General features: G+C 43.4%; 1 long non-coding RNA gene across 3 annotated transcripts; it reads left to right on the top strand.

The window, feature by feature from the left end:
* Positions 1-64,746: 64,746 nt before the first annotated feature.
* On the top strand, positions 64,747-128,270 carry LOC133232121 (uncharacterized). Of its 3 annotated transcripts, none has more exons than XR_009731314.1 (6): positions 64,747-65,990; positions 99,947-100,026; positions 102,971-103,101; positions 104,100-104,188; positions 126,822-126,992; positions 127,522-127,611. It is a non-coding gene; the product is annotated as an uncharacterized LOC133232121 (long non-coding RNA). The 3 variants fall into 3 exon arrangements; XR_009731312.1 differs by lacking the exon at positions 127,522-127,611 and adding an exon at positions 127,881-128,270 and having other exon boundaries at positions 64,750-65,990; XR_009731313.1 differs by lacking the exons at positions 102,971-103,101; positions 104,100-104,188; positions 127,522-127,611 and adding an exon at positions 127,881-128,270 and having other exon boundaries at positions 64,773-65,990.
* The last annotated feature ends 15,909 nt before the right edge of the window (positions 128,271-144,179 follow it).

The following is a 144,179-nucleotide window of genomic DNA, read 5'->3' as shown; positions in this document are numbered from 1 at the left end:
CACAGAGTCGGACACGACTGAAGCGACTTAGCAGCAGCAGCAGCAGAGTCTGTCTTACAGAGTGAAGCAAGTCAGAAAGAAAAAATTTATATCAGGCTTCCCTGGTGGCTCAGAGGATAAAGCGTCTGCCTGCAATGCAGGAGACTAGGGTTTGATCCCTGGGTTGGGAAGATCCCCTGGAGAAGGAAATGGCAATCCACTTCAATATTCTTGCCTGGAGAATCCCATGGAGAGAGGAGCCTGGCGAGCTACAGTCCACAGGGTCACAAAGAGTCGGACATGACTGAGTAACTTCACATACATACACACACAAAAATGTCATATATATATATATATATATGCAGAGCAGGAATATACACAGATGTAGAGAATGGATGTGTAGACACAGAGAGGGGGATGAATCAAGAGTTTGGGGCTGACATATACACACTACCATGTGTAAAACAGATGGCTAGTGGGAAGCTGCTGTCCAGCTCAGGGAGCTCAGCTTGGTGCTCTGTGATGACCTAGAGGGGTGGGATGGGGGTGGGGTGGGAGGGAGGCCCAAGAGGGAGGGGATATATGTATACATTTGGCTGAGTCATGTTGTTGTGCAGCAGAAACTAATGCCACATACAAAGCAATCATCCTCCAATTAAAAAGGAAATAAAGAAACTGGGAACCACTTGGAGTCAACAGCCCAGTGATAGCAAGATCTCATCTGAGAATGGTTTCATGGTAGAGTGGAAACTTGAGTACAGGTGAAAAACAGGGAAGCACGCCAGGAGACACAGAGATCACTGATAGTGAAGGAATATAGACCCTCAGGAGTTTCAGATACCAGAATACTCTAGGGACCAGACTTCCCCTCCCCCATTTTTACAGACCCAGTTAAGTCCAGTGGAAGACAGAGGAGAAAGCCTTGATTGTAACTGATCTTGAACTCTGTGTTGACTTTGGTGTGTCAAGGCTATAAGCCAGATTTTAATATGATTTATGAAAATTAAGGAATACTGCATTTTTTTCACTTTGAGAGTTGAGGGAAAATTCATGACTATCATATTTCAGAATCTGCAATGGTACATTAGAATCCCATATCTAATTTCCAAGCTATTCTGCTGAAAGTACCTTCAGATTTTATATCCATCTTGTAGTCATTAAGAATTGTGTCTTTTGAATCAGAATGACCTAGTTTGAATAATGACTGTCCTTCTTACAAGGTATACAAACAAAAGTTACTTAATATTTTTGAGTTTCAGATGTCTCCTTTAGAAATGGAGACACCTACCTCCTAGGGTTATCATGGGGTTGGTTGGATAATATATCTCTAAAAAGCACTTAGCTCATTACCTGGCACTTAAAATGCATTCTGCTGCTGCTAAGTCACTTCAGTCGTGTCCAACTCTGTGCGACCCCACAGACAGCAGCCCACCAGGCTGCCCCGTCCCTGGGATTCTCCAGGCAAGAACACTGGAGTGGGTTGCCATTTCCTTCTCTAATGCATGAAAGTGAAAAGTGAAAATGAAGTGTCTGACTCTATGCGACCCTATGAACTGCCACTTACCAGGCTCCTCTGTCCATGGGATTTTCCAGGCAAGAGTACTGGAGTGGGGTGCCATTGCCTTCTCTGTAAAATGCATTCAACAAGTGGCAATTCATTATTTCTTTTTTGGTGCTGGGCTTGGGGTCATGAGTGTGGTCCCTTGGGCTCAGCCAACGATGGGACAGGAGTTTGGGGAAAGTCCCTCCTTATAAAATCCCCCTTCACCTCCACTTTTCTACCTGCAACATTTTAAAATGACAAATGACTGCACTTCACACTCAGGAGGCAAGGGGCAATCTTGTTGATGAGTATAGGTGGTGTGGAAGAAGGTAATGAAATGAGAATTCTCCTTTATTGGTCAGTTTGTGTAAATTAAATGTGGCATATTATGTGTAATCTCATAAGTTCTCCTTTGACAGAGAATATGTGATAAATATGTGAGACATAAATTGGAGATAGGAGAGTGGCCAGAAGAAAAACTGTTCTATAAAGCTATTTTAGAACCACTGAAATAGAATTTCTGAAAAGAGGAAAAATGGGGAAGGAGGCTCCACAGAAAGATGGGGAGAATGGAGTTCCCAAATTGATCAAGAAGTCCAGGTGCTGAGAGAGAGAGAATTCAGGTGTCTAGCAATAATTTCCTACGTCATCACTAACCAACTGAGTGGGGAAAATCTGGAGCAAGTCATTCCAAGATGGAGCAATCTCAGAAGCCATATGTACTTTGGGATTCCTTGGAGGGGATGCCTCATCTGTGCTCCATCCTTATGAACCCAGAAAGCTGCTTGAACGTGACCTGCCATTGGCGGGGTTGGAGGTGGGGTCATGGATGGGAGTGGTAGAGGCGTGGTGTTGCTGCCACCACATTGAAATTCAGAGTCTGGTCTTGAGTCAAAGATAATTCCTTCTGTGGTAGGATTCATCTGTTCTGGAATCAGCTGTGTCTGGGTAGCTTTTTTTTTTTTTTGCAAAAGATAGGAGAGCATTCCTAAAGCACTGGCCCTCAAAATCAATGTGCATGCGTATCTCCCGATATTTAAAATTCTGGGCATTAATTAAAAATTTGGGGTATAGTAAGGCCAGCGGACCAAGAAATGACTGCCATTGAAAAGACAGTTTGTTGCACATGTAGAGAATGGGCTTGTGGACCCAGTGAGGGAAGGAGAGGGTGAGACCAACTGAGAGAATAGCATTGACATGTATGCACTACTGTGTGTAAAATAGGTAGCTAGTGGGAAGCTGCTGCATAGCACAGGGAATTCAGCGCGGTGCTCCGTGATGGTCTGCAGGGGTGGAGCTCCAAGAGGGAGAGAATGCATATATACAGACAGCTGATTCACTTCATTGTACAGCAGAAACTAACACAACATTGCAAAGCAATTATACTCCAATTAAAAAATAAGTAATTAAAATAATAATAAAATTTTTAAAAAGGAAGAGTTTGTTATGCACAGTTTCCAAGAGGAGGGAGATGCTATGCTATTGGGGGTCAGCCAGAGAAGTGCCAGGGTCAGTCTCAGAGCAGACGGAGAAGGGGGAGCTGTGGCTAAGGCCCTTTGTCGTTTCCACAGAAAGGAATGGGCAAGGCAGGGTAAGAAGTTTTGAGGCCACAAGTTTGAATAATTTCAGTGGACTCTGGGGCACAGAGGCTGTCCTAATTGTCTATTTCCTACTCCTACCCCGTATAGAGTTATTAGGAGGGGTGGGAAATAGCCTGGAACTGGAGAGCCCTTAAAGGAGGTGATTGGGGTGTGGCTCTGGATCGGCTGGTTTGTCATTGAAAAGCTTTCTTGGGAATAAGCTTCATACTATCTGTGTGTGTGTGCGTGTGTGTGTTTAGTTGCTCAGTTGTGTCTGACTCTTGCAACCCCATAGACTGTAGCAGTCCATCCCCATCAGGCTTCTCTGTGGAATTCTCCAGGTAAGCATACTGGAGGGGGTTGCCATTTCCTTCTCCAGGGAATCTTTCTGACCCAGGAATCAAACCAGCATCTCCTGCATTGGCACGTGGATTCTTTACCATCTTAGTCACCAGGGAAGCTGAGTGGATGAGAGAATCCCAGAAAACACGGTCTGAGCAGAAGTCTGTTCTCAAACAGCTCGCCTCATAACTGGGCTCAGCAGAGAGAAGCGGATCCTCCAGCTACCCAGCTGCCCACAGAGTCCTGGTTAAACAGTCTGGGCTCCACAGATCTTGGTTCCAGTTCTTTAAATGGAGGAACACTGAGAACAAACTGAACAGGTTGATGGCCTCAGTGTATCCCCAAATCACTGAGCCTGCCCTCCCAGAGGCATGCTGCTACTGCTGCTGCTAAGTCGCTTCAGTCGTGTCCGACTCTGTGCGACCCCATAGACGGCAGCCCACCAGGCTCCCCCATCCCTGAGATTCTCAAGGCAAGAACACTGGAGTGGGTTGCCATTTTCGACAGTCTAACTCCATCAATTAACTGATATCTATCATCTAAGAGAAATGCCTCAATGTAAAGCAACAGTCTAAGTACCATGGACATTTTACATTTAATTTTGTTCAAGCATAACACAACCACGGGGCTTCCCAGGTGGCACAAGAATAAAGAAACTGCCTGCCAATGCAGGAGACACAAGAGATGAGGTTTCAATCCCTGGGTCAGGCCTGGAGAATTCCATGGACTGAATAGTTCATGGGGTCACTAAGAGTCAGACATGACTGAGTGAATTCACTTATCCAGTCTCCTTGAAATGCACACTTGGGGTGTTTCTAATTTGGAGCACTGCTGTAAATATTCTCTTTCTTTTAATTAAAAAAAATGTATTTGGCTATGCTGGGTCTTAGTTGCAGTACGTGGGATCCTCAATCTTTATTGTGCCATGCAGGATCTATCTCCCTGACCAGGGATCAAACCCCAGCCCCTGAACTGGGAGCTTGGAGTCTTAGCTCCTGGACCTGTGAGCATTCTTATACATGGCCCGTATGTACTGTTGGATTTATACCCAGGATAGATTCGGTGGGTCATGAGCAATTGTATTTAGCCAAACAGATATCTGAAGTGGTCATGCCAGTTTACATGTGTACCAGCTCTGTGTCCTTGTCAACATGTAGAACCAACTTATCCTTTTCATTTTATCCATTCTGGATATTGTGTAGCCATATTACATCATGATTTTAATGTGTCCAGGTGGAAAATATTTGTCAAGGAAAATAGAATGAACTTGAATCTGAAAGTGCAGAAGGATAAGCCACATTTAGGGCAGCTTACCCAGGGTGAAGTGTTTCTGTCAATGAGAAATGCAACTGAATGTTTCAGCAGGAGGTTAAGTGTGTCAAGCCATAAGTGTCATCTCCAGGTGTGAGTGGGGTACAGGCAATGTCTGAAGCAAGAGACTAAGTATAGAAGAGTACGGAAGAATGTGAGGGTTGAACTACATTCAGGAACTGCAAACAGAATCTATGTATTCATTAAAAATGCAATTCTTGAGCTTTCAAAATGTGCTGGAAACTGACCCGGGCATGTGGATATAAAGGGAGTAGTCAGTTCCTGCTCTTCCAGAGACCACAAATATCAAGGAGAGATGAATAAGATGGATAATAAGGCATTGTGATGAACGTCTCTACGGTAGAGACTTGTACAAGCTGTGTCTATGCTCTGGAAGCAAGAGGAGGGTATCCATCAATCTGGTCTGGTAGGGTTGGGGAATCCTTCACTAGGAGGTGACCCTGGATCCTGGTCTTGGCTAAGTAGTGGATGGTCGTTAGGAAGGTAATGGAGAAGGAAGCGTGAGTGACAGTTTGGAGACGTGTCAGTAGAAGGCCATGGTGGTGTGGTCCAGCAGTTCTGTGTGGACGCTGGGGGATAGGCGAGAGCACACAGAAAGGGTATTTTGAAAGCCAGATGGTGAAGGACCTTAGAAATACAACTGACCATGTACTTGATGCTGCGGGCAGGTATCAGTCATCACAGCTCAACAGAGAGAGGATACTGTGATAACACTGGCATAGTGGGGTTTCCCAGGTCGCACAGCAGTAAAGAATCCACCTGTCAATGCAGGAGATGCAGAAGACATGGATTTGATCCCTGGGTTGGGAAGATCCTCTGGAGGAGGAACTAGCAACCCACTCCAGTATTCTTGCTGGGAAAATCCCATGGACAGAGGAGACTGGTGGGCTACAATCCATGGGATCGCCAAGAGTCAGACACAACTGAGCCCAGGAACTGTGATCTCAGGTAGGCAGTGGAGGACATAAAAAGAAAGCAACAGATGTGAGTTCAAATAAAATATGGCTCAGTTCTCCTCTTGCAGGGCGAGAATCCCCATTTATTGGGAACTGGAGAAGTACTTAAGGTGATGCTTTTGTTCTGCTAGGGTGGGCCTGGTCTGAAGGTAATTTTTCAAAAGCAGCTGCTCTAAGTGTTAGTTAAATGGTGCCAGGGGATTCACTGGACACAGGTGTCACGTTCAATCTTATTCATCTATCAATAAAGCCAGACTCCAAGTGCCGGTTGGATGGCAGCACAGCACCTTTGAGACAGGAATTCTATTAACAGATGCAACTCGCTGCTCCAGTCTGGGGGTCGGCTACAGACTTCAGCATGTGTGTGCATTCTCAGTCACTAAGTTGTGTCCGACTCTTTGTGACCCCATGAACTGTAGCCCACCAGGCCCCTCTGTCCATGGGATTCTCCAGGCAATAACACTGGAGTGGGTTGCCATTTCCTCCTCCAGATCTTCCTGGCCCAGGGATTGAACCCCCATCTCCTGAGGCTCCTGCATAGGCAGGCAGATTCTTTACCCCTGAACCACCTAGGAAGCCCTGCAGACTTCAGTTGTTGTTGTTTAGTTACTAAGTCGCGTCCAACTCTGTGTGATCCCACGGACCCAAGATACCCACAGATCCTTGGCTTCTCACTTTGCTTCCCCATCATTTCTGCTATGGCTCCTGTTGGGGCGACTCAGATGCACCTGTCACATACTTTTCCTATTATTTAAGTTTGCTCCTACAAAATACTCTTTATCTGCCCTTTTAATCCAGGAAAGAAATGTTTCAGTGCTCAATCAATTTTTTGAATAATTAATAGATGCTGTTGGTACAACGTTTTAAAAGTTACACAAAGGGTAGTGGTGAGGAAAAAATTCTCATCTGTCCCTGGCCCCAGCCACCCGTTTTCTCTTGCCAGTGGCAAGTACTATGACCCAATTTCTCGAGCATCATTTCAAAGACATTCTATGCAACTGCAAACATGTGCCAGTTTTCCTTTTCTTTAAAAAAAAATCATTAATAGTAGCACATGATACACCTTGTTCTCTCTACCTTATGTATCATCTTGGATATAGTCTCCTATCATTCACGCTTGTTCTTTTTAAAGGTATCCCATTGTGAATATGCTTTTGTTTATTTAGTCAGGCCACTATTGATAGACATTTAACTAGTCCCTAATTTTTCATTGTTACAACGAATGCTTCAGTGAATATCCTCCTTTCTCATTTAGACATATATGAAGAATTGATGCTTTTGAACTGTAGTGTTGGAGAAGACTCTTGAGAGTCCCTTGGACTGCAAGGAGATCCAACCAGTCCGTTCTGAAGGAGATCAGCCCTGGGATTTCTTTGGAAGGAATGATGCTAAAGCTGAAACTGCAGTAATTTGGCCACCTCATACGAAGAGTTGACTCATTGGAAAAGACTCTGATGCTGGGAGGGACTGGGGGCAGGAGGAGAAGGGGACGACAGAGGATGAGATGGCTGGATGGCATCACTGACTCGATGGACGTGAGTCTCAGTGAACTCCGGAAGTTGGTGATGGACAGGGAGGCCTGGTGTGCTGCGATTCATGGGGTCGAAAAGAGTCGGACACGACTGAGCGACTGATCTGATCTGATCTGATAGGATGGATTCCTAGAAATAGAACTGTTGGGCCACCAGGAACTAATGTCAATAATTTTTAGACATTTAAAATTTTCCTGCACAGTAGTCGTTTCAATTTTCACTCCTCATGAAAGTCTATTTTCCCAGGTGGTCCCTAAGATACAATGAATCATAAAATTTTGACCTCTGTCAATTTTTTATTGAAAATGTTATTTGGAATTTTACTTTTCATTTCTCTTATTCTTAGTGAGGCTGAACATCTTTACATGGTTTTAAGAGTTATTTGTAATTCTTTTAAAAAGTTGAACTCTCTGGTCATCCATGTTGACCATTTTCCCATAGCATTGTTTCCTTTTTTCTTATGATTTGTAAGAGCTTGTTGCATGTTAAGAAAAGCATTCCTTTGTGCATCACATGCAAACACTTTCCCCCATTCGTTGTCTGAATCTGGATTTTATTCTTTTTTATCTATTGAAATAACAAATTTGAAAGTGTTTATGTGGTAGACCTTCTTTGGTTTCTTTTCAGTTTTGGATCATATTTTCCAACTGTGAGATGATTTTAAAAGTTTCCATGGTCTCTTTTAGTGCTATTAGTGTTATTTGAAGAAATGTTTATTTTGAAATGATTTTAAACTTACAGAAGATTTGCAAAGATAGAAAAGTGACTTCCAATCATCCAACTTTGCTCAGTGTTAACATTTTATAGAACTGTGGTACCATTAGCAAAGCTCTAAGTTTAACATTGGTACAATACTGTTAGTTAAACCACAGGCTTTCATAGAATTTCCAGTGTTCCCACTAACGTCCTTTTCCCATTTCATGTACCAGTTCAGGATTCCACATTTTCTTTATTTGCCTTATGTCCTAAATCTTCTCTCTTCTTGACAATTTCTCCATCTTTGTATTTTGTGACCTTGACATTTCTGAAGCTTTGTTGTTTTCAGTCGATAAGTCATGCCTGACTCTTTGTGACCCCATGAACTGTAGCCCGCCAGGCCTCCCTCCATGGGATTTCCCAGGCAAGAATACTGGAATGGGTTACCATTCCTTTCTCCAGGGGATCTTCCCAACCCAGGAACTGAACCCGGGTCTCCTGCATCTCCTGCATTGGCACACAGCTTCTTTACCACTGAGCCACCAGGGAAGTCTCTTTCTGAAGTTTATTGATCAAATATTTTGTAGAATGTCCACCTATTTAGGAGATACATATATTGACATGTCCTATAACTGGTAATGTTAAACTTGATCACTTGGTTAACACAGTGCCTTTAATGTGGTTTTCTGTAAAGGTACTGTTTCCCCTGTCTTATTAATAAATATTTGGTGGGAAATACTTTGAGGAAATATATATTATGTATGTACACTATTTTTGTTTATTTACTTGAATACATATTCAAATATATTTATATTATTATATGTACTCATATATTGTCTTCTTTATTTTCCCTGAAAAAAAGTTTTGTGGTTTTTAACAAATTTTTCACATTTTTGTCAGGTTTATCCTTAAGCACTCTCTCTTTTTTTTTATTCTATTGTAAATTGCAATTTTGGTTAAATTTCTATTTCTGATTGTTTGCTGCTAGTTTATGGAGATACAGTTGATTTTAATGTTGATCTTACATCCTATAATCTTGTTAAACTCACTTATTAGCTCTAGTGGATTTTTTTGTGATTCCATTGAATTGTCTACAGAAGAGATTATGTTATATGTAAATAAAGACAGCTTTGTGTGTTCTTTTCAAAACTGAGTGACTTTAATTTCTTGTACTTGCCTTATTGCAAGTTAGACTCTCCTTATTTCATGGTTAGACTCTCCAGTATGATGTTGAATAGAAGTGTTGAGAATGGATATTTTTGTATGTTTCTCATTTCAAGGAAAGTAACCATTTAGTTTTTCACCATTAAATAAGTTAGCTGCCAGGTTCTTTTGTTAACTTCTTTTACTAGGTAAATTTCCCTTCTATTTCTAGTTTGCGGAAAGTTTTTCTTTCTTTGTTTCTTTTTTAAACCCTAAGAGAATTTTGTCAAATACTTTTATTGTGTCTATTGAGATTATTCTTTTTTAGTTTATTAATATGCAAGCAAAAAGACAATGGAACAGAAAACTATCCGTATAGAATTCTACACCTAGCAAAAATGTCTTTGAAAAATAATAATGAAATAAAAATGTTTTCAAACATTCAAAAACTGGAATAATTCATTGACAGCCAATCTGCATTGTGAGAAAAATGAAAGAAAGTCCTCCAGGCAGAAGAAAAATGCTACCAGATGGAAATACGACTCTACACAAAGGAATGAAGAACACAGGAAATGATAACTGCACTAAATATGTAAGGTCAATTCTTATTATTTAAATAAATTTAAAAGGTAATTATTTAAGCAACAAGACAACTTAGTGGCTGAGGTTTATGCCATATATGAAAGTAAAATGAATGTAAACAATAGCACAAAGGTTGGAGGAAATAGAAGATTCTTATCTATACATAAAATAGTGCAATATTACTTAAAGCTAGCCTGTAATAGATTAAAAAATATATAGCATAAGCTTTAAAGCGAGTGCTAAAATAAACCCACAAAGGGTTATAGCTAATAAGCCTCCAAAGTTGCAAACATATTGATATTGCTATTAATAAATATATTCAACTCATCCAAAGCAGAAAATGAGGAAAAGGAAAAGATGAACACAGAGAAAGCTAATAGCAAGAGGATAGATTCAAACCTAAGATGGCATCATCAACTCAGTGGACATGAGTTTAAGCAAATTCCAAGAGATAGTGGAGGACAGGAAAGCCTGGTGAGCTGGAGCTCATGGGGTTGCAAAGAGTCAGACATGACTTAGCAACTGAACAGCAGCAAAGGTATCAGAGACACAAGAGGTGTAAATGGTCCTGCATGAGCACAGCACGGTTCGTTGTGATCCTTGCTGGTGGTTCTTTCCCCGGGTGGTTCCTTAAGGTAGCTTCTTCTCAAGTGTTCTCTGATCAGCGCTCACCTGAATACTAGGTGAGACTGCTCTGTGGGTCACTGCAGTTCTCTCTCTTCATAGCTCTCTTTCCCTCCCCAATTTGCTTTGGTAACTCTCGCTGTGTTGGTTTCCCTGAATTCTCAGCTCTGTCTCTTCAGCTTAGGGAATCCGCTGGGCTCCACTGGTTTCCCTGTGCGGTGTCCTGGAAACTCTATCAAGCTGCTCTTTGAGACAACCTTAGGACTCACCTCATCCATATCCTGACTTTCTGGGGTGTGGTTCTTTACCTCTTAATGTTCAATTTTCTACAAACTGTTGTTTTGTATATTTTATTGATTTTTTAAAAAATTTCTTTCAGGTAAGAGGGCAAATTCAATTTCAGTTCCTACTACACCTTGGTCAGAAGCAGAAATCAGTTTATTCCTTTTCATTGCTGACAGTATTCCATCGTACAGCTGTACTACAGTTTATCTACTTATGTATTGAAGGTCTATATTGTTTCCAGTTTCGGGAAATTACAAACAAAGCTTCTATAAGCATTTATGTATGATTTTTTTTTGTGGGAACAAGAATTCTCAATACACTTGGATAAATACCAAGAAGTGGTATTACTTGGCCATTTGGTAAGGGTATTTTGTAATTTTATAAGAAATGTCAGATTATTTCTCAGAGCGGCTGCACCATTTACATCCCCAACAGAAATCTATGAGGGTTCCAGTTGTTCTACATTCTTGCCAGCACTTGGTATTGTAAGTTGTTTGATTATTGGTTTATTGTTAGTCGCTCCAAGTGCATGAATAGTGGCATCTTGTTGTGGCTTTAATTAGCTCTTCCCTCATGACTAATGATGTTGAACATCTTTCTGTTTGCTTATTTGTCCTCTGTGTGTCTTTTTGTGGTGAAATGTCTGTTGGGCTTCTGTTTTCATATTCGCGTTTTGAGTGTTTTTTATATATTATGGGTACACATCTTTTATCAGATGTTACTTGCAAATATTTTCTTGCAATCTATGTCTTACGTTTCATTTTAATTTTTTTAAAGATTTTTTGATGTGGACCATTAAAAATTTTTTGTTTGTTTTATATTGGGAGTACAGCCAATAAACAGCGTTGTGATAGTTTTGGGTGAACAGTGAAGGGACTCAGCCATACATGTATCCGTTCTCACCCAAACTCGCCTCCCATCCAGGCTGCCACATAACATTAAGCAGAGTTCCCTGTGCTGTATAGGAGGTTCTTGTTCATTATTCATTTTAAATATAGCAGTGTGAAGATGTCCATCCCAAACTCCCTAACTGTCCATTCCCTTCATTCTCCAACCCCTAACCATAGTCAGTCAGTGCAGTCAGTTCAGTCACTCAGTCATGTCCGACTCTTTGCAACCCCATGAACTGCAGCATGCCAGGCCTCCCTGTCCATCACCAACTCCCAGAGTCCACCCAAACCCATGTCCATTGAGTCAGTGATGCCATCCAACTATCTCATCCTCTGTCGTCCCCTTCTCCTGCCCTCAATCTTTCCCAGCATCAGGGTCTTTTCAAATGAGTCAGCTCTTCACATCAGGTGGCCAAAGTATTGGAGTTTCAGCTTCAACATCAGTCCTTCCAATGAACACTCAGGACTGATCTCCTTTAGGATGGACTGGTTGGATCTCCTTGCAGTCCAAGGGACTCTCAAGAGTCTTCTCCAATACCACAGTTCAAAACCATCAATTCTTCAGCACTCAGCTTTCTTTATAGTCCAAATCTCACATCTATACATGACTACTGGAAAAACCATAGTCTTGACTAGATAGACCTTTGTTGGCAAAGTAATGTCTCTGCTTTTTAATATGCTGTCTAGGTTGGTCATAACTTTCCTTCCAAGGAGTAAGCATCTTTTAATTTCATGGCTGCAATCACCATCTGCAGTGATTTTGGAGCCCAGAAAAATAAAGTCAGCCACTGTTTCCCATCTATTTGCCATGAATCAAGACTGCCGGGAGAAATATCAATAACCTCAGATATGCAGATGACACCACCCTTATGGTAGAAAGTGAAGAGGAACTAAAGAGCCTCTTGATGAAAGTGAAAGAGGAGAGTGAAAAAGTTGACTTAAAGCTCAACATTCAGAAAAGTAAGATCATGGCATCTGGTCCTATCACTTCATGGCAAATAGATGGGGAAAATATTTTATCACATCCAAGGTAAGAGAAAAACCAAGTAAGATGGTAGGCACTAAGAGAGGGCATCAGAGGGCAGACAGACTGAAACCACAATCACAGACAACTAGCCAATCTGATCACACGGACCACAGTCTTGTCTAACTCAATGAAACTAAGCCATGCCCTGTGGGGCCACCCAACCATAGGTTCATCCTCTAAATTTGTGAGTTTCTATCTGTTTTGTAAGTAAGGTAATTTGTATCATTTTTTGGTTAGATTCCACATGTAAGGGATGTCATATGACAGATCTCTTTTTCTATCAAACATATTTCACTCAGTATGACACTTTCTAGGAGACATGGATCATTTTTAAAGTCTTTATTAAATTTGTTGCAACACTGCATCTGTTTTACATTTTGGTTATTTGGCCTCAAGGCATGTGTACCAGGTAGGAGATGGAAATTTCCAAGGAAGGCGGTAGTGATGCTCAGAGGGGACTGAGATGCCTTAGAACATCATTGAAGCCCAAGTATTAGAGGAGGAAAATAGTGGCCACCATCCAGTTGCACAGCCAGAATTAACATTATTCTCCTGGAGCATCCTGAAATAACTGATGGTGAGGATGATTTTCAGGGGATGAATGCCTTCCATGAGTGGCAAAGTTTGGACTAGAGTCAGCAAAATATGACTCCTCTAGGGTGTTGAGTTTAAATTCCATTTGCTTGTTGGCAAAAGGCAAGAACTTGTAAAGAAGGTCGAAAGAAAGGCCTGAAGAAATTAATGAGGCAGCATATTAAACAGGGAAAGAACAGATGCTTCCTAAACTCATATTTGTCCAAATAGATATTGCTTGATTATCTACCCTAATTAAAAGTTACTTTGTTAATTTTTAACTTAATAGGAAATTCTTATTCGAACAACAAGCATAAAGGTCTTCCTGATGCCCACAGTATGCTGTGTTTCTGGGTTTTTTCTCTGGCTTTAATCTTTCTGTATTGATTCCTCTTTTATAGCCTTTCCTGGGTCTTTCTCCTCTGATTCCTTAAAAAATGTATTTCACTCTTTCTCTCCATCACACAAAAGAAGTGAGACTTCAGGGCTGAATCAGTGCAGGTGTTTGCCTTTCTACCCAGCCATCAACCAGAACTATGTTTGGAAGCCCACCCTGTAGGTGGCTACTTGTCCGTCTGGATCGAGACGGAGCTGATACGGAGAATAACATTCTTTCCAACAAAGGCCTTCACCCCTGACACTGACAAGCAGCATGATGGATAGCTTTTGCGAAGTGCCTGATGTGCTTTCATTTTCCTCCCGGAAAGCTGAACATTGATTTTAGATTATTGAAGAGCAAACTCATTCTAGAATGCTGGGATGCTCATATGTATTTGGAATTCAGTAAAATTGGAACTTGGTTGAATGCAGTTGAGTTCCTGATGTGTGTTTTCGGGCTCACACAAGTCGTGAGAAGAGATCTGTATCTGGGTCGTGTTTTAGTCCAACAGGTGATCTTGCCGGAGAAGCTATGTGGTCCTGATAAAGGTGTGTAAGGTAAACACCATCTAGAGATGTATTGGAGGCTCAAATCAAGGCTTAATGTAGGGAGAGTTCTCGCAACATCAGAATGTAAATAATTTACTTTACTCACTCATTCAGCACCGAGAGGGGAGGGAAGATTAATGGGTGGTTTTAAAGACAGTCCAGTTAAAACCTCTGCCGCCCTCATGTCATGGAAGCAAGAGCCAGTTTAATCTAAACAAAAGGGGTGGCTCACCCATTTGGGCTGGGCCGAGAGACCACACGGTGGCTGAGAATTGCCCATCAGCAGGGTCCCTCTCTTTACAGCCCATTTGTTTCCATTTGCAGTGAAAAAGGAGATGCTCTTGTAGAGGTTAAGTCACTAGGTTATTTGTTATAAACTTTCAGAGAGGAATGGGTTTGAAACAAGTCTTAAGTGTTTCAGTGACAAATATTTAATGTCGCCTCTGAGATTTATAGCACTTCTGTTCACCCTTGGAAAGCTTTTAGTTCAGTGGCAAAGGTTACTGGGGGCTTGTCCAGCTGAGGGAAGGTTACTTCTGCTGTGGTTTCATCGTTTTCTCATGGGCTGGAGAGTATTCCAAAATTTCTGTGATGACTAATCACTCATTCCACTCACATCATCATTGGTCCTGCAACCTTGATTGTCGTCGACCAGTTGAAGGCGTTTAAGTGATGCTGGCATCTGGTCTGTTGGTGTCTTGCACCTCCGCAGCTGGGAGGCAGGGACGAGGTGGGCAGAGCTGATCCCTGCATCCCAGCAGCTGCAGGACCGCTGAGCAGGCACACCCGGCTGTTTGATTTCTGCCGCTTCTCTGTCTGGAGTACCTATGGTGTTGCCATACTTGCATGAGAATGATCCAAATGTTGAAGCCCCCCTACTTTATGGCCAAGGTCCAGTTTCCTTCTAATATCTAACTTTGGTTGAAAAGATCACCCCCCATGGACTTGATCCCAGGAAATTGTTGCTGTTGTTCAGTCACTATGTTGTGTCTGATTTTGAGACCCCACGGACCACAGCATGCCAGGCTTCCCTGTCCTTCACCACCTCCTGGAGTTTGCTCAGACTCATATCCATCGAGTTGATGATGCCATCCAACCATCTCTTGGGCCTCCTGAAAATGTGCCCCAGACACTTTGACAAGATGCAGGGTATCACACGGTGATGCTGCTGGGCACCTCGAGGTCATGGCTACCTGCTGCTGGTGAGCACACTGCCACCACCTGGCCTTGGCGTGGGGAATGGTGATACAGAAAGGTCTTTCCTCCAAAGACAGGACTTAGATGGAGGTATGATTCATTGATGGATACTTACTAAGATCACTTCCAGTTTGCCCCATTTGCTCCATGCTGCACAAGCAACAGCTAACAGTTATGGGGTGTTTCTCAGGGGCCAGGCTCTGTTCTAAGCACTTCGTGTGTGTTAGTCCACTCATCTCCACAGCAACTCTGAGAAGTGTGCTATTATCCCCACTTTATGGATGGGGAAACTAAGATACTAAAACTAAGGCAGGATTCAGTAACTTGCCCAAAGGCACACAGCAAGGGCAATGGGATCTGAATCCAGGCTGCCAGACTCCAGAGCCCCTTAGTCACGCACCTTCTAATCTTTTCCTCGCCGAGAAGCTCCTGGCAATTCTGTGCCTTCAACTCAGGCCCCCAAACGGACAAGGAAGTTCCCGGTTAGTCTCCTTTAGAAGATGATGAACAGCCTGTGTCTTCTGGAAGAGACTCGACTTCTGCACACAGAGTGGAGCCTTGCCCTTTCATTCTCCCAAAGATAATCTCTCATCCTCCTGTCCATTGATCCGTTTCTGTTACCCTGTGTCACTATTCGTGTTTCCCTGGTGGCTCAGATGGTAAAGAATATGCCTGCAATGCAGAAGCCATGAGCTGGATCATCCCTGGGTCAGGAAGACCCCTTGAAGAAGGAAATGGCAGCCCACTCCTGTATTCTCGCCTGTAGAATCCCATGGACAGAGGACCTGGCAGGCTACAGTCCTTGGAGTCGCAAAGAACTGGGCATGACTGAATGATGGAGTGCATGCACACACACATGCAAACACACACACACACATTCACGCCACTATTCAAATTGTTGTAGCTTATATAAATATGTTAATGTTAATTGTATATAAAATACAATGCAACATTCAGTGCATTGTAAGATCATAAATAACATTATGTAATATACAATAATGTGTCAGATCAGATCAGATCAGATCAGTTGCTCAGTCGTGTCCGACACTTTGCGACCCCATGAATCACAGCACGCCAGGCCTCCCTGTCCATCACCAACTCCCGGAGTTCACTGAGACTCACGTCCATGGAGTCAGTGATGCCATCCAGCTATCTCATCCTCTGTCGTCCCCTTCTCCTCCTGCCCCCAATCCCTCCCAGCATCAGAGTCTTTTCCAATGAGTCAACTCTTCACAATAATGTGTCATAAGTATGCAAATTAATACCTACTATGGAAATCTCCTTCTCATGCTAAATTTTTTTTGGTTTGGTTTGTGTTCTATTTTTAGAATAAATTCTGGATTTATGTCGATGTATGGGAAAACAAATACAATATTGTAAAGTAATTAGCCTCCAATTAAAATAAATAAATTCATATCAAATTAAAACAAAAAATGAAATCATTAATTTGTTAAAACATCTTCTGCCACTTTGATTGGAATTGCACTGCATGTGCTCAATTGCTTCAGTCATGTCTAACTCTTTGTGACCCCATGGACAGTAGCCCACCAGGCTCTTCTGTCTATGGGATTTTCCAGGCAAGAATACTGGAGTGGGTTGTCATCCCTCTAGGGGATCTTCCCGACCCAGGGATCAAACCTGCATCTCCTGCATCTTCTGTATTGCCAGAGGATTCTTTATGGCTGAACCACCAGGGAAGCCGAGAATTACATTATCTTACAGTATAATTTGAAAATCATGTCCATGCTGAGTATTCCCATCAAGGCCATAGCATACCCCTTCATTTATTCAATTAAACCCATATATATTATGCCCTAATCTTGAAATTCCTAAGTATTTTATTGAGTTGACTAAAAAAAAAAGTTCATTTAGAGTTTTCGGTAAGATGTTAACCAAAAACCCCAAATGAACTTTTTGCCAACCCAATATATTTATATATTAATGTTTCTTCTATTATATTCTAATTGTTTCACTGCTTGTACATATAAACATTAATATATTTTAAATTAATATTTTGTCTCGCTTTTCTAATAACTATTCATATGTGTCCCTTGAATTTTCCAGGGGATAATCTTATTATACCTAATAGTTTTCTTTCTTCCTTTCCAATATGTGCAGTTTTTACTGTTTTTTTCATCTGGTTACATTGCCAGTTTCTCAAGGACAATGTTAAGTCGGTTCATCAGCCAGCTTGACATCCCAAACTCACCATCACCCAGCAAGACTCAAGCTCTGAGCTGCACTGCAGACGAGCCAGGGGTGAGGTGCCCTAATCTGGACTCTTCAGGCATGGCTCCGCGCTGCAGGTTGAATCCAGGTGCAGAATTTTATTTATTCTCTCTTAACTCTGTGTTTGTATTCACAAGTGTGCCTCTTGGCTTTTCAGTGTAACAGCTAACATTTAGGCCAATGTGAGTCTTCTGCTATTTGGAGCCCAAAGCTTCCATCTGACCCATGTTTTGTCCAGATATTCTTTGTAGACCTCCAGCAGCCCGTGGCTGTCACTTCTGTGGTCTTTCTCAAGTTCTCTTTGCTGACATGAAGCCATCACCACTGCCTCCTCTCCCAATATGGGGAAGGTTGGAGACCAGAATGAGATTTGAGTGGAGCATACAAGAGGGAGAGACCGTCTACAGGAACTTACCAATGTAGACAGAATTTTAAATGTGAAGGGAGCTGATGAAATGTCCAATGCAAACACCTTTGAATTTTCCACTGAGGACAGGAGTCCTTTTCTATTGCAGCTATATAAAATATTGTTTTACTTTCTGCTTAAATTTTTAATGACAGGGAGCTTAATTATTTTGAGAACATTTGACCTCTCTTCCTCTTTTTGGTTTATATCCAGACCCTTAGCCAGCAGTCGAAGAAGGCTTTCACATCAAGAGTTCCAAGCCCTTGTAAAGAGGTGACACTCAGCTCTTGAAGGGGGATGACCCCTGGGCTTGTGCGAGGTTTGGCTGGAGTGAGCCATTCTCAAATGCTCAGCTGTCCTCACCTCTCTATCTCCTTGTCTGACCCCTGTGATTCAAGCTCGCTGACCCCCTGACACACACACATTCTTGCCCCATGATGTCTTATCTTACACTCTTAGAACTGTCATGCTGACATGCCACCTCAAAGTTGTTGAAAATGGACCACCTTGTTCCCCACTCTGCTTCTCACTGCCATCAGCAAACACCCTCTAGACCATCAACCCATCGAATGCCACTGTTCCCAACTCTTCCTGGCGAAGAGGAAAACTCCCAGGTCTTGCAAGACCAAATATAGGGACTGCTAAGAATATGTGAGCGTTGGGCCACAAAGAAGGCTGAGCGCCAAAGAATTGGTGCTTTTGAACTGTGGTACTGGAGAAGATTCTTCAGTTCAGTTCAGTCGCTCAGTCATGTCCAACTCTTTGCGACCCCATGAATCGAAGCACGCCAGGCCTCCCTGTCCATCACCAACTCCCAGAGTTCACTCACACTCATGTCCATCGAGTCAGTGATGCCATCCAGCCATCTCATCCTCTGTTGTCCCCTTCTCCTCTTGCCCCCAATCCCTCCCAGCATCAGTCTTTTCCAATGAGTCAACTCTTCGCATGAGGTGGTCAAAGTACTGGAGTTTCAGCTTCAGCATCATTCCCTCCAAAGAAATCCCAGGGCTGATCTCCTTCAGAATGGACTGGTTGGATCTCCTTGCAGTCCAAGGGACTCTCAAGAGTCTTCTCCAATACCACAGTTCAAAAGCATCAATTCTTCGGAGCTCAGCCTTCTTTACAGTCCAACTCTCACATCCATACATGACCACTGGAAAAACCATAGCCTTGACTAGATGGACCTTTGTTGGCAAAGTAATGTCCCTGCTTTTGAATATGCTATCTAGGTTGGTCATAACTTTCCTTCCAAGAAGTAAGCGTCTTTTAATTTCATGGCTGCAGTCACCATCTGCAGTGATTTTGGAGCCCATAAAAATAAAGTCTGACACTGTTTCCACTGTTTCTCCATCTATTTCCCATGAAGTGATGGGACCGGATGCCATGATCTTTGTTTTCTGAATATTGAGCTTTAAGCCAACTTTTTCACTCTCCACTTTCACTTTCATCAAGAGGCTTTTAGTTCCTCTTCACTTTCTGCCATAAGAGTGGTGTATTCTTAAGAGTCCCTTGAACTGCGAGGCGATCAAACAAATCAATCCTAAAGGAAATCGGTCCTGAATATTCATTGGAGGGACTGATGCTGAAGCTGAAACTCCAATACTTCAGCTACTTCTTGCAAAAAGCCAACTCATTGGAAAAGACTCTGATGTTGGGAGAGATTGAAGGCAGGAAGAGAAGGGGATGACAGAGGATGAGATGGTTGGATGGCATCACTGACTGAATGGACATGAGTTTGAGTAAACTTCAGGAGATGCTGGAGGAGCCTAGTGTGCTGCAGTCCATGGGGTCGCAAAGAGTCAGACACAACAACTGAACAACTACAACAAAATATATGACCCATTGCCTCTGAACTCTGAGTGAATCAACTGACCCTCGGAGATACTAACACTTAGGCAATGTACACATCTAGAGTGATTGAAGCCCTGACCTTCTACTTGCTTCCAGACTCTCTCACCTTTGTCCAGTACCCTTTAAAATTCACACAACATTTATTTCGTGCTGTAACAACCTTCTTGGAAAATTCAGAGGCAGTGAATTATCTATTTCAAGATGGAGGAGGAATAACAACGATATTAACCTCACCACTGTGCAATCTCACCTTTGAAAGTAGAAATTTTTCAAAAGGGCAGCTTTAAAAGCTCAGCTTCCCTGTAAAAGGCAGATTTTCCCATAATCAATCTGTCATTAACCAAAAAAAAAAAAAAAAAGGCAAAAGAATTTTATCATTTCAGGAGACCTCTATGTAAGTGTTGTCTTTTTATGCTTTTGAGTGTTTCCTCGCTTTGCTCTTTGGTATCAGTGCTTCTCCATAAAGATCACAGCCCAGAGAAGGTTGAGAAAGGAAGGCATGTCTCTGCTTTGCAGTGACCCTGACTGACAGTGCTTTACAGAAATGATGAAATTCAACCTGTTCAGATTCAAGCTCATGCTGGGAAGCTGGCCCCTGCAAACACTGAGCCATGGAGCAGACTTGTGTGATTTGTGGGGTCTTCTAAAGCATGGGTTGACATTTATTTTTTCTGTGAGAGGCCAGATAGTAAATATTTTAGATAGCCTCTGTCACATCTACTCAACTCTGCCATTGTAACACCAGAGTAGCCACAGACTACTCATTTATAAATGAATGAATATAGCTATTTTTCAGTAAAACTTCATTAATTAAAAAAAAAAAAAAAAGGACAGGGTCTGGTCCTGGTCCATGGGCTGGAGTTTGCCAATTCCTGGTCTAAAATATACGGTCCAGGATAGGGAACCCTTTGCCCAAGTCTAAGGGTGGATCCCCCTTAGCCCAGGCAAATCGCTTGACCATACCTCTAAGCATCTAATATCAGGACTAAGGGATGGTTCTGGTCCCAGGGATTTGCTTCTGTCCATCCCTTCATCTGTGAATTTGTCATTGTTTAGTCGCTAAGTCATGTCTGACTCTTTTGTGACCCTGTGGACTGTAGCCTACCGGTCTCTTCTGTCCATGGGATTATCCAGGCAATAATACTGTAGCGGATTGTCATTTCCTCTCCAGGGGATCTTCCTGACCCAGGGATAGAACACATGTCTCCTGCATTGGCAGGCAGATTGTTTACCACTGAGCCACTATCGAAGCCCTCACCTGTAAGTGGAAGCATTTGAATGTCACAGAGGCTCCTGATTTTTGCTGTTGCCAACACTGCTTCCCAGGGCAGGGAGGATTTGAGCAAAGTAAAAGACAAGATTATTAACTTGTCAGCATCTTTGTCTGATCTATAGCATGAATGAAATGATTTCTTCATAATGAATGCATTTCTCAATAGTACTCAGCACCCGTCTTGTTCTGCTTTGTTCTGGGAGATTCATAGATAAGTGTGGTCTCTGTGGTAGTTGCACATGTTGTCTGAGGTGTAATTTGCTGTCATAAATAACTCCTGTTATTCTGCTCTAGATCAAACATGAACGAAGTGCAATCCTGATTCTTCACATAAACACAGAAATGATACATAACTATGAAAGTGAAAGTCGTTCACTCGTGTCCGACTCTTTGTGACCCCATGGACTTTATAGTCCATGGAATTCTCCAGGCTGGAATGCTGGAGTGGGAAGCCATTTTCTTCTCCAGGGGATCTTCCCAACCCAGGGATCAAACCCAGGTCTCCCACATTGCAGGAAGATTCTTTACCAGCTAAGCCACAAGGGAAGTCCAATACATATGCATATGAGCTCCATTTTAACCCTTATTCTAGGCTGTTGTGACATTGTGAATTTAACATTTGTTAAGTAGCACACACCATGACCCTCTCATCTTGGGTGGCCCCACAGGGCATGGCTTAGTTTCATTGAGTTAGACAAGGCTGTGGTCCCTGTGATCAGATTGGCTAGTTTTCTGTGATTATGGTTTCAGTGTGTCTGCCCTCTGATGCCCTCTCGTAACACCTACTGTCTTACTTGGGTTTCTCTTACCTTGGACGTGGGGTATCTCTTCACAGCTGCTCCAGCAAAGCACAGCCACTGCTCCTTGAATGTGGGGTGGCTCCTCCTCATGACATTGTACAGGAGACAGGGATCAAGACCATCCTCATGGAACAGAAATGGAAAAAAGCAAAATGGCTGTCTGGGGAGCCTTACAAGTAGTTGTGAAGAGAAGCGAAAAGCAAAGGAGAAAAGGAAAGATATAAGCATCTGAATGCAGAGTTCCAAAGAATAGCAAGGAGAGATAAGAAAGCCTTTCTCAGCGATCAATGCAAAGAAATAGAAGAAAACAACAGAATGGGAAAGACTAGAGATCTCTTCAAGAAAATTAGAGATACCAAGGGAACATTTTCTGCAAAGATGGGCTTGATAAAGGACAGAAATGGTATGGACCTAACAGAAGCAGAAGATATTAAGAAGAGGTGGCAAGAATACACAGAAGAACTGTACAAAAAAGACCCATATAATCACAATGGTATGATCACTCACCTAGAGCCAGACTTCCTGGAATGTGAAGTCAAGTGGGCCTTAGAAAGCATCACTACGAACAAAGCTAGTGGAGGTGATGGAATTCCAGTTGAGCTATTTCAAATCCTGAAAGATGATGCTGTGAAAGTGCTGCACTCAATATGCCAGCACATTTGGAAAACTCAGCAGTGGCCACAGGACTGGAAAAGGTCAGTTTTCATTCCAATTCCAAAGAAAAGCAATGCCAAAGAATGCTCAAACTACCACATAATTGCACTCATCTCACACGCCAGTAAAGTAATGCTCAAAATTCTCCAAGCCAGGCTTCAGCAATATGTGAACCGTGAACTTCCTGATGTTCAAGCTGGTTTTAGAAAAGGCAGAGGAATCAGAGATCCAATTGCTAACATCTGATGGATCATCAAAAAAGCAAGAGAGTTCCAGAAAAACATCTATTTCTGCTTTATTGACTATGCTAAAGCCTTTGACTGCGTGGATCACAATAAACTGTGAAAAATTCTGAAAGAGATGGGAATACCAGACCACCTGACCTGCCTCTTGAGAAACCTATATGCAGGTCAGGAAGCAACAGTTAGAACTGGACATGGAACAACAGACTGGTTCCAAATAGGAAAAGGAGTACGTCAAGGCTGTATATTGTCACCCTGTTTATTTAACTTATATGCAGAGTACATCATGAGAAACGCTGGGCTGGAAGAAGCACAAGCTGGAATCAAGATTGCCGGGAGAAATACCAATAACCTCAGATATGCAGATGACACCACCCTTATGGCAGAAAGTGAAGAGGAACTAAAAAGCCTCTTGATGAAAGTGACAGAGGAGAGTGAAAAAGTTGGCTTAAAGCTCAACATTCTGAAACCGAAGATCATGGCATCTGGTCCCATCACTTCATGGGAAAGAAATGGGGAAACAGTGGAAACAGTGTCAAACTTCATTTTTTGGGGCTCCAACATCACTGCAGATGGTGATTGCAGCCATGAAATTAAAAGATGCTTACTCCTTGGAAGGAAAGTTATGACCAACCTAGATAGAATATTAAAAAGCAGAGATATTACTTTGCCAACAAAGGTCCATCTAGTCAAGGCTATGGTTTTTCCCATCGTCGTGTATGGATGTGAGAGTTGGACTGTGAAGAAGGTTGAGCCCCGAAGAATTGATGCTTTTGAACTGTGGTGTTGGAGAAGACTCTTGAGAGTCCCTTGGACTGCAGGGAGATCCAATCAGTCCATTCTGAAGGAGATCAGTCCTGGGTGTTCATTGGAAGGAATGATGCTAAAGCTGAAACTCCAATACTCTGGCCACCTCATGCGAAGAGTTGACTCATTGGAGAAGACTCTGATGCTGGGAGGGATTGGGGGCAGGAGGAGAAGGCTGGATGAGGATGAGATGGCTGGATGGCTTCACCGACTCGATGGACATGAGTTTGAGTAAACTCCGGGAGTTGGTGATGGACAGAGAGGCCTGGCGTGCTGCAATTCACGGGGTCACAAAGAGTCAGACACGACTGAGCGACTGAACTGAACTGAGCTGAAGTAGCACACAGGGTACCAGATGGAGAGCTGAGGTCCAACAAGACCAACGAGAAGTTGAAATAGAGAAGCTGATGACTCACAAGTCCTGGAGGAAGCGCACATGGGCCTAGATGGCTGCCTGGGGAGGCCACGGCAGGTGCAGAGAGGCAGAGGCACAAGCTTTTATTAGGGCCTGGGGGCAGAGTGCTTTGTGCTTCTTGGGATAAAGCTGGATGTGTCAATGCAAACCAAAAAGAGTGGAGTTTTGGTAAGCCTCATGGGAGTCTTATCTAAAGGGTGCATAACTGGGAGGCCCTGGAAAATGAAAGAGACTTGATCCCAGGGGCTGTTGGAGATTCGTATCAGGAGCTTACCTTTACCTGTGACTCTGCAGACTCCTGTCCAGGGCGTGTGTTTGCCTGAATGGCTGCTGTCGGTCTGTGGTCGCTGTAGGCTGCTTGGCCACATAGTGGAGGTTAGGGAAGCAAGACTATGGAGGAGCTTAGCTAAGTCTTGTCATGTGCTCTGCAAATGTCAAGGTGGACCAGGGCTAGGGGATATCTCTTGGTTTCTGATGTGATCACTTAGGTGGCAGAGGTGACAGCGAGTTTGGAATACATTTGCTTTTGAAGAGCTTTTGAAAATCCAGTAGAGGATGCTAGTAAACATTTGGATACTCAGAGGGGAGGTCTGGGTGGATGAAGACATGTGGTCAGCAGCCCTCAGTGGCTGAGCCTGTGGTGCTGCTGGAGATCTCCTGGGCAGAGGGATGAAGAGAGAACCTAGAGCCTGAGACCCAGCCTGGGGGCACAACCCCGTTTAGTGGCTGGGTCAGGAGGACATGCCTGCTAGAAAGGATGCAGAGAAGAAGAGGTCAAGGTGGTAGAGGAAGGCTTAGAGAAGGAGAAGTCAGAAAAGCTGAGAAAGGAGTGACCCTAGAGGGTGGCTTTGATGAGTTGTGTCCCACAAGCTGAGGAATGGATTTCGGTCCCCGGAAGTCAACAATGACCTCGAGATCATCTCCATGAAGTTGGAGGATGAGGATTGGGAAGCCTTGATGGGATGGAATGAGGCATGTGGGAGGCCTGAGATGTGTGGATGGGGAAGTTCAACGCTGTTGAAGGGAAGGAGGAAGTAGAATGGAATCTGTAGAAGGAAGTGGGATCAAGGGTCTTTTATTTTTGAGGATAAGAGGGGCTTGAGGTACTTATGCTGATGGAAAGCTTCCCCCTAGCAGAGAGGTTGATGATAAAGGAGAGAAAAGAAATCACGCATACATTCTAAAATCACATGGAATCACTCTTTTTTTAAGTGTCTGATTCTTCAAGTGGGCTCAAAAAACGGCATGGCCATCTTGCCTGGAGAGGTAGCAGACAGAAAGACCCTGAAGAAGCTGCGGGGTGAGCCCCCACCCTCGCTTACAAAGGTAATGGTGTCTACCCAGCAGTCGGTGTTCCGACTCAGTTGCATACAAAAGAGGCTTTTGTTATTTATCCTTCAGAAAATGAATTACATTTAAAATAGATCTCATTTTTGATCTGGAGGCTCTGATACTCTCAGCCAGCTAGAGAGAAATAGCTTGTTGCTTTCTTGGTTCACTGGCGTCTTAACAGCAGGATTTCAAGTTTCACAAATGTTTCTCTCCCACACGGGTATCTGACATGCTCTTCATCACTGCTTTACTCGATTAAAAAATGTCATATTCCACAAAAAAACTGCATTTAGGGCACAAGGGTCTCTGAGTGGCAGAGTTTTCAGAAAAGCTGTCATTGCAAAATGAAATTTAGAATCTTAGCGAAGGCACCAAGCTGGGAAATTTACATACTATCACGAAGCAGGACTAGCTGTCTGGAATAATTGAAAACCATGGTAATAACATGAGTTGTCCCAGGGAGTAATGTTAGCAAATGTAATAAACATTTTCCAAATCCAAGAGCTTCTATTTTCTATTTGCTGCACAGAGATGCTGTTGACCTCACAACGAAATATCTTTCTTGATGTGCTTTACTTTCCCAAATGCTGATCACCATCATCGTCAACACCATTTGGAGCAATTATCATGCTCAGTGTTTATATGCACTTTCTCATTTTACCTTCACAACAGTCTTGAGAGGTCCTGTTGCTGTTTCCATTCAGTGGAGATGGAAACTGATGCACAAATAGGTAAATTGCTTCCCTAAATGTCACACACACCATGAGTAAGTGGCAGAGTTTGCCTTGGGCTCCAAAATCACTGTGAAGAGTAACTGCAGCCATGAATTAAAAGACGCTTGCTCCTTGGAAGAAAAGCTTCGACAAACCTAGACAGTGTATTAAAAACCAGAGACATCACTTTCCCAACAAAGGTTCGTCTAGTCAAAGCTTTGGTTTTTCCAGTAGGCATATACGGATGTGAGAGCTGGACCATAAAGAAGGCTGAGTGCCAAAGAATTATTGCTTTCAAATTGTGGTGCTGGAGAAGATTCTTGAGAGTCCCTTGGACTGCAAGGAGATCAAATCAGTCAACCTTAAAGGAAATCAACTGTGAATATTCATTGGAAGGACTGATGCTGAAGCTCTAATACTTTGGCCACCTGATACAAAAAGGTGATTCATTGGAAAAGCTTCTGATGCTGGGAAAGATTGAGGGCAGGAGGAGAAGGGGGCAGCAGAGGATGAGATGGTAAGATAGCACCACGGACTCAATGGACATGAGTTTGAGAAAACTCTGGGAGATAGTGAAGGACAGGGAAGCCTGGCATGCTGCAGTCCATGGGGTTGCAAAGAGTCAGACACGACTTAGTGATAGAACACCAACAATTTATGTGACCTCAGTTTTTATAGAAGAGAAATCATGGACAGCTGTTGAAAAGAGAGAATACATAGGGCAGTTTGGGCCTTGGGAGACAGAAACAAAACAAACAAACGAAAACACCCAGCTCACCAAAGTGAGCCCAGTTAAAAAAAAGGAGGATTGTTGAGGGTGAGCTTGTCTTCAGCACCTTTGTCTTCATCCTTGGGTGACATATAATGGTTTCCATCTCCAGGGAGTTTGTAGTCTAGCTGGAGAGAAAATTCAGACACGAAAGGGATGACTAACCACCCACGAAACACAAGCTAAATTCCACTTTGTGGTCCAGGCAGCACCTACTACAATTCAAGGACTGCAGAGAGCTAGAGGAGCCGAGAAGGATTCACAGAGGAGGGCAGACTTTTGTGGGACCTTGACTGGGGCTCACATGGTGCTGCAAAGTGGGACATCCATTCCCGTCAGAAGCATTGGCTTTAGAGGATTGGCAGGTTGGCTGGAGGGTCGTAGGTCCTGTCTGTCCCAAGGATGAGTGCTGACGGTTACATAGAGTCCTGCATCTTTTTCTTGGCAAAGCTGCAAGAGCCCTGGGTCAGCTTAGGATCCTTGGTTGCATTTTTACGAATCACTAGGTTTTAATCTAATCACTCTTGAGTGAGCGTTAACAGGCTTGGGTTCCTTTATTCCCGAAAGAATGGATGATATTTTAATGGTTCCAGAAAAGAGGACAATGAGGCTTGCACTATATGTGGGCTGTTGGCTAAGAGTGCTCATTTCCTGAAACAAGGAAAGATGTGAAAAGAAGTCTTCAAGAGGTCCCTGGGCTGCTCGGAGCCGCCCTGCACCACAGGACCAGTTTGGGCATCCGTAAACGCTCCATCAGAGCAAAGAGTAATTTAACTTAATGAACTGAGAACGCCTCGCGAGAATCTCTGAGTTCCTCCCAGCCTGTGACTTACCTTAACTGCCTACTAAAAGTAGAAAAAATTTAATGATTTTTTTCCCTCTCTATCTTTTTCTTTAAATTTAACTCATTACTGATTTTACCTCTGTTTCCATATAAGTGTCTTAAGATAGATCTTGCCCTAATACTGCCAGACTAATCTTCCTTAATTACAACTTTTATTGCATTGTTTTCCTGCTTAAAACCTGCAATGGCTCCCTACTTCCTACTATAAAGTCTTCTTGATTTACAAAATTGTTATCATCTCTCTGGTTCTGCCTCACACACCAACTATATTCCATTCTAAGCTCTAAAACACACTCAGTTCACTTGACAAGCTGCCCTAAATGAGCCACAGGAAGCGTCCTCAGGGCCTGGGTGTTTAACTATTATTTTGTCATATTTTCACAAGGGACAACCCGATAACTTGGTCAGATTTTACCCCAGTGGCATCACCGCAGCTCTATTTTTACCATCTTGAAAACCTCTCCCTACCTTCTCCGGTATTTTGATCTCCCTGCCTATTAGCTGGAATTTTCCCCAATCAATGGAGCTTTGATTCTGGATTTTCACCAAAGCCTCTTTTTTCCCATAGCGGATTTGATCAGCCTTTGCAAAAACTAAACAGCTTGTGTTTTGTCAACATCAATTCCCAGTTTAGATTAGCATCATTAGTGGCAAAGGAAGTGCTATTTGGCTGAGCACTGATAATTAAAGCGGCAAACAGGGACCTGTGTAATTCTGTCCATGTTCTGCACGGATATTGGGATGAAGACAGGTCACGAGGACTTTTGAAACAGATGGTGACTTGAGGTCAGTCATCATCCACACCCTACACTTAGGTACCAAGTGAAATTGCTGAAAAAGTGTTAGTGACTCAGTCGTGACTGACTCTTTGTGATCCCATGGATTGTAGCCCACCAGGCTCCTCTGTCCATGGGATTTCCCAGACAAGAATACTGGAATGCATTACCATTCCCTCATCTAGGGGATCTTTCTGACCCAGGGATCGAACCCAGGTCTCCTGAGTTGCAGGCAGATTCTTAACCCCTGAGCCACCAGGGAAGCCCCTACTGTATAGCATAGGAAACTGTATTCAGTATCTTGTAATAACCTATAATGGAAAATAATCTGGAGAAGAATATATGCATATATATGTATATGTGGGCTTCCTTGGTGGCTCAAAATGGTAAAGAATCTACCTGCAATGCAGAGTTCGATCCCTGGGTAGGGAAGATGCTCCAGAGAAGGGAAATGGCTGCCTACTCCAGTATTCTTACCTGGAGAATCCCATGGACAGAGGAACCTGGCAGGCTATATAGTCCATGGGGTCGCAGAGAGTCAGACATGACTGAGTGACTCACACACACAACACACACACACACACACACACATATGTATAGCCGAGTCACTTTGCTGTACACCAGAAACTAACACAACATTGTAAATCAGCTATATGCCAATTAAAAAAAAAGGACATGAACTTCAGGGGGAAACTCTCAGGGTCTTTCGGAGGAAAACTGTTCAGGTGACAGAGGAGCAGAAGCCTCCTGAAGCAAGCGAGGGCCTGAGGCGTAAAGATGGGAGAGAAAGAGAGTTCTAGGCAGAGAATATAGAATGAATACAGGTTCCTTATTTGTGTCTATTTTGCCTCAACTTTTCTTAAATTTCTTGAGTTAGTAATTTATTGTCAGTATTGCTTATTTTTTAGTGAACTTAGGCCATGCTTTTTGGTCTGTGTATTGTCTCGGTTCTATTTTGCCTCAACTTTTCTTAAATTTCTCGAGTTAGTAATGTATTGTCAGTATTGCTTATTTTTTAGTGAGCTTAGGCCATGCTTTTTGGTCTGTGTATTGTCTTGGTCATGTCCTTTATACAATGCTTAATTTCTAAATAATTTATAATTGCCATTTTCATGTACTTTTGGCCTAACACTAGTTTACAAAAAACAATTTGAAATGTCCCTATGTGGTTAGATTGTTTTGGACCATCCTCTTATTATGTTTTAATTTCTTTTTGTTTTAATCCCAGAGAATGTAGCCCAAATTTCCCCTTCTTAAAATCCATGTTAGTTTTATTATGGTCTAGTGGTGATGAAATTCAGTGACTCCACGTTACCCAACTTCACGGGCTCCAGTGCATGTATTTACATGCATTAGCCCCACCGAACTTCTTTTTTTTGCTCGAAACCACCTTTTCATCTAATTTTGGGGGCTGTGAGTCATGCTGCTATGGGAGACTCTTTCCTCTCCTACTCATTGTGTTCGTCAGGGTCCTTCAGAGGATAAGAATGAACAGAATGCATGTGTGCGTGTACATACAGAGTTAAAGAATGGGCTTATGTGATTACAGAGGTGGAGCCACCCCAAGATCTGAAATCATCAGGATGGGGACCCAGCAAAGCCAGCGTGTAGCTCCAGTCTGAGTCTGAAGGCCTGAGAACCAGGACAGCCAATGGCATGAGTTCCAATTAGATGACCAGCAGGCTCGAGAATCAAGAAAAGCCCATGCTTCAGTTTGAGTCCAAAGGTTGGAAAAGACTGGTGTTCCAGTTCAAAGCAGCCAGGAGGAACATGAAGAGGCCCCTCTGATTCGCCTGTTGGTTCTGCTCAGGTCTTCAGCTGAGTGGGTGAGGCCCACACTCACTGGGGAGGGTCATCCGTTTTATTCAGTCTACATACTCAGCAGCTTATCTCGCCCGGAAACACCCACACAGACACACCACAAGAGTGTTGGACCCAGTGTCTTGGCACCCTGTGGCCCAGGCAAAGCGACACCAAAAATTCACCATCGCTTATGTAGCTTTCCTTCTAGATCTCAAATGACATGTTGCTTCCTCCACGATTTTTGCTGGCCCCTCCCAAGATGATGTTAAGGGCTCCTGCTATGTGCCTCACAGCATCCTGTTCATCCCCTGCCCTGACCCTTGGGTACCACCTCTGTTGGCTTAGTTAGTTGACTGGACTGTGCCCTCACTTCCTTTAGTTCTCTGATTGAGTGACACCTGATCAGAGAGGTTTTCCCTGGACACCATTTCTGAAAGAGCATCTTACCCTCTCACCTTCCATCTCTAACTATCATCCTTCACTGACATACCTATGTGTCCTTATTATTATCAGTGTCCTTCTTCTAGAATCTAAGCTCCATGTAAGCCAGGGTTTGGTCTGTTTTGTTCACTGAAGCATCCACTGTGCACTCAATCTGGAAGAGTGTCTGGTACATTAGAGGTATTCAAGTAATATGTAATCAATAAAATTCAGGGGCTTCTCTAGTGGCTCAGTGGTAAAAAATATGCCTGTTAATGTCAAGAGATGCAGGAGACATGGGTTCGATCTGTTGGTTGGGAAGATCCCCTGGAGAAGGAAATGGCAACCCACACCAGTATTCTTGCCTGGGAAATCCCATGGCCAGAGGAGCCTGGAGGGTTGTAGTCCTTGGGGTCACAAAAATATCAGACACAACTTAGTGACTAAAACAACCATGAAACCCAGAAGTAAATAAAAATAATTTATTACGACTAAGATTGTTACAGAGATGTAAGAATGGTTCAACTTTAGAGAATACGCAGAATATTCCAGACGCAGTTCATAGACGAAAGATTTTTTAAATGTGATATTTGTAGATATCAAAAAGGAAGGAATTGCAAAAAACCTCATAGAACTAAAAGAAAACAATAAAAACACACAAAAACCCAAACTTTGGCAACGTATAATTGAAGGATATATTCCATAAATGACAAAGAAACCAAAAACCTGAATCATAGTAATGGCAGAAATTAAAAGCCTTATTATTAAAATGGCACAGGGTTCAGTCAACTAAGGTTCACGAGTCAAATCGAGCAATGCCCATCGTTTATTTATCACCCATGGCTGTTTTCATGCTACATGACAGAGCTGAGTAGTTGTCACAGAGATGGTGTGGTCCCCAAAGCTGAAAATATTTAATATCTGACTCTACAGAAAAGGAATGCTGACCTCTGACAAAGAACAAAGCAAAAATCCACATGCATGGATATTATCAATCTTATTGTGGAATTTCCACCCAACACAGTAAATACGAAATGTAAATAAGAGATGTTAATTAGCAGGAAAAAAATAGAGGATCTGTACATTTAGTGCAACCCTAATCAAAAGACCAGAAGGTTTCTTTGTGGAAATTGGGAACCTGATCTCTATTCTTTTGGAAATTTATCAGGCCCCACATAAGTAAGTCATCCTTGGAGAAAAACAACCTAGTGAGGTGTATTCTACTGGATATCAAGGTTTACTATAAAAGTATGGTAATGAAGACCAGGCAGTATGGACACAAAGGCAGGCAAATAGACCAGTGGAATAAAACAAAAAAGTTCAAAAGCAGACACACAAGGACTTCCCTGGTGGTCTAGTTGCCAAGACTCCATGCTCCCAATGCAGGGGGCCAGGGTTCAACCCTGGTCAAGGAACTAGATCGCATATGCTGCAGCTAAAGATCTCACATGTCACAACAAAGATGGAAGATCCCATGTACCTCAAGTAAGACTTGAAGCAGTCAAATAAATAAATATTTCAAAAAGAAAGAAATAGACACACATACATGGTCATTCAATTTATGAGGAAGGTGAATTGCAGAGCAGTGGTGAAGGGACAGTCTTTACAAATACATTCATTTTGGTGAAGTGTAAGAATTGAAATTAGAAGTGCGACAAATTATTCTTGGATAATTTAGATATGTGTCATTTTAATGTATGATATCCTCTGATGCTTTGTGGTTTTAATAGCGATACAGGTAAGGGAAAGATCTGAGATTTTGAGGTTCAGACAAACGTAGTCGATGTTTATATGTAAGGCTGAGGGATCTGCCACCTCTGTAGGAGCTCAGACAGACTGTACAAGTCCAACTGAGCAAATGCTTGAAAACGCCCTTTGAGACTCACACTGTTCAAATATCGGGGAAGCTACTGAAGATATGAAATGTGGTTCACTTTTCCAGGGATTTTAGTGCTTACATGTGATGATCAAATCAGTGCACACAAAAAGAGAAGGAAAAACATGGGGTGCCAGGAAAAGATCAATTCGATATGTGGTCAAGAACACTGAAGAGAAGAGGCATTGGGTTGGGCTCCTGTGTTAGCCCGCCACCTCCCAGAGAAGGGGGTTTGTGCTGAACCTTGCAAGCTCTGCAGGACTTAGAGAAGTGAATGGGAGGAGGGCAGAGTTATTGCTAGGGAAGACAGACATGAGAAAATCAAGAGATGAGGAGATGAGCATTGTATTTGTTTGCATGCTGACGGGGATGTGTGTATGTGTGTGCAGACAAACAGCAGAGCAGGATGGAACATTGACATTGAGTAAATCCTGTTCATTAATCTCCGGTTTAAAAAGCCCAAGAGGAGTGGGAGGGAGAGGGTGGGACGACTGAGAGAGTAGTACTGACATATATCCACTGCTGCTGCTGCTAAGTTGCTTCAGTCGTGTCCGACTCTGTGCGACCCCATAGACGGCAGCCCACCAGGCTCCCCCATCCCTGGGATTCTCCAGGCAAGAACACTGGAGTGGGTTGCCATTTCCTTCTCCAATATATATATCCACTGCTGTTGCTGCTGCTGCTAAGTCACTTCAGTCATGTCCAACTCTGTGGGACTCCATGGATTGCAGCCTACCAGGCTTCTCCATCCATGGGATTCTCCAGGCAAGAACACTGGAGTGGGTTGCCAATGTGTAAAACAGATAGCTAGTGGGAAGCTGCTGCATAGCAGAGGAAGCTCAGCTCTGTGCTCTGTGATGACCTAGAGGGGGTAGGGGAGTGGGAGGGAGGCTCAAGAGCGAGGGGTTATATGTACACCTATGACTGATTTGTTTTGCTGTACGGCAGAAACTAACACAACATTGTAAAGCAATCATCCTCCAGTGAAAAAAAATAAATAAACTTTTTAAAAAGCCCAAGGGGAAAAGCTCGCTCTCTGAATCCTATTCTCCAGCTCTAGTTGCATGGTTTAAGAGACTATGGGGATTATCAACAAAGGAAAATAATGTGGAATTCACCTTTTTTTAAAATGCAGAGAATCAATCATAAATGATTCTTGTGGTTACAGGGGTTAGGCTTCTGCCTCTCTGCACATTCAAGGTTAAGTTAATAGTGTTTGTGGAAGTCTCGGGCTCCATCTGTTCATTCTCCTGCTCCAGAGAAGGACGAGGTGAATACCTTCCCCCACAGGTGCCACCTGATCACACTGTACTAATCATCTCTCCCCTCCAGCTGCCACCTGCCCTGGCTCCCACCCAAAGACCCCAGTAGAAACCTTTAGGGAAGGTGAAACCCTTCATTAATACCTCTGTGAGCCTCACTCCCTGGTCCTTCACTGCTTTCATGAGATTTCTTTCCCGGCAAGAGGGCGATGTGTTAAGCCCAGTAATTGGGCCAAATGATACTGCTCTCTTCTCCTGTGTTTACAGCCATCAGTGAGGCCCCGTGACTACTCACAGAATCTCCAAGCTGAGACCCAAGAGACTGTGGTCCAACCAGCATCTTACAGATGAGGATATGAGTCCCGCAGAATGAGTCACCCAAGGACACACAAGAGATGGGAGGAGAACAAAGACAGGTTCTAGTCTGCTGTTCCTGCACTTTGCCATCCTGTCTTAAGCCTGTCTTACTGGGCATCACCCTGTAGCTGTGGTTTATGCATTTGTTTCAAATCAAAGCCACACATTTGTTGTAAGTTTACAAGGCTGATTACATTGTGTTACACTTGGTACAATCCCTTGTAGGGTGGGTCCATGGAGTCTGGCACTCAGGCGAGCCACCCAAAGTGAATAAAAGCTGGAAAGACTTGTCACTTGAGGAACTCTGTTAGAATCATCTTCACTCTGGGACATGTGGCCCCCAGACGAAGTTTATGGTGAGGGTTGATTCTGAAACACGAAGAATGTTTCTTTTCTCCAAAACTCATCACCAGTTTAGATGAATTTACAGGAAGAGTGATCAAGTTGGCAGACTATCAAAGCGTTGAGCTGCATTCAGAGCATCTGGGAAATTAAAAAAAACCATGAAATGCAAATGAATGACGTTCAGCACCTTGATCAGTGTGAAAACGTTTATCTCACTCTGGCCAGTATTTGATGGGCCATGGAAACTAGAAAGGATGTGATGCCCAGCTCCTCTTTCTTTGCAGAGAAACCAAGAACAGCCCTGAGAGGGTGGGTGATATCCAGGGACTGAATGGGGTGACATCTTTTCTAAGACCCCTGGTCTAGTGTTGTTTTTAGTGTGTTTGTGTTAAAAATAAAAGCTTACATAAAGTGGCATCAAGTTGTCCAAACTTAAAGAATATAATATTCTTAAAAACCTTGGAAACCACTCCTTTAAACTCTCAGATTTTTTCTAAACAGAGAGTGACTCTGACGTTGCTCAATTCTCTGAACAAAGGCATGTACTAGGATGCTCTGATGTTTTCAAGAATTTTCATTTGCCTTTAAATATCAAAAAGAAAGAAAGAAAGAAAACGCATTCCTGTTTAAACGCATTCCTGGGAAACAAAGAACTATGTCACTCGACACCATCATTATTTCTCCACCTTAAGAAAAATAGGAGAAAAATGACATCATACCTAGACAGCATATTAAAAACAGAGACTTTACTTTGTCAACAAAGGTCCGTCTAGTCAAGGCTACGGTTTTTCCAGTAGTCATGTATGAATGTGAGAGTTAGACTATAAAGAAAGCTGAGCGCCAAAGAATTGATATTTTTGAACTGTGGTGTTGGAGAAGACTCTTGAGAGTCCCTTGGACTACAAGGAGATCCAACCAGTCCATCCTAAAGGAGATCAGTCCTGAGTGTTCATTGGAAGGAGTGATGTTGAAGCTGAAACTCCAATACTTTGGCCACCTGATGCGAAGAGCTGACTCATTTGAAAAGACCCTGATGCTGGGAAAGATTGAAGGCAGGAGGAGAAGGGGACAACAGAGGATGAGATGGTTGGATGACATCACCAACTCAATGGACGTGAGTTTGGGTAAACTCCGGGAGTTGGTGGTGGAGAGGGAGGCCTGGCATGCTGCAGTTCATGGGGTCACAAACAGCTGGACACGACTGAGCGACTGAACTGAACTGAAGAGGAGTTTCTCACCAGAAGAAAGTAACCACAATTCCTAAAGAGTGGATGGGTTAATATATGGTACTGATGTTTTTCTTTCTGAGTTACTTCACTCTGTTTAATAGGCTCCAGTTTCATCCACCTCATTAGAACTGACTCAAATGTGGTGTTTTGTTTTTTTTTTTTTTTGTAGCTGAGCAATGTTCCATTGTGTATATGTGGGAGAAGGAGAGGGTGGATGATATGAGAGAATAACATTGAAACATGTATATTACCTTATGTGAAATAGATGACCAGTGCAAATTTGATGCATGAAGCAGGGCACCCAAAGCTGGTGCTCTGGGACAACCCCAGAGGGATGGGGTGGGAAGGGAGGTGGGGGAATTCAGGATGGGGGGAAACATGTACACCCGTGGCTGATTCATGTCGATATATAGCAAAAACCATCACAATATTGTAAAGTAATTAACCTCCAATTAAAATAAATATATTTTAAAAAGAAGGGTGGATGGGTTGCTAGAAGGGAACTAATCCACTTCTTTTCTCCTAAAGAGCCTTACTTGTCACCATTCCAGGTAAATTAGTACTCTCTTTGTTCTTAGAACTCTTCAGAGAGGGGGATATTCTATTCAACAACACAGAGTCCTAGAATCTCAGATCTGCCTCCCTCATTGTGAAACCAAAGCAAACATCACGCACTCCAGGTCTCCTTGCTTTTCTCCGTCTTGATAAATGGAATCACTATTTCTGGTTGTTTAAGACAAAAGCCTAGGACTCATCCTCAATGCCTCCCTTTGTCCTACTGCCTACCCTTCCCCACGGCTCACCCCGTTGCTCCCATCTTTCCTCCCATCCATCCCAGCCCACACCACCCTCTGCCATCTCTCAGCTTCTCCACTAGCTCCCTCACTGGTCTCGCTGTCTTCACTCTTGTCCCTCTGAAACCTACTCTCTGTACAGGAACCAGAAGAATCTTTATCTTTTTTTTTTTTTTTCAATTCAGTAGTTTAATTTTTTTCATGAAGATTTTATGCTTTCAGGGCAGTTTTAATTTCACAGCAAAATTGAAAGTACAGCAATTTCCCAAAGACCCCCCTGTCCCCGAAATGCACAGTCACAGATGGTACATTTATTATCAACACCCCCCACCACTAGATGGTACATTTACTATAATTGGTAAGTCTTTGTGTGTTAGTTGCTCAGGCGTGTCCATGCTCTTCATGACTCCATGGACTGTAGCTCACCAGGCTCCTCTGTCCATGGGATTCCCCAGGCAAGAATACTGGAGTGGGTTGCCATTTCCTCCTCCAGGGGATCTTCCCAACCCAGGAATTGAACCCGAGTCTCCTTCATTGCAGGCAGATTCTTCACCAACTGAGCCACCAGGGAATCCCCCCTATGTAGGCATCTCATTGCCCCTGGGAGTCCATAGTTTACAGCATTTGGCCCACTCTCTGTGTTGTTCATTCTATGGGTTTGGACTGTAGGATCTTTTAAAAACACAGCTCAGATTCTGTCTTACTTTGCTGAAAACCTTCCACAGGTTTCTCACTGTACTGGAAATAAGGACATTCCCACCTCAAGGCCTGGCCCTTTGTGTTTCTGAAATTTCCTGGGTGAGAATACTCTCTCCTCTGCTCTTCACATGGCTAGATCCTTTGGTTCAAATGTCAGGTCCTCCCAGAAGTTTCTGTAACAGAGCCCATCTAAAGGCAGCCAACTCCACATTCCTGTTCCAGCTCTCCTTTAAAAAAATTTTCAGAGCTGAGCCTAATCTGTATATTTCCTGTCTCTTAAACGTGTCTTTTTTCCCCCATGATAAGTCCTTGCCCCACAACTTTATTCCATATGAGCATATAGTAAGCACTCAACACACATCTGTTGAATGTTGAAATAATACCATGTCATACCTAGAGTTTCCTGTGCATCATGCACAGGTACCTCATACTACACTTCATCCTCACAGCAACCCTAAAAGTTGGGTTCCATTATTCCTTTTACGTGGGCTTCCCACGCAGCTCCAGTGGTAAAGAACCCACTTGCCAATGCAGGAGACATAAGAGATGCAGGTTCGATCCCTGAGTCAGGAAGATCCCCTGGAGGAGGGCATGGTCACCCACTCCAGTATTCTTGCCTGGAGAATCCCATGGACAGGGGAGCCTGGTGGACTAGAGTCCATGGGGTCGCAAAGAGTTGGACATGACTGAAGCTACTAAGCAGGCATTCCCATTTCGTAGATGAGAAAACCGAGATGCAGAAAGATTAAGCAACTTGACTAAAGTCACACAATCAATGGGATTTATACTCAGGAACCTGGTCCAGAACCCACACCCTAAGCCACTTGGCTATGCTGAAAGGATGAGTGATGTTTGGGTAGCTTCTTCTTCCTGGACTCCTTTGTGTTTAGAGTTTAGGGGATAAGAATTAGAGATTACAGAAAAGAGGTAATTGTTCCTTTGGGGACTTCCTAGCAAAGCTCCCTCAATTCTTTCTCTAACCATTGCCTGGGGACTCTATGGTTTCTGTATGATTTCATCACTGTTCCTCTTCTATGGTTTTCCCAGCTCAGGGCTTCAGCTCCTGTTGAGTCCTGTTCAGTCCAATGTGTCCTCAGTCACGTCCAACTCTTTGCAACCCTTTGGACTGTAGCCCACCAGGCTCCTCTGTCCATAGGATTTCCCAGGCAAGGATACTGGAGTGGGTTGCCATTTCTTCCTCCAGGGGATCTTCCCGATCCAGGGATCGAGCCCACATCTCTTGCATCATAGGCAGATTCTTGACCCACTGAACCATCAGGGAAACCCTGTTGAGTTTTGCCCTTTATTTAATTTTTAAAAATGTCTGTTAAGGGCTGTCGCCTTGTGGAAGCAGTGGGCCAGGAAAGATGAGGAGTTAGAAGAGGTGGGATCTGCCAGGAACTACAGTGGAAGCTTTTCTTCATCTGTAAAATCCCAGAAACAATCTCCAAGGTCCATTTCTAGGTTTACAGTATTATGGCTCTGGAGGTGTTTTATGTAGGACTTAGCTGAGGGTTTTTTATTCCAGGTCCTCTTCTGGACTGCTTCCTCTCTGTTCACCTTCTCATTTCATAGGTCTTACACATCAAGGTTAGAACAACACCGTAAAACAAACCAGACAAATTCTTCCCATGCCAAGGCATTTAATAGCACTGGCTTAGACTCTGTGACTCCTCCCACCCCCTGAAAATTTCTTAAGTGAATTCATTCATTCATCCATGTATCTCACAAATAATTACTGAGCACCTACGTGTGTGAAGGCCTAGGCCAGACATTGAAAGTGTACATGGTCTGATCATGGAGCCGGTAGGGATTAAGTTACTAATAAACATCACAGAAGAGAATGTAAGAAGGCAGCTGTGATAGGCACCACCAAGGGCAAGTATATGGTGGTGTGAGGACAGGCACTGGTGTGGGGTTGACTTAATTAGCCAAGTTAGTGGGGTTGTCCCTGAAAAAGTGACAAGATAAGACCTAAATAGTGGATAGAAGTTCACTAGGAGAAGAGAAATGGTGAGTGTTCCAGGCAAAGAGAAGGATATGTGCAAAGGTCCTGTGGCAGGATATGGGATTGCATATTCCAGGGCTCAAAGAGCAGCATTGTGCAGAGAGTGTAGGGAGCTACTAGAGGAGGCAGGGACGACTTCCTTGAAAAGGAGGGAGCTGAGATCAGCTGCATGAAAGAAGTCAAGGACCAGACCATCTCAGACTATTGCAGAAGATACCACTTTGCCAACAAAGGTCCATACAATCAAAGTTATGGTTTTTCCAGTAGTCATGTATGGATGTGAGAGTTGGACCATAATGAAGGCCAAGCACCAAAGAACTGATGCTTTTGAATTGTGACGCTGGAGACAACTCTTGAGAATTCCCTGCACTACAGGGAGATCAAACCCATCAATTCTAAAGGAAATCAACCCTGAATATTCATTGGAAGGACTGATACTGAAGCTGAAGCTTCAAAACTTTGGCCACTTGATGTGAAAAGCTGACCCATCTGAAAAGACTCTGATGCCAGGAAACATTGAAGGCAAAAGAAGAAGGGGATGGCAGAAGATGAGATGATTGGATGGCATCACCAACTCACCGGACATGAGTTTGAGCAAACTCTGGGAGATAGTGAAGGACAGGGAAGCCTGGCATGCTGCAGTTCATGGAGTCACAGAGTTGGACATAAGTTAGAAATTGAACAACAACAACATTCTCACCCATCAGAACCCTCAGGTGTGGTTCCTCCTTAAGCAACATGTGAAAAGCGTTAGCTTGGAGAAGGGACAACTAAAATCCATTAGGGATTTTTCAAAAATCAGGTCTGTATAACTGTGCTGAGAGACCTCCTTGGAATCAAGAAGAATGTCTCCATCAGTTGGCAGTTGGCAGCAAGTCTTAGACATGAGGAATCCAGTAAAGAATTCTTTCGTGTCCTGCCCTTGGCTGGCTGTACCCCAGAGGATGGCTGTGTGTGTCCTGGCAGGCTTCCTGTTCCCAATCAACCAGATGAAGATATACAGAGGGGACACAAACGATTTAGTAGGGAAAGAAAACCAACAGATCAGAGCCATGACCCAAACCCAGGAAACTTTGCCTTCCAGTTGTTCTGAGAGAGAAATCAGAGGTTGTTTTCCCTATAGAAATAATACAATCAAAGTCTGCACCTTCCAAAATAAAGTTTAGAGACAGTAAATGGAGGACATTCAAAATAGTGGTGATTGCCCATTCTTCCCCATTCTGTATGACTCACACTGGATCAATAATCCAAATGACTTTTCTTCTCATTAATCCCAAAATGGAAAACTTGGCCAAACTCACAAGGAGGGAAGATGCTGTGTAGTAACTGAATTCAGCTTCATATATGTTAAGTGGCCTCACAAGTTTAAAACAAAATAACCTGCTTTACAGACTATCTATAATTCCCTGTGGCAAAGGAGATAATTAAAAGACTTACTGGGGATTTCTAAGCAAAAAAAGCACCTCTGCCTCCATCATCTGGAAATTATGAGGTGGGCAGGTTAGTGCTCTTGTGAAGTGTGAATGTTAGTGTGTTAAATAAATATTTTAAAAAGGAACCTGCTTGACAGTTATTTTTAAGAGTCTGGCATATATATTTTTCCTTCATTCAAAGAGCTCAAAATTGGCTTAAGTGGAGTTTAATTGAAAAAGTTCACCTCAAGAGTGTGATTAAGCTTGGAAAGTTTGAGCCAATAGGGGAATTTTTCATAAAACCATGACCGAGTGGAAATAGTGTTATAATGGAAGCCTGTGTGTAATGGGCACTGTTAAAATTATATATATATATATATATATATATATATATATATTTATATTTGACCATCAACAGGTAACCGACTTACAAGGTTACGATTCTATGAAGGGTTTCTGGCTATATTATAAGCTACAGGCGCAAAGCTCAAGTCATCAACATTTCTAAATAGAATTACAGTTAGATTAAAAAATATTTCTGCTATAATTATATACCAGACATGGCTTAGGATCTTATAATTAACTTCTCTATATACAGATTTTGGCTAAGTAGTAATGGGTGATCAGATTCACATGTAATGGAATCATAGGATATTTAAACAGGAAGAAGCCTCTGATTTTCTAGTTTGTCTTCATCGCTAAATTCATAAGGAAAACAAGTCAATATGAAAAGCAGCAATCTTGCCAACAGAGACTGCTGGCGTTCAGGTGATTTGTGAACACAAAGATTCAGGGGAGAGAACAAAACTCCAGTGTCTTTGCCCAGTACGTTTTCTAGTTTGTAATTCTGATGCTCTTTTGGTTGGCTTCAAGCCTGCAGCCCATAGGGAATTCTAGAATTTTAATGTAAGAGGAGTGTAGGGGTGTCTATTTGGTTTGGAAAAGAGTGTGCAAACAGCCTGAAACATGTTCTTCAAACTTGAATGTGAATCTGAGGTATATCAAGTCTAGGATGGGGCTCTAGGAAGCTCCCAGGTGATGCTGACATGCTTGCTGGTCCTCCAGTCTCACTTTGAGGACTGAGTTGCAGGATCTGTCTTAGAGATGGGTTTGCATGCAGACACCAAGTATAATTCAGACTGTGTGTCTATGAAGAATGTCCTGGGGCTGATTGATGAAGATTAGAGGTAGCCCCTTCCAGTGGCTCTTGGATTGGCTGTTGAGTGAGTTCAGCTACAGGGGCTTATTAAATGCAATGGTAAGTAAGACCCATCAGTAATCTCCAGACTCTTACTGTCTGGAAAGGTCATCTGCCCATCTTTAGAAAGGAGTTTGTTCAACAACCTGGATTGTGAGTTTTTATATCTCTTGCCAAGTTTGAGAAGTTTCCCACCATTATTTTTCAAATACTTTTCCTACTATCCTCCTGGAATGCCAATAGATGAGGGATATTTTGTTTTAGTCCCACAGGTCTCTGAGGCTCCGTTCATTTTTTTAAAAAAATTCTGTTCTCTCTGATTAATTTCTGTCTTTCTATCTCTCAGTTCACTGAGTTGCTCCTCTCTCATTTCTATTCTGCTGTTGAGCCCATGGACTGAGGTTTTTATTTCAGTATTTTTCTGTATTTTCTCTTTACTTCTTATATTAGTTGTATTTTCCAGTTTTAAAATGTCCATTTGGTTCTGTTTCTTTGCCAAGGCTTTCTGTTTTCACACATAAGTTACAGATAGGTTAAAATGGTTCTAAATTACCAGCTAATTTGATGAAAGTGTCTGTGTTTTGATGGCTGATAAGTGAAGATGAAGTAATAAATGAAACAACCAAATACAATCATAAATGAATATGTGGTAGAAATGGGGTATATTCATAATACATTTGATTTAGAGTAATGGCCATAATGTAGCTACAGTCCATTGGATCACAAAGAGTCAGACACGACTGAGCGACTCACAATGGTATATACGATATAATGGTCATACTAAGATAGGAAATATGAAGAGTCATTAGGAGAATTTTAAGGTTAGATGAGAAAGCACCAGGAGAAACTCTTGGTTTTCCTGTAAGTGATTAGGGATGCCTTCATGGAAAACCAAAGATGCTTGAGATTCATCGTTACCTAGCAGAGGATCTCTGTGTTTATTTTCTATCTCTGTTTAACATGTTACCACACACTCAACTGACCTAAATAACACACATTTATTATCTCTTAGTTTCTGTTGGGAGGATTCCAGGCACAACTTAGCTGGTTCCTCTGCTTAGGGTCTCACAAAGTTGTAATGAAGATATCAGTCAACATGTTATCTCATCTGAAAGCCCAACTGGGAAAGAGTCCATTTCTGAGCTCGCTCAGGTTGTTGGTGGAATTCGCTGTCTTGTGGTGGGCAGACTGAAGGTTCCATCTTCTTTCTTGACTAGAGACTGCCCTCAGGTCCTAGTGCTACTTGTAATTCCTAGAGACCACGTCTGATTCTCAGGGACAACCCACTGTTCTATGCCATGTCTCCCAGCCTGGCCACTTCCTTTATCAAGCCATCAGGGATGGCCTATAGAGTGAACCTGTTAATCAGATGCAAGTTAATATTTCATAGCCATGGGAGGGATATTCCCTCACTTTGGCTATGCTTTATTGATAAGAAGCAGGACATAGGATCTACTTCTAAGTCAAGGAGAATGGTTTATACAAAAATGTGAACACCAGGAGGCAAAAATCATTGCTAGGGTGGTATGGGTTGTGGCGGTTGACCTTAAATCTGCCTGCTACAGCCCCCAAAGAGAGGATAAACACACAAGATAAGTCTTCTTTGCACTTTATTGAGAGTCTCTTGGACTGCAAAGAGATCAAACCATTCAGTCCTAAAGGAAATCAGTCCTGAATATTAGGACTGATGAAGCTGAAGCTCCAATACTTTGGCCACCTGATGCAAAGAACTGGCTCATTGGAAAAGACCCTGATTCTGGGAAAGGTTGAAGGCAAGAGGAGAAGAGGATGACAGACAAAGGATGAGATGGTTGGATGGCATCACCAACTCAATGCACATGAGTTTGAGTAAGCTCCAGGAGTTGGTGATGGACAGGGAAGCCTGATGTGCTGCAGTCCCAAAGAGTCGGACACGACTGACCGGCTGAACTGAACTGCACCTTAATGTGTATAACGTGACCTTTAGCAAGTCACTTCTCTTTTTCAAAGCTTTTTCTCCAGAAAGACTCTAGGACAGCTGTCTGTTTTCAGGTTATTTGGAGCCAAAGGAGAACTATCTTGGCTATTACTAAAAATGATACTGAGCTCAATGAGGATAATGTAAGTCACATTTTCCATCATTCCACTTCATTAGAAGGTGTAAATCTTGGCTTTTGTCTCAACATCTCAGATTGAGGCTTGTCCAGGGCTTCTCACAGAAGCTGGAAGATGTGTTGAATGAAAGTCAAGCAGGTACAAAGAAAATTGTCATTGGTACAAAGAAATTGGGTAAGAACTTAAACGGCCCTTGCTTGGCAAGTTTTACCTAACTAAGCAAACTAAAAATTTTCTTGGAAAAGTTGATCAAATGCCAGCTAGAAAGCAAGTTGCATAAACAAGCCCTATAAAGAAACAAGTCGTGAGTTTTCCATTTTGATTACAGTTTTTTGAAGCAGAGAATTAAATGTAAAGCCTGTTTTTTCTCTTGTGCAGCCCCTCCACCATGAGACTATTGAAGTCCTTTGGAGTCCATATATATATATATATATATTTTTTTTTTTTCATCCCTCAATTGTGTTCACAATGGGAGCATCTGTGTGTCCAAACAAACAAACAAGCGAGAGATTAATGAACTCACCTTTAACCTTCTAAGTATTTATTCTGGGGCTCAGGGGGGAAGCGTGTCTGTGCCAATGAAAATCCCAAACCCGTCTCTGATAATTTGGTATTACAGATAGCTCTGTCAGCTGCCTCATGCAGCACAGAGAGCATTGCCCTTCCCCTGACTCCAAGCCTCCTAGCTCTTTCATTCCTCTCTTCATTCAGATGGATTGTGTCTTATCCCTTTAGGTTCCTCTCTCTAAAACAGCTTCTTTTATCAATGATATTAGCTGCCATTTATTAAGCACCTACTACATCACTGATTGTGTTTGGCTATTTTAACCATCGTCATCCTTATCTGTGATGACCTAGATGGGCGGGATGGGGGTGAAGGAACTGGCAACCCACTCCAGTATTCTTGCCTGGGAAATCCCATGGACAGAGGGGCCTGGTGGGCTGCAGTCCATGGGGTCACAAAGAGTCAGACATGACAAATGACTGAGTATGCACAGAATATAGAAAATTGAAACCAAGGTCAAAGAAAGCCCTTCCCCCTAGAAAAGGAAACTTGGGCCATTGGCAAGAGGCAGGCGGCTGGAGTGGGTTGCCATTTTCTCCTCCAGGGGACTTTCCTGATCCAGGGATGGAACCCAAGTCTCCTGTGTCTCCTACATCGCAGATGGATTCTTTACTCACTGCGTCACCTGGGAAGCCCTTTAGTTCTGTTGATTGAGTGGACTCATTGGAAGGCCTCTAAAGGTGCTACTTTAGCAAGTCCATTTTATTTGTAATGCTCCTTACAGTGACTGCTACTGGCTTCTAGGATGCAGTGTTAGCAAGGCTTCTGAGGCTAAAGTGGAAGCCACCAAGGCAGAGTTCCCTGTTTACCGGCAACAAGCCCGTCCCACACTTGTGCTAAGTCTTCACAGCTCTGGGGACTGCGATGCACCAGAAGTTCAGCCACACTTGTACACAATCTTTAGGGCTCCAGGAGCTACGATGCATCGGAAATTCAGCTACCCGTCATTTGTTTTCATGCCGTTTAATCTGATCGTGCTACCCTCTTATTTATTTGTGGACTCGATTACATTTTTATGGTATGGCTTGCATCCTCTCCCCCACTCCCTGCATCTATTTTCCTGGTTGATAACATTTTAAAAGGACATCTGTTGTGCTAAAGATGTCTTTTTCACTTAGGATGCAAAGTCGTTGGGAAGTGTGGTAGCAATTTTTCTTGAGTAATAACCTCCCCTATCTTATCAAACCAGGTTTTGGTTGCAGGAAGGCTTTGTTAATCCAGTTGTTGTTTACCTTTGCCATTTGTTGGCTGGCTGAATGGGTAATGCCCTCTCACACCTCATTCTGACTTCTCACACGTTTCAGCTCTGAAGAAGGGGTCTGGAGTCTGTGGGCTTCTACTATGACCAGTACGCATGATCTGGCTTTCAAATCCCCAGCTCCAACTGGTTAACCTAATATGACTGGTCCCCTTATAAGAAGAGAAGAGACACAGGCACAACCAGAGAGAAGACAGCCTCCTGAGGACAGAGGCAGAGACCTGAGTGATGCATCTGCCAAGCACGGAGCAACGCCAAGGATCCATGGCCATGCCAGCAGCTCAAAGAGGGAAGGAAATGATCTTCCATACAGTTTTCAGGGCCGTGTTGAAACCTCAGTGTCCTGACTTCTAGCCTCCAGAATTGTAGATGATAAACTTCTGTCGTTTTAAGCCCTCTCCTGTCTGCCGTACTTCATGACTCCAAATCTAGGAAATTAAAATGGACTCACCATTCTTACCTCCTCTCTCTGACTTGCCCCCAGCCACACTGGTCATCTTTCTCTTCCTCAAGATGCCAAGCTCACCTTTCCCTTTCTTTGGAGGAACACGCATTTTCTGCTGATGTTACAATCTGACTCCTTCCTGGCATGTAGAGGACAGCTTAAATCTCACCTCCTTGCAAGAACTCCTTGGACCGCTACATGCGATGTCCTCATCAACTACTATTTTTTCCCATGCCACTTTACACTCTGTTTTGATTCCCTGCTTAGAACATAACAGTGCAAGTAACTTTTCTTGTTTGTTTGTTTGTTACCAGGGTTCATTCCTACATGTGAAAGTGAAAGTCTCTCAGTCATGTCAGACTCTTTGCGACCACATGGACTATACAGTCCATGGAATTCTCCAGGCCAGAATACTGGAGTGGGTAGCCTTTCCTTTCTCCAGGGGATCTTCCCAAATCAGGGACCGAACCCAGGTCTCCCACAGTGCAGGCAGATTCTTTACCAGCTGAGCCACAAGGGAAGCCCTACATATAAACATCTATATATAAGCTCCATAAACCAAAAGCCTTTTCTCTCCTGTGAACTCCTATATCTCTTTCACCTGGAGTTTTGCCCAAACTTTGTAAATACTCCATGAATATTTTTGTTTTTTCAAATTAATTTTTATTGGCGTATAGCTCGTTTACAGTGTTGTGTTACTTTCTGTTGCATAGCAAAGTAACTTGGTTATACATATATACATATTTGGGCTTTCCAGTGGTGCTAGTGATAAAGAACCTTCTTGCCAATGACCCAGGTTTGATCCCTGGGTTGGGAAGATCCCCTGCAGGAGAGCATGGCAATCTACTCCAGGGTATTCTTGCCTGGAGAATTCCATGGACAGAGGAGCCTGGAAGGCTACAATCCATAGAGTCACAAAGAACTGGACATAACTTAAGAAACTTAGCACATATACACATCTTTACTCTTTTAAAGATTCTTTTCCCAAAGTCATTACAGAGTATTGAATAGAGTTCCCTGTACTATACAGTAAGTCCTTATCAGTTATCTAATTTGTATACAGTGGTGTGTATATACATACTATCATGAATAGTTTTTGAATAAATGCGCCAGTTAAAAAATTTTTTTAAAAAGTCTTTACCAAAATGAAGCTGGTTCAAGAGACTGGATGATAAGAAGAACATCAGCAATTCAATGGGTCTTTGAGATGGACACTAGAAGCTTCGGATGAAAGGAGAAGAGGTTCTCAGAAGAGGATGCCCTCCCATGGGTGAGAGGAACCTCAGCCCATGCTTAATGCTTAACCTCTGATGAAAGGGACATGGTTGGTTGTGCTCCATCAAGCCCACCCTTTCCCTCTGCAAATATTTACACTCTGAGCTCCTCCTCTTCCAGGGCTAACAGGAGCCCGGGAGAGGCTGTTGCTACCAGGGATCTAATGGAGACATCGCAGTGCTGTTAGCACAGATGGTTGTCATATGTATGCAAATGAGGCACAAATTGAATTTGGTGTCCCCTCTCACCAGCTGTCCTGTCCGGGGAGGCTCCCACAGCAGCAGAGGAGCTGCTAAGACACCACTCATCTGTCACCACAGATTAATTACAACGAGCACATTAATCACCATTTGTTTCTAGCACAAAGGAAAATATCTTGTTTTTCAAGTACGTCCTGTTAAAAGGTGTCCAGCCTTGTAGAAACAAGGCTCAACAAGGGCTCGAGACTTCACCAGTTAGGAATAAGAGGCCAATGGAGGGATGAAAGCCCCAGAGTGCACGCTCTCTGCAGGTGAGTATTGAAGGGGAGGAGGGAGGCTGACGGCCAGTTTTCACCTTACCAGATGCTTGGGCAGCCCAGAGTTTTGAAGAGTTAATTTTGCTTAATGGAGCCTCAGAGAATCAGGAGTCCACAGACAGAGATGTTTTAGATGACGGTGATGACGATAGTGGTAATGGTAGTGATGGGGGTTATGGGGGTGATGGTGGTGATGATGGTGGTGGTGATGATGGTGGTGATGATGGTGGTGATGGTGGTGGTGATGATGGCGGTGGTGATGGCAGTGATGATGGTGGTGATGGTGGTGGTGATGATGGTGGTGATGATGGTGGTGATGATGGTGGTGGTGATGGTGGTGATGATGGTGGTGGTGGTGGTGATGGTGGTGTTGATGGTGGTGATGATGGTGGTGGTGATGATGGTGGTGATGGTGGTGGTGATGATGATGGTCGTGATATTAATGGTGATGATGGTGATGATGGTGATGATGATGACGGTAATGGTGACTATTTTTTGGTCAAAAGGCAATGGATAGGGCACTAGTTGAGAATTCAAGGGACCCAATTTCAGCTCTGGACATATATCTAGTTCTTATTTTAAAACTGGATTAGACTAATGACTTTTCATCTTTTGTAGAGAGTCGGAACCCACTTGAATATTTAATGAGTGCAATGGACTCTGACACCATAAAAATCTGTATGAATAAAATTTTATATACAGTTACAGTGTAACTGAAAATGGGGTCCAGCTGCTCACTGCTCAAAAGCCAATAAAGAGGCAAGATTGGTAGAAAGGAAAGTTTGCTTTATTTTGGATGCTGGCAATGAGTGGGGAGGGTGGATGCCTGTGCAAAGACTGACTCCCCCCACTACAATCGGGGGCAAGAGCTTTTATAGACAGAGGGAGGGCCTACATGCAAAAACAGCACAGTCAGCTCTGACAATCATCTTGAAATTGGTCATCGGTGGTCTGACTAGCATCATCTTGAATGTTTTAAGTACAGTTAGTCTGCAGTTCCAGAATCTATTTGTTCCCATTTTCTTGAGGCCAGTTCTCTGAATTGTGGAAGTTTATGTCATGGCTACAGTCTGGTCATCAGGTAGTTAACTTCCCCACCTGTGGAGATTTCAGTATCTGCAAAACAGCTCATAGGACATAGCTCAGAATATTATCTATACCCCTTGAGAGGGAACTAGACATCCTTGACTTTGCTTAATGACCAAAGTATTATTATTTGGTCTCCTTTGATTGTTTTCCTTTGTTTCTGCATATTCTCAAAAGATGGGGAAAAATCTGCTCACCCCTAGAAGAGTACTGATTACATAAATTATCTTCAGCTATGCAAAGGAATGCTGTGTTCAATCACTAAAAGTCGTATCCAACTCTTTTGCAGTAGAGTATGGACTGTAGCCTGCCAAGCGCTTCTGTCCACGGGATTTTCCAGGCAAGAATACTGGAATGGGTTGCCATTTCCTCCTCCAGGGGATCTTCCTGACCCAGAGATTGAACCTGTGTCTCATTGGCAGAGAGATTCTTTATTACTGAGTCACCTAGGAAGCCCTTGTATGGTCACCTGTAGAAAGGAACACTACATAGTAATTTTAAAAGGATGGTTGAGATGCCCATGTATTGACATGAAAACATGTCCATGGTATAGTCAATGGGATGACCAAAAAGACTTAAAAATACTATCTTTACTGTAAGATCTTATTGATGTAGATATTTATAGAAGCCATCCAATGGAGAAGGAAATGGCAACCTGCTCCAGTATTCTGGCCTGGAGAATTCCATGGACAGAGGGCCTGGTGGGCTACACACCATGGGGGTTGTAAAGAGTTGGACACGACTGAGTGACTAACACTTTTACTTTTTGGATATTTATAGAAGCCATCAGATGGGGATGTCCTCACATTCCCATCCCCAGATTTACATAATAATAATATAATAATATATAATATATCAGTTGCTCAGTCGTGTCCGACTCTTTGCAACCCCAGGGACTGTAGCCTATCAGGCTCCTCCATCCATGGGGTTTTCCAGGCAAGAGTGCTGGAGTAGATTGCCATTTCCTTCTCCAGGCAATCTTCCCGACCCAGGAATCGAACCCAGGTCTCCTGCATTGCAGGCAGATGCTTTACTGAAGATCACTCAGGAAGGAAGTGTGTTTGGGGAAGCTCGTCTGCCTGTGTTACTGATTTCTCTCAGAATCAGTTTATGATTTACATACCCCCAGATTTACATACCACCCGTGATTCGTCAGCCTACCCTGCATCTACCACGATGGTCCAAGGCCCGCATCAAGGACGGTCATTCCACATCTGGCCTGCATCTCCTCCTGCCCTCTCGGGGACATCACTCTTGCAGCTACCACCATCTTCTCCTTCATTGTGGAATTCTTCTTTTCCATCAGGCCATTCTCATCAGTGTGGTCAGAAGCTCTCCCTTTCCCTGATCCCTTCAGCAGCTGCTGCATCATTTACACTCGTCTATTCAGAGAAGAACTCAAAAATGTCACAACGGGGCTGTTTCCACTTCAGCTGACTCTAATCTGGCTCCCGTCCCTGTCACTCTCATCAAGGTTGCAAACTGCCTCCTGTTGCCAAATCCTTTGGTGCTTCTCTAAGTTCAGCAGCTCATCTCAGCAGTGTGTTGTACCATCAACCTGCCTCGGCTCAGAGCCCTTCATCCCAGCCTTTCCTTTTCTTCAGTGGCCTTTACTTCTTAAACTGAGGTCTGCTGTTGCCTGCCTCCGAGCTTGGTTGATTCCTCTTTTCTTCCCTGGGTTGGTTGTTCTTAACTCTGCTTGCCCATCAGCACCATCTGGAAAGGTTTCTACATGCCATGGTGCTGGGACCCCAGACAAGGGGGATTAGACTCTCCAGGTGACCCTTCTGTGCACTCAGTTCCATAGATTTGCATATTATCCTCAAGAGACCAAACTGCTACTGTGTGTGTGTGTGTGTTAGTTGCTCGGTTGTGTCCGACTCTTTGCAATCCCATGAACTGTAGCCCTCCAGTTTCCTCTGTCCATGGAATTCTCCAGTCAAGCATACTGGAGTCGGTTGTCATTCCCTTCTCCGGGGGATCTTCCCGACTCAGGGATTGAACCTGGGTCGCCTGCATTGCAGGCAGATTCTTTACCATCTGAGTCATCAGGGAAACCCATTGAAAGATTATGTGCATTAGTCACTTCCCATTCACTCAGGAAGGAAGCATATTTGGGGAAGCTCATCTGCCCGTGTTACTGATTTCTCTCAGAATCAGTTTATGACCTGTGCCCAGAAAAATCAATCTCGAAGGCACACTTGTTTATTACCCAAAAAGCATCACCCTGCTTGATCACCCTTCTTTCACCAGGCTTGGCAATGAATAGCTCTCAGCTAGTTTCCAAAGTAAAATCCACCCTAAGCAAATAAGGACTCGCCCCCAGTAACACTTTTGCGAGGGACGTGTTGCAGCTTTCGGGGCGTAAAGGATTGAACCCAGGACGACATCACCGGTGGTATACTGTGTTTCATGGCTCCTGCTTTAAAGCAGGAAGCACACATCGGGATGTTGAGGTTCTGGCATGTTTATTCTTTAAAAACCACCCTGGTTACCTTCTCATTACACCTGGCAGGTCTCAGCTGGTGTGACACATCCGATTAGCTCAGGAAGCTTCCTGTGAGGGTGAGAAAACCAGCAAGAAAGCAGGGGGTGCTTCTGACTGGGGACCCACCACTGTCTGCTCACTTTGCTGAAGGGCAGGCTGATGAATCCTCCACAGCCCACATTGCTTTGGACCTGACAAGGGGAACCAAATCACAGAGGGCTTTCTCCAGAGGTAACTCCATTGCTCCCAGGCTGGGAAGACTTTGGTTACCCTGTGCTCTGAGCAAGAATTGGAGTCACTGGGTGTAATGAAACAAAGGTCTGGGTTCAGAAGTATAATAATTATAAGTGAGGTCTGGGGTCCTTCACTTGCCTCTCCAAGCAGTAGAATTTGATGTAGTTGGGAGCAGGGAGTGGGCATGGAAAAAGCTCAGATCAACTCTCTGGCCTCATGACCCAATACACAACTGTAAACACTGTGTGTTCCTTTTACTTTTATTGTTGATTTCGTATGTGGAATATTACTTAGCCATAAGAAGGAATGGCTTTGAGTCAGTTCTGGTTTTGTGTGTGTGTGTTTCAGATCTTGGTTCCTTAGCCAGGGATTGAACCCATGCCCTCTGCAGTGAAAGCACAGGTTCTTACCACTGTACCACCAGGGAAGCCCCAGTTCTGTTTTCTACATAACTTCTTACACTCTTGTTGGCTTCTTCTTCCACCCTTCCTAATAATGGTGATTATTCTGCTTCTATATCTTTCACAAATGCTCTGGAAATAACACAGGGGTGCTTTCCACAGCTTATCAGAGAGCAGGATTACAAGTCTATGAAGACCCGCTGGTGGTACTCTGCCTCAGGTTCAGAAACCAGGGTAGGGGTGGCAACATGTGATTTAACAAGTGCCCCCCGACCCCGGGGGTGCTGGTGTTGGATCAAGGTTGAGAACCCTTCCATGAACCACATTTCTCTGTCTCCTGTATGATACAGAACAGCCAATGACATCGCCTGTCTCTTGCATGCCATGGATTCAGCCACGATGAGAAGTCTGAATTTACTGCCATTTGTTCTCAAATTAGAATTTACTCAGAAAGGACCCATTGGGCTAACCCAGTGGTTAATAATCTGCCTGCCAGTGCAGGGAACACGGGTTCCATCTCTGGTCCAGGAAGATCCCACGTGCCGCAGAGCAACTAAGCCCGTGTACCACAAGTCCTGAGCCCGCAGGCCCTGGAACCTGTACTCTGCAATAAGAGAAGCCGCTGCAGTGAGAAGCCTGCGCACCACAGGTAGAGAGTACCTCTATTCTCTGCGGCTAGAGACAGCGCATGCGCAGCCACAAAGACCCAGCAGAGCCAATAAATAAATAAATAAATACATTAAAAACGGAAAAGGGACTGTTTGGATGGAGCTTGGATGAGCACACGACTTCTGGGACATACACTGTAAGTAGAAGGTGAACGTGGATACAGAAGGCAAGTATCATTGTATAAACATGTTTACTCCAGTGTCCAATCAGGTAAATGATCAAAAAGGGGCAATGCCTAGGGAAATGACGCTGGGAAAGCAGTCTAATAATAACCATGTGTGCTTACATGCTAAGTCGCTTCAGTCGTGTCGGAATCTGTGACTTTATGGACTGTAGCCTGCCAGGCTTTTCTGTCCATGGAATTCTTCAGGCAAGAATACTGGCCTGGATTGCCATGCCCTCCCCCAGGAGATCTTCCCGAACCAGAGGCTGAACTCGTGTCTCACGTCTCCTACATTGGCAGGCAGATTCTTTACCACTAGTGCCATCTGGGAAGCTCTAATAATGAAAACAGATGTGGTTAGAAGAAGAATTTGTAGCAGCAGTGGTAACATCTACCAATCATTCCATATTTACTCTTTCAGGCTTAGAGCTTACCATGTTTTGCATGGATTACTCCATCTAATTCTCACCACACCTCTAGAAAGTAGGTACTGTCAATATTCATATTTTACAGAGGAGGAGCTGTTCAGAGAAACTATTTGAGGTGACAAAGCCTGTAAGCAGGATAAAACTGTCAACAACCTGAAGCTTAGCTCCTGCCATGTTCCAACTTGACAACTTGTCTGCTGCTAATGGCCACACACCTTAATCCATCAGGTTGTTTGAGACTGGACAAGGTGAAGTTGAAATCCCATCCGTCTCCCAGTCTGACAGACAGTCTGCGGCTGTTTGGTGTTTAAAAATTTGGCCCGATGCATCCTGCATCGCAGAGCAAAACAAGGAAGGTGCTGGAGATGTGGGATTCTCAAGGGCAAGTTTGTTTTTGAGACTCTGGAAGTATTTGAAATTTACTTTGTCTAAGCTCCAGCTGGACACTGAGAATTAAAAGCAGTTTGTGTGTGTGTGTGTGTGCTAAGTCGCTTCAGACATGTACGACTCTTTGCAACTCATGGACTGTAGCTTGCCAGGCTTCTCTGTCCATGAGATTCTCCAGGCAAGAATACTGGAGTGGGGTGCTGTGCCCTCCTCCACTAACTGCCCCTAACATGGGAGACCATAAGTGGAGAGAAAAGGTGGACTGGAGAAAGAGTTCCAGCGACTGAAGCAATGGGACTCTGCCTGGAGACCTGATTGGAATCTCAGAGCTTTCTCCTCCAGCTCCCCGACTCATGTGCTTCCACAGCTTTAAATCTGTTAGCAACAGTCTGAGATCTGGTGTCCCAGATGCATCAGCTCTTACGTGTTACAGTAGCAAGGGAAGCTGTTCCAGGAGAAACTATGGGCTTGAGTTTTGGGTTATCCTGCTTGGCTGGCAAATTTAAACAACCTTATACTTCTTTCTCTCTTTTTAATTGAAGTGTAGTGGATTTACAGTATTATGCTAACTTCGGCGGTACATCAAAGTAGTTCAGTTATACATATATATATATTCTATTTAAAATATTATTTTATAGTTTATCATAGGATATATAATTCTGAATATAGTTCTCAGTGCTATACAGGAGGACCTTGTTTATTCATTCAATATATAATAGTTTGCATCTGCTAATCCCAAACTCCCACCCTATCCCTCCCCACCCCCCTCCCGCTTGGCAACCATGAGTCTGTTCTCTATGTCTGTGAGTCTGTTTCATTTTGTAGATAAGTTCATTTGTGTCCTCTTTTAGAGTGACATCGTATGGTATTTGTCTTTCTCTTTCTGACTTAACTTCACTTAGTATGATAATCTCTAAGTCCATCCATTTTTGCTGCAAATGGCTTTATGTCATTCTTTTTTTATTGCTCATAATATTCCATTGTGGGGCTTTCCCAGTAGTTCAGTAGTAAAGAATCTACCTGCCAATGCAGGAGACTCAGGTTCAATCCCTGGGTCAGGAAGATCCCTTGGAGAAGGAAATGGCAACCCATCCACTCTGGCCTGGGAAATTCCATGGAGAGAGGAGCTTGGCAGGCCACAGTCTATGAGGTTGCAAAGAGTAGGACACAACTTAGCAACTTAACAAGAACAGCAGCAATATTCAGTTGTGTATAATGTCCCACACCTTCTTTATCCAATCCTCTGTTGATGGGCATTCACGTTGTTTCCACTTCTTGGCTATTGTGGACATAGGGTTGCGTACAACCTTATACTTTTTATTCATCGAGTCCTTTTGTTTATTCCCCCCAAGTTCTTTGCAGCCTCAGCCTCTCTCCTGATGCTCCAAGCATTTCTGATTTATCTTCCTGGAACTTCACAGCACAACCCCTCTCTCCCGCATCCCATCACCTGTGATCCTCTCAACCCTCCACCTCCTGTCCAGCAGCTTCTCCAGCACCCGCCCTCCCACACTCTTGCTTTGAGGTTCCCTTTTCCCACTTTTCAGCTAGTGCCCCCTGTTCAAAGTGAACAGGATCCCAAGCCCGTCTGTCTCTCTCTCCTTCTCCCCTTCTCTCTTCCTCTCCTTCTCTCTCATCCAAGAAGCAACTATCCAGAGAACCCCAATCTCCTTTCATAGCACTAATGAAAGTACTCAAGGGCATTTTGTTTATTAGGACCCAATGCAGGCTCATATCTTGTCTAGAACAGCCAGGAACCACAGATACAATGGGGAGCTTTTCATCACGGTCCCCACAGGGTATCTTGTTATGTTTTAATGGTCAAGACTAAACTTAATTCAAATCCAGCAGGCGTTATTAGAAGTCATGTTGGCTAGCATGGCTTTATTGCTCTCATTTTTAATTATGAAGTGTAATAAGGTCACATTTCTGGAAATAGAACTCAGTAAGATACATGGGTTTAATTTGTAAAAGTAATCTCCCTTCATAGATGATATGTTTCATTCCACTTTAGCTAAAACCCACATCAATAGCAGAAAAATGTAACAGGCTTCAATTAGGCTTGGTAATCCTCCTCCACAATGATGAACGGGGAAAGAAACAGAAATTCACAACTTCATCATGTAAAGACTTTGATGATACAGAATAGATTGGCTCTATTTATTTCTCTGCTGCAGTCCACGTCTTCTTGAAAGGTTGTAATATGATAAAACGATTTTAATAAAAAGGAGGTGAACAGGATCCCTTGGAATTGAGTCAAGAAGCTTTCAACTAGGCAGCACAGAGGATCCAGGAGATCTTTTGCAAACTGGAGGCTGGGGTTGCTCTGTGCTTGGATGGGCTTGGCTGGAAGGCATGGCATCTGGAAGAAACTTTAGCTTAAAGGAGCTGATGAAGAGCTATTTCAGTGAGGAAAATGTTACTTATAAGCTGCTCAGGGTCAAATAGCTCTCAGTCAGGTATACAAATGGTATAGCTTTTTTAAAGCCCTACTTTAAAAAGTAGTCACGTATGGTTGTGAGAGTTGGACCAGAAAGAAGACTGAGCACCGAAGAATTGATGCTTTCAAACTGTGGTGTTGGAAAAGACAATTGAGAGTCCCTCGGACCTTAAGGAGAGCAAACCAGTCGATCTTAAAGGAAATCAACCCTAAATATTCATTGGAAGGACTGATGCTGAAGCTGAAGCTCTAATACTTTGGCCACCTGATGAGAAGTTGACTCATTGTAAAAGCCCCTGATGCTGGGAAAGACTGAAGGCAAAAGGAAGAAGGGGAAGATGAGATGGTTGGACGGCATCACCGACTCAATGGACATGGATCTGAGCAAGGCCTGGGAGATGGTGAAGGACAGGGAAGCCTGGCACGCTGCAGCCCAAAGGATCACAAAGAGTTGGGCACAACTTACTGACTGAACAACAATGATAAAAAAAGTAGAGTGGGATTCATAGCTCAGCGGGCCTGATTGATTTGGGAAGGGAAAGAGTATGAAGAGAAGATCCAGGTTTTAAACTCAGGTATGTATCCTGTATCATGCACCTGCGCCTTCTCAGTCTCTTTTTACTTCTCTGTAAAGCAGGAAAATGCAGCTTGATCATGATGGGGGTTTTTTCTCATTTCCGTGTCAGTTCATCAGTATCTATAATGAGTGAATCTTGGCTATAACTTATATAAAGACTCATAGCTATTTTAAAAAAGATTATAATTTTATTTCTTTACATTTAATTTTTATTTTATATCGGAATATTGTTGATTTCCCATGTTGTGTTAGTTTCCAGGGTACTACAGTAAAGTATCTCAGTTACGCATATATCCATTCTTTCTCAGATTCTTTTCCCATAGAGGTTATTAGAGAACATTAAGTAAAGTGCCCAGGGCTATACAGTAGGTCCTTGTTAATTATCTATTTTATATAGTAGTATGTGTGTGTTCGGAGAAGGCAATGGCACCCCACTCCAGTACTCTTGCCTGGAAAATCCCATGGACGGAGGAGCCTGGTAGGCTGCAGTCCATGGGGTCGCTAAGAGTCGGGCACGACTGAGCAACTTCACTTTCACTTTTCACTTTCATGCATTGGAGAAGGAAATGGCAACCCACTCCAGTGTTCTTGCCTGGAAAATCCCAGGGACGGGGGAGCCTGGTGGGCTGCCGTCTATGGGGTCGCATAGAGTCGGACTCGACTGAAGCGACTTAGCGGCAGCAGCAGCAGCAGCAGCAGCATGTATGTGTTAATCCCAAACTTCTGATTTATCCCTCCCCACCTTTCCCCTTTGGTAACCATAAATTTGTTTTTGAAGTCTGTGCATGCTTTCGTGTGCATGTGTGTGTGTGTGCATGCACATGTGTGTGGAGGGCTGTGGGAATTCTTTCTCTGCCTTTCAGTGTGCTGCCCATTCTGGTTGCTTTAATTTGGCTTTCCTCAAGTTACCACTCCTAGCCCTTCATGCCTCTTATCTCTCTTGTACTGAGTGACTCAGACTTGTCTGAGCTCCCAGACATTAGGGTATGTCCCTAAATGACATATCCACACTCAGCAACACCAAAGGCCAGGCCCTATGGATAGAATCCATTGGTGTAAGAAGGACAGGGTCATCAGACTTCATCAAAATACGTCTTCTAAGCATGTGAAGCAATCTGTCACATAAGAACATGTTGGGTGAAAAACATATTCTCCATTGCCTTAACATTTAAAGACATTCAGGTAGAATGTCAACATATTTAATTTATACATGTATGTACAAGACATTTTTAAAAGATTTTTTTGATGCGGACCATTTTTAAAGTCTTTAAAGAATTTGTTACAATATTGCCTCTGTTTTATGTTTTGGTTTTTTGACCCTGAGACTTGTGGGATCTTAGCTCGCTGACCAGGGATCAAACCCGAACCGTCTGCATTGGAAGGCGGAGTTTTAACCATTGGATCACCAGGGAAGGCCCTGTACAAGATGTTCTGGGGATTCTGGGTGCCAAGGATCTCTGGCTTATTAGTGATTTGCTATTCCTCCATCACCTACCGACTCATTTGGAAAAGACTGTGATGCTGGGAAAGATTGAAGACAAAAGGAGAAGACGGTGGCAGAGGATAAGGTGGTTAGATAGTATCATGGACTCAATGGACATGAGTTTGAGCAAACTCTGGGAGACAGTGGAGGACAGAGGACCCGGGAGTGCTGCAGTGCATGGGGTCACAGTCCGATACGACTTAGTGACTGAAGAACGACATTACTCTCCAGCTGAAGCTACCTAAGGCTCAGCCCTCAGACCCTTTTGCTGTGCTGTCTCCCAAACTACTGATATACAGAAATTCTGGCATTTCTACTGTGGTAGAAAATTAGTGAAAATGGTCCCTGCTCTCAAAGAAATCATAGTCCTGTGGAAAGACAGGCTTTTATACACTGTGGATAATAGAAGACAGTCTAAAATCAGCCCTCAAATTGATATCCAAACAAAGTACTCAGAGCAAACGTGGGAGCGGAGTGATTAATCGTGGCAGATGTTTACCAAGAGTAATGATTTTAAGAGTCATCACGCTTTCTCCATCACACGGGCGATGCTAATCCCAATTCATTCATCATCAAACCTCACCTTGCTCGGCCATTTATCTTGACGGCAAACCCAGCTTTATTCTGGGAAATCAGTCAACTCCATTTATCCTGCGACTGCATACGCTCAGAGAGGATAACTGCCCTGAGCCATATTTCATGCTCGTCCACTCACGTGGGGACCAACATCTTCCCTGGTGATCTTTTAAACTGGGAAGGTTTTTAATTTCATCTGAACCGGAGGCTTGGTGATAAAGCAGCCCCATAGCCCTGACTTATATTCTGGGACAGCCACACTTCCTTGTCTCTGGTCTCACCTTTTAGAGAAATGAATATTGGGTACCTTCCTTTAGGAGTCTGGCACAGATGGTAAAGAATCTGCCTGCAATGCAGGGGCCACAGGAGATGAGGGTTCAGTCCGTGGGTTGGGAAGATCCCCTGGAGGAGGACATGGCAACCCACTCCAGTATTCTTGCCTGGAGAATCCCACAGACAGAGGAGCCTGGTGGGCTACATTCCATGGGGTCCCAAAGAGTTAGACACAGTGAATTGACTTAGCACACATGCACCTAAGGAGTAAAGATAAAGGTGGTAAGATAATTGAGGTGGATCCCTCTTTCCCAAGGAAGAAAGGCCAGTGTTCCAGTAAGCTGAGATGATGCAAGTGTGGAGATGATGTAAGAGGGAGGGGGCCCAGATCAATGGATCATGAAAACACGGAAAATGGAGAAACAGATTCTAATTGAGAGGCTGGGACTAGCTCAATTCTCATTCCTTTATTAAAATAAGAAGTGCTGCTTCTTCTTGTCCAGGCAGACCTTTTCAGCTCTTCATGATAACGAGTATTCTTGTTTCCCAAATGACTTAATGATTCCTCTCAACTAACCTCTTTTCACAAAGAGGTGTAGGTCTTTTTCATTGTGGAGAAAACCTCTATGAACCTATCAGCTTCCTCTGGTTACTTATTCTTTCCTTTCTCGACCCAGCATCTCAAGTTGAGCCCTCACGATACCCTTCACCAGGGCTGACACCACACTGTCAACAATGCTTCTTCAAAGTCTAGGCATCTTCTCACCACCTTGCTTTAGCCTGCATTCCTTTCCCTAGATAGCCCTTGAATGGCTATTGTTTATGGATCATGATGCTCATTGTTAATCTGTATTTCCTCTTCCTGTTCAAATTTTGTTGGCTCTTTGCAATTTGGATGTGGTTTCAACTAGAAACCTTAGTCCAAGGGGTTGGCAAGCTACAGTTCAGTTCAGTTCAATTGCTTAGTCGTGTCCGACTCTTTGCGACCCCATGGACCGCAGCACACCAGGCCTCCCTGTCCATCACCAACTCCCAGAGTTTACTCAGACTCATGTCCATTGAGTTTGGTGATGCCATCCAACCATCTCATCCTCTGTTGTTCCCTTCTCCTTCCACCTTCAATCTTTCCCAGCATCAGGGGCTTTTCCAGTGAGTCAGCTCTTCACATCAAGTGGCCAAAGTATTGGAGTTTCAGCTTCAGCATCAGTCCTTCCAATGAATATTCAGGACCGATTTCCTTTAGGACAGACTGGTTGGATCTCCTTGTTGTCCAAAGGACTCTCAAGAGTCTTCTCCAACAACACAGTTCAAAAGCATCAATTCTTCAGCACTCAGTTTTCTTTATAGTCTAACTCTCACATCCATACATGACTACTGGAAAAACCATAGCTTTCAAAGCTACAACCATTTGGCAAAATTGGCCCACTGCCTGCTTATATAAATAAAGTTTTATTGGAACACAGCCATTTTCATTCATTTATGTATTGTTTACTACTGCCTTTGTGCAACCACAGGCAGAGGTGATTAATTGCAATATAGTCCCAAAAGCCTAAAATACTTAGTATCTGGTCCTTTACCAAAAAAAACTTGCCAGGCTAGGAGTTAATCTTTCTCATAATATCATAGGCTCAATGTGATCCCCAGTTCTTTTAAATTTTGATAAATTGATGACAGACTTTGGGAAGACTACATTCTCTCCTAAGAATCCCTGGTTCAAAAAGTTGAGAGAATCCCGATACAAGAAGAGATGCTCATATTTCCATTAACCTGTGCTGCAAACCAGGGCAGCCACATGCTCACAAAAGACCCGGAAGATATGACTGACATCAGACACCCCTTGCTTCCTCAGGACTTACTCTTCTCTTTCCCTGGAAAGAACCCTAAGTTCTTGTTACTAGTACAGATAGTGCCTAGGTCATTGAGTGACTCTAGGGGTTGCTTCCTCTTCTATGGACTCTGTGTTGTTCTGGTTAAGGCAGCGTGATGCGCCATGAAGCACCCTATTTGTCTCTGTGAGGGGGTGGAAGACCACTGCCTTTTACTATGAAGTCTTCTGTTCTGTTTGAATTATTTTTCCTTCCTCATGGGTACATATTACATTGAGAAAGTCCCTGGAAGATAAGTGAGTAGTGAGAAAAACTGCACAACTAGTGCTACTAACAAGCAGTTATTCATAATGGAATGTTTATGGAAAATGTTATAGACACGCACCCACACAACTTGTTATAATGATTGCCTCTGAAGAAGGCATGTGGAGGCTTTTGGCATACTCTCCTTTATGCTGCTTGTTTTCATTTCATTTGCATTGTGTTGCTTTCATTTCATCTTATTTTGCATTTATTATCTACTTCATAAGTTCAAAACAAAGTAAAATGAAGGCCATTTCATTGAACACAAAAGCTCCTAGAACTGGAAGGACTCTCAGAAATGAATGGGTTTAAACTTCCTCCTAATTCAGAGGTATTTAAATGTTGAGAAGGTACCCAAGTGACGTCTGATATCTCTATTAGAAGCCAGACTGCAGGACTGCATAAAATCTCCGTCCGGGCTGTTGACGTGGCCGCGGCTGCCGGCGGCAGGTCAGGGAATCCGGGGAGGTAATGACTGGATGCAGTCACAACAGTGACAGAGGAGGGAATGAGAGGTTTCCTGTCTGTGGCAGGTTTCTGCTTTTGTTTCAAAAGCCCTTATCTCTGTCAGGTTGGGTCTGCCTCCGCTCACCTCACAGCTCGCCGGGCTCTGGTTTTTTGCTTCTGTATCGGCTCCAGCCCCAGACAGTGCCCCTGTCTGCCCTGCCTTTGACCTGCAACATCTCTTTATTTCCCAAGCACTGCACCTCTGTCCTCAAGTTCAGCCACTTTACTGCTTCTCCCACCAGGGAACAAGAGGTCTCGTTGTAAATGCGGGTCGTAAATAACCACGAGGTCACAAATGGGCAGTGAGAGTTGGCAGCATGAGTGATGGAGTGGTGGAGGCAAGAAGTGAACATTTATCCGGGTGGAGCGGAAGAGCACGTTTGTGCGGGAAGAGGGATGAGAGAGGAAGTAGGGCTGAGGGTCCGTTTGGAAAAGGGAAGCACCAAGTTCAAGACCTCCAAGGGCAGAGCTAAGAAAGAAAAGGAGGGAGGAGATAAACGTCCATTTGCTGACTTCCTTCTGTGGACCAGAGGCTCTTTGGATGGAATCTCATTTAATTTTCTCAACCCTCCCATTTTGCAGCTAAGGGCTCTGAAGCTTACGGGAACTAAATATCTTGACAAAGACCCACAGCTGGCAGGTGGAGATACAAGGATTAGAAGAAGAGGATGTATGTCAATCCCATTCTCCCAATGCACCCCACCCCCTTTCCCCTCTTGATGTCCATACATTTGTTCTCTATGTCTGTGTCTCTATTCCTGCTTTGCAAATAAGTTCCCCTGTACCATTTTTTCTAGATTCCATATATATATATATATATATATATATATATATATATATACACACATTAACATACGATATCTGTTTTTCTCTTTCTGACTTATTTCACTCTCATGACAGTCTCTGGGTCCATCCATGTCTCTTCAGATGGCACAAGCTTGCTTGGTTTCATGGCTGAGTAATATTTCATTGTATATATGTACCCCAGCTTCTCTATCCATTCCTCTGTTGGTGGACATTTAGGTCGCTTCTATGTCCTAGCTGTTGTCAATAGTGCTGCAATGAACACTGAGGTGCATGTGTCTTTTGGAATGACTTTCTCCAGGTATATGCCCAGAAACGGGATTGCTGGGGTTGACTGTGTGTACACTACCGTGTGTTGTTGTTGCTGTTCAGTCACTCGGTCGTGTCCAGCTCTTTGCGACACCATAGACTGCAGCATGCCAGGCCTTCCTGTCCTTCACTATCTCCTTTAGAGTTTGTCTAAAACCTTGTGACTGTTTTATTACTTGCCTAGCTTGTAGTTGATGCTCATTTTGAATGAATGAAATGGTCAATTTTAAAAATGCATCATTAAAGCAAATCATAAGTGTGGTCTTGCACAACTGGGAAGGCTAAGACACTCCCTTGCACAGACTCCTTCCATTGCACATGATCTCAGTTACTCACTGTAACTGAGATTGTGGCTTATCTGGGTACGTCGTCCATGTGCCACCCTGATGAGGTCTGACTGTGACCTTCCCCTTCTAATCAGAGATCAGATCTAACTTGCTGTCTTGGTTTTTCCTTTCTGGTTTGTGTCTCTGTCCCTTCAATTTCTTTGCTCCAGCTTACAATTTTAGGTGCTGCTGGCAAGCTATTCCCTTTCTCCCATGAACTAAATATCATGCTCGATAAAGATCTTTGCTTGGAAAAATAAAAAAGGAAACAAGGAAATATATGCAGGGCGAACAAAATCCCTGTGCTCTTTGGACTCCCCATAAAGCCACTCTGGGGCGGCATCCTCGTTCCTCCCTGCGTGGCTGGCTCTGGTGTTCCAGAAGCCATTGTCCTACCTGTGTCGCAGACCCGACTGTGATGTTGCCAGGCTCAGCTCTGGGCACTGGGCTCTGCCGGGAGGATCTGAGTCCTTCCATATAGTGAGTCAATCTGGGCAGACAAATCCTGCTGAAAGGAGTTATAAATTGGGGATTGTGAACCTCTCCTGCTGAGAGGCACTAACCGTTTATAAGGGAGAAAAATTGATAAACCCCCGGGTATGATTTTTTGTTTCACTTCACTCTGGGGCCAGCTGTGAACAGGAAACGACTGTAAACAGCCTATTAGCAAAACTGCTTCAGTCATAAGACTGCAAGGGAAAGTCGTGAGCAATTGTTACGGCAGCCAGGGCTTCCCACGTTGTTCTGAAAGGCAAGAACAGTGGAATGAAGCTCTGAGGTACACCCATGCTGCCAAACACAAAACGAAATAACATCCGCAGATGCTTTGTGAGGACGGAAGCTTACAACACCATGATGAGCCCACCTCTGTTCCTGCTTTTGTTCTCAGAGTGGAGACCGCTCTCCACCCCTGGGCCCTCACACCCTCCCGTGGGACATTTATTATGGGCCAAGCGTGCAAGGAAAGGAAAATGGTACCCAGAGATGCACAAGACGAGAAAGTGTTAGTCATTCAGCCGTGCCGGACTCTGCGATTCCATGGACTTGCAGCCCACCAGGCTCCTCTGTCCATGGGATTTTTCCAGGCAAGGATACCGGAGTGAGTTGCCATTTCCTTCTCCAGGAGATTTTCCTGATCCAGGGATCGAACCTGGGTCTCCTGCCTTGCAGGCAGATTCTTTATCATCTGAGCCACCAGGGAAGCCCAAGATGAGAAAGCACATTGCAGTGGCAAGCCATGAGTCCACCCAAGTCCCCGGTGGGGAGGCAGAAGAGAGAAAGGTCACTCTTCCCTGAGTTGTTCAGAGGAGAAAATAGAAGGACACGTCTTGTGAACCTAGGCATGAAATACGGGGTGAGGGGAAGAGAGGAGACAGAAGGTGAATCTGCACAGAAGGGGCAGCAGAAAGAGAGGCTTTGGGGAGAAAATTCTCTGATGGGGCTGGGAGTCATTTTAAGGGCAGTTTGCCATTGTGTGTGTGTGTGTGTGTGTGTGTGTACGTGTGCGCATGTGCTCGTGCACACGCTCAGCTGTGTCTGACTCTGCGACCCCATGGACTATAGCCGGCCAGGCTCCTTTGTTCTTGGGATTCTCCAGACAAGCACATTGATACCTGAACATAAATTAAGTGGAAAGATTTCAAAAATTCAAATGTGAGTGAGGCTGGGCTGTGTCTGAAGTCTTATTATTTTTCAGTTGGATTCCACAGAGAATACAGCGGCCTTGGACAGATCTGCGGTTTCAGCAAAGCAGCTTGGTGCCTCGGTGCTGGAGGTGGGGGGTGCGGTGACGGCTTCCTCGGGGCCAGTGTCCCTTGGCCGTCCCTCCTTCTAGGGTGGATGAAATAAAGCTCCCTTTACTGCCAGTGCCCCCTGGCACGGCTTCTCAGAAGGTATTCCAAACCCGAGGCCCTGGGGGCACCCTAGACCACTGGAGATCTCTGTGAGGCCAATGTGAGCCTTCGTCTCTTTGGCTGGATTTCAGACCCAACACCTCGGGTCCCAGGGAGCCTGGCCTGACCTTGTGGAGGGTTGTTTATTAGCTGTTCTGCTAAAGTTCCATTCATTGGTTTAAATAAACAACTCGCATCTAACTCAAGGCTCTCCCCTGGCAGCCTTAAATCAAAGGAAGCTTCTGTTATACTTTATTACTTTAACTTTGTGAATTTGAATTAAAAGGAGGGGCAGCCAAGACCAAATTGTTTTATGACTCAGCTGCAGCCGCGTTACAAGTTCAGCTAAAAGCCAGTGTTTGCACCCCAAAGCCCTTACCCCGTGCCAGTGTTTTCATTGTGCAAACCCCTTTAGCATCAGGGCTGCAGAAAAGCAGAAGAGGAGGTTTGGCATCAACTAAGCAGAACCATTTTGAATGGCTGTTTTGAGGTTGGAGGTGGTGAGAAGTACAGAGAGACGCAAGGGCTCAGGACCAGGCTCTGGTCTCCACCTTTCCGTGACATAGCTCTGTGACACTGGGCAGTCACTTTGTAGCTCTAACCTTCAGTTTCTTCTTTTGGTGAAAATTTAAGAACAGGCAAAATAATTTTCATGTTCCTTTTAGGTTTAAAATTCCATGGCTCTGTGATTTCACAGACAGCAGTGATGTAATCAGAGAGAGAGGTCAGATGTAAAAGGCCAGATGAAGTTGCAGTGGCAACTTCAGTCTGTAAATCAGAGGGCATCTTCTAAGAAGTTGTAGCAAGAGAACACATCACATAAGAGTTATTTCCGACCCCAAATCAGTTCATTTTGCAATAAGGGATGAAGAGAAGGGTGTCAGATTTGGGAGAAGGTAAAACAGACTGAATGTGTGCTACAGGAGATCTGCAGCTGCAAAGGTAAGGCTGTTGTTTAGGGCGATTCCAAGCTTTTTGTCTTGTTGGTGCCAAGATAGGAAATATGAAAGAAGGGACATGTTTAGGCGACTGCAATCATTAATTCATTTTGGAATATGTAGAAAATCTTTATCTTGATTTGAAAAGCAGATAAAATCTTCAAGAATCTTTAAAGTCATTATTAATTTAATAGTTAAAGCAGCATATATTCCTCCTACAAAAATTAGAAGCACAGAAAAATCAAAATATACAGAAAAGCCTACTGCCCATAGTTTCACTGTACACACAGAAATAATCACTATACTTTAGTGGGAAAAATATAATTCTTTTCCCTCTTAGAGAAATATGGTCAAGAGCCAAGAATGGTGGTTTGTGGCAAGCTAATCTATACAAAGTATATGGACACACACATATATATTTTTCTTAATATTTTAAAACATTTTCCAATGATGCTATAGCTTTTAATTGTGCACATTATTCATTTCAAAGTTTTGAGTTGTTTCCATTTTTCTATATTAAGTACTGTATGGATATCCTTATACCTAAATTCTTAGTCAAATTATTTCAAAAATATAAATTATTAGAAGCAAAGTTCTGAATAAAAATATGTAAACATTTTTAAAGGTCTGATCCATACTGCCAAAATGCCTTTCAAAAGTTGGACCAATTTATGGCCCTAGAAATGTTATATTGAAACATGTTACTCATATCCTTGTGGACTTAGGGAAATGTATTTCTTTTTAATTATTATCAATCAAAGTTGCTCTTATATTTTGAATGATATCATACTTTAAAATATATTTATCCATCATGACTATTTCTTCTTTGGTAAACTATCTTTCCAAGCTTTTTTTCCTCTTTTTATTTTAGATGGTTGGTTATCTGTTATTGATTTTTAGAACTTTTAATATATTATGAATTTAATCTTTTTTTCCTGCATGAACATTATGATCTTTTTTACTCAGATTTATCTCATTTGTTTAAGGTGTTTTGTGACTTATGTATGTATATTTTAATACATAGTGTTACTTTAATAATTTGTTATTTAATACAAAGTGTATATTAGTACACTTTGAATGTGTATCTTTTCATGTATGCTTTTGCTTTTAGTGGCACCCCACTCCAGTACTCTTGCCTGGAAATCCCATGGACGGAGGAGCCTGGAAGGCTGCAGTCCATGCGGTCGCTGAGGGTCGGACACGACTGAGTGACTTCACTTTCACTTTTCACTTTCATGCATTGGAGAAGGAAATGGCAACCCACTCCAGTGTTCTTGCCTGGAGAACCCCAGGGTCGGGGGAGCCTGGTGGGCTGCCGTCTATGGGGTCGCACAGAGTCGGACACGACTGAAGTGACTTAGCAGCAGCAGCAGCAAATATATATAAAGGCTAATTTTTATAAATTACATAAAGATATTTTCTGATTTTTAAGTTGCTTTAAAATATTTTCACCTATAATTCATTTCAACTTCAGTTTGACATAAGATAACAACTCTGTCAGGGATAAGCCATCACCTGGTGAATTACATCATTTATCTATTGACTTAAAATACCTCTTTTAGCATATTCTTGTTGTTCAGTCACTAAGTCATGTCCAACTCTTTGCAACCCTATGAACTGCAGCATACCAGTCTGTCCTGTCCTTCACTATCTCTTAGAATTTGCTCAGATTCATGTCCATGAGTTGGTGATGCTATTTAGCCATTTCATCCTCTGCCACCCACTTCCCCTTTAGCCTTCAATCTTTCCCAGCATCAGGGTCTTTTCTAATGAATCGGCTCTTCGCATCAGGTGGACAAAGTATTGGAGTTTCAGCTTCAACATCAGTCCTTCCTATGACGATTCAGGATTGATTTCCTTTAGGATTGACTGGTTAATTGACAAAGTAATAATGATGACCTCAAAATTTTAAACACCAAACTTCAGTGTTAATTTGGGGTAACTTGACCATTCTACCAGCCTGGGACATGTTATTGGTAGAGAACGTTAGTGGAAAATATTTCAAAAGGGATTTGAGGCCAGAGTTTTAACACTTGCTAAGTCCAGGGCTTTGAGACACTGCTTAAAAGGATTTTGTTTTAAAGTTCAGGAGAAATGGTGCTTTTTTTTCTCCCCTAGCTCTACAAGGCTGCATGTTACCAAACTCTCAGTCAAGAGTGATGATAACAGGGAGAAAATGTTTCTCCTAGAGAAGCTGTGATTCCTTCTATCTGGCTTGCAGACTGGCTACCGTGGAATGAAGATCATTCCTCTTTTGTGGGATATTGCTGAGAAAAGTAGGAGGCAGCCAACGTACACCAACATTCCGACCGTCTCCTACCATTTCCTCTAATTATTCCTTTACCTTTGCAGTACAATAATCCCTGTGTCTCATTTTCATCCTGTTTGAAAAACGCTCAGGTCTCATAGTTGCCCCCTTGCATTTCGTCATAGCATCTTCCTCTCTGATCTTGACCTGGGTGTTTGATATCAGTTCAGAATAGCTCTTCTGAATAGCAAGACGGGGGTTGGTGATGCTTTAAGACACTGCAGCACGGCAAGGTGACTTCTCGGCAGCTCTTCTCTGCATCTGGGCACCTGCTGTCCGTGAGTGGTGGCCGCTGCCTGACACAGCAAGGGAGCACCCTATCCTGTCTCCATTGCCTCTGCTGGCTCGACTCCTGCCTACGTGTTCCAGGCCAGCTGCAAATCCCACAGGACTTCTTCCCAGATCCCATCACTCATCCTGTGGTGGGGTGGAGAGGACGAGATGAACTGCACAGAAGCCCTGCCATCTCACCCACTTAGGGCAGCCGAGGAGAATCCCCTAAAGCCAGCAGGGATCGATTGTGTGGAAGGCAGTTTTTGCGTGGATGGGGAGTGGGGATGGTTTCAGGATAATTCAGGTACATTTCATTTATTGTGCACTTTATTTCTATTATGATTACATCAGCCCCACCTGTGATCAGGCATTAGGTCCCAGAGGTCGGGGACCTCTGGTCTAAAGGAAGCAGCCTGCTTTGAGCCTCTCAGCCTGCCTCCACTTCCAGCCTCCCCCAGCCCAGAGACAACAGAAGTGATAAGGGGGCGACAAAGCGGTCCCCTCCACGTGTCTCAGGAGGACCAAACTGCTTGCCAAGGAAGACGAGCTACAAGGCCACCAGGCTGTCCTAACCCCTGACCTTCTCATCATCTCTAGCTTAGATTCTCACAATAAGCATCAGCCTCCCATTACGGTGATGCTTAGAAAGATGTCTCCTCTGTTTTTAGGTTTCCTTAAAACAATCAGGACCACAGTGGGGGAAGGGAGAGGAAGCCAGCCCTCCAGACACATCCTTATCGGGTGCTCCCACTCTAAACCTTCCCCACTCTGGGGAAGATAGGCAGGGAATCTCACGGGTGGGGGGGGGCTCATTTTCCATGTAAAGCAAGAAGTCTGGGCTATTCTGAAAGGAACCCACAACTAACCTGGGTTTGGCCTCACTTGCTTTCCAAGAATTCATTGTGGACAGGGCAAGAACTAGACCTAGGAACTAGTGGATGGACAGGGAAGGGATTTAAAACGGGCAGCATGTGATTTGTATGCAACTGAGTTACAGATTCCGTTCCAAACTCTGGGGACACCAAGCCATCCATGTCACACAGCCTGCCACCTTTCTGCAATAGGCGATACTAAATCACGTGTTGTCATCAAGGCAGGATGTTTTCTCCCTTTATGAGTCAGCTTGGGATGCAAAATTAGACAAACATTGCAATGAAAAAATCCCCCACGTCTCATTTAACTCTTTCCTTACTCCAACCTCTCCTTTCACAGTTTCAATTAGTGTCTTGGCCCATTTGGAGAATATTTTATGATTAGGTTTTAAGAAGAATCCATCCATGACTGACTGCCCGAAACTAAACTGAAGTAAAATAAAGACATAAAGAACAATGTTCAGAGAAGGCCATTAAAGTAGCTTTTATTTATTTATTTTTCAGTTTATATGATTCTTTTTTTAATACAAATTTATTTATTTTAATTGGAGGCTAATTACTTTACAATATTGGCTTGGTTTTGCCATACATCAACATGAATCTGCCATGAGTGTACACGTGTTCCCCATCCTGAACCCCTCTCCCACCTCCCTCCCCATCCTATCCCTCTGGGTCATCCCAGTGCACTAGCCCTGAGCATCCTGTATCATGCATCAAACCTGGACTGGCAATTCGTTTCATATATGATATTATACATGTTTCAATGCCATTCTCCCAAATCATCTCACCCTCGCTCTTTCCCACAGAGTCCAAAAGACTATTCTATACATCTGTGTCTCTTTTGCTGTCTCACATACAGGGTTATCATTTCCATCTTTCTAAATTCCATATATATGCATTAGTATACTGTATTGGTGTTTTTCTTTCTGGCTTACTTCACTCTGTATAATAGGCTCCAGTTTCATCCACCTCATTAGAACTGATTCAAATGTATTATTTTTAATGGCTGAGTAATAGTCCATTGTGTATATGTACCACAGGTTTCTTATCCATTCGTCTGCTGATGGACATCTAGGTTGTTTCCATGTCCTGGCTATTATAAACAGTGCTGCGATGAACATTGGGGTACACGTGTCTCTTTCAATTCTGGTTTCCTCAGTGTGTACGCCAAGCAGTGGGATTGCTGGGTCATAAGGCAGTTTTATTTCCAGTTTTTTAAGGAATCTCTACACTGTTCTCCATAGTGGCTGTACTAGTTTGCATTCCCACCAACAGTGTAAGATGGTTCCCTTTTCTCCACATCCTCTCCAGCATTTATTGTTTGTAGACTTTTGGATAGCAGCCATTCTGACTGGCATGAGATGGTACCTCATTGTGGTTTTGATTTGCATTTCTCTGATAATGAGTAATGTTGAGCATCTTTTCATGTGTTTGTTAGCCATTTGTATGTCTTCTTTGGAGAAATGTCTGTTTAGTTCTTTGGCCCATTTTTTTTATTGGGTCGTTTATTTTTCTGGAATTGAGCTACAGGAGTTGCTTGTATATTTTTGTGACTAATTGTCAGTTGCTTCATTTGCTATTATTTTCTCCCATTCTGAAGGCTGTCTTTTCATCTTGCTTATAGTTTCCTTTGTTGTGCAGAAGCTTTTAATTTTAATTAGATCCCATTTGTTTATTTTTGCTTAAAATTCTATTTGGGGCTGTGCTGGGCTCTTGTGTGGACTTCCCTGGTGGCTCAGCTGGTAAATAATCTGCCTACAATGCAGGAGACCAATCGCTGGGTTGGGGAGATCCCCTGGAGAAGGGAAAGGCTACCCACTCCAGTATTCTGGTCTGGAGAATTCTGTGGACTGTCCATAGGGTGGCAAAGAGTCAGACATGACTGAGTGACTTTTACACATTTTTTCCACTCTTCTGGAGGGTCGAGGAACTCGAGGGGCAGCTGGTCTTGCCAGTTGCAGATGCAGAGTGGGCCCAGGTTGACAGTTGTCTGTGATTCCCTGAAGGGCCTCTGCTCTCGAAGGGAGCTCAGTATGAGTCAGCAAAGCCCTCATTAAGTGAGTCACACCATTAATAAAAGGTGCAGATTGCAAAGCAGTGTTTATTTCAGTGTTGATAGAAACCAGGGCACAGAGGCCTTGAATAGAAAATAACCTTGGGCCAGACACACTGAACCTGGGTGGGATCTGGAGTCCCAGGCTCACATTCCTTCCCAAATGCAAGCATTCAGATATGTGGCTTTCTTTGTCCTGCAGATGGGTGCCCTGCCCCCACCTCCAGGGTTTGCCCCTGCTTGACAGCTTACAAAGCCCATCCACTTACTAGTCCCTTGTCCCAACTTGAATAAGCCTTGGAACACTGATTAGGTGGTGTCCTCAATGAACAAGTGACAGTCCTGGGCCAAGAATCACCGCTCTGCTGTTCGTGCTGTGTGAATGTAGGTCACTTGCATAGCCTCTCTGTGTTTTAAACTGAGTACACAGCCCCCAGCACTCTTACTACCTTGGGTACCCTCCAATCTCCTCAGGGCTTCCCAGGCGGCTCAGTGCTAAAGAATCTGCCCGCCAATGCAGGAAACGCAAGAGACGTGGGTTCAATCCCTGAGTCGGGAAGATCTCCTGGAAGAGGAAATGGCAACCCACTGCAGTATTCTTACCTGGAGAATCCCATGGGCAGAGGAGCCTGGTGAGCTGCAGTCGACAGGGTCACAAGAGTTAGACACGACTTAGCGACTAAAATGCCACCACCCCTGGAAGAAGTGGCACTGAAGCTGAGATCTAGCAGAGGAATAGAAGTCAGCCAACTCAACTTGGGGAAGAAACTCATTTCCCGTGGGGGTGAATGATGCCACGGGCAACGGGAGAGGACGTGTCATTTCCAGGGAGTGGTGGCTCAAGTGGGACAGGGCCAGCAAGCCTGGTAGGAATTTTGGCCCTTATTTTAAAGGCAGTAAGAAATGAGGCTTCCCTGGTGGCTCAGATAGTAAAGAATCTGCCTGCAATGCAGGAGACCTGGGTTCAATCCCTGGGTCAGGAAGATCCCCTGAAGAAGGACATGGCAACTCACCCCAGTGTTTTTGCCTGGAGAATCCCATGGACAGAGGAGCCTGGCTGGCTACAGTCCCTGGGGTAGCAAAAGAGTCAGTCACGACTGAGCGACTAAGACTTAAAGGCAGTAACTCTGTTTCTAAGATCATTTTGACTTAGGTGATTTGATGTGGTTCTGGTGTTGACATCACCACATTTCAACACATGGCGAGTCTGACGCAGGAGTAACACACACCTCTTAGCAGGGAAAAGCACTCTTTCATAACCAAGCAGTGTGTCCAACATTAGGTACACGTGATTCTCAGGTCAGGCCCAGCCCGGGAATAGATCTGCTTTGTATGTGATTTGGTACGTTTTCAAGTTAAAAGCTTCATCACTATAAAAGTATGAGGGGAAAATGTGGATGACTATTTCTATAATCCTAGGGTAAGTAGGTAGAAAAATATAGGGTAACGCTGAAAGAGGTGCCTACACAAAATTAAAACTTTTCTTAGCTGCCAGAAAAGAACTACAAATGCTAAAATATAAACAGAAATGAAAAGGTTTTGTGATTATGGAAATAAGTAATAATATAATTGTATGATTAAAAACCCAGGGCTTTCCTGGTGGCTCAGTGGTAAAGAATTCGCCTGCAATGCAGGAGGTGCAGGTTCTACCCCTGGTCCAGGAAGATCCCACATGCCACAGAGCAACTAAGCCTGTGTGCCACAATTATTAAGCCTGTGTTCTAGGGCCCAGACCACAACTACTGAGGCCGGTGCACCCTAGAGCCCATGTTCTTCAATAAGAGAAGCCACCGCAATGAGAAGACCACACACTGTGTGAAAAGTAGACCCTGTTCTCCTCAAATAGAGCAAAGTCCATGCAGCAATGAAAACTCAGCACAGCCCCCCCCCCCAAAAAAAAACACTCTGAATGCACAGGTAGTTTTAAAAGCAGTGGGAATGGGATGAAGAACTTGTCAGATTAATGAGTGACTCATGAAAGAAGAAATACTCGGAATACAGGAGGGCAGAGGACTGTGTGTTTGGTTGAGTGACATGTATATGCTGAGAGCATAGAATGGTCTGGTGGATTGTAGGTGCTCTTTGTTGAATGATTAGACAGGAAGATCTTTTGCTTCACTCCACTTCACCCCCAGATGATGGGGATGGGGGTGCCGGGGAACTAACACCTGTAGAAGCAGTTCTCATCCAGTCATGGACTGGAAATGAATTGCTGTTGCTGTTGAATTGCTAAGTCATGTCTGACTCTTTGTGACCCCATGGACTGTCGTCTGCCAGGTTCCTCTGCCCATGGGGTTTCCCAGGCAAGAATACTGGAGTGGAGTGCCATTTCCTCCTCCGGGGGATCTTCCCAACTCAGGGATCGAACCTGTGTCTCCTGCATTGGCAGGCAGATTCTTTACCACTGAGCCACCAGGGAAGCCCTGGAAATGGAATCCAAATACACTAATATACTTTCTCTCAGATAGGACCACTGAGAGGGGTGTTTCACTTGGTCCGACTGATACCTCCAGCAGGACTGAACCCCAGCTGCTCACGGTGGTGACCTTGCTCTTTTTTGCAGTGTGTATCGACTTCTTTCCCTACTGTCTTACTTCCCCTCTCTCCTAGAGCTGCTTCTTAGATTACTTCCAAAATAAAGGACTTACAAGGACTTCCCTAGCGGTCCAGTGGTAGGTATATGACTTGATCCCTGGTCAGGAAGCTAAGATTCCACATGTCTCATGGCCAAGACAACAAAAAAACATTAAAAAAACAGAAACGGTGTTGTAACAAATCAATAAAGACTTAAAAATGGTCCAGATCAAAGTAAAGGACTTACATCCTAATTCTACCTCAGCACTGCCTTTAGAGGAATTCAGCTTAAGACAAAATGTACATTTTAGGAAGAAAAGGTAATGCATGCATCACACTCCTTCTTTATACTCTTCAGAATTGTCTAAATATACAATGAACATGAGATTAAGAAAAAATAAAACCAAGCCACCACCACCAACATGAGAAATCCCCATGATATCAAATTTCCATGAACTTCCCATGCTTTTTCTTAGGAGTTAGAAAAAATGCACAAGTCAGATAAATTAATATACTTCTTTCCCACTAAAAACAAGGAAATAATCTTGGTGTCTATGGTGCAAATGATAATTTGGAAGATGCATTAAAACAAATGGAAAAAAAGCGAGAACCTCAAAATGTGGTAGCATTTTCCAAGTTTGATCGTGAAAGGAGACCATGAAAAGAGAAGCTCTCTCTCTCATTTCCTCCAAGTGTGCTGATTTGATGGGGGAAGGTTATGTTCATTTCAAGGGGACCAGTGGATATGAAGCAGGAGTCATCATAGATTCCACATCTGTCTCCCTCCCACCCCTCCATCCGTGGCTCCAAGGAAAAGATGGAGAAGCTGTTCATCCATGCCTTCCACAAAGGCATCACTATTCTTTGCCAATCCCTGGGCCAGGCTGGAAAAAGAAGGCTTCAAAAGGTATACAGGTCTCTGCTGTCAAGGTGCTGGTGGAGAGAGAAATGGAAAACAACCAACTGCCTGAACATGGGTATTTCATCCGGACATGTCCTTTGAGGGCAATAAGTGGAGGAATAGGGTGAACGATCAGGTCAGAGTGAATTTGGTTTCTCTTCTAAATCAGTGGAGAGGGAAATTCTGCCAGGAGAAGTGTCATTCAATCTAAGACTCGAGAAGGTTACCAGCTGGGAAGACCTGAGGAAGTTTCCAGGCCAAGAAAGTCTGAGCGCTGGCTGAGAACTTGCTCTTTGAAAGGACCAGAAAGGAGATTAGAGTGGGTCTGGAGAATGGCAAGTGAGCCCACTTCATAAAACAAACAAAAAACCAACCCCAAACCCATAGTCAATACCCTGAAGTTTAGCATCAGACACAATAAATGGTTATACCAACTCTTGGCAAAGATATGAGAAAGAAAGGACCCTCTCCTGTACTGTTGGTGTGAGTACAGAATTTGTGGAAGGCAATTGGGTAATGCTCATCTAAATTTGAAATATTCTTTTCCTTTTTACTTCATTTATTTCCAAAGGGTTGAGAAGATCCCCTGGAGAAGGGAATGGCAACTCACTCGAGTGTTTTTGCGTAGAGAATTCCATGGACAGAGGAGCCTGGTGGGCTATAGTCCATGAGGTCACAAAGAGTTGGACATGAATTAGCAACTAACCCTTTCACTTTTCCCTGGTGGCTCGTAGGCAAAGAGTTCACCCGCCAACACAGGAGATGTGGATTCAATCCCTGGATGGGGAAGATCTCCCGGAGAAGGAAATGGCACTCCACTTCAGTATTCTTGCCTTAGGAAATCCCATGGACAGAGGAACCTGGAGGGCTACAGTCCATGGGGTCACAAAGAGTCAGACATGACTTAGCAACTAAACGACAACAACTTCCACAGGGCTTGAAATTTTACACTCATGGATTACTTCTACATTTTAAAAAAGCTATGACAACTTTAGATCCACTCTTTGGGCATGTATCCCACCGGGACACATATACCAACTACATGCCTGTGGAGCGATGGAAGGAGGTGCGTAAAAGACAGCAGAGGGTCTAAAACCAAAGGAAGAAGAGGTATTTTAAAGTAGAACTGAACTCAACTCCTTATTGTGGCCATGAAAATACTGATCTAGTGGAAGGCCAGAATCTAGAAGGAACCAGCTTGTGACCAACTTCTTGGTTTAATTAAAAGTGTGTTGCTTGAACAGTGTCCAAGTCAGGTCTTTCTGGCATTTTTAGGTCTTACCTTGGGTTCCCAAACTTCTTACCATTTGTCATGCTTTACAGCCACCCCACTAGGAAGAAACACAAGGTTGGTCTGTGTGAGTTAAACACACGAGCGTGTGCCAGTGCTTCTGTGGCATCATTTCCCCTAGGTGATACAAGAAGGAGCTTTGAGCCCCAGAGTGGCCTGTCACGGAGGCCAGTTTATTGCAATCAATTTTTCAGTAACTCCCAACTGGGCCAGAGTCAATCCAATAACAAAAGATGAAAGTGTCTAAACCTATTAAACTTCCAGGTGCCTGAATTTACTTAAATCACATATTCATTTCCTTCCCTGATCTCACTGCTAAGCTGTCAAAGCTCCATCCATGTGTCACCGAATCAACTCTTCTGGGGTCAATTACATTGAATTGCTTTGCTATTAATTGGATCACAGCCCAGCAGACTTAATTCAGTCTTCAACTGAAATAGTCCCTGATCCCATCACCCCCATGTCCTTTCTCTGAAAGCAACACAAAGGCATGTGTTGTTGGATTGTCCTCCTGGAGGCCAACCTTAAAATCCAGGCATGTTCTCTAACAACCCAGCTAGAGGAATGCTGAGCATAACCACTTGTGAGTGGATAACTGGTGCAGGTTCCTGGATCAACTATTTCGCTTGAGTCATAATTACATAGTGCTGCCTTTTTCCCTCCTCTTCGCAACCCAGAGCCATCAATGTAATGGTTTATTACTTCTTCAGTCCTCCTCCCAATCCCCATTGTTTATCACTCTCCATCTTCCAGAATGGAATTTTCTACCACCTACTCTAGACTTCTTTTGTTACAGAGTTAAATCCTGTTCATCTTTAGCACCTTTGCAAATGCCCACATTCTCTCCCTCCAGTTTCCTGCTTTTAATGTTCTCGAAAGCCCGCTTTCCATCCTAACTGATTGGAATGATTCCAAGAGGCCTTTCAGAAGCATGATGCATGGTATCTGTTTTCACTAAGGAAGGAGTGTGGCATCTTAAAGGAACAATGAAAGATTCTACTTCACAGCAGTATTTTTGCAGGTTTTAAAAACACCTGGATATATTCTATGATATTCTTGATGCTAAGAATTTCTCCTCCCAAATATGGATCTAACCCACAGCTGGAAATAACATGCACTCCAAATCCCCTTGCCAAAGAGTTAAATATCTTCCCAGCATTTTAAATCATTTAAAGGCACTTAACCATTCAAAATGGTATGAATGTTCCTTCCACTCACATGGAAAGCATTGAACAATTGACAAAGAGCATTAGAAGGGCTTCAAAACCAAAGTTAGGGGGGAAAAAATATCAGGAAAGGCAAATAAATGCTGCAGAGATTTATGAATGAAAATCTTGAACAAAACCAGAGGAAAAGGCTTATCAGGAATGAGTGGACAGTTCTTTGGTCTCACACTCGAATGGGCGAGAATTCATTTCTTCCGGCTATATACGCAAAGACAAAAACAGGTTTCTACAAAACGAATAAAACATAAACACCACAGAACAAATCAGGTTTTTTTGTTTTTTTAATGGGAAGTACATCAAATCATAAAAATATGACAGTAGAGCATACCTGGGGGAGAGCGGGAAGGAATGTACTTTTTTCTCTGCTCAAGGCTGAGCGCCGAAGAACTGATCCTTTCGAGTTGTGCTGCTGGAGAAGAGTCTAGAGAGTCCCTTGGACTGCAAAGAGATCAAACCAGTCAATTCTAAAGGAAATCAACCCTGAATATTCTTTGAAAGGACTGATACTGAAGTTGAAGCACTGATACTTTGGCCACCTGATGTGAAGAGCTGACTCATTGGAAAACACCCTGATTCTGGGAAAGACTGAAGACAGTAGGAGAAGGGGAATGACAGAGGATGAGATTGTTGGATGGCGTCACCAACTCAATGCATGTGGGTTTGAGCAAACTCTGGGAGATAGTGAAGGACAGGGAAGCCTGGCATGCTGCAGTCCATGAGGCCACAAAGAGTCCCAAGACTCGACTTAGTGACGGAACAATAACATACAACCTCTACAGTCCAGGGCAGCATCATCTCTCATCTTGTCAACTACAAAAACTGCCTAATTAGACTTCCAGCTCCCACTTTTGCCATGACAATCTTTTCTTCAAATCACATCACCTCCCTACGAAAACCTTGTAATGACTTTCTCTTGCTCTTAGAGTAAAACCTAACTCCTCTTTGATCTGGCTCCATGACTGTTTCTGCAATCTCACCTTGAACTATCATTTTATTGACTATGATGCAGACACATTGACCTGTTCTTGGTCCAGCTCAGGGCTTTTACATGTAGCATTTCCTCTGTCTAGAGTATGCTTTTCTTGACTATTTTTTGAGGTTCTCATCTTTTAAGTCTCAACTCGAACCTCACGGAATCCCTTCCCACTAACCTACCTAAAACCGATGCTTTTCATCCTCAGTCACTTTCTACTAATATTACATTCATGCATTTTATTTTGTCATGGCTCTTCTCACTGAGGATTTTCTGTTTACTATTTTTCACTATTTGTTTCCTCATTGGAACAAAAATGTCATGAGAGTAAGGGCTTTGTTTTGTTCTGCAGTTACATCCTCAGTGTTTCAAACTTTGTCTAATAAATATAGCTTTTCATAAATATTATTTGAATGAATAGATAATGGATTTAAAGTCCTGCTCTAAAGTATAGAAGCATATAGTCAAAACTATCCATTAGTGAACGAAACACAGTAAATTCATAATTGTACGTCATGGAATGGCTGTCTAATAAGGACCATAAAAGTAATGCTTTGGCTGAGAAGAGCCCAGAAGCATGTTGTTTTGAGGGATATTACTTCCTTCTTGTGCTGTAAGCACTCAAACTATTCTAAAGTGTTTGCCAAAGGTTTCTGAGGATCAGAATCATGTGAGCCACCTGTAAACATACAGCCTTCAAGACTTGGTCATCAGAGGTATAGAAATGGTGAATCCAAGGTGAAGCTTAAGAGTCTAAATTCTTAACAAGTATTAGGTGCATTTTTTTTTAAATCAAGGAGGCTTGAGAAACACTGCCTTACAGCAGAGATTAAAGACAGGGCTACAGCTTTGAACCCCAAAGTCCAGGCTTCAGTCTCATCACAATTAAATTGAAATACTTGGGAATGGGAATCAGGCGTCTGTCTTTTCTAAAATTCTCCGTGATTCCAACAATTGTTCAGGCTGAGCAGAACTCTTCTAAATCCCCCATTCTCAGACTTCAACTTGCCTGTGAATCATCTGCAGAGCCTGTTAAAATGTAAGTGCTAATTCTGTAAATCTTGGTTGAAGTCCAAGATTCTGCTTTCTTGTTTTTTTTTGTAAGCTCCCAACAGTGTTGATGCTGGATATCCTCAGACCTCTCTTAGAGCAACAGAGTTCTAGTGGATCCACTAAGGTGCCAAGCCTGGTGTCTTAGTCCATTACAGTTACGATGAAACAATGCAACCTAGCCTCTTAGGAACATCAGGAACTTCTGTAGCAGCCCTGGAAGCTGGAAGGCCAAGATCAGGCTGCCAGCATGGTCAGAGGAGAGGATTTTTGCATGTCACAGACTTATTGTATCTTCACTTGGCAGAAGAAGCTAGTGAGCTCTGTGGGGTTTCTTTTATTAGAGCCTGAAACCCATTCAAGGGGGCTCCACCCTCAAGATCTAATCACCTCCCCCAAGCCCCATCTCCTCACACCATCACTCTGGGGGTTATGTTTCAACCTATGAACTTTGGGGGGGACACAAGCATTCTGTTTATAACACAGTGTATCCTTGGCCATGTATACAGCGTAGAGACCTTTAGGAGTTCATGGTGAGGTAGGTGATGGCACTGGTGGGTGTGGCAACTGTCTCCACTCTCTTGTTACAACTAATGACTTTTGTTACAGACGCACTTTCCTCCTGGGGTTTGGAGCTGAGAAATACAATGCACTTGAATTTCCTTGATGTTTTCATTCATAAATACAGAAAGGTCTACTTCATAGGAGGTGCTTCTTACTCTTCTGTGGATAGGGAAGAAAGTGTTAGTCGCTCAGTTGTGTCTGACTCCTTGCGACCCCGTGGACTATAGCCCACCAGGCTCCTCTGTCCTTGGGATTCTGTAGGCAAGAATAGGTTGGAGTGAGTTGCCATTTCCTTCTCCAGATGCAGATGTGGAAAGCACTCTAAAGCAAGGATAGAAACATTGTATGAAAAAGTGATGTTTCAGTGTAGGATATCAACTCCTCGATCTCCTAAAACAAACCAAACTACTCAAAACTGTTCAACCTTTTAAATGGGTAGATTTCTGAGATGGGAGAAAATCTTTTAGGCAGTCTTGGTACATCGTTTGTTTGTGAAGGAGTTCAGGACACACTGCACTTTGGTACATTGTAAAGCTTAAGCTGAAGGAATTTGAGAAAAGCAGGAAGGTCACACTGACCTTCTTCCCATACCGTTGTCCCTGAATCAGATCAGAAAGCTCCCATGTGGAAGGTACCATCCCGGTATTGGGAGGAAAGAAGACGTTCTCATGAGCAGAGATGAGCAACACGGGGCTGAGGAGACTGACAAACAAACCTTGTTAAACTCACCCTTATCCTCCTTGTTAATTCTTCACCATCCCTGGTCCACTCATTCTTCACAGAATTTTTTTTTTTTTAAGTCCAAAAGCTATAAAAGCTTCCTGCTCTGGATACTTTCCTGGGTCTTCATTTTCTTGTGAAGGCTTCCATGGACATGTGAAAATTCCAGACAACATTTATGCTTTTCTCTGTTCCTCTATCTTTCTCAGTTTAATTTTCAGATCCATCCAAGGACCCTAAGAGGGTTGAGAAAATTATTTTCCTCTCATTCCACTTGCAGTCTTGCATAAATAGTTCTAAGTTTTAAATCCAAGTCTTGATTCTAGAGACACGTACATATTGGTAAAGGTGATGGTCAGTGTCCAGGTCTTACAAATCTGTCACTGCAAAGTTGGTTATAAGCAGAAGCTGTGATTGTGAAAAGGAAGTTTCCCTTGACTGACTCTGGTCAAAGGCCATGACTTTATAGTCAATTAGTTAGACCTTTGGCAGTTTCATCACCAAGCAATAGATCTGATTATCTTCTTAATGACCTACATAATCAGACCCTTTATTGATAAAGTCCCTGCTTCCCGTTTGACCATAATGAGAGGAGAAGGGAAAAAAAGATTGATTTCTTTGGTGAAGACTAATCTGTGCCCTTAAAATACGAACTCTCTGGGGAAGTGGGGAGGTGACATGATTCCATTTCAATAGTCCACTGACTCCAGAGCCTTGAACAGTCCTGTTCCTGGAGCTTGAATAATAGGTGCAAAATGATTTCAATATAAATCAACAGTACTCCAAAAAACAAAAAAAAAGGTATTCAATGTCAGAAGCATTGTCATGACTGGACATTTTGTTTGTTTTTTCAGTCATTACAGAGAACCAGAAAAATTCAAGTAAGATGTCACAAGTTCCAGTAGTGATAAGAGGATCTCACTTAGCCTAGAGAGGTGGCATGCTTGACAGAGGTATTTTCACAGAGTGGAAATAAAACCAACCTTTGCACTCGCTAACGGTTCAGCATTAATCAGACTTCCTCAGGAATTTAGGGGTCAGTTCCCCCATGTCTAAAATTGAACCTCAACGTCCTTTCTGTTTTCAAAACTCCACAAAGCTGTGTGTGTCCATGTGCTCCAATAATGGGTCGAATCAGAAACTGGAGGCTTGCAGCTTTTGGTGAATAGAGCTTCGTTATTGGATGGTCCCTGATGGATGGCCAACTAAGTGCAGATATCACCACGTGTGCTCTAACCTGTCAGACTGAGAGTTCCTGCTTTGCTCTGAAATGAGGAGGGGATGTTTGCACTCTGAACTGGGCTCTGCGAGTACTTCTCACTGGGTACAAACTGACTCCATGAAATAAGAGGACTCACAGTCCCATAGATGTTTATTCAGACCCTTGCAACCAACCCCCCTTTCAGCGCCCCTTTCAACACTGTTGTGAAAACAGCGAGGTAATTGCCAAGTTCAATCGGCTTCCATGATGTCATAAATGGAAAGACCTATGAATTGCTCCATTGCTAGACATTAAGGCAGGGGATGATGTCATTCCTTAAAAATAAATAAGCATAACCTAATGTCTTTTTATTAATAGTCGGCTAATTGCTGCATCAGAAGAAGGAAAGCTTTGTAGACGAGAATGAGAAACTGCCCCTGACATCATGCCCACAGCACAAGAGGAACCTTATTCTCTGGGTGTGCACACACACACGCAAACCCACACGCACACACACGCAAACCCACACACACACACGCAAACCCACACACACAGGGGTAAAATGGCTTCTTAAATAATGAATCTCTAGATAACACTCCAGTACATGTGGGTGGAGTATCAGCAATCTGATTGGCTCACAGCTGGAAAAAATGAGGCAGACATGACAGATGTGATATATAGAGAAAGCACTGGCTTGAGAGGCTCCTCTGCTCTAAGAATCATCCCACTTGCTGTCATGGGGAGCCCTTCATTTCAGACCCCACAGCCGAGTACGTCTTCCCTGTGCTGTCCCGTGTGTTTCTTCAGCTGTGATGTCACAAACACAAAGTCTTGGTAAAATGAATTTTGTTAAATAAAGAGAGAACCAATGGGGGGGGCCATATCATTGAAAGAAAGAGATCAAAGCAAGGAGATCAAACCAGTCAATCCTAAAGGAACTAGACCCTGAATATTCATTGGAAGGACTGATGCTGAAGCTGAAGCTCCAACAGTTTGGCCACCTGATGCAGAGAGTCAACTCATTGGAAAAGACCCTGATGCTGGGAAATATTGAGGGCAGGAGAAGTGGGAGACAGAGGAGGAGATGGCTGGGTGGCACCACTGACTCAATAGATACGAATTTGTACAAACTCAAGGATGGTGAAAGACAGGGAAGCCTGGTGTGTGGCCGTCCGTCACAAAGAGTCAGACAGAACTTAGTGACAGAACAGCAGCAAAACAAAAGGAGAGCTTGGAAGTCCAGGTGATGTAGAAAAATCAGATTATCCAGCTAGTATTACCCTTAAGTATTTATGGCTTAGTGACTAACGTTCTTATCATCAATGGGCTTGAATGCAGCATATTTTCTTCCCAGATTGATTCTGTCTCTTTCTCATCTACTCTGAATGTGTTTTGCAATGATTTTTGTAGCACCAGGAAAGAAAAAGAAAAGAAAAGGTCTTTTCACAACTTCTGGACTGTGTCCGTCGTATTGCCTCGGACACATGTCATAAAATACTTGCTCAAATTGAAATACATGGCTCACTGTTAATGGAAACACAATCCCACGTGTGGTACCATGTACAGTGTTGAAGGAAAGGTGCCTCTGCTTTCCAACCTGGAATTTCTGATGCTACATAAAATGGGCAGGCATATCAGTTAGGGTGACCTCTCCACCTAGGTCATTGCCGTGTAAAATAAAGAAGTTGGATGCTGTCATCAAGGGAAGACAGTCTTGTAGTGTGCCAGCAACTGTAGGCAAGCCAGGCTTCTAGGTAACCTTTCACCTTCAGTTCAGTTCAGTCACTCAGTCATGTCTGACTCTTTGCAACCCCATGGACTGCAGCATGCCAGGCTTCCCTCTCCATCACCAACTCCCGGAGCTTGCTCAAACTTATATCCATCGAGCCGGCGATGCCATCCAACCATCTCATCCTCTGTCGTCCCCCTCTCCTCCTGTCTTCATTTTTTCTCAGCATCAGGATCTTTTCCAATGAGTCAGTTCTTCACATCAAGTGGCCAAAGTATTGGAGTTCAGCTTTCAGCATCAGTCCTTCCAATGAATATTCAGGACTGATTTCCTTTAGGATGGACTGGTTTGATCTCCTTGCAGCCCGAGGGACTCTCAAGAGTCTTCTCCAACACCACAGTCCGAAAGCATAATTATTCGGCACTCAGCTTTCTTTATAGTCCAACTCTCACATCCGTACATGACTACTGGAAAAGCCATAGCTTTCACTTGGGATAGCTTTTAATCTTGAACCACAACTGGAGGACTGATGGGTTAAACAGAATAAAAAACTTATCAAAAGAGCATGAAACCATTCTTATGGCCCCTCTTGCTGGGTGATTGTAAATACAGACAATGGCTAAGCTCTCCCACCACCGCAGAGCCGAAATGGACTCATTGAAATTCCCACCACCCAGGGACTGAACCTACCTCTCCTGTGTTTTCTGCATTGCAAGTAGATTATTTACCCACTGAGCCACCTGGGAAGCCTATTATATATGATTATCTGTACACCTAAAACTAACACAACTTTGTAAATCAGCTCCACTTCAAAAATAAATAAATAAAAAATTAAAATTATTGACCTCAGTAATAGTTGGAGTCAGGGAGATGAGTTCAAAGTGCTCACCCGAACTTCTGGTTATCAAAGTGTGTCCCTTTTGTTAAAAATGCAAATTCTGATACAGGTTCCATCAGTTTCAGAGTCAGAAACACTGGGGAAAGGGCCCGGGGGATCCGAGCTTTAACAAGCCCTGCAGGTAATTCTGCCACACAGAGACATTTGAGAACCACGGGTCTAGTCAGCGCTCACACTTCATGAAAGCAATTCTCTGAGAGTCTGGTGATCCCCATGCCTTTGTCCCTCCCGCCCTGGTTACACCCTCCGTGATCCTGGTTGAAGACTACTAGGTATGTGTGTGCCCAGTTGCTCAGTCGTTTCTGACTCTTTGTGACTCTGTGGACTGTAGCCCACCAGGCTCCTCTGTCCATGGGATCCTCCAGGCAAGAACTCTGGAGTGGGTTGCCATTTCCTTCTCCAGGGAATCTCCCCAACCCAGGGATAGAATCCATGTCCCTGCATTAGAGGTAGTCTCTTGCATTACAGGTAGATTCTCTACCCTGGAGCCGTCACGGAAGCCCCCAAGACTACTAGAGGCCCCTGTAAGTAGGAAGGAGAAGGTTTGCAGTGCCTAACAGCTGTGGGACTTCGGGCAAACACAGCCACTTTCCACTCTTCTGTTTCCATATCTGCACAATGAAATGCGGACCTAGAGGACCTCCGATGCCCCTTAGGACTAATATTATGCGACTCTGTGAGCTGTCAGTGCTGCTGCTCTAAACCCTAAATACGGACCACTGCTCTCAGACAGCATGTTACTGGCCTTCAGAAGGATAAGGGGGTCTGAAAATACTCCTCCAGATTGCAGCACAATGAACCATTGAAGCCTTGTAGATAACAAGACCCTTAGCCCAAACTGCTAGTGATGTCCCTATCTGAGTATCAGGGAAAGTGATAGATCACAAAAAGTACACATTCAAGCTTATCCATCTGCATTCTTGGGGCACAAACTCAAGACAGCATATTTATGCTGCTAAAGGCGACAAGTTCCCTGCATGGATTATTTGCTAGTCACTATTGAATGATTAAATGTAAATCTGGGAGAATTAGGATTATAATGAGGGTGTGTAATAAATTTGTTCAATAATAACACATAATAATAAACGTGAGACCCAAACCACTGGAAAAGATTTTGGAAACCAGACGATATATGTATTCGATAGGACAGACGGCTTCAGGCTCATTTTATTACTTTATCTTAAAAAAGTTAGTGCTTTTTATGGAAAATTTTAAACAGATGAAAAGTAAATATAATAGAATACTGAACCGGTGGCTCAGTGGTAAAGAACTCACCTACCAATGCAACAGACTCAGGAGATACAGGTTTGATCCCTGGCTTGGGAAGATCCCCTGGAGGAGGAAAATGGCAACCCACTCCAGTCTTCTTTCCTGGAGAATCTCACGGACAGAGGAGCCTAGAGGGCCATGGTCCATAGGGTCACAAAGAGTCAGATAGGACTGAGCGACTAAAGCAGGCACGGAGCAACTTTAGGACAAAAATTTTCCTCAGGAAATGTGCCAACAGTGAGAGTTGGAGAATCAGGAGAGGAGAGTAAAACCCAGAGCTTCGAGGACGGTGGGTGTCAGGACCTAAACTCCCTTCTTGCTGAGGGTTTGGAGAAGCGCTGGGCTGGGCTCTGCGCTTGGCCTTGGTCTGAGTCCTGTTCAGGTGGGGTCAAGCCCTGATAACAGCATGGACATGAATGAGCACCGACCACCCTTCTGAACTCTTCCCTCGCTTCTAACCCCAGTGCCACTGTCCAGCAGGCACCCATGTATCCTATTGTGTAGACCAGTAACGAAGACCCTGAGGGCTGATGCCGGGCGGTGGGGGAGGGTTTGGGCTGGGGGTCGCGGCGGGTGGGGGGGAATCAGAGGGGATTTGAATCCTGGCAGGAGCTTCCAGAGCCTGGGCGCTTTTCCACAGAAACATGTCTTCACCTTCGCAGGATTCCAGGCCAACCCCCATGTCTTACAGATCAAAGAGGAGAGAGAGGAGGCGGCTTCCTGCTGACAGATAATTCTCTCAACTTGTACTGGGCAACCCATAAAATAAAATAAAAAGACTGGTGCCCCACCCAGGACAAATTAAACACAGATCTCAAAGGAATAGGGGCTGTGCGTGCTTTGAAGCTCTCCGGACGATTCTAAGGTGCAGACAGAATTGAGCATCTCCTGAGAGTGGAAGGGGCCTCAGGTAAAGTCTGTCATCTGCTTTGAAATCCCAGCTCTGTCACTGGCATCTCCTCACCTGTTCAATGGGGAGATATCTTTTTATTCAGGTGATTATAATGCAGATAATCTTTTGAAGGCTTCTGCCACATTGCAGGTATTCTGCAAACTGTAGTTATTCTTCCTGCTATTAGCTGTTGACGTTTCCAAAGTTAGAATAATGGATTTTATTTTCCTTTGTTTTCCAATGACCATAGTCTATGATAGCCAGCATTCGGAGCTTCAGTAGCACTTTGGAGTAAAGCTAACGTATTAAAGGGAGAGGCTGTAGTGATCAAACCAGTCAATCCTGGAAAGGAAATCAACCCTGAATATTCACTGGGAGGACTGACGCTGAAGCTGAAGCACCAATACTTTGGCCACCTGATGTGAAGAACTGACTTATTGGAAAAGGCTCTGATGCTGGGAAAGATTGAAGGCAGGAGGAGAAGGGGATGACAGAGGATGAGGTGGTTGGATGGCATCACTGATTCAGTGGACAAGAATTTGAGCAAACTCCAGGAGATGGTGAAGGACAGGGAAGCCTGTCGTGCTGCAGTCCATGGGGTCACAAAGAGTCGGATACAACTTAGTGGCTCAACAAGAGTAGTAGTGATCTAGTCTTGTGATCTAGAAAATTCAGCCACATTGACAAGGATAGTGAACCTCATTGTCCCCCAGATGTCTTACATCTGTGCTCAGTTCAGTTTAGTTGAGTTGAGTCGCTCAGTAGTGTCCAACTCTTTGCAACCCCATGAATCCCAGCACGCCAGGCCTCCCTGTCCATCACCAACTCCCGGAGTTCACTCAGACCCACGTCCATCGAGTCAGTGATGCCATCCAGCCATCTCATCCTCTGTCATCCCCTTCTCCTCCTGCCCCCAATCCCTCCAAGCATCAGAGTCTTTTCCAGTGAGTCAACTCTTAGCGTGAGGGGGCCAAAGTACTGGAGTTTCAGCTTTAGCATCATTCCTTCCAAAGAAATCCCAGGGCTGATCTCCTTCAGAATGGACTGGTTGGATCTCCTTGCAGTCCAAGGGACTCTCAAGAGTCTTCTCCAACACCACAGATCAAAAGCATCAATTCTTCATCACTCAGCTTTCTTCACAGTCCAACTCTCACATCCATACATGACCACTGGAAAAACCATAGCCTTGACTAGACGGACCTTTGTTGGCAAAGTAATGTCTCTGCTTTTGAATATGCTATCTAGGTTGGTCATAACTTTTCTTCCAAGGAGTAAGCGTCTTTTAATTTCATGGCTGCAGTCACCATCTGCAATGATACATCTGTGCTCAGTAAAACCCAAATACCTCCATCCTGACCACCAGAGAAGCTTGTGTTTTTTGTTTGGTTGGTTTTCATCATTTTCATACAGCTTATCTATGTGAATTGGCCTTTTTTGAAGAGGCTAGCTAACCATGGGAAGACTCAAGATAATGTGTTCTCAGAACTTATGGTTGCTGGAGGGTAGGAAGAGGGGAAGGGGTAATTAGGGAGTTTGGGATGGACACGTCCATACCACTATATTTAAAATGGATAGCCAACATGGACCTGTATATCACAGGGAACTCTGCTCAATGTTATATGGCAACCTGGATGGGAGGAGAGTTAATGGGAGAATGGATACATGTATATGTGTGGCTATGTCTCTTTGCTGTTTCTACCTAAAACCATCACAACATTGTTAATTGCTATACTCCAATATGAAATTAAAAAGTTATAAAAAAGACAATGTGTTCTCTGCTTTCCATAATTTGAAAGGCTTTTGACAGCTATGAAGCTGACACATTTTTTCATTCCTTGAATCCACAGAGGGCTCCACAGAGACATGGCCTGATGTGGAAAGGAAAGCTTTCAGCGTTTAGTGTGTTAGACATTCTTCAAGTTTGGAGTGGCCATCACCTGCCTGACTCAGTTCACTTGGTCTCTTCCCAGCCTGATTTAATATTTCTCTGAATTCCCTGATTCCAAAGGACCCTGTGTCCAGGGTGACTTTGTATTGCCTCACCTGGGCAGGGCATAGGCAGAAACTCTAAGGCTCTCTAGGTCTTTACACTCCTTGGTTGTGGGAGAGAACATTTTCTTGCCAGATCACCGCTCTCAAAACAAACTCTGGACAGGAAGCCCTTCCCCTGATGATCCTCCGTCCTCCCTTGGCTGCGATGCCCTCCTGGGGGATGGACCTTCTCCCGCTTCTGCCCCGTTGAGTCTGTGTGTTTTATTTTATTTCACTCCCAAGGTGGGGTTCTGCTTCACTGATGTTAAAGCGATCACTGCAGAGAGTTTATGTATTCTTCCACTTCTCAGAACTCCACCTTGGATTCTGAAGTTCCTATACTCACCACGTTCAGAGCTGGAAGAGGCTGAGGCCACAGTGTACACTTTTGGCTCTGTCTTGAGAGGATGGGTAGACGTGTCAGTCAGGCTACATGACTTACAAAGGTGGACAGGCTATTCCACCCTGAGAATAGTACCCACTTCAGGTGCTGCCCTTGTGTTGTTGTTTAGTTGCTTAGTTGCATCCGACTCTTTGTGACCCCATGGACTTTAGCCCATCAGGCTCCACTGTCCATGGGATTTCCCAGGCAAGAATACTTTGGACTGGGTTGCCATTTCATTTTCCAGGGTATCTTCCCGGCCCAGGGATGGAACCCACATCTCCTGCATTGGATTCTTTACCAAGTGGATTCTTTACCACTTAGCCACCAGGGAAACCCAAGAGGCATATAGAAGAATGTTATAGATACTAGAGGTGTTACATGTATGAAACGCATCAGACAGCAGGGTCCACACAGAATACTCTGCCCAGGAAGAAAGATGACAGGGGTAATTTGCACACAGCCCTGAAAATTAGGATTCAAAGAAGTAAAATTTTAAAGGGCAAATAGACAGATGGGATGTGCCTAAATTCTCAGAGGCAAAATACATCAGGCCTATTGATGCGATGGCCAACAGAAGATTTGCCACAGTAGAAGTTTTGTATCTTTACAGCAAAATACTGTAAAATAATAATAGATGTTTAGGTTGGATAGGATTCGGCAAGTGCTCAAACATCAAACTCAGTGTTTGGAGTTTTGCATGCATTGGGGAGCCCTCAAAGGCGTCTGAGCTATTACAAAAGCAATTTGGCTTCATGGATAGTAGGAAAGCAGGAATGTAACATTTTGTCATTATTACACAAAATAAATTGAAGCGGAAGTAAGCCCCATCTATCTCTATACCAGCATCAGAAAATATAATTAGAGGGAAAAAGCATCATTTAAATGATAGCCAGCAACACACTGTAGATATATTCTAACATCATTTGTCAACGGACATCAAATTAAATGGGGGAAAAAAAGAACATGACTAGCTTATGTCTCCAGTAAAGATATTTGAAGTTGTTTATTGAACTGGAATTCAATCTCCATAATTTTGTGGCTCCCTCTTTTCATCCATAATAATTCATCTCTATAATTAAAGCCTAATGAAGCAAACAATTTCTTCTCTTCATAATCAACTTCATCTGTGTGAGTGGCCAACATTAAAATAGAATCTTTCCAGTAAATGGATTCAGGGCTCCTCATTAAAAAAAAAAAAAGAAAGAAAGAAAGAAGGAAGGAAAAAGAAATCCTTGTTCTTTTGAAATTTTGCATTTTACCTCATTAATTAGCTTTATTTACTTAAGAATGTTTGGATGTCATAAAGAAGACCAAGAAGGATTCTGATAACCTCCAGCACTAGAACAAAGCTAGATATTATTAATTTAATTAATTGATCTGCTTGAAATCCAAGACTGTATGGGGTCACCCATGATCTATTGAGGACCTTCTTTCCCTTGCATGCTTTGTCACTTAGCAATGCTGAAGATGGTAAAGATAGAATGCAAAATTTCCATCTTTGTATCCTCATTTAAAATTTAAATATCTCTTGGAAATGCAAGGCATGAAGCCATTATCAGCTAATGTCTTTGGACATGATTAGTAGACATCCAGCTGGGACCACAAAGAAGATTCAGGCCAGGCTCCTGTCAAGGTGAAGGCCCAGCCAAGAGAAGATTTTGCAGAGAGAGGACTTTAAGGACAACCTTTTCAGTCTCTACAGCATCAACCAGTCAAGTCCCTTCAAAGCTTATCTATCATCCCTTTCGCCTGGGCGTACACATCAGAGACTGTCAAGTCCAAGCGGTCAGTATTTTTGCTAGAAAAGTTTGTATTATTGAAATCATTGTAAATAATATTCTAAATACACTGCTTTGCCTATAATAGTATCCTTTCTGATGGTACCTCAACGACCAAAGTCTTAAATGGTGCTTGTGATCCCAGTGTAGCCACAGTTATGATCTTTTTGCCTAACATTATGATTCTTCTTAAAAAACTCAAACCAGTGCTTTTTTTTTTTTAAGGTATTTCATACGTTGACTGAAAAAGATGCACAACGTGAGAGGGAAATGCCGAGGTTCGGTATTGAAGAAAAGCAGGCTTTAGCACCTGTGTAATCGTTTCTGCTCTGTCCTCTCTGTTGACCTGAGTCAGGAACTCAGTCTGTGCCGTTCACTGCGGTTTCCCCAGGACCAGGCACATAGGTGGATGCTCAAAAAAATACCTGCTGCCTGACATTTGGAAAGTAGGCCTAATCATGAAGGAGAAGGTTTTACCAGATAGATTAAAAAAAAAAAAAAGAAACATTTTGAGGAACTTCCCCAGTGATACAGTGGATAAGAATCCACTTGCCGGGGAGGGGACACAGGTTCAGTCCCTGGACCAGGAAGATTCCACATGCCTCAGAGCGACTAAGCCCGTGTGCCACCACTACTGAGCCCACTGAAGCCCGTGGCACCTAGAGCCCGTGCTCCACACCAAGACGAGCCATCACAGTGAGAAGACCAAGCACTGCAGCAAAGAGTAGTCCCTGCTCACCGAAACCAGATCAAAACCCGCACGGCCTCAAAGACCCAGCGCAACCAAACATGAATAAGTAAATACATGATAAAAACGAGTATCTTGAGAATCGCCCAGTCAGCTTCCACAATCTGCTTCATGTGTGTCTTGGGAATCCAAGGGGGACAAGGGGAACCAGGCCTTCAGTTTCATGCATTCTACAAAAATCGTGTCTGTGTTTATGTGGGTCCTTTGCCAGTCTTATGAAAGGCATGAATAGCACTCTGAGTGCAGACATGAAGACAATCCCTTTACCCCTCCCTGAATCCACAGCCGATACAACTTGATTTTACAGCTCCTCCAGTATAGAGGAAGGATTTGTTCTTCACCCTTGACTTTGACTTGGCCTTGTGACTTTGGCCAGGAGCTTACAGCAGAAGTTCCGGTGTGCTGGGTCCCAGCCTAAGCCTCTGGAGGCCTTGTGGGCTTCTACCCACTTGGGAACCTGCAGCACCGCATGTATAAAGCCCTGTTCCCTGCTGGATAATGGGAGATACATGGCTCGGTCAACCCGCTATTCTGAGCAACCAAAAACCAACCGTAGGCAAGTGAGTAGGGCCATCAAAACCTGCCCTTTGATGACCTGCAGAACCAGCCTGCTGTGAATCGCAAATAAGCAGATCCACCTGAACGACTGAGTAGTGAGCAGTATTAAATGCTTATTATTTTAACACATTATTGACCAGAGATGTATTAATCTGTTTTTAGAGAGAAACACAGTTGACATCCCTGTACCTGGTAGCTCAGAGAGTAAAGAATTGGCCTGTGATGTAGGAGACCCAGGTTCAATCCTTGGGTCAGGAAGATCCTCTGGAGGAGGGAATGACTACCCACTCCAGTATTCTTGCCTGGAGAATTGCATGAACAGAGGAGCATGGTGGGCTACAGTCCATGGGGTTTATAAGTCCAAAGAGTCAGACACGACTGAGCAACTAACACTTTCCCACCAAATTGTTACAGTTTACAATTGATCAAGCATTCATGATACAACTCAGAATCGTCATTATCATTCACATTTTGCTCTGTGAGGCCTTTCCAATCTTGTGTATATTCTAAAGGTAAATTTTTCTAAAATGATGCCTGGCAAAATGTGGATTGAATAAGAATTTTTCAGTGAATTTTCTGCAAATGGTGTCTTGATTGTGCGTGTGACGTATATACTACTGTCTCAAAGGAAGATAGTTCCTCAGAATATAGTTCTGATTCAGACGATGTGAATATTAGACCAAGAAAAAGACAATAAAAACCTTAGTGACTGATTCTGATACATAAAGTGAAAATGAAACCATGGTGCTGGGGAATGCTTCTACAGAAGAGTGGATTGGAGACAACATTTCACAGAAATGAGAGGACTTTACAGGAGTGTCAGGTGTGACTACTGAATGTAGTAACCCTCAGAAAGTAGTGAAATAACAGAATTAACTTTGGCCAGGCAAAATAAAGATCACCAGCCACAGGTATTAGTTGCTGCAAAAATTCCCTGATCAGTAACGAGGAGGGAGGGTTGGATGGCATCAATGGGCATGAGTTTGAGCAAACTCGGGGACACAGTGAAGTCCAGGGAAGCCTGGCGTGATGCAGTCTATGGGGTCTCAAAGAGTCGGGCCCGACTGAGCAACCAAACAACAAAGTGACTGGGTCATGAGGAGGCTTGTTATTCAGCAGCAGCTAACAGATACAGCAAGGAAAAGTGGTTCTTCATCTCTGCTTTTCCTCATAATCCATCACTTTTTCTCCCCAAATGTTCCCCATTGTTCCCCTTGGAGCTTCTCTCCCCAGCCATTTTCCCGACAACCTTTCTCTTTCTATTATTCATCCTTTAAAGCCTGCAGTCACATTGCATGTGAACTTGCAGATCACCACTGAGAATAGAAAATGGAATCTGAATACATATGAAAAGGCATTTTTTTTTTTTCAGTGAGAAGCATATCATGCAGGGGCTAATTGTGTGTGCACGGTCAGATGGCTGAACATGCCCCGGAGAAGTGTCTCCACCTTCCATCACAGCATGCTCATAAATAGGAAACTCAGGAACGGTGTGTGCAGCCCACTGGGAACAGAGCAACCTCGGGCCGGGGGCTTTCCAGTGAGCTGCTCAAAGGCAGAAAGGAGGCGGGAAGCTGCCCGCCTTTTCTGGTGCACACAGATTGCAGGTAGGACGTGTCTCCTGCCTCCATCCAGATGAATAAGCTCATGAGGAGGTCACAGAAATGGGAGTGTTGCCATCAGAAGGAAGGCTGCTTTAGTCAACAGAATTGCATCTCTGCCTCAGACTGACATTTCTCACTGAGCTGTGGGACCCAGCACGAGGTGCCATTGTCAAGGCCAGCTTTAGCCCAGGTGAAAGAATTAATCCATTTCTGCATAAAAACAAAACAAAAAACCCACTAATTATATTTGCAATACAATGTTTTCAACATATTTTCTTTCCTTTTTTTTTGTTTGTTTGTTTTTTAATCTTTTGGCCACACCACAGAGCATATGGGATCTTTTCTCCCTGACAGGGATCAGACCCATACCCCTATTTTGGAAGTGTGGAGTCTTAACCACTGGATGGCCAGGGAAGTCCTCTCAATGCATTTTCTGATTATTTGCAACTCTTGATCTTTACATTGTGAGAGAAACAACCGACGTTCCAAGAAATTAAATGACTGACTCCAAATCGTGAAGCATTCCAGCAGCTGGGTGGCTAACTACCCTATGCTTTAATTTCCTTCATTTTATTAGTTTAACAAATATTTCTTGCTCATTTACCAAGGGCCTTGTATAAAGTGCCATGTATAAAGGGGCATCCCTGGTGGCTCAGACAGTAAATAATCTGCCTGCAATGCAGAAGACCCGGTCGATCCCTGGGTCAGGAAGATCCCCTGGAAAAAGGAATGGATACCCACTCTAGTATTCTTGCGTGGAGAATCCCAGGGACAGAGAAGTCTGGTGGGCTACAGTCCTTGGGGTTGCAAAGAGTCAGACACGACTGAGCGACGAAGCACATGTACAAAGTGGGGACTGTCTCTTCAGATAATTTGGAATTTTTTCCTGGAATTTTCTTTAATTGTTCACTGTATAACACATATGAAATCTGAATTGCTAATTGAAAAGGAAAACTTGTTTTAGGAAGTTACTCGATCTAGTACTAGCATAACAAAGTGACAATACCTATCACAAGAAACAATTTTAAATATTAAGTATAAAATGTTAAGTGTTGATTTTAGCTATGTAGAATAATATATCACAAAAGGTAAATATAGGGTTCCAAAAGGCAGCTCATAGAAGACCTACTGGGTTCTTCAGATACCGAAATTGTAACCTTTTGAAATAATGTGTAGTTTTCCCACTTGGGGGGCAAATTCTATTCTCAAGAGCATTGTTAACTCTTGTTTGTAAACATGTTGACTTTCTCCTAATATTTGCCCTGGGTCAGGAGAAAACATTTGTGTGTTCAGGGTGAGATAATATCCTTTAGATTGTGCTTTTATTATTGTACATGCAATCATGTCTTCTACTTTCAAATACTTGGAATGGGATTCAGAAACGCATCCTTCCCTGTTTACAGTGGAGCCAGCTGCTAGCAGAGAAATCTAGGATGAGATTAAAGGGACGTTGGTATTTTCTGAATTTAAATATTTTTTAAGGAAAAATGACAGCTACTGCAAAAATGATTATAGAGCTGGTATGAATCCTTCGTGATGAGCAGCAAAGCACTTATTAGTAAAAGCATGATTTGAAACTTTAAAAGAAATAAATGGTCCAGGTTTGTGTGTTGACAGGAGTCAATGGACCAAATTTGCATTTACTGGGGAACTACCACTCTCGCCTGCAGTTTTAGGAACAGTATTCCCACCAGGTGAGCCTAAATCAGAACTGAGTCTCTCTTTGTCCCTCTTGAACTCAGGAGTCTGGTTGGAAACAAAAGAACTGTCTAGAAGGTAGTCTGTGTCAAGATGCCAGATGTGTGGGGGCAAACAGACCTGAGACAGGAGGGAAGCTGACGGAAAGTGTGAAGCAGAGATGTTACGTGAAATCCAGGGAAATCGGCAAAGCCGTGTTGGTGTGTGTGAGAGAGAGGGCTCAGGCCTTACTCAAATGAGATGACACGGAATCCTGCAACTCAGCAGGCAAGACGCTGATTCAGGATAATGAACGGAAGCGGCTGATACAGACCTCCTGGTGTGGAGTGAGGCAGGCCAGAGCACTGGAGTCTGGGAAATGTCTCTGAGTTCTCAGATCTCTCTTGTCCACCCACAGCCCCTGGCTCTCTGGATTCCTGCTTCCCCCTCAAGCTTCTAGCATGCCCAGGATGAGATCTCTAGGAGCTGTGCTCGGGGTCCGCTGTCAGAGACTCTGCCCATCACCTGACCTGTTGTGGCCCCTACAGTGGGCACTGGCCCCTGTAGCTCACCCCACAGGGCAGGGCCCACCCACCCCTTCCAGGTCCCTCTGTGGCTTTTCCCCACTCAAGACCCAAGCTGGAGTCCAGGGTCGGGAAGGTTAGAAGAGTGACAGCAGAAGCCCAGGGAAATCCAGGGTGGTGTTTTTGACCAATGAGTAGTTTGAGTAACGTGCTCTGGACAAAAGCAACAATTAAAAGGCTTGAATGAGTCAAAGGTTTTGTAACTCAAGAATCACCCAGTTCCCCCATCACACACAAACACACACCAAATCCATAAGATTCTTATCTTGGCCAACTGGTCTTGGACCTGATTCTAACATTAGATTTCTCCATATCTTGTTTTTTCTTAAATATATATATATATATATATATATATATGTATGTATGTATGTATTTGGCTTTACTGGATCTTAGTTGCAACACTTGAACGCTTAGTTGCTGCATGTGGAATCTTAGTTCCCCGACCAGGACAGAACCTGGGCCCCTGCATTGGGAGGACGGAGTCTTAGCCACTGGACCATCAGGGAAGTCCCTATGTCTTGTCTCTGCATCAGGATCAGCAGAGGTGCTGGTTAAATATGCAGATTTCTACATCCAGTTGGTTGATCTTTGTCTAATTGCATCAGAGATCTGAGGTAGGACCCAGGAACCCCAACTATTAGCAAGGAGCTGGATGGATAAGAACCTTCAAGTATTTCACAGCATGGTGACCTGGAGTTGGAGGAGCTCTGGATTCGTCTACAGGTACCTGAGGTTTACTCTTCTTATGAAGTCTGTTACCAGTACCACCCTAGAGAGTCAGGTTCTCCTACCCACCTCTTAGCTGGTAACATTAGACCAATACTTATCGAGCACCTACCGTGCAATAGGAACGTTCTGGGTCTGCAGATAAAGTAGGAAAAAGTCCAGGTAAAAATCCTTGCTCCTGTGGAGCTAGTCTTCAAGTGTGTGTTAGTCACTCAGTCATGTCCAACTCTTTGCAACCCTACTGTAGCTCACCAGGCTCTTCTGTCCATGGGATTCTCTAGGCAAGCTGCCAGGGAAGTTCTGTGGGAGGGTTTCAAGTGGGAGGAGACAAATAATAAGTAAAATGGATAATAGTTAGAAAGTGGTAACTGTGGAGAAAATGAAGGGTGGGGTGGGGGTGGGGGACAGACTGGGGAGCGGGGGGAGTGGGAAAGCTGGAGCTGAGCACAGGGGTTGCGGTTTTCAGAAGGGCTTCCTGAAGTCATCTCTGAGAAGGTTACAGCTGAGTCATGACCTAATGAGGGAAAAAGTAAGGATGCTTTTATGGACTGAATATTGGTAGAAGGAGTAAGCTCCTGTGTTGAAGTCCTGGAGAAGAACCTTACCTCAGGGTGAATGGTACCTTAAGTCTCACTCACACCAGACCTAGCTGATATTTAAATGTGACTTTGGGATTAGGGTTGCTGCTGGAATGGGTTAAGACTTTGGGGTTATCAGGATGGGGGTGAGTGTATTTTGCATGTGCGAAGTACATGAATTTGCTGCTGCTGCTGCTGCTAAGTCGCTTCAGTCGTGTCCGACTCTGTGCGACCCCATAGACGGAAGCCCACCAGGCTCCCCCGTCCCTGGGCTTCTCCAGGCAAGAACACTGGAGTGGGTTGCCATTTCCTTCTCCAATGCATGAAAGTGAAAAGTGAAAGTGAAGTTGCTCAGTCGTGTCCAACTCTTCGAGACCCCATGGACTGCAGCCCACCAGGCTCCTCCATCCATGGGATTTTCCAGGCAAAAGTACTAGAGAGGGGTGCCATTGTTTTGTCCGTGAATTTAGGGGGTCCCTATTTTTGAAGTTGTTTAGTCACTAAGTTAGGCTTCTCTGGTGGCTCAGACAGTAAAGAAGAGCCAGCAATGAAGGAAACTTGGGTTCGAAAGATCCCCTGAAGGGCATGGCTACCCACTCCAGTATTCTTGCCTGGGAAATCCCATGGACAGAGAAACCTGGTGGGCTATAATCCATGGAGTCACAAAAGAGTCAAACACAACTGAGGGCCTGAATACACACCCAGAGTATATATGTTAATCCCGAACTACTTTACCCCACCCCCAACTCTAAAATTTTCAAAGTAGCTCCAAACTCCTAAAGTTCTTTTCTCTGAAGACTTCTGTAAACAATGTTTTCCTTCAGACCTTTCACTTATAGCAAAGATCATTTTCTTTTGTAACTTTCAGATACAGTGGAGTTGCTCACCTAAGTCCCATTGGACCAGATCATAAAGGAATCTGGAACTCATAGAAGTTCATGCTACACCCACGCCACCCCATTCGCGCCATGACATATGTCAAAGTGTGAAATCTCCCAATTTTTTGAGCCCTCTGCAGTCCCCATGTGTACAAAATGGAAAGGGAAGTTGGGAAACCAGAGCCAAGTTGTTTAATTAAGTCTTCCTAATTGGAAACTTTTTGTAAATCAAAACTTGATTCTCCTGGTTAATTCTGCTTATAAAACTTTGCAAATTAAAACCTAATGGAAAAGAACTAAAAAAAAAAAAAAAAATGAAAGCGTTGAAAAATTCCCAAACACCACAATGAAAAGCTATTCTATTTGTTCAGAAAGTTTACTACTAGGAAAATCTCATAACTTATTTAATCCCCTGCAGCTGGGAAAAGCAGTTTAGGTGGATAGAGGAGACAGTTAGAAGGCGTTCTCAAAGGGCAGGGGGACAGAATTGTGTTTCACTGTGCAACATAGCTGTTCAAAGCTTAAGGAAGACCCAAAGATTTGATTACAGGTTTGGTAAAATATTGATGAGGACTCAGTTCCTCCTCTGAATTCTAAGATGGTGTAAGAAGGTCTTACTTCTCTTACAGGTCCTAAGGAATAATAAATGCTAGTCACTCAGTTGTGTCCGACTCTTTGCGACCCCATGGACTATAGCCCTCCAGGCTCCTCTGTCCATGGAATTCTCCAGGGGAGAGTACTGGAGTGGGTTGCCATTCCCTCCTCCAGGGAATCTTCCTGACCCAGGGATTGAACCCCAGTCTCTCGCATTGCAGGCGGATTCTTTACCATCTTAACTACCAGGGAAGTCCAAAGAATAATAGGCAGTAGAAAAGGTAAACAAAAATCCCACATGATGAAAGGAAAATGGTTAAACAGGAGCAAAGCAAATGAATTCATCCTGATCTTTCCTACTATGCAGGCTCAGAAACAGACATACAATGTGATTAATCATATTTCTAAATTGGTTCTCAACAATAGTTTGGACATGTAATCAACACAGGTGATAATGCAAACTTACAGCAAGAAATGTGCATCGTCATTTATCAGTTAGTAAAAAATAAAGCAATTTCTGAATATTCCATTTAAAGGAAATCTTCTTCAAATCAGCTAACATTTAAATAATATAAAAGGTCTGCAATGAATTTCTGTGGTTTTGGTAAGCTCAAATTCCCTTCCCACTCTTCCATCAAGTATCCCATCTCTTCCTTTATGACAGAGGATGAGATGATTGGTTGGATAGCATCACTAACTCCAAGGATATGAATTTGAGCAAAGTGCAAGAGATAGTGCAGGACAGGGAAGCCTGGCGTGCTGCAGTCCTTGCGGTTGCAAAGAGTCAGACACATACAGCTAAGTGACTAAGCAACAGCAACCACCCCTGTCACCTCTGGAGGGGTTGGTGGGCACATGGCCATGATCTCAGGGAGAAACACCATCTAGAGCAGGTCGATTAGAACAACTCACTAGTCAGACATTATCAAGAATCCCAGCAATGGCCACAGAACCTCTGATCCTTCTCTTGGGACTTTTCACATGCAGAATGGGGAGAAACTGTCTTATTTCTCCTTTGTCTGCAGTTGTTGACTCAGGATGGTTCCAGGTTGCAGCTCCCCGGTCCGTGTGTTTTCCATGTGACAAGAACTTCACGGAGGAAGAGGTAAGTGGCCCCAACACATAGACAAGTAGAAATGAGAAAGAAGGGTGAACAAATAGGTTACTCAAGAGTAAGAAGACTCAAAGGCTTCCTTGGTGGCTCAGTGGTAAAGAATCTGCCTGGCAAGCAGGAGACATGGGTTCAATCCCTGGGTCAGGAAGATCCCCTGGAGAAGGAAATGGCAACCCACTCCAGTATTCTTGCCTGGAGAATCTCATGGACAGAGGAGCCTGGGGGGCTACAGTCCATTGGGTGGCAAGAGTCAGACACAACTGAGCAACTACACAACAAGAAGGACTCAGGAGTGAATACCACATTCTTCTAGTTATTAGATTCACTCAGTCCCAGACTCACTTTTACCTCCATCCCCTCTTTACATGACCCACTAAGTCTTTCTCTGGGCTTTCCCGATGGCTCACATGGTAAAGAGTCTGCCTGCAACGCAGGACACCTGGGTTCCACCCCTGGATTGGGAAGATCCCCTGGAGGAGGGCAGGGCGACCCACTTCAGTATTCTTGCCTGGAGAATCTCATAGACACAGGAGCCTGGCGGGCTATATAGTCCATGGGGTCATAAAGAGTCAGACACGACTGAGCAACTAAACACAGCACAGGTCTTTCTCCATGTTTGTCTTTCTGCCTTTGAAGCCAGGAGGCCTGACTAAAGGAGTTAATTCCCTTGTGATAGCTAAAACTCAGGTTTTATGTAAGAAACAAAATCTACATACATATATATGTATATAAAGCATAAATTTTCTATCTCTTCCCCCAAAAATGATAAGTTAGAAGAAACAGTGTCATGATTTTTTAAAAAATATTTATTTTTATTTATTTGCCTGTGCTGGGTCTTAAGTTTCAGCATGCATGATCTAGTTCCCTGATCAGGGATCCAACCCAGGCCCCTGCTTTGGAAGCATAGAGTCTCAGCTACTGGACCATCTGGCAAGTCCTGGTTTCATGATATTTTTAAATCCTGATAAATTCTCTAATATTGTGTCTGCTTTCCCAGTTACTTTAATTTGAACAGCATCCTGTTTAGAAAAGACACAGTCACCTGAAGCAGCTTTAATCAATGCTGATTTTGGATCTTTGTAGTGGGTACCTGACATAATCTATTTTAAAAAATGAAGGCAAAGAAATTTAAAGACATCCAGAATTGTAAGGGTATCAGATTTTTTAAAAAATCAAACTATTTAAATATTACTTTTAGAAAGTCAAAGAATAAGTGTGTATGTGGCAGAAATCACACATAAACCCCTAAGGGATGAATGGGGAAAAAAAATCCCCCAAACTGTGCTTAGGTTATGAAAGTGGAACTTGTGGCCTGGAACATGAATTTCAGGGTCATCATTACAATGAGCTTCAATGAGTACTTGATCTGAGAAAGGAAGCAGGGATGCTGGTTTGGCAACTATGTTTGATGACTCAAGGAAAGTGGTTTAATGAAGAGGAAGATGCTAAGTTTAAAGCTGCGTGGGAAAAGTCTGAGCACCATCCTTCATCATATGTGAATGTGAAAGTAATATTTCTAAGTTAAGGGATTATCTTATAGAGTACATATCTTTAAATACCCATATGTCCCTTGTTAATTAATTATTGAGCATAGAGGCTTTATTTCTTCATCTACATCACTAACATTCCTTTTTTTTAATGTGGACAATTTTAAAAGTCTTCATTGGATTTGTTACAATATTGCTTCTATTTTATGTTTTGGTTGTTTGGCTGGGAGGCATAGGGGATCATACATAGTTCCCCAACCAGGGATGGAACCCACACCCCCTGTATTGGAAGGCAGAGTCTTAACCACTAGACTGCAAGGGAAGTCCTCTATACCACTAACATTTTAATTGACTGATATTTTATTTTCTTCCATGATTTGATCGGGAAAATGGAGCATCACCTTACATACATGATGTGTGTGTGTATAGCATATTTATTCAGTTCAGTTCAGGTCAGTCACTCAGTTATATCCGACTCTGTGACCCCATGAACTGCAGCACACCAGGCCTCCCTGTCCATCACCAACTCCTGAAGCCTACCCAAACTCATGTGCATGGAGTCGGTGATGCCATCCAACCATCTCATCCTCTGTCATCCCCTTCTCCTCCTGCGCTCAATCTTTCCCAGCATCAGGGTCTTTTCAAATGAGTCAGCTCCTCACATTAGGTGGCCAAAGTATTGGAGTTTCAGCTTTAACATCAGTCCTTCCAATGAACACCCAGGACTGATCTCCTTTAGGATGGACTGGTTGGATCTCCTTGCAGATTTATTACATATATGCTTAACATGCTGGAGAAGACTTTTAGAGTCCCTTGGGGAGCAAGGAGATCAAACCAGTCCATCCTAAAGGAAATAAACCCTGAATGCTCATTGGAGGGACTGATGCTGAAGCTTAAGCTCCAGTACTTTGGCCACCTGATTCCAAGAGCTGACTCATTGGGAAAGACCCTAATACTGGCAAAGACTGAGGGCAGGAGAAGAAGGGGGCAACAGAGGATGAGATGTTTGGATGGCATCACTGACTCAATGGACATGAATTTGAGCCAAGTGTGGGAGACAGTGAAGGTCAGCGAAGCCTGGCATGCTGCCATCCATGGGATTGTAAAGAGTCGGACACGACTTAACTACTAAAAAAAACAAATAATAACATGCTTAACAGGGGGAGTGGGGGAGACAATTCAAGGACTCAGAAGTACAGGTAGAATGTGACCAATAGTTTTGGCGGGGGGCAGCAGGCAAGCCGGCCAGGTAATCCAAAGTTTGTGAGCCTGAACTCCACCTGAAACGGTTATTCAGGGTGAGGTTTCTCTGGTTTCACACGAAGTAAATTTAAAGGTAACTACTGAGCATCAGGGCCAAGAAAAATATTATAAAGCTCTCTGCACATATTTAAGTAAAATTCTGCCAGAATCCCTCCCACCCTTACCCCAGGCCTGTGTTTGTCCAGGGACAGAGCCGGACGCTAGGACCTCACCCAGGCGTTTGAGTGGCTGAAACATGGCAGGGAAGATCAGGAAAGTGCAAAATCCATGACTCCAGTGTAATAAATGATGGAAAAGAGAAGGCGTATAGAGTGAGGTAACGTTCCCTGTCAGGGGCTGGGAATACCGTTCCGCCACAAGCAAACAGTGCGTCTGTGTCTTGCTGCCTGGTCCCTCGGCTGTTTTTGCAGCTGAATCCTATTTTCCCAGCTGTGTCTGTCACCGCTGTCCCTGACGGTCATCCACAGCACACACGTCTGACCCGCCAAGGGGATGGGTCCCCCTGAGCCAGGCCTGGCGCTGAGCACTCCAGCTGCCCCCACTCACCTTGGGTCAGTTGGGTCAGTTCGATTCACTGTTTAGTGGGCAGCACTGTGTTCATTGTTAGGGCTACAAAAAACAGAACAAAACAAAATAATGCTCCTTCCTTAAAGAGTATGGTAGGGAAAACACGGCGTATGGATAAAAAGTAAGTGAACCGTCAGAGAATGAACCAAACGACTGGTAAAGGGGAAGGGATAGTTGAGGGGTCTGGGATGGACATGTCCACATTGCTATATTTAAACTGGATAACCAACAAGGACCTACTCTGTAGCACAGGGAACTCTGCTGAATGTTACATGGCAGCCTGGATGGGAGGGGAGTTTGGGGGAGAATGGATACATGTATATGTATGACTGAGTCCTTTCGCTGCTCACCTGAAACTATCACAACATTGTTAATCAGCTATACTCCAAAACAAAATAAAAAAGTTTTTAAAAAAGTGAGTGAACCTTGAAGGTGAAACCTCATGATACCAAATGAGAACAAGTAGCAGGTAACAAAGGTAATTATTTCATGCTCAATGAACCCATTATTTTTGGGCACATTGTCCAATTACAGTTTACCTGTATTATCTGAGAAAGTTATGAAATGGATACCAAAGTCCATCAAATGTATACAAACAGTTTAATGGGAGGCGGGGAAACCCACTTTGAGTATGACCACCTTCCAGTTATTCATTCTCTAAGGAGAAATTAAGATTTTCAAGTTAAATATCATAGAAATAAATGAAGGTGTTCATCCTCTGATATTTCATATTCTGCTCATTCTCAGGATGCTGTCTTTTAGAAATGTCTGGGTGACGTCAACATTCCTTTTCAAGTTGCAGAACTTCCCATCTTCCACCTACTTGAGTAAAAAAAGTACGTAATCTAAAGCAAAATAACCCAAACCCTTTGATATCTTCTACACCTTTACAGTGACTGAGCGACTTCACTTTCACTTTTCACTTTCATGCATTGGAGAAGGAAATGGCAACCCACTCCAGTGTTCTTGCCTGGAGAATCCCAGGCACGGCGGAGCCTGGTGGGCTGCCGTCTATGGGGTCGCACAGAGTCGGACACAACTGAAGTGACTTAGCAACCTTTACAGTGTTCGAGGGCTGGTAGAGTTTGTGAGGTATCCCAGAATCTGGACCACCCACAATATGCTGGGAAATAAACAAGAATTCTCCTTGCCCTCTAGCAACTACTCATAATAAAAATATGTTTCCAAAACTCAGCACATGGTTCCTGCAGAGTTTTAACGATATATTGGAAAAAGAATATAGAGGGAGAACATGTGAAAGGAAAAAAAAATTGTCAACGCCTCAGGACTCAGGACGCCAGGTGGATTCTTGCCGATGTTTACCATCCAAAACCTGGGAACCTAGAATAGTTTCTGAGAAATCTCCCATCAAGTAACTCTGGCAACATTGATACTATATTTTGAAGGGAGAAATGTTAGAGATGTTTCTTTCTTCCAAAATTTGCAATGGTGTCAGTGTTCAAGTCACAGTATCTCTTTTTTTTAACTTTTTATTTTATGTTGGAGTAGAGTTGATTTAAAATGTTGTGTTACTTTCAGATGTGCAGCAAAGTAATTCACATGTATCTCTTCTTTTTCAAATTCTTTTCCCATTTAGGATGTTACATAATACTGAGCAGAATTCTTGTGCTACACAATAGGTCTTTGTAGGTTATCCATTTTGAATATAACCTTGTGTACATGTCCATCCCAAACTCTCTATCTCTTCCCTGTACCCTTCCTTTCTTCCCAACCCTGTAGCCAGAAGTCCACTCTCTAGGTCTCCAGTCACGGTGTCTTATTTGAGCCGTTCTTTTTCCCAGAAAGTATGATGACACTTTGTAAACTCTGTGATTTCTATTTCCCTTTGAGCATCTTCCTCAACGTCTTAATCTTAAACTGAATTCAGCTCTAGAAGGTTACATCCAAACCCCTTGAGGAAAAAAAATAATAGATTATGAGGCTAAGAGTTTGACATCAACATATACATACTGCTGCTGCTGCTGCTAAGTCACTTCAGTTGTGTCCGACTCTGTGCAACCCCATAGACGGAAGCCCACCAGGCTCCCCTGTCCCTGGGATTCTCCAGGCAAGAACACTGGAGTGGGTTGCCATTTCCTGCTCCAATGCGTGAAAGTGAAAAGTGAAAGGGAAGTCGCTCAGTCATGTCCGACTCTTAGCTATATATTAAATAGATAAATAACAAGGACCTACTGAATAGCACAGGTAACTCTACTTAATAGTCTTTAATAACCTATAAGGGAATAGAATTGAAAACAAAATATAGTAACGATGAGCAATACTTGCTCTTGTAATTCAAGTTTACACACAGATAAAACTGTACAAAGTCAAAACCAGGGGGATTAGAGAGTGGCTCCTTTTTGCCCTCTTTTCCATCTAGAAGACATTTCCTGATTTCAGTTTACTCGGCAAATATCCACTAGGCAAGTAACAGTCAACTTGATATCATTCAGTTCCACTTCGTCACCCCCAGAGAAGCCACATTTTCTCCTGTAACTTCAGACTCAGACTTGAGAAACGACCTTTAGCACTTTGAGTTAATAATCGTGGAATGCTGCCGGGATATAACTTAATGGGGGTGGAATCAGCTGTAACCGTCCTTGTTGGTGGCACGCACCAGAGGTGAGTCTTTCTGAACACACTCCCACTGCTGTTAAGGGATTTGGGGTCCTGGCAGCAAACCGAGATGGCAGCTAGAGCTCTGATGTTCATTTCACTTTCTAATATGGCTGCACATCTCGTTCACTTTCCTGTCTCTCCTAGTCTCCTCTTTAGAAAACAATTTGTTTCATTCTCTGAAAGCTCTGATTAAACAGAAAAAAAAAAAAAAAAGTAGAGTCAGAGCAGTTTGAGCAAACTCTGTAACTGATAAGGGTTTAGGGTGTCTGAGACCCAAAGGTGGGGACGCAGCCTGCCAAAATCACAAGTTCTAAGGTATTGCTCAGGCCGTTAAATTAATCATGGGCAGTATACTAAAAATTGTTGTTGCTGCTCTCTGGTCCAGGAAACCGTGTTCTCTGGCAGCAAATAGTTGTTAGATGTGTCCTCAAGTGGCTGACGCCAAAAGAGAGAGATACACTTAAGGAACACTCCCAGCAGTGCCAGTGATTGTTGCCAATGATCAGAAAGAGAACCCTAAATGTGTTGAGGTCTTAAAGGTTTCAGTGAATGTTTTGTAAGCAACAGGAGGGCTTCCCAGGTGGCTCAGCTGTAAAGAATCTGCCTGTGATACAGGACACACAGGAGATGCAGTTTCGATCCTTGGGTTAGGAAGATCCCCTGGTGGTGGAAATGGCAACTCAGCCCGGTATTCTTGCCTGGGAAATCCCATGGACAGAGGAGCCTGGCAGGCTACAGTCCATGGGCTTGCAAAGTGTCGGACACAACTGAGAGCAACTGAGCACTGAAAGTAACATTCTTGAAGGAAGGCTCTGTTTGGAGTTATTTACATAACAAAATGACCTGGCCTTTAACGCAGCTGTTGATAAACCAATTTTCCAAGCCCCAAGTAATGCATAGCAAGTATTAGTATTCACTGGATAAACAATAAATAGATTTTCCTGATTGTCTTAGAATAAAGCAAATACCAAGTCTCTGGCCCAATTTCCCCCTTCAGTAACATCAACCAACATCCTCCTGCTAATGCTACCCAGTCCTCTATGTTTTAGTATCTTAAGAGCTAATCCTTTTGCAAGTTGCTTATGACTCATTTGGGAGGCTGAGTTTACACATGTAGGGATAACAAAGATAAATTAGAACCTGCTTTAAAAAAGCAGAGGATAGAAATAGGAGTCAGGTTTTTCAGGAAAAGTTATTGAAAGAGATTGAAACGCACCAAGGTCTTAAGTATCTGGGAAAGCCAGCCAAGACTAGTAACTAGAAGGTGGTGGATGGGATCGTATTTTGGTTCTGTCCCCTTCTGGTGGTGCTGAATGAGCATATGACCTAAGGATGTACGCATAGTCATCCCTTGGTATCTGTGGGGTACTGGCTACAGGACCGCCACAGAAACCAAAGTCCACAGATGCTCGAGTCCTTTAGTGAAGCCTCGAGTTCTGAATTCACTGATTCAACCAACTGCAGACCATAAACATAGTATCCAGCTACAGTTGGTTGAATCAGCAGATGTGGCATTTGAGGATATGGGAAGACCAGCTGCAATCAGTGTGACTGTCTCTTCCAACAGCCCCCTTCTGAGGGACTCCCAGCCTGGGGCACCCACAGTACCACACTGTGGGATGTTTTGCCTGGAAAAGCTTTTCTCTTGGGGATCGGCAAGATTCTTTTCCTCTCTTCCTAGAATTCTTTCCTCAAATGCCACCCAATCAATGAGGTTATCTTAAACCCATTTATAGAAAAAGAGCAAGCCCCTCCCTCACCCCAAATTAGCCACTCAGCAGGTTCTGTCCCCTTGCCCTGGTTCATTTTTCTCCACTGAACTTCTCGTCTCCTGCCAAGGTATGTATTGTACCATTTATTTTTGTTTGCCACCCTAATAGAATATATGTTCCTTGAGTTCAAGCACTGCCCTGTTCCCAGCACTTATTTACTGAGGACACCCAATACAATTTTTTGAATAAAAAACCAAATTATAATAACAGATTTAAATATCAATTTTTTTCCTTGAGCATTTCAGTGCTCAACTTATAAATATTATTATCCCTTTCATAAAATCTAGTACATTTTAACAAGCATCTTGAAATATGCCTTTGATTAGCATAAGATGAATGTAGTTTGTTAAATTTCATTAAGTATTTTAAACTGCACTTATAAATTAAATATATTCGACTTTCTAATTTAATATATGCCTCTAATAAGCAAAACTTCCCTAATACAGTAAATCCAATAAATTAAACATAACTACAGAAAATCTTTTCTGAAACCTTCTAGTTTTGTATGCAAATATAGTAAAAATTTTTTATAATCTTTCAACCAAATATTACATGTCTAAAATACATTACTCAGCTTTGGGATTTAAATTGGTATCACAAGACTATTTGTCAGATTAATAAATATGTCAATCTCTCTTAGACATACTTTAAGTATCACATATGCACAGATTATTCCTAAATTAATCAAATGCATATTGTGGAACTGATTTATCCCTTCCTTCTAACTTTCCAGACTATTAAGACACACCCACTAAGGAAAAACTATGGCAATAGTTGGAGTTGTCATAGCAATGGGCTGAGTTTGTATACAAGTCAGAGAGTTTAAACCAGGATATGAAATTTCGTGGTTCCCCAAACACTCATCATTATTTAGCCTTTTTGAAAGTTCATTCCCTCTGAGTGTCAGGGAAACCTCACAACCCATGTCCTTGGGTTCAACATACTCGGTTATCTAGTGGATATTCTTGTAGATGCAGTGGTTATCATGTTCACCTCACAAGATACACTGTTACCTAATTCTTTTTGATTTCAGAGTGTCCTCTGCCCTTACCACCTCCCTCCTGTCCATCATCCTTCACAAACCTAGTTTGCTTTATCACTTGATGGGATGATTCAAGTAATTTATTTCTAGCTTGATTCTTTTAAAAAGCATTTATTTATTTGACTGCACCAGGTCTTAGCTGCAGTATACAAGATCTTCACTTGCAGCATGTGAACTCTTAGTTGCAGTATGTGGGATCTAACTCCCTGACCAGGGGTCAAACCTGGGCCTTCTGCACTGGGGGCATGGAGTCTTAGCCACTGGACTACCAGAGAAGTTCCTTCTTGCTTGATTTTTTTAAAGACTTGATTGTTGGGTAGCATTGTCACTTGGTGAGCATGGGGATGCAGGGAGGGTCTCTGGAGCCTGGTGAGAATGTAGGAAGAGGGCCAAGAGATGTCAGGTGATGACGGTATCCTATGAGCAGTATTCTGGTGGGAGCTCCATGGCCCGTCAGAGCCGTGGGAACAGAGCTTCTCTTTGAGATCCCGTGAGACATCAGACAAACATGGAGGGCACTACTTTCTAGAAGCCTGAAGGTCTGATTCTGAAGGCAGGGCCAAGAAACAGGGCAGTTATTTGCATTAGTCACTGCTACTCTGATTCCGTCTTTATCCTGGGTGTGAAAAGATTAGGGGAAATCAGAGCTGATTTATTTTTAGAAAAATTTGTTGTGTGTCTACTCTGTTTCCGGTACTGAGATATACATAGTGATACAAAGATGGTCAGTCATTAACTCAAAAAACTCCATTGTATGGGATTTCCCTGGCAGTCCAGAGGTTAAGAGTGCCTGCCAGTGCAGGGGACACAGGTTCCATCCCTGGTTGGGAAAGATCCCAAAGATACCAAGGGGCAACTGAGCCCAGGCACTGCAGCTGCTGAGTCCATGCTCTAGAGCCTGTGCTCTGCAACAACAGACGCCACTGTAGAAGCCTCCACACTGCAAGAAGAGTAGCCGCCGCTCACCAGAACTAGAGAAAGCCCACAGGCGGCAACAAAGACCCAGTGCAACCCAAAATAAATAAATTAATTAAAAGTTTATTAAAATATTAATTAAAAAAAAACCACTATAGCAGGAAGTCTGAGATGTGTAAGTGCTGCCTGTTACCACAAAGGACGATATTATGATTGAAACATGGAGTGTAATTACTGTGCCAAGCCTGGTGCACTTGCTCAGTAAAGATCTGCAAAATGAACGGACGATAGAAGGACAGTTGAATGAATAAATGTCAGGTGCATGTTAGAACTAATAAATGCTTCAAGAATCCAGAAGGTGGAAGAAATAGACTGACCCGTCTGGAAATAACTGTGAAATACTCTTTTGTGAGTGATATCTGTATGTTTCACACAGTAGAGAATGGCCTCAGCCACTAAATGATGTAGAAGGTGTGCTCGTAAATATCACATGAAACAGAGGGAATGGTAACAAATCCCCAGTGGCTGAGATAAGAAGTTCAATGTTAAAGAAAGGAGAGGAATAAATATTGCATGGGGACTGTGAATCTAAACCGTCTGAGGACTGAGAACAGTGGCACAGTGGCTCAGTGACATGGGAAGCAAGGGTGTAAATGATGCCAACAGGCAGAGGGTGAGCTGGGGAAAGTCTATCTGCCCGTTGAGCTCAGCAGGCTCTTTACACCTTCGGTAAGAAAGAAACTCTTTGAATATCTGAGAGCAGCCTAATGCTTTCCGGAGAACTAGCTTCTCTGTCAGCAGCCTTCCAGAAACGGCTCCTAAAGAGATGCCAACTTGAGTTGAGAGTTTCTTTTGTGTGGGCTTCTGAACTCCTGGCAGGTAATTCAATCAAATTCCACTCTCCACCTGTCCCATTTTCCTCTCACCCTTGCCCCACCTGCCAAGAAAGAAAGATAAATGGAAGCCAGAACTAACGGAAAGCTATTCGGTGAATTACAGTCCCGTCGCAGATCATTGCAGCTGGAGCCTATGGGATTCGGGTTGTTTTGGGTCATCGCCAGTCCAGGGATTCTGTGAGGAAGCTACAGACTCCAGCTGTCTCATGGTGTCTTGTCTCAAAGACTCTGAAGTAGAGGTTGTGTGGCTGCCGCTCCTGGCACAGGGTGGAGAGGGAAAGGAGTCAGGTGGATTTGTGTCAGCCTCATCGAGTCCTTGCTGAGACCACCTTCAGCTCTGTGCCTGCTGTTGCCAAACACCGCAGAGTATTAACGACCATGCCAAGTAGATTGTTTCTAGAAAGGATGAGTCTGGGCGGGTATCAGCTGTCCTAACAGAGATGAGCAAATTGGAGAAAATAAAATAAAAAAATAACGCCAGTAAAAAGCACCTTTCTACAAGGTCAATGTGCACGCATGCTCAGTCGCTCAGTCGTGTTTGACTCTTTGAGACCCCATGAACTTTAGCCCACCAGGCTCCTCTGTCCATGGGATTCTCCAGGCAAGAATACAGGAGTGAGTTACCATGCCCTCCTCCAGGGGATCTTCCCGACCCAGGAATTGAAAGTTTCTCTTATGTCTCCTGCATTGGCAGATTACCACCAGTACCACTTGGGAAGCCCACAAAGTCAATGCCTGTCTTTTAATAAAGGGGCTTCCCTGGTGGCTCGGATGGTAAAGAATCTGCCTGCAATGCAGGAAATCCGGGTTTGATTCCTGGGTTGGGAAGATCCCCTGAAGAAGATCATGGCAACCCACTCCAATATTCTTGCCTGGAAAATTCCATGGACAGAGGAGCCTGGCGAGCTACAGTCCATGGAGTAACAAAGAGTTGGACACGACTGAGCAACTAACACACACACACACACGCGCACACACACACACAATAAAGCGCTCCTTGAATCACTCATGTAAACACTGAGCATGTATTTATGGAGTATTTATGTACTGAGTATGCCAGAGACTGCAATAAGTCATGAGGTCATAATGATGAAAACTCTTGGCCTCTAATTTATGGAGTTTGTGATCTACAATTCCAACAACATGCAGCTATTACAGAACGATGCCACGAGAATTCACACGAGGCAGCAACTAACTCTTCCTGTGAGTCAGGGAAGTCTTCTCTTTTGGGATTCTGGACCCAGTTTCAATGTGTGTGTGTGTGTGTGTGTGTGTGTGTGTGTGTGTGTGTATGTGGTGGGTCTCTCACATCAGTAAGTGATTCTCCAGACACCAACTGTGTTTCCTACAATTCAGCTCCGTTCTGACACTATCTAACCAGAGGTAGAACCAGATCCCACAAGCTAAGGGTTCAGCTGGACAAGCCTGCTCTGTGCCCCCAGTTCAGATACCAGCCTCAAGCCCAGATTATCACCTGTGCTTCTGGCTGACCAGCTGTGGATTCTGTCAGGAAAATGTAGGCATGGGTTCTAATTCTGCCACTATACGGGTCTATGGCTTTGGCAATGTTAGTTTCTTCTTTTCTTAAATTCTCACTTTCTGTAAAATGTGGAGAAAAGACTTGCTTTAAGGGATTATTGTATTAAGCAACTGAGGTAAGGCATTTGGCACAAGGTCTGATATATGACAAGCACTTTAAGAATTATATTCATTGTTGTTTTGTTGTTCTTATTATTGCTATATTTATTATTCCAGGGAAAGAACACCTATCAAAGGGGAGAGATCCTAGATTCAACTTAACAACAATAGTGTAACAGAGTTTCTGAAGCACGAGATCCCAATATACCATGAATAAATTTGTTTCTAAGTGTAGGAAACTGTTTTCTCCTCTCTCAATTTCAGTCAAGTTTCTTCTTTCAACCTCCATCTCCTTTTCTTTGTCTCCATTTCTATTGATGTTCCTGGTTTCCATCTCTGGGTCGGGAAGATCTCCTGGAGAAGGAAATGGCAACCCACTCCAGTATTCTTGCCTGGAGAATCCCATGGACAGAGAAGCCTGACGGGCTACAGTGCATGGGGTCGCAAAGAGTTGGACCCAATTGAGCATGCACTCACATTACTTCTTCTTTAATTCTCTTAAAAGAAACATCAGCTCATATTCATTATTATTGGTCGCATTCTGACTCTGGTTTTTAAAACCATAAAGCCTTCTATGCAGAAAAGTCTCTGTTGAAAATTCCAAGCTGTTTTAAAAAGACGACAATTAAAGTTAGTTTCTTCAGGGGAAGAAGATTAAAAGCATGGACACTACTTCACTGAGCCAATTATTCTCTTGACACAATTTAATTATCTAGTGCAACAAACCAGACACCTTTTCTGCCTGGCCATTTTAATGGAGTTTTGACACCAGGAATTTAATTAAGTTAGAAGATCCCAAAAAAACCCTTAGAAGTCAGACAATCTCTTTCTGGAGCATTGAGCATAAAAAAATTCATCACTTACGAGCAACATTATTAAATGAGGTTTATTACTCTATCCGTGGACTAAACCTTATTTCTGATGGGAATGCAGCTATTTTAGTTATCATTTTAACTATTTAAAGGGTTGTTGTTGTTGTTGTTTTTAAGATTCTAAAGATTACCAGGAAGAGCACTTGAGGATTAAAAACAAAACAAATAACAAGCAATTATTTATCCAGATACAAGAGGCAAACTTTAAAAGCTAGAAATAATCTTAAAGAAGTTGGAGACTTTTATTACACACACATATTCAATATATATTATGTAAAATGAAAATTTCCAAATACATACATACATACCTGGAAGGGTGCATGGAAGTAGTTTGTTCAAGGTCACAGAACAATTTAGAGGCAGAAATGAGATTAGAGTCCAAGTCTTCTATTGCAAAATGTAACATTAATTATTATCATAAGAGTCACATTCCTGGTTACCTTTATGATTATCTTCAAGAAGGAAAGGGATCTTATGAGACGGGGGAGGCGTGGGAGCTCCAAGGGGCCGGCTCTGTTCTATTTCTCCATCTGGATAATGGGTATATGGGTATTCATTTTATGATAATTCATTAAAGTAGACACTTATGTTTCATATACTTTTGTATTATGTTATTAATATATATTTAACAATCTCAGAAAGTTAAATAAATATATACATATCACATAGATATATAATATATGGGCATTTATCAATATTATATGAAAAGCTATATATAGCTGTTTCATGAACATATAATAGAGATAGAAATAAACATGATGTATATACAGACATACAAAGATATATATACACACACAATGTTCACTGATGCTGAAGCTGAAGCTTCAAAACTTTGGCCACCTGATGTGAAGAGCCAACTCACTGGAAAAGACCCTGATGCTGGGAAAGATTGAAGGCAAGAGGAAGAAGGGGATGACAGAGGATGAAATGGTTGGATGGCATCACCGACTCAGTGGCATCACTGACTCAATGGACATGAGTTTGAGCAAACTCCAGGAGATGCTGGAGGAGCCTGGTGTGCTGCAGTCCGTGGGGCCTCAAAGAGCTGGACACAACTGAATGACTGAGCAACAATGCTCACACTTTATCTGCACAGTCTAGTCCTTATATCTTGTTCCCCAATACACAATTAATTAAGCGCTATCTAAGACAGAGACAGATGTTGAGACCAGCCGAAAGCTAAGCAGCTCCCGTGGGATCAGTTTTGAGGATTCAAGCCACAGATCCCTAGTTCCTTAAGGAAGCAGACTCACAGGGGTGGGACCAGGTTTTGAAGTGGAATGTACCAGAGGCAGTGTGCTCACCTCCAACATCTGTTTTTCTCTTTTTTCTCCATAACAATAGAATTTCTAGCCAAGCCAATGACTGACCAGAACAGAGGATATTTCTCTGTTAGCTTGCAGCTAGGCATGTTCATGTGGCCGAATTCTAGGCAACAGGACGATACTTGAAGAGTCTCGTGGTTGTTCAGTTGCTCAGTTGTGTCCAACTCTTTGTGACCCCATGAACCCCTGCAGCATGAAGTTCCCTGTCCTTCACCATCTCCCAGAGTTTGCTCAAAGTCACGCCCACTGAGTCGATGATGCCATCTAACCATCTCGTTCCTTTTTAGGAAACAATGAGTTAGCACCTTTGTCTTTTAATTTTTCCCTCCATCCATCTGTTATCTGAAAAGCAATCTGGGCCCCAGAGGGTTTTGTGAAACAGAGCTGCCCTCCCATCCCTGGATTACATACCTCTGGGATTTTATGTGAAAAAGAACAACGTTGCTGTCTTGTTTAAGCTGCTGTTGTGTTAGGTTTATACATTACAGTCGTCTCTAATCCTAATTAACTCAAGTGTGCTTCTGCTGTTGGGTAAGAAGTGGTCTGGTGTGTGATGTATGTGAAAAGCTTTAGTGGATGTTTACAGCTGTAAAGGGTGGAAGACTCCACTTATGATAGTATAAAGCAGGCATTTATTAGCAGAGACAGTAATAATTAAGAAACCATAAAACCAAGGCTATCATGTAGTTTCACATAATAATGCCCTAAAGGCATTAGATGAATTTTATTTTCTTTCAGGAAAGATACTTAATATAAGTTTCTTAGATTATGTTGGCAATTTGTATTTGTGCCATATATATTAATAATAAAGAAGCTAAAGTGTGCAAACAGTCAGTCAGTCAGTTCAGCCGCTCAGTCGTGTCCGACTCCTTGCGACCCCATGAATCGCAGCACGCCAGGCCTCCCTGTCCATCACCAACTCCCGGAGTTCACTCAGAGTCACGTCCATTGAGTCGGTAATGCCATCCAGCCATCTCATCCTCTGTCGTCCCCTTCTCCTTCTGCCCCCAATCCCTCCCAGCATCAGAGTCTTTTCCAATGAATCAACTCTTCACATGAGGTGGCCAAAGTATTGGAGTTTCAGCCTCAGCATCGGTCCTTCCAATGAACACCCAGGACTGATCTCCTTCAGAATGGACTGGTTGGATCTCCTTGCAGTCCAAGGGACTCTCAAGAGTCTTCTCCAACACCACAGTTCAAAAGCATCAATTCTTCAGTGCTCAGCTTTCTTCACAGTCCAACTCTCACATCCATACATGACCACTGGAAAAACCATAGCCTTGACTAGACGGACCTTTGTTGGCAAAGTAATCTCTCTGCTTTTGAATATGCTATCTAGGTTGGTCATAACTTTCCTTCCAAGGAGTAAGCGTCTTTTAATTTCATGGCTGCGGTCACCATCTGCAGCAATCTTGGAGCCCAGAAAAAAAGTCAGCCACTGTTTCCACTGCTTCCCCATCTATTTCCCATGAAGTGATGGGACCAGATGCCATGATCTTCGTTTTCAGAATGTTGAGCTTTAAGCCAACTTTTTCACTCTCCACTTTCACTTTCATCAAGAAGCTTTTTAGTTCCTCTTCACTTTCTGCCATAAGGGTGGTGTCATCTGCATATCTGAGGTTATTGATATTTCTCCCGGCAATCTTGATTCCAGCTTGTGCTTCTTCCAGCCCAGTGTTTCTCATGATGTACTCTGCATATAAGTTAAATAAGAATAAGACCTAACAGAAGCAGAAGATATTAAGAAGAGGTGGCAAGAACACACATGAGAACTGTACAAGAAAGAGCTTCATGACCAAGATAATCATGATGGTGTGATCACTCACCTAGAGCCAGACATTCTGGAATGTGAAGTCAAGTGGACCTTAGAAAGCATCACTATGAACAAAGCTAGTGGAGGTGATGGAATTTCAGTTGAGCTATTTCAAATCCTGAGAGATGATGCTGTGAAAGTGCTGCACTCAATATGACAGCAAATTTGGAAAACTCAGCAGTGGCCACAGGACTGGAAAAGGTCAGTTTTCATTCCAATCTCAAAGAAAAGCAATGCCAAAGAATGCTCAAACTACTGCACAATTGCACTCATCTCACACGCTAGTAAAGTAATGCTCAAAATTCCAAGCCAGGCTTCAGCAATATGTGAACCGTGAACTTCCATATGTTCAAGCTGGTTTTAGAAAAGGCAGAGGAACCAGAGATCCAATTGCCAACATCCGCTGGATCATGGAAAAAGCAAGAGAGTTCCAGAAAAACATCTATTTCTGCTTTATTGACTATGCCAAAGCCTTTGACTGTGTGGATCACAATAAACTGTGGAACATTCTTCAAGAGATGGGAATACCAGACCACCTGACCTGCCTCTTGAGAAACCTATATGCAGGTCAGGAAGCAACAGTTAGGACTGGACATGAACAACAGACTGGTTCCAAATAGGAAAAAGAGTACGTCAAGGCTGTATATTGTCACCCTGCTTCTTTAAAGTGTGCAATAATCCATTCCATATAGTTAAAGATCAAAAGTCAAATATCTAAGGCCCTGCTAGTTACTTCAAGAGTATTGTCTCCAAATGCAGGTTTGGACTCAAATCCTGTCTCCATCGCTGCATAGGTTTCGATAAATCATTTAATTTCTCTAAGTTGCAGTTTCCTTCTCTATAAAATAGAGATCACAATAAAGCATCTATTTTCCATTTTTTAAAATGAGGATTAAATGAGTTAAATGATTAAATGATATTGAAGGCAGGAGGAGAAAGGGATGACCGTGGATGAGATGGTTGAATGGTACCACCGACTCGATGGACATGAGTTTGAGCAAGCTCCAGGAGTTGGTGATGGACAGGGAAGCCTGGGTGCTGCAGTCCATGGGGTTGCAAAAAGTTGGACACGACTGAGTGACTGAACTGAACTGAACTGAAATGAGTTAAAGTTTGCAGTCTTGGCACCATGGCTCCCTCCGCAGATTAGCAGTCCCCATCACCAGATGCATGGAGCACACCTGTCCCTGGTCCTTCACCTCCTCTGGCATCTCCGTGCAGGTTGGGGGTGAGCAGGACACACTCTGATCCCAGGTGTACACTGAGGTCAAAGGTCACCAGGAACCTCCTTCAGCATAGCTGCCTGCACGCTCCCCTGAGACCCCAGAGCCTCCCTGTGGCTCCCCTGCTCTGGCCCTGCATCCCACACACCTATATGATGTTCTGCTTCCTCCTTTGAGTTTGGTCAATTTTAACTTGGACTTCCCTATGCCCTTGTGGGTGGACGCTCCCAGCGTCCTTTCTTCATGCCTCACCTCACAATGCAAGGCATCATTTTCTAATTTGAAAGCAACAAACAAAGTAGGAAAGGGTATAAGGTTTTCTCCTAAAGATTTTGCCTTTATCACAAATCCTTTCTATTCCTTTAGGAACATATGTGGGGTTTTTTATTTGTTTGTTTTAATGTTTGGCTGCACCTTGAGGCTTGCAAGATCTTAGTTCCCTGACCAGGGGATAGAACCCATGCACTTGGCAGCGAAAGGGTGGAGTTCTAACCACTGGACTGCCAGGGAATTCCCAGAACATGTGTGCTTTGAAACACTATTAGTGCAGGAAATTCCTCTTTGTCCACTTGCTTCTCTTATATTCCTTCTCTGAGAACTAGCACATCATGGCAGATTCACTTGAAATAGGAGAGAGTAAAAGATGGAAATACCAGGACAAACATCTGCCAACCTTTCAAAATGTTACCCACACTTTAAAGCACAAACTAGCTGTATGACAGAAGGGAAAGGATGTGTCCAAAGTAATTGGTTGAACTGAAATGGCAATGATAGATTCTACTTGTAGATCCTGTGCTAAGGAAATTCAGTTCAACGAGTTTAATCCACACGAGCCAATTAATACATTGCGTTTTAGCTATAGTCATTATTCCGTAATGTGTCCATTCATCTTGGAAGTAGAATGACAACTCACTATTGAGATGACAAACGTCCATCAGCCTCAACCGGATGTCGAGTGATGGGTTAGCAAAGCGTCAGTGGATCCAAAATAGCTGTCGGAGCGTCCGGAGGGAAAGCTCTCAGTCTTTCTTCAGAGCACTTAGGAAGCCTGATCTTAGACCTCTCTTATGCCCCTTTGCATATCACTGGATTGCCTTTCTACTTTAATCACCTCATTTTCCAGACCTGAAATGGAAGCTAGAAATTAGAAAAGCACCATTCCTAGAACTCTATACTACCCCGCAATTAACTTTCCACCTTCCTGCTCTTTCTTGATTCATGGACTCTTTTTGAAGGTACTGGGATGGATATGGGATGAAAGTAAGAAGATGTGGTTTTGACCAGTTCAAAACAAGAAAGAAATTATAATTTTTAAAAACAGTCCAGAAACTGGAATTAAAAAATAACAGCAGCCTGTATTAATTTAACTGAAGAATAAACAGGTTTATACTTTCCAGTTTCCCCTGAGAGCAAACCTGATTTACAGCAGAGAACAATTATTGTAATTCATAAGAGTGACATGAATCATCAATAAAAGGTCAAATGAAGTTTAATATAGTCTGTCAAGGGCGTTTGAAAATTATGTAGTGCATTAAAATATTTTATAAAATTGTAATTAAAAAAGAAAACCTTTGTACAAAGCAGCATGCCTTAATTGTCTGGAAAGCTGACTAATGCACAATGCTATCCTGCCCAATGATATCAGATAAATGAGATAACAATTTTTATCATCAGTTACAAAAGATATGACTTATGAAGACAAGACTTGGACTTGCTTATCTCCCTTCAACTCTGTGGTGGAAAAAGATGTTCTCTCTGGTAGTCCAGTGGTTAGGACAGAGCACTTTCACTGCTGGGACCTGGGTTTGATTCTGGGTCGGGGAAGTAAGATCCCCACAGCCCCGTGGGCAAAAAACAAAAACAAGCGAACAAGAAAGCGTGTGCCTTGATAAGTGACTGTGAGCTCATGGTCTTAATTTCTAGTGGTCAACACTATTGTATTTCCCACGGCTTTGCCCAGAAGTGTTCATTGGAAATTTGCTTTTAAATTATAAAATGAGGGCAAAAGTATAGGAAAAAATTATTTCATATGGAAGAGAAAACAAAAGTCCTGATTACATGTATATATGGATACATATATACTTTTTCAGATTTTTTTAATTATAGGTTATTACAAGATATTTTGCTACACAGTAGGTCCTCGTTTATCTATTTTATAAATAGTCATGTGTATCTGCTAAGCCCAAACTCCTAATTCATCCCTCCCCCACCCCTTTCCCCCTTTGGAAATGATAAAGTTTTTTTTTTTTTTATGTCTGTGAGTCTATTTCTGTTTTGTAAATAAGTTCATTTGTGTTATGTTTTAGATCCACATATAAGTAATATTTTATGGTATTTGTCTCCTTCCGACTTACTTCACTTAGTATGATAATCTCTTGGTCCTGCCGTATTGTTGCAAATGGCATTGTTTTGTTCTTTTTATGGCTGAATAGTACTCCATATCTGTATATACCACATCTTCTCTTTTCATTCATTCTTTGATGGACATTTAGGTTGCTTCCATGTCCTGACTGTTGTAAATAGTGCTGAAATGAACATTGGGGTGCAGGCATCTTTTCAAATTAGAGCTTTTGCTTTTTTTTCAGGAGTAGAATTTCTGGGTCATAGGGAAACTCTCTTTTTAGCTTTTAAGGAGGCTCCACACTGTTTTCCACAGCAGCTGCACCAATTGACATTCCCACTGGTAGTGTGGGAGGGTTCCGATTTCCCCACACCGTCACTAGGATTTCTTATTTGCAGACTTCTTGAGCTGGGCTTTTTTGGAGACAAGCTTTGAGTGCCAGAAGAATAAGGCCCTGACTGAGTACTCACAGCATGAAGTGAGTGAGAACAGAGAAGTATGACCTAAGTCATCCTTAGTAGCAATGATCTAAGCCTAGAGTTTTCAACCCAAAGACATCAAGTATGACCAGCTGATGTGAACAGAAGCGCCGAGAACATGACTAGTGTTCAAATTCTAGTGGGTCCTTGTACTGTACACTCTGCTCCTTTTTGTCCCTCATGGAGCTCCTGGTTGGTGAGGCCAATGGTGCAAAGGAATATGTGGGATTCACAAAACAGAAGGCTATTATGTTTCAGTTTGGGGTGCAGTTCAACAAGGCAGCAAGTTAGAAGAGAAATCTTCTACCTCAGGGTGTCTCCAGGGCTGAAAAATCAATAGTGGAATAAAGTATGATACAACTGTCCTGGAAAACAGTTGAGCAGCTCTTCAAAAAGTCAGACATAGTTACCATGATGTGCTGTGCTCAGTTGCGTCCTACTCTTTGCGACCCTGTGGACTGCAACCCGCCAGGCTTCTCTGTCCATGGGATTTCCCAGGCAAGAATACTGGGGTAGGTTGCCATTTCCTTCTCCAGGGGATCTTCCCAGCCCAGGGATCGATCCCTCATTCCCTGCATCTTCTGCATTAGCAGGTGGATTCTTTACCACTGGGCCATCCTAGAAGCCCCAGAGTTGCCATATGACTCAGCAATTCCCACTCTCATTGGTATACACCCCAAAGATTTGAAAACTGGTGCTCAAACAAATGCATACATATGGGTGTTCATAGGAACACAATGCATAGTAGCTACAAGGCAGAAACAACCCAAATGTCAATCAAACTACTGAACTGACCTTGGGTCATTCATACAGTGACCTCACTTAGGTCCAGAAATATAATATACTTGTACAATTGCATGGTGTTCATCCATTAAAAAGGAATAAATAACTGGTAACCTGCTAAAATGCAGATGAACTTCTAATAGCCTACGCTGAGTGAGCAACCTAGACACAAAGTGTCACATGCATGATTCCATTTATAGGAAACACCCAGGGAAGGTTAATTCATAGAGACAGATTGAAGAGCAGGGGTTACCAGGGAATTGGGAGGGGGAACAGGGAGTGACTGTCTCATAGGTACTGGGATTCCTTTCGGGAGCAAGGAAAATGTCTTAAACCTAGACAGAGGTGATGGCTGCACAAACTCATACATGTCATAAATACCACCGAATTGCAGTAATTGAAACGGTTAATGGCTAAATTTATGTTATGTAAATTTTACCTCAATTTAAAAAAAAACAAAAAAGATAATGATGATCAGATGTCTCCAGGCAGAGTGGACCTGAAACATTCCTGAGAGAGACCCAGGAGGACGTTACACAGTTTTGTGTCCTTAGTATGGCTCAAAACTGGCTGAGTGTAGGCCTGTGTGGTTAGGAACAAGGTGAGCTTCCTGGACTGGGTTTCAGAATGAAGTGGAGGATGTACAGGAATACATAGAAATAACCAAAGCTTAGCAAGGGTTGTATGTGGGCCGGCAGAGGCTGGCCCATGAATACTGATGATCGCAAGTTTGCTTCCTTTCTCACACTCTGGAAACCCTCAGAACTTAGATCATCTCCCCCAGGAAGCATGGAGGCGGAGGAATCTCAATCAAGCATGTTAAATACCAAGCTGACCATGGTTAATTCATACAGTGACCTCACGTAGGTCCAGAAGGGCCTCAGTTTCCTTGGAAATGGCTACCACGCACTGGCAGGCTGGGCCGGCGTCACATACCCAGTTGAATTATAGGAAAAAGTTTCATTTTCTTGAACACTGAAGTCAGCCACGGTGGAACATGAACTGGCAATAAATCTTCCAAGTGTGTTCCCCTTTTCAGTATTTCCAACAGCATCTCACGACCACAAGACTCATCTGGCTGATGACCAACAAAGCAGTGGGGAACTCCTTTGTCCACAGAAGTAGGTTTTATCGGAAGTCTGTGTGTGGTGAGGGCAGGGAGGTTAAAAGGAGAGGTTCCTGAGTTCCCAGGAGGAGAGCTGAGGTTTTGAGACTGAGAGGTGGTAGGAAACGAAGCCCACGGGAACGCGGGGCTTTGGCAGGACTGCAGCTGGAGTGATGGATGAGCACGTGGAGAACACACCTGCCGCAGGCGGATGAGACCAGTGTCCCTGCCAGCCTGAAGGACACTCTGCTCAAATCCTCCTCTAGGTCAGCTTTTACTCTGCATTTTGTGTTCTCCTTTGATTGCTTCCAGTCTGCGAGAGAGGGCTTAAGCCCCCAAAGAATAGTCTGGACTTACAGGGGAAGTAACCTGGGCCTGGGAAGGGGGACGACCCCCATCTACACCTGAGTAACCAGCCTTATCTCTCACAACTCACCGTCCACCTAAGTTTCTACAACATATCTTCTCTCCATTCCTACACAACCCTGCTCCTTCTGCTTTGAATGTTCAATCGCTACTCCACTGTCTTTGTTCTAGCCATTCTATACGTTACTGGTGGTAAAGAACCAACCTGCCAATGCAGGAGACACAGGTTCGATCCCAGAGCCGGGAAGATCCCCTGGAGGAGGGCATGGAAACTCAGTCCAGTATTCTTGCCTGAAAAATTCCATGGAGAGAAGCCTGGGTGGGCTACAGTCCATGGGGTCATAAAGAGCTGGACACAACTGAGCTAGTGAACACAACACACACATAAATACCAGGGAAGTTGCCACTTCCTTCAAGAAGTCTCCACTGACTTCTCCAATCTGGGTGACACACCTCTCTGCTGGATTCAGCAAATGGAGTGTTTACTCCCACTTTGCTGCTGCTGCTGCTAAGTCGCTTCAGTCGTGTCCGACTCTGTGCGACCCCATAGACGGCAGCCCACCAGGCTCCCCCGTCCCTGGGATTCTCCAGGCAAGAACACTGGAGTGGGTTGCCATTTCCTTCTCCAATGCATGAAAGTGAAAAGTGAAAGTGAAGTCGCTCAGTCCTGCCCAACTCTTAGTGACCCCATGGACTGCAGCCCACCAGGCCCCTCCATCCATGGGATTTTCCAGGCAAGAGTACTGGAGTGGGGTGCCATTGCCTTCTCCCACTCTAGCCCTTGTCATTTTGATTGTAATTCAAAGTTTCCCCGTGGAGACTTTCTCTGTAAAAGGCCACATAGTAAATATCTTACTTTGTGGGCCACAGATGGCTTGGCATGCTCTTTTTCATTTTAACTCTTGTATTTTATTTTCCTTAGGTTTTTTTTTTTTCCCCAACCTTTTAAAATAGTAAAGCCCAGTTCTAGTTCACTCTGTGTGTGTGTGTGTGTGTGTTAAATGCTCAGTTATGTCCCACTCTTTGTGAACCCATGGACTGTAACCTGCAAGGCTCCTCTCTCCATGGAATTCTTCAGGCAAGAATACAGGAGTGTTGCCATTTCCTCCTCCAGGGACTCTTCCCACCCAGGGACTGAACCCAGATCTCCTGCATTGAGGGAAGATTCTTCACCTTCTGAAGAGGCCGTTTGCTCCCGCTGGCCATAGTTTGCTGATGTTTGCTCTGGAGGTAAACTTCTTAAGGATAGGGGATCATATCTTCTTTTGCTTTGCATCTCCAGTGTAGGCACCACCCCTGCAGAGTGCTCAGAATGTAGACCTGAGTTCAGCTGCGAGCTGTATGTTAAGGCTGACTTTTCCTAAACTATTCTGCTTCCTTGAGTCTTTCTCATCTCCAACCACCCTACAACTTTTTGCCACTTTGTGTGTTTCAGTTTATTAAACTAATTCCTTCAAGTTCAGCTGCTCCTCTGTCAACATGATGCCTTCAGTACAAGGCTCTGCCATGAAGTCTGTGAGGTTTTTTCATTTTTTTTTCTTTTTTTTCGAGAGAGATTATAGAAGCGTGCACATGGCTGCCTGTTTTCAACATGGAAAAGGTTATTTTGGCATGGCCAGTCCCTGAGAACTAATGAGTGCTGAGAAGGTTTTCTTTGTGGGAGCTCTCCCAACCCCAAGTTATAAAACCCAGTTTCAGCCAGGAATCTGGTTCTTAAATGGATTATGCATTTCACTTCCTTCTCTGTTTTAAAAGCATATTTCAGTAGATTTTTTTAAAATGGAGATATGCTGAGTTTGCCTCAGGAATACAATCCCTCTAGGACCCAAACAGGACTATGATCTGGGGAGTTAAAGGCAATCACCCCTCTCTCCTATTATCATTGCATCACCTGACATCTCTGGACATGTTCCCAACACCTGAGAAGTAGCCACCTGTCACCTTGACATGGTGAGAAGAGATAAACAGGAGCACAGTCACGGAACTGTGGTCTCATAAAAAATATATATATAGGACTCCTAATACAATATGGCCATACAATCCATAAAAATCCCTCATATCCATTTTTACAAACAGTCTACATCAGTGACTAAAACAAAGCAAGAAGCAAGGACAAAATGTACACCTATAAAAGCAGGCTCCGGGTGATGAGAGATTCATCATAGGTAAACCCTCAGCACAAAACCCTCAGCCAAAAACACTTGCTGCCTTTCTCTGTAGCCGGTTGGAGACTCTTTCTTTCCGGCCCATCTGTACTGCTTTTACAGCAGCCTTGCATACTTACAGAGTGACAGCATGCCGCTTTGTTGCTACAAACAGCTCCCATAAATGTTGGATCCAAGCGTGTCTAAACATTACAGCATATTAAACACCTTTAAGCATGATCCATAACCTTGTAATTGGTACCAAAATAACAAGACTTGTGTTTTCAATGGGAATTTGACTCTGTGATTGCTGCTGTCGATCTGTTCCCCGAGCACGCAGCTGGGAAAGTGGGTCACGGGAAAAGAATGGCTGTGATTGAGGCAAGGCACCTTGAACTCTTAGACTCTAAAAGTCATCTGGGCCGATGCCCATCTTTGATTGATGAGGAAACCGAGGCCAAGTGGGTTCTCTGACTGAGTCAAGGATTCCTGACTGTCTTTCAGCTTTCTTTCTCTTTCTTTTAATATTTATTTACTCATTTGGGGGGCTGTGCTGAGTCTTCACTGCTGCATGGGCTTTTCTCTAGTTTCAACGAGTGGGGGTTACTCTCCAGTTGTGGGGCACGGGCTTCTCATTGCAGTGGCTTCTCTTGTTGCAAACACAGACTCTAGGGTGTATGGGCTTCAGTAGTTGCAAGCATGGGCTCAGTTGCCCCAAGGCATATGGGATCTTCCTGGACCAGGGGTCAAACTGTGTCAGATGAATTGGCACCTGACAATCCATCCATTGGCAGATGATCCTGAACCACTGGACCACCAGGGAAGTCCCGTGCTCTTTTCATTTAACAAAATGCTTTTCTAGAAAAAGAAAAAAAACTTTTCTTGGTGTAAATAACAATTGCATCAGGTTGGAAATGACACAAGTTCAGTTTGAAATTCATCTCTGTTGGTCTAAGAATACGATGAATGGGATTTGGCTTTTGTTTTTGATCGGCAGTCTCCCAAAACATTTGTCTTTCTAAAAACATCTTTCTGAATCTGCTCCAGGTCCCCAAATCGTAATCTTTTCTTTAATTGTGATCTCCACAAGCCTTGACTAAGAGGAAATATGTTACTAAGAGGAATTGTGAGGTGTTACAAAGGATGCAGGTGGACATACAAATTTGAGCAAGCTCCTAAAGCCCACTTACCCACATTCATTCACACATTTATGTACAATCCACTTTGTACCAGTCTCCTCATCTGGAAATGAGAACGAACCCTAGCTATCAGGGTCATGAGAATCACATGAAATTACATTTAGAGATATCACCTGATTGTTTTCCACATAGCAGGCAGTTAATTCTTATGGTAAATATCAAGAGATGTAAAAACAGATGTGTTATAATTAATGTATATAATTATTGTACATTTAATTTAAATGTGTTGCTGGTGGGAATGACAACCCTTTTTTTTTTAACTAAATTCAACAAACATATAAGTAGGCCTCAATGAACAGGTTTTGAGAGATCAAAAAATAAATTCAAAAATTACAATATAGTCCTAATTCATGACACTCCGGAGCATGGAGACTGGTACATAATTGGTTCTCAGCCAGTATTAGGGAAATTATAACACAAGATGTTACCACCACACTAACTGGAGTATATTCTTAATTAAAGATAGGTTGACAGCTCCCAATGAATCTTTAAACATAGTTACTGAATATGCTTGTTAATTGACATCACATCCTATTAAAACCATTTTCACTGTATGTTGTAAGTTCTTTTGAGGACAGTGCTTCTGTTGAGTTGCTCAAAATAAGTGATCACTTTTCTGAAACTTATAAATCTTCCCCACATACTTTCTCCATCCTTCATCCCCTATTCCTGTATCACTTCGTTAAAAAATGTTAAAAATTTTTTTTGTTTTACACAGAAAATTGGCAGCCCAGTTTCTGAATTCACCACCAGGATAAAGCCCGAGATCCTTGGCTTGAATCTCCTTGTGATGGATGGAAGGCAGAATGCATGATGTCCTAACACTGATATTAATTTGGGGGAGTCAGGTTCTGATTTACCAGGGTCTTGTGAACGAGAATCGGTCATTGAAAGCCTTAATGTTTTTGTTTTATTTTGTCTTTTAATCTCCATCCAGGCTTGTGATTGAAAAATGCTTTCAGGACCCTTGCTTTTCTGGCCAGTAAAAAACTTACAAAAACGATTCTCATGTGGGGAACACACAAGGAAAAAATGGATGTGTTTTCTTCAACACCTGTTTTCATTAAGTAAGGGGAAGGAAACGAAAGAACTTTTTAATGCTTATCAAGTAAGTGCCAGAAGCTTACATATGTTATCCCACTTTATCTTTCAACTCAGAGAGGTGTAGATACTGTGGTCCTTGTTTGGGACACCCTCTCTAAGATTTTAATGAAATAAGATTTATCTTTTAGAATTAAACTGTTAATGAATTTTACAGGACTCAAGTAGAAATTAAAAGTTACAAGAAAAAGAGAGAATAGTGTTTAGATCAGCACAACATGCAATCATGTTCATGTTAATTGATGTTCTGACTAAATAACAGTGTCCTGGGATAAAGGTACAGATCAGCCACAGAAGTTCAGACAAAAGAGGGACCCAGAGATAAACAAGAGCTGTCAGGGGAAAAGGAGAAACTCGACCAATGAATCGGGAGGAATCTTGGTTCGTTGCCAGGTTCTCCATTTTGTGGAAATGTACACCTGAGGCTATATTAACTCGATTCCATCAAACACCCAACCAGCTTCCCTTTTTCTGATTTCATGCTCAACAAACAAACCCCTGGTTGTAATTTGACTTCCACGTGGGTTTACCTACAGGAAAAGAAAGTTGCTGACCAAGCAGCTGCGAGGATTCTGGTCCAAGTCTTATTTATCTTGGGAGATTAATAAAATGGCTTTCTGATTTTATATGTTAGTCTTGTGATTGGTTACTATAAATAGATCCTCCTGGCATAATCAGGTTTCTGAATCTACCAAAGAGAGACCCACATCGTGGATGGGAGAGTATTTGTCAGGCAGTTCATGCCAAGTTGTAAGATCTCACTGGAATTAACCACTCTACCTGACACATATTACTTCAGCCAGGTGATAAGACTTGGCATCAATATTGATACTATGTAGGCTTTTGACAGTGTGATGGAATTGCACTTTATCTCTGTGGTCTTCCTTCCAAATAGCTAAAATCTCTGCCTAATCATGAGGAAAAGATCAAACATTCTATAGAATACCTAACCCAAACTCACTGAACTCTCAGGGTTGTCAAAAACAATTAATATCTTGAGAAGCTATCACAGCCAAGAGGACCTAAGACAACACACAACTGAATGCAATGTGATATTTTGGCTGCCTACATGAGATTGTGGAACAGAAAAAGAATGTTAACTAAAAACCAAAGAAATCTGCATAAAATATGTGTTTTAACATCAAAGTATTGACATTGGTTCACTAACTGTAACAAATGTACCACATCTTTATGGTGGCCCAAGAAATCTGTTTAGATTATGCTGCATTTAGGAAAAAAGTACTTCTTATAGACCGTATGTCCTATTAAAAAAATTGTGTTGGAAGTTGTGTGTAAATCTTCAGCCTTATTATAGTTAAGAAAACCATATGAAGAGTGAAGAAGGCTTACCTAGACCTCACAAGAGAGGAGAGGCTTTGAACAGAAAAGAACTTGAAAGGTCAAAGCTCACCCTGAATTTGTCTGATATGTTTTGGAGACTTGTAACTGAATTGCTTGGATGAAACAATCTGTGATGTGATTCTCTGCTTAGTAACTCAGGCGTTTGGGAAAGACATCGCTGTGGGTTAGTGTGACATGCTGTTTGCCTGGAGGAGGAAGGTGATGAAATCTAAGCTAAGATCAATGCTTGTGGACTACAGATGTGGTTTTCTGAAAGGCAAGTAGAGACTATTTAAAATAAGAATAAAAGAATATACTTCTCTCAGAGAGAAGGAAAGGAGGCTCTCAAGATAGAGAACAAGATTGTGAACTGAAAGATACTTCCTAAAGGATACGGCAAAGACCTCCTCTTCATCACCCATCCACCCATCCATCCCTCTAACCCATACATCCATCCACTCATCCATCCACCCATCCACCCGCCCATCCATCCACCCATCCACCCGCCCATCCATCCATCCACCCATTCAACTGTCTTCTCTTCATTCATTGTCTTATCTGGGGCTCTGGGCACAATCCTATTTCATATCCCACTCGAAGTTATTGTTTCCTGTGTTGGATAAGAATAGTTATTCCCAATGCTGTCATCATATCTGCTATAAGATTTGTATGGTTGGGCTGGAGGAATTAAGAAACACAAGAGGAAAGGGAAGTAGCACTCCACATTTTCCAATCCCCTGATGCCAGCATAGCAGCAGCAGAACCACCTGAAGGAGGGTGACAGTCTCAGAGTTTCTGGTACCAGCTGGAAGTGCAGTGAGAGTTGTCCAAGAGGCAGCAGAAAGCAGCGGAGAGGAATATGCAACCCAGAGAAACAGCTGCCCGTTGGAGCAAGAAACCGTTTTAAGACAAATCCCCCTCTCCCAAAATATGGAGGAAGGTAAGCCCAGTACTTGGGTTACACATGGATTATGTCAGATAATATATATTCTGCACATAGTAAGCACTGGATATATGGTAGCTATTAAAATAATAATAATAAATCTAAACGAATTCCACCTGTGGGACTATTTATCTGCGGAGGAATCTGGAGAGAGGTATAGCAGATCTGGGGGCCTCTGGGAATGGAGTAACATTATTTAAAACATCAACAAATACTGGAAACATAGAAACATTGAATGCCAGAGCTGGGAAACCTGAAGAAGCATTTTAGGTCAACACTCTCATTTTACAAATGTATAGACTGAGTCCCTGAGAAGTCAAGTGACTGGCTTGAAACCATCCAACATCTGTAGCAACTGAGCTGGACACGCTGACTTCCAATTGACTGGGACTTTTTAAAAATTGTTTTTCAAAAAAATCATCCAAATCTAAGGTCCATAAATAAATTCAAGAAAATTCTGGATAATGGCTTTCTTAGATTTAGCTTAATGGGAAGTTATTGGCAGATATCGTCCCAGAAAAGTGGAACCATTCAGTGGGAAAGAAAGTGTATTAGGGTTTCAGTGATAGACATGAATTCTTAAAGGAATGAAAATTCTTCCCCAGAAAATGCTGTAAAGATGCCCATTTTGTGGGTGTCTTGAAAACTTGATTTTCTGTTTTCCATCTTCATACAGTCAGGAAATCTTGCTGAGATGCTAACAAGGGTCTGTAGACCTTCTCCACCCTACAGACATGGGAGCATGCGCAAGGAAAATGGACAGAAGCCCAGTGTCATCAGGCTCGTGGTCCATGGGATAAGGAGGGAGCCCCAGGCCAGCAGGTCCTGAGATCAGCTCTGGGGAGAGAGGCTGGGCTTGTGTGTCCATCAAAATCCTCTATCTCCACTTGGAACCTTTCAACTAGGACCATCTTTTGTCAATAAATATTCATCCTGGGAAGCAACCTTACAAATAGAGTAACACCATCACTGTCGGGAAGTCTTTGACCTCAAGTTTCAGAACCAAGACTAGAACATATTTTTTTTATTTCTAGATCTTCCTGGAAGGTCATGATGTTATAGCATCATTGTCAATCCCAAATGAAGGGATTGTTGTTGTCAATCCCAATTGAAGGGACCAAATTGAAGATCAAGATATTACAGCATCACTGTCAATCCCAATCCCATCACACAAAGGTCATTGTTATGTCTGGTCCACTGGTGTATTTGCCCTTTAGGTCTGGCTCACGAAATCAACTCTCTCTGAAGTAGTGGAACTGAGTAGTTTAATATGTTCTCTCATTACTCTAAATCCTGGTCAACCTCTTAATGACCCAAACTAGCCTATCTCCTAAAGTTTATTATCCTAACCTACAGGTTCCCTTGGAAATCATGTAGGTCGGAGCTCATACAGCCTACCTGAGCTTCTAAGTATGCAAGCCTTGTCTTCCCTTGTCTCCTAATTCCCCCCCCCCCCCCCCTTTGGTTGTACCACACGGGTGTTAGTTCCCTGACCAGGGATCAAACCTGGGCCCTTTGCATTGGAAGTGTGGAGTCTTAACCACTAGACTGCCAGTGAAGTCCTTAGGTTTTCTTTGTACTAAATGTCTTGCCAGGTCAGGGCCCCTCGACAGAGATCCTTACTTCAAGTGCTGCCTGGAAACTACTAATTGATGCCAAAGGTTTTTATTATTGCTGTTGTTGGTTTTGTTTTGTTTTGCTTTTAAGGAAAACTTCCTCCTACAACAGGTGTTGGACAGATTATACAACCTTGGGAGGGATGTGTGTGGTATCCTCGGGCATTTTTACAACTATAACAGCTATTCATGACATCCCTTGATTGACATCTAAGTTTGGTATGAGATCTGGTGCTAGCCAGAAATTCCCAACTTGGCAGATTTTAATGCTGCTTTAAGTTGCCAAGGATTTTGAGGCTGCTGAGTGTGGAGGGGAGTCTAAGTGATGCATGTCTTCTCATCCCATCTCTGTTATTTATTCAAAAAATACATACCGAGCTTATAGCATGTGTACAAGGCCATGAAAATGCAACATGGGGTCAGATAGTCTGGAATCCCCCCACAATGACACTCATGAGAGTCTACAAGAGCATTTGAGGCAGGCCACAGAGCCTTAGAAAAAATAAAGTGATTCCTCATCAAAGAACATGTGGAATTTCAAATGCAACTCACTCAGCCATTAGGCATGCTGACATATTTACTGAGGGAGTCAAAATTTTAGCTGTAAATAACATGACTCTCGCCATCTTGGAAAGTCTTATGAAACCCATCAAATGAATGTTTGGTGAGTATCTGGATCAAAGGAAGCCATCTTAGGACATAAGAAGAACCTTTTAGGGGACCCAGACAGGAAAGAGGCTATGCATGTGAAGGCCAGGTTCAGAGGGCTGCCCTGTGGGAACTGTTTAGGCTCAGGGAAGCTGTCCTGAAAGACTTATCTGGGATGGCCTTGGGAATCAAGTGAGATATGAGGTGGGAATGAGCTAGTGATGAGACAGTTCTGAGCAGAGACATCAATGAAGAGCAATGGAGACCAGTTTTGGTCATGGAGTGAAGAAACCCTGAGCATATTTGCTTTGTACAAAAGGAGACCATACAGTCTAAAGTTCTGCTTCGAACACCGTAATGGGCTTTTCTATATCTAATATCAGTTTTGGCTACAGTATTGCAAGCTAGTCCTCTCAGGTGGCACGGTGGTAAAGAATCTGCCTGCCAACGCAGGAGACGCAGCTTCTATCCTTGAATTGGGAAGATCCCCTGGAGAAAGAAATGGCAACCGACTCTAGTATTCTTGCCTGGGAAATCCCACGGACAGAGTAGCTTATAGTCCATGGGGTTGCAAAGAGTTGGACACGACTGAATGCACTCTGTTTAAAAACAGTTCAGTTTTATTACATTTCTCTAGGGACTGGCAGAAGCATTGATTACATGAATGACTATCTTGTGCTTTGTTCTGAACAAAGTATAACTTACAAAATCTTTAAAGTTTATTTACCATCAATTTGGAACAACACCCTGAATAGCCATTCCCTTAATATGCAAAAACTTACACAGTTCAGTTCAGTTCAGTCACTCTATCGTGTTCGACTTTTTGAGACCCCATTGACTGCAGCACGCCAGGCTTCCCTATCCATCACCAACTCCTGGAGTTTACACAAACTCATATCCATTGAGTTGGTGATGCCATCCTACCATCTCGTCCTCTATCATCCCCTTCTCCTCCCACCTTCAATCTTTCCCAACATCAGGGTCTTTTCGAATGAGTCAGTTCTCCACATCCGGTGGCCAAAGTATTGGAGTTTCAGCTTCAGCATCTGTCCTTCCAATGAATATTCAGGACTGATTTCCTTTAGGACTGACTAGTTTGATCTCCTTGCAGTCCAAGGGACTCTCAAGAATCTTATCCAACATCACAGTTCAAAAGCATCAATTCTTCAGCACTCTGCTTTCTTTATAGTCCAACTGTCACACCCATACGTGACTACTGGAAAAACCATAGCTTTGACTAGATGGACCTTTGTTGGCAAAGTAATGTCTCTGCTTTTTAATATGCTGTCTAGGTTGGTCATAACTTATCTTCCAAGGAACAAGCATCTTTTAATTTCATAGCTGCAGTCACCATCTGCAGTAATTTTGGAGGCCCCCCCCCCAAAAAAATGTCTCACTCTTTCCACTGTTTTCCCATCTATTTCCCATGAAATCATGTGTAAAGTTTACACATGAAAACACAATTTAAGTAACTTGAAATGTATTGCTTTCCATATATCTTAGTGTATTTTTTTTGTCATATTCGATTTGACTTTTGTTGTTGTTGTTCAGTTGTAAAGTCCTGTCTGACTCTTTTCAACCCCATGGACTGCAGCATGGCAGGCTTCCCTGTCCTTCACTGTATCCCAGAGATTTGGCTTTAGAATGACGTTTTTCATTTGATGAGAGTAGTGTGGGAATTACTTTATTTATGCAATATAGATTTAAGGGGAAAAATACCTTTGTTTGTATTTTTTACTGCAGAATCGTACAAACATCCATCATGGAAAAGAGGTTTCCATAGATAGCCTGCAAATCAGTACTTTGCCAACAAAGATCCATCTAGTCAAAGCTATGGTTTTTTCCAGTAGTCATGTATAGATGTGAGAGTTGAACTATAAAGAAAGCTGACTGCTGAAGAATTGATGCTTTTGAATTGCTGGAGAAGACTTGAGAGTCCCTTGGAAAGCAAGGAGATCCAACCAGTCCATCCTAAAGGAAATAAGTCCTGAATCTCCATTGGAAGGACTGATGCTGGAGCTGAAACTCCAATACTTTAGCCACCTGACGCGAAGAACTGGCTCATTTGAAAAGACCCTGATGCTGGGAAAGACTGAGGGCATGAGGAGAAGGGGGATGACAGAGGATGAGATGGTTGGATGGCATCACCAACTCGACGGACATGAGTTTGAGTAAGCTCTGGGAGTTGGTGATGGACAGGGTGGTGGCATGCTTCAGTCCATGGAGTCCCAAAGAGTCAGACACGACTGAGTGACTGAACTGAACTGATACCCAGACCTTGAGTCATCAGAAGGTGCTATGGACTCAACTGTGTCCTCCCACCAAATTCATATGCTGCTGCTGCTAAGTCGCTTCAGTCATGTCCAACTCTGTGCGACCCCACAGACGGCAGCCCACCAGGCTCCCTTGTCCTTGAGATTCTCCGGGTAGAACACTGGAGTGGGGTGCCATTTCCTTCTCCAATGCATGAAAGTGGAAAATGAAAGTGAAGTCGCTCAGTCGTGTCCGACTCTTAGCAACCCCATGGACTGCAGCCTACCAGGCTCCTCCATCCATAGGATTTTCCAGGCAAGAGTACTGGAGTTGGGTGCCATTGCCTTCTCCACCAAATTCATACACTAAAGCCTTAACTCCCAAGGTGACCATATTTGGAGCCAGGGCCACTTTGAAATTAATTAAGGGTAAATAAGCCTCTTGAGAAACCTTTATGCAGGTCAGGAAGCAACAGTTAGAACTGGACATGGAACAACAGACTGGTTCCAAATAGGAAAAGGAGTACGTCAAGGCTGTATATTGTCATCCCGCTTATTTAACTTAATTGCGGAGTACATCATGAGAAACACTGGGCTGGAAGAAGCACAAGCTGGAATCAAGATTGCCAGGAGAAATATCAATAACCTCAGATATGCAGATGACACCACCCTTATGGCAGAAAGTGAAAGGAACTAGAAAGCCTCTTGATGAAAGTGAAAGAGGAGAGTGAAAAAGCTGACTTAAAGCTCAACATTCAGAAAACTAAGGTCATGGCACCTGGTCCCATCACTTCATAGCAAATAGATAGGCAAACAGTGGAAACAGTGTCAGACTTTATTTTTGGGGGCTCCAAAATCACTGCAGATGGTGATTGCAGCCATGAAATTAAAAGACGCTTATTCCTTGGAAGGAAAGTTATGACCAACCTAGATAGTGTATTGAAAAGCAGAGATATTACTTTGCCAACAAAGGTCCATCTAGTCACGGCTATGGTTTTTCCAGTGGTCATGTATGGATGTGAGAGTTGGACTGTAAAGAAAGCTGAGTGCCGAAGAATTGATGCTTTTGAACTGTGGTGTTGGAGAAGACTCTTGCGAGTCCCTTGAACTGCAAGGAGATCCAACCAGTCCATCCTAAAGGAGACCAATCCTGGGTGTTCATTGGAAGGACTGATGCTGAGGCTGAAACTCCAATACTTTGGCCACCTCATGCAAAGAGTTGACTCATTGGAAAAGACCCTGATGTTGGGAGCGACTGGGGGCAGGAGGAGAAGGGGATGACAGAGGATGAGATGGCTGGATGGCATCTCCGACGCGATGGACGTGAGTTTGAGTGAACTCCAGGAGTTGGTGATGAACAGGGAGGCCTGGTGTGCTGCGATTCATGGGGTCGCAAATAGTCGGGCACAACTGAGAGACTGAACTGAATTGAAGGTCATAATTATAGGACACTGTCCTGATAGGGTTAATCTTTATAAGAAGAAGAAGCCAAGACTAGAGCTCTCTCACTCTCCACACACAGGTGAAGGAAGGACCATTTGAAGACACAGCATGAAGGTGGTTATCTTCAAGCCAAAAAGAGAAATTTCATCAGAACTGAATTGTGACGGCACCTTGATCCCAGACTTCTTGCCTGCAGAACTCTAAACAATTAATTCTGTTACTTAAGCCACCCAGGAGAAGGTGTTTTGTTATGGCAGCCCAAGCTAAGACAGAAGGCATTTCAATAGATTAAAATTTCCAATTTAAGGACAGTCAATAACTGATAACAGTGATTCAGAAACCTATGCCTGTTCATAAGGGCTATAAGTGCAAATATACCGTGTGATGTTGCTAATATATTTATTTGTAACACATAGTAATATTAATGTATATTCCTATTTACATCTTTATAAACATAAAATAGGAAATAGCCTTTCACACATAGAATATATGGAATCTTTTTGTAAAAAGAAGGAATCATTTGTGTAACCGAATGATGAGGTTCCAGTGGTTGATCTTGGAAGCATGGTTCTTTGGGGAAAATTCTTTCATTTTGTGATTTCTGCATCACTTATCTAGACCAGATCTCTTGAGTGTCATCTTAAGAGCTCTCCATAACATAAATCATGCCAAATGGGTAGTAAAACGTGATAGAAGGTAATAGGCTGATTTGAACCATTCTTCTTTCTGACAGTTCATGATGATACCTGCTCTGTGATGGTTGTAAGTCACAGAGCTCCGGTCTGCTCATCAAAGTTCTCTGCACACACTCCCATGTAAACTAAAGGGCTCATCAAGACTCATACAGAGCTGCAGAGCTGTAGCCAAAATTCAGCCTCTATACACGCGTACCCAGAGGAATCTTGGAGACAGAGTTTTGGGTGAAGTAGAAAAGAATAGTTTTATCCATAGTGGCTTAATGTCCTCAAAATTGCGAGTCCCAACCTGGAGAGGGTACTGAGGAGATTTACATCAATAGAAATGGCTCAAAGAGGAGCGCGTGATCAGGTCGTGGACATTCTTCTGATTGGTTGATGTGAGGTCAGCATCATCAACCTTCTTGTTCCAGCCAGTCTGATGTCTACATGTTTGTGGGCTGCACACAGTTAACTTCTCCCTTCTGGAGAGGGTTTATCTGCAAAGGGGCTTATCTGTGCATATCTTGAGGTGGAACCAGGACCTGCCTCAAGGCTTCACTGCTGTTTCTTGACCACTCCTCCCTTGTCTCCACTTCCCCTCCCTTCCCTGATTTGCTAAACAGTTGCTAGTGTTTGGACCTGCCCTTTGGAAATCAGGGGAGATATGGAGGCTGTAATCAAGTTGAGACTCACCTGGGTCACACATCTAGTTAGTGGCAGGGCCAGAATTGGACCCCAGGACTCCTTCTTGTTGTTTGGTTGCTCAGTGGTGTCTGACTCTTTGCAACCCCATGGACTGCACCATGCCAGGCTTCCCATCCTTCATTATTTCCCAGAGTTTGCTCAAACTCATGTCCATTGAGTTGGTGATGCCATCCAATCATCTCGTCCTCTGTCATCCCCTTCTCCTGCCCTCAGTCTTTCCCAGCACCAGGGTCTTTTCCAGTGAGTTGGCTCTTTGCATCAAGTAGCTGAAGGATTGGAGCTTCAGCTTCAGCATCAGTCATTCCAATGAAACTTGACTGGTTTGATCTCCTTGTTGTCCAAGGGACTCTCAGGACTCCTACCCTCCTGTTTACAGATGCTTCCCACATCTCACAGCCTCCTGGAAAATGCAGAGGAGGGTTTTAAAAAATCCACCTGAGTTTCAGCCATGAGACTCTTTTACTGTTGGACTCAATATGTAAGCAGAAAAGTTATGTGGTTCTTATTTTCCTCTGTTGAATTATTAATACCAAGAGCTGACCAGCATGACATTGAAACAACGCAAACTTAGTGTCAGAGTGGGTGGGGCAGGTGCAGAGAACAGAGAGGAAGAGAAAAATCACTGACTTTAGGCAACACTGCCTTGGCTTCAGGGCTTGCGGGCCTAGGACCAATTTTGGAAAGGGCTTTTGATTCCTTCCATGTTAGCTCTTGAGAGTCTTGGAGAAGATGCTGAAGCTGAAGCTCCAATACTTTGGCCACCTGATGCAAAGAGCCGACTCATTAGAAAAGACCCTGATGCTGGGAAAGACTGAAGGCAGGAGGAGAAGGGGATGACAGAGGATGAGATGGTTGCATGGCATCACTGACTCTATGGACTTGAGTTTGAACAAGCTCCAGGAGGTGGTGAAGGACAGGGAACCCTGGCATGTTGTAGTCCATGAGGTCGCAAAGAGTCAGACACGACTAAGTGACTGAAAACAACAACAACGTTAGCTCATCCATGTGCCCACTGCTCCCTTTGCCTCCAGGCATAAGTAAGAAGACTCCATGAATATCAGCAAAACCCTTGCTTTATCATTTCTTCAAGCAGAAGCATTGTTTCAGATGAGAGGTCAAATTGTAAATGGGATGAGGGCTTCCCTGGTGGCTCAGAGGGTAAAGGGTCTGCCTGCAATACAGGAGATCTGGGTTCGATCCTCGGGTCGAGAAGATCCCCTGGAGAAGGAAATGGCCACCCACTCTAGTACTCTTGCCTGGAAAATGCCATAGACGGAGGAGCCTGGCAGGCTACAGTTAACTGTATGTACTGGGATCGCAAAGAGTCGTACATGACTGAGCAACTTCACTTTGAGGCCTATAGATGGGATGGTAGGTATATGTGTTTAACAGTTTAACCAATTAAAGAAAAGAAGTTTCACATTGGAGAAAGAAAAGAGCATCCAGGTTTTTCTGAGAAATGAATATACACAGCAATATAGGCTTTGCATTGTGACTTGGTGACAGCTGAATTAACTCAGTTTCTCTCCTCCATTGCTTCACGCACTCACATTACTTGTCTCCTCAGTGGACAATTGACCTGGTGGCCCTTGCTTTAAAAAATGACATGAATTACATAATATTATTTTCTGCTTACAAGTACAGCATGCTCTGAAATTAAAAAAAAAAAAAAAAACACTTTAAAATTAGATTTCTTTTTTGCCAGTTGATGCTAGTACTTGCTCCACTGGACCTGGTCATAGTAGAACTCATATATATACATACACACATACACACACCTGCACATACACACACCCTCACACAGGCACTAGTAGTTAGATCTTTTCAGCCCTTCTTTTCTGCACTTGAGCATCACTGATTCTATAGTATTTCAGCTTTTAGTCCATTGCCAGTTGGAATATAGGTGTTAAATACTTCACTGACATCTTCCTGCTACTCATTCTGAACACTAAATACCTTCACGGGGATTTAAAATTCTGTGGGCATCACCCTTTCCCTAACAGAGCCAGTGGCTTCGTGAGTGTAACTCTCAGGTTCTACTGGACCCAGCTTTCAGCTCTGACATCAACACCAATTTCCAAAAACGACTGAAAAGACTCTTGAAGCACAATGTTGACCTCAGTTGTCTCCAGTTCTCTCTCTCTGTTCAGTGAGGGTCACCAAGAATGAGATGCACCTTGGGTCAAAGCAAACTGCCACAGAAATACAGATCAGACTCTCTTCCTATGATCTGAAACTAAAACATTCCTCTACCGTAAAATCTGAAAGGTCCCGAAGTTTCATCATTTGAAAACAGACAAACATGTTTTTCTTTTAAGAGAAGGCAGCGGTGACCCAAGTGTTTTATATTCATTCTCACCCTGGGGAAAAATATATTCTTGGAAAGTTTTTACTTTTTTGAGCTCATTCCAAGGATGCGATGAACACGGCTCGATTCTGCGGCTGTATTTCATGAAGTGTCATTATCCTTCTGTCAGAGCAACTAATGGATGGCTGGGAGGAAAGACACAATTTGGAGGCAATTAATTCTGCTTCAAGTCCCAATTCACTGATGCTAAATAGCATTTGAAACGCGATTCAAGATTTAGAGGCCAGTGGAAGTCTGCCTGAGCTGCTGCTCTTCTGGGCTCCTTCTGCAAGGAGCCTGCCTTTTGTTTCACTTCCTCTTGGTCCTGTGCTTGGGGCAATTAGATGGGTGATGGGGCCCCGGGCTTGTTTCTGCCCTGGTTTGCAGTGGGGAGGGAGCCCCAGGTGAGCTGTTGCCAAAGATCACTCCACAGGACCCATCCACGTCAGGACATATGCTGCCATCTGCTTGCAACACTGCAACAAAAACACATTTTGTTTCCTTCAGTGAGGCTGCTGGGTCCACTCTGCCCTGGAGATGCACCCAGCAAGCCAGAGAGGCTTCACACCAGCTGGCCAGCATTATCCTGAACCCAGGCAGAGCCAGAGGCCAGCCCGAAGATATCACTACTGGGAATACAAAGGCATCAACTTCCGTTCATGATTTATGAACAAGCGGAAATAGTCATAAAGCAACCTCTGCTGAGAGAGCAGCCATTAGCCCACCTCTTTCCTTCTTCCTCTTCCAGGACAAAGTTGCTGCTAGCAGCCCTGGGGAGCAGGGAGTCTGCTAGGAAACCAGCTCAAGTCAAGTGGCCTCCCCTCCCATCAATGCCTTCCAGAAAAGCCACTGGGTAACCCCTCACTTGCCCTGCCTCTAGGGTCTCACGTCAGACTCGGCCACTCCTTGTCACCACGGACTCCTCACTCAGCATCCTGTGCCTCTGTTTCCTCGTCTTTCTGCCGTACCTGTTGTGGTTGTTGTGCCCAGAATGATGGACTGCATTAAACGGTGCACACACAGCAGAAGCAGGAGATGTTAGTTATCATCCCCAGGTGGGGTTCCACTCTGACCACAGTGAGCGAGCCAGATTGGAACAGGGGGGTCAAGCAAATCCAGGGCACAAAGTCCCAGGGATGGGTTAAAGCCAGTGCTTGTGTTCCAGCGCCTACTGAAATCAGTGCGAGGTGGACCCACGCCCTGACAAGGGGGCCCCGGCTAACACATGGTGGTCCTCAGTGCCTGGCGCGGCTCCATGCAACTCACATATATTAACTGCTTGCAAATTTCACCACAGCCCTGGGAGGTTGTAACTGTTTGTATCATTTTCCTCATTTCTCTAATGAGGAGGTTGATGTCTTGTGGACATTAAGGAAACTCCTCGGGTCACCTCGGATCCTATGGCTGCCCGACTGGCTTGTAGCACGTGATCTCAACCACACCACCCTCCACCACTCAGAGTCATGGAGGTGGACAGTCCTGGGGCCAGATGGTCTGAGCTGGGCTCAACCTTCTACAGCCTAGTTGCATTGAACTCCTTCGTTTTGCAGAGGCAGGAACTGGGGGTGAAGAGTCGGTTTTGGACGATGCCATGTAGTAGGGCAGCCTGAATCAGAGAGGTTGCTGAGAGTTCTAATTGTGCCGCAAAACAGCCCCTGACTTCAGAGGGCTCACTAATCACTAAATCACCCCTGGGTTTAGATTCCCACACTTAGGGTCCTGCCTCCTGCCTGCCTCACAAGGTGCAGGGAAGACCCCCTGGGTGACGTGCTGGGCATGGTGAGTGCTACCTGGGCGGAGGTGGGGCAGCTGTTCTTACCCAGTTTCATGCAGTTGAAGCGGTGGAGTTCAGAAGTCTGACCTGAAGACTGACTCCAACTCCAGGAGGCCTTCCCCTGCTGTCTACTGTCTGGAGAACAGAAATGAAAAACAAAGCCAGAGGTCTAGTGAAGCCCCCTGCCTGGACTTCACCCAACATGGTTTCCAGACCCTCAGAGCCAGGGTGGGTCACAGCAATGGGGGCAACAAGAAAAGGGGCTGCCAGCGTAACTTGCGGCTGCCACTATGGTAAACAGCATGAAAGTTTCTAAAAATAGAACTATCATATGACCCAGCAATCCCACTTCTGTGTATGTATCCAGACGAAACTGTAATTCAAAAAGATCCATGAACCCCAATGTTCATAGCAATACTATTCACAATAGCCAAGGCCTGGAAGCAACCTAAATGTCTGTTGACAGAGGAATGGACAAAGATGTGGTACATGTATACAACTGAATACTATTCAGCCATAAAAAAGAACAAATTAATGCCATTTTCAGCAACATGGATGCAACTAAAGATTATAATGCTAAGTGAAGTAAGTCAGATAGAGAAAGAGAAATACCGTATAATATCACTTTTCTGTGGCTAGGTGGACCTGAGGAAATGGCAACCCCCTCCAGTATTCTTGCCTGGGAAATCTCACAGACAGAGGAGCTAGGTAGTCCATGGGGTCACACAGAGTTGGACATGACTGAGACAACTTAGCGTATGTACGCATGGAACAGAAATGGACTCACAGACATAGAGATCAGGCTTGCGGTTGCCAAGGGGAAGGGGGTGGAGAAGGGTGGACAGGGAGTTTGGGATTAGCAGATGCTAGCTAGTATATATAGGATGGGTAAACAATAAGGTCATACTGTATAGCACAAGGAACATTGAAAACATTCAATGGCATGTGATAAATCAGAAAGAAAAGGAATATGGAATGAATACACACGCACACACACACATATACACATATATACGGATAAGTGAATCACTTTGAAATTATCACAGCATTATAAATCAACTATACTTCAATTCAAAAAAGAAACAAGAGGGCCTGCCTATAGGAGGAGCATTGACAGGGCGAGGAGCCCTGAGTCCAAGCCCCGCCCCTCACCCATTGGCCTGGCTCTGTGCCAGAGGAGCCAGTGACCCTCTAGGCATGGCCTGACCTCCCCTTCCCAGATCCAGGGCTCAGGTTAAATTGGTCCTCTTCCTAGTTACTAGACGTCCATTCTCTAAGGCTCAGTTCATTTCAGAGTTCATTGCCAGGTGCCCTGCCGGAGATACACAGAAAGAAGTACACGGGGAACTTAGAAATGGGAAACCTGGAAAGTACCTGGCTACCATGCATGGCTGGGGGTGCACACAACATGGGAATTCTAAGAAGGATGTGGTTAATGCGGTTTGGGAAAGTGAAATGTTGAGTGCTTTGTGTATGTAAATGTGTTTCATCCTGAAAACATTCTCAGAGATGAACTTAGTTAATTTTGCAGATGGAGCTTCAATGACAAAAATCATGTACTCAAAAGGTCAGAGTTAGATGTTGGGATCTAACTATTGAAGCAAAAATCCAAGTCCTTGCTACTATCTCATTATTTCTCAGTGTTTATGGACTATCTACTGTGTACCAAGTACTCTGCAAAACATGTTGCACATATTAGCTTATTTAATCCTCACAGAACCCTTGGGAGACAGATAATATTAGTCCCAATTTCTAGCAAAAGGAAGCTTTAGTAGCTTGCCCACAGTCACATCAGCAAGACAAAGAGCAAGATTTGAACAAGATTTGTGGAGCTCGAAAACTATGCTCCTTCAACTACACCCTCATTTCCCCCTTTCTCTCTCTCTCTCTCTCTTTTTCCTATAAGTTTTAAACAAAACATTCCCAAATTCCATCAGGAGTTTGACAATAGGCTGCCGTTGCTGCAAGTGAGCATAATCCTCACCATCCCTACCAGACCTTCTCTCCTTATTTCAGGGACCAAATATTACTTCTCGAGCCCTACATACCTTCCAGGTCCAATCACTTCTTATGATGGAAGACTTCTAGGTCAAGCAGCAGATTGGTGTTGTGACCTTTTCGTACTTAACCCCTAAGCATGCTGCCCACTGCCCCCAATCCAAAGTGACCACCTGTAACCCTTCCTTCTACCTGTGTCCCGCATCCCATCAGTTGTCAGATCCCTGATGTTCAAAGCCAGGCTCCACATTTCCACAGACTTCCTCAAATTCAGGGAACCCCTCCAGCTACATCTCTCTTTCAAATCTCTCCATTGACCTCGGGTGCCAGATACATAACTTCCTAAAGAGCAGCAGAGGAGATATCAGGACAAACTACAGCATCGTAACTGAAATAGATAGTATGTAGAATGGGGAATATAGAGAACCAACTGGTTTAATGATTTTCTGCCGAGATTATGGAAAGGTGACAAAAATATCCCTTCTCATTCTGAGTCCAGGAAGAAACTTCTGAGCCTTTCCTCTGTAAAGGCAGCAAAACCTTATTTGTCAAAGAAGACTTATTTTTTTTTTTGATACAAAATCCACAGCCTCTGCATCATTATCGTGTTCGTGTGTGTGTGTGTGTGCGTGTATAATTTTATTTATACGTTTATTTTTGGCTATGCGGAATCTTCACTGCTGTGTGTAGGCTTTTCTCGAGTTGTGGCCCTCTGTTGTATTTGCATTATTAAAACTCTCTCCTTTGATGGTTCTCATTTTAGTATCTTTCTTATCCAACCCAAAAGGTGATGGAACAGCAGTGCAGCAGCAGGCAGGTGGAAAGGAAGGCAGGTCAGTCCAGGAATCGTCAGCCAGACTCTGCTCCTCAGGTGGGGAGACAGACTGTTCCAGTTTGCCTGGGGACTTTCTCAGCCTTAGAACTGAAAGTCCTACATAATGAGAAACCCCACAGACGATCTGATGGACAAATCAGGAGGGTCAGTCACTCTGTCTTTCTAAGGTGAGAATAGAGAGGGGTAAAGATGTAAAATTAGTGTGAAAAAGCTACACTTTTCCTAGAGTTTCTTTTCTTTGGAACTAAGGAGACTTTCTAGAGATGGCAATCCCCTGGAAGATGTGCTAAAAACACAGATTGATGCTTTCAAATTGTGGTGTTGGAGAAGACTCTTGAGAGTCCACTGGACTGCAAGGTGATCAAACCAGTCAATCCTAAGGGAAATCAACCCTGAATATTCTTTGGAAGGACTTATGCTAAAACCAAGGCTTTGGCCCCCTGATGCGAACAGCTAATTCACTGGATGCTGGTAAAGACTGAGAGCAGGAGGAGAAGGGGATGACAGAGGATAAGATGGTTGGATGGCATCACTGACTCCATGGACATGAGTTTGAGCAAGCTTGGAGAGATGTTGAAGGACAGGGAAGCCTGGCATGCTGCAGTCCATGGGGTT

The sequence above is a fragment of the Bos javanicus genome, chromosome 19, assembly GCF_032452875.1.
Source record: "Bos javanicus breed banteng chromosome 19, ARS-OSU_banteng_1.0, whole genome shotgun sequence".
NCBI classification, from domain to species: domain Eukaryota; kingdom Metazoa; phylum Chordata; class Mammalia; order Artiodactyla; family Bovidae; genus Bos; species Bos javanicus.
Note: the sequence above shows the minus strand (reverse complement) of the source record. Positions and strands in the feature narration are given on the sequence as shown.